Here is a 144,179-nt window from a genome sequence, read left to right on the forward strand (position 1 = left end):
ACATCATTTTCAGAAATTTATTAATAAATGTAAAACTTAAAACACTGGATTTGATTCAGAATATAAATTCACATCAAGACATTTAGGAAAAAAAAAGAACTCACCAGATGCAGGAAGCTGAAAGCTGCTGTTGAAAATAAACGTTACGGAAGTCAAATACTCTGAGTGAGATAGGGGAGGAAAAAAAGAAGAGTGGAGTTCTGGGTTCTTGGTTTTCAGATGGATTTTTTTTAAACCAGATTAGAACAATTATATTACAGAAAAAGAAAAAAAAACCAAGAAGTAAGCAGGTAGCACTGCACGTACAGGCCAAATAAGTCCTAGAGTCTGGGTTTAGTTCATCCGGAGGCAGCAGCAGCAGCAGACCCAGATATAGTATGACGAGAAATAGCTGAGTGGTTTGGGTTAAGTCAGCTTCCTGGTGAGAGCTCCTCAGCTCTGCCTGTGCAGGTTTTGTTGTGGGCTGGTGTGTGAGTGTATAGGTCTTATTCTCTCTGGTGACTATGGGCGCGCATGTAAAACCTGCTCCTTGAAGATGGGGGAGGGGGACAAAACCTCCAGGCTTCAGAAAGGTTTTTTTTTTTCAATTGCTGTTCCTACAGCCACCACCTCTCTGATATAGCTGCTACTAGCACGGCACCAGCCAACAAATCCTATACTAGAAAAAGAGGAACAGATTGACAACTGCCCAGCAGTGCCATGTAGGATTGACACTCCAGCAGCATGAATTAGACTTAGGGTATTTTTATGCAAGCTGAAATGTGGCCCTGCCTTAAAGAAAAGAGAGTACGTGTGTTTAGCTGCCCTCGTGCAAAACACAGGGGAGGCGCTTTTAGACGGATTTGAATCTGGTTTATAGGGATTTAATTCAGTGAGGATTCCCCAGTACCACTGGTGAGGGTTAACCTGTGTCATTTTACTGGTATACATGTCCTGTGTGCACCCTCTTCTCCCAGCAGAAGGAGGCCAAGCAGGAGCTGCAGTGATGGACCACAGGCATGGGGATCCCTGACTTTCCCAGCATGGACAACCCGGAGCAGGCCAGGCTCTCATCACATCTAGGTTTCCTGCCACAACACTGGAAGCAAAGCTCTGATGACAGCGTAGGGATTTCAAGTGCTTGGCTCTACGGCAGAGTCCCGGTTGTGTCTACACTCTGGGATCTATGAGAATTTACCAGCTCCTTGCATGCTCCTGCCTAACTCAGGCACACCCAACCCCCCTCATCCCCATGTGGAGGAGGATTCCTCCGTCCTCTCCATCAGAAGGAAACCTGGCTGCACAGATGAGGAGGGAGCCACCAGATGGTACAAGAGGTTGCCAACTTTGGATGATCAGACGATCAGAATTGCGGGGAGGACACTCTTGTCCCGTACTCCTGAGGGAGCCTGGCACAGCAGGAATGCCTCCGAGCTGAAGGCAAGGGACCCCAAACCTGACCAGTGCAGCAGGCTGGCTGCTCCTCAGCCAGAGACACAGTGCTGGCTTCTCTGGCCACCTCAAAACCTGCCTTGGAGTCAGAGACATGGAACCCGAGGAAGTTTTATTGCTTCCAAGAATGATTGAGAACAGCAGAATAAATTGCAAGATAAAGCAGAAAGAAAACAAAAAGATAATTTATGAGTAGATGAAAACCAGTTTGTGCCAAAACATAAATAACTGCAGAAAGAATATTACCTATGCAAACACTCTGTAAACCTGCTGAGACAAAGCTCCTAGAACAGTGCTGCACAGATCGACTGGGGAATCAATTTGCTTGTTTTCCCTATGAAATGAAATGAAATCAGACAATTAGCAATAGGGATGAAGGCAAGGAAAAGTGTCTCACAAAAGACCTTTTTGGAATACTCTCTTCCTAAAGGCTTCGATCTTCTTTTTGGTTTGAGACAAGATTTTGGATAAGGGGCTTCAGTGCATTATCAGTTTATATGAGAGCTTATGTCACTTAATTTTCACAGAAAACACCCATTCTTCTGTTTTTAACCAGCTTTGTGTTTCTCAATACCAGTGCATGCAATCAGGCAATAAGTTTCCATTGCGATCATGATAAGAAAGTCAGACACCCAAACACTTTGAAATGTTTCCACCAGAACACTGCAACTTGTCAGAAGTAGAGAAATAAATACCATTTGCAAATTATATTGATATAAATGTCTTAGGTGATCATCACCCATTTTAGGTCTGCTACAGATAGTAGCCGCTTAAAAATGCAACTATTTTCTTCTGTTTTGTACTGCAGGCTAATCCAGATGTGAGACCAACTGGGTAAGCAGTTTGCATTTTGGATAAAGAGCACATCAATCTGTAAAATACTTCATAAACAACTTTTAAATCAACTGAGCTCTGTGAAAAAGCAAGACTTTAGAATTAGAAACAAGTTCTAACATATCTTGATTTCACCCCATTCCCCTCCACTGCCCTTCCTGGAGCAACTTCACCCAATAAGTTGCTGATAAAAGAGTTTGAAAGTCAGATTTTTTTTTCCTTTCTTCATTCTTTTTTTTTTCCTTTTGAGTAAAACCTGGAGCCATTTGCTGGGGATGCACATGCTACATATAGCACTTCCTCCATGACTTTACTTCCTAGTGGTCTGGAACGCCACAAAGAGATTCCCCAACTTCCTGCCCTTTGCACAGAGCATAGGGAATTCCCAAATTAGGTGCAATATTGAAGCCTAACTGCCATGTTTGCTTTGATTCTTGCTTTTTAATTTTGTCTTTTTTATTGCAGTTTTTCTGCCCCTTTTCACCTGTTCATGCTGTGTGACAGAGGGGAAAATCTGGCTGTGAAAGAATATTGTTAACGCATTCAAAAATACCTTGCTTCTCTTTTTTTTTAAACTCAGTATGAGTCATATTATCTGGAGCTTTCAGAAACAAACACTTTGTTGTGGAAAATATTTATGGGGGTGGAGTGGAGGTTTGTAAATTATTTTTGCATTGAAAAATCAGTTGACAGCAAAAAATAAAGTCTTAAACGTCAGGTAACTAAGGGCTTATGAAAAATCATGTAAAATATTATTATCCAGGGTTTTGCCATGTCAAACATAGGCTGGTTTACAGTGAAAGGTCACATTTGTCTTTCAATCCACTGATTTCCATCTTGTTTGGAGAAGCCAGCAGACTATAGGTGTTGGGAAGGGCTAGGAGATCAAGGAAGGAAGATTTCCCCATCACCCCTGCCTGATTTCCTTTTTGTTCTCAGGTTCTCTCAGCTCTGATTTTGGACAGCCCCAAATAATACTGTATGTGCAACACTCAGGCAGCCAACCATGACGCTCTTAACACCCTTCATATTTAGCCCTACAAGCCTTTCTCACATCCCAGGTGACCATTACATTATACAAAATAAAGGTGTTTGCTTCTTGTGTCTAGACACCTTACTAACGTTATAAATGTACATGAGGTATGCTGATTTAGTAAAGAAAGAACTTAAACTGTATTGTTAACAGTATCAAAGGAAGGCAGGAGAAATGTGTGTGATCAAGCTGCCAGCTCTGGGTTGGGAAGACCGGGATGCACAATGTGCTTTCCCCCAGCCCCTGTGCAGCCCCGGGGAGGGTGCCCAGACCCACCGAACCCTGGGGTGAGAGCACTCCCCTTCCAGGTGCTGTCAGGATAAATACATCAAAGAAAGGGGGACTTCCTCCCAGCGTGGACAGACCATCACAAAAGCCTCTAAAATAGGCAAGACACAGCAGTTTCAGTGAAATTACTAATTGTAAGAGAACTAGATTGGAAAGGGGGGAAAAAAAGACAGTTTCAGAAGCAGCTTGTACATTGATTTTTTGGTGAAACAGCTCACACTTCTAATTACTTTGCCTCAGTGAATTTATGCTTTGGTTCCTAAGCAAGCTAATGCAGTGCTTGGACATCCCTAGGACTGGTATTGACACAGTGTGAAGCATGTGGAGATAAAACAGACCTCGGGCCCCAGAGCAAGGCTGCTTGGCCTATACATTGCCCAGGGGGAACTAGATGTCTTCAGAGGGTGACTCCAGACGCCCCAGCACACGCACACTGGAGCCGCCTAGCAGAAAATCATCCTGCATGCAGGAGTGAGTCCGACATCCCACGGCCTCCCCGGAGCCCCCCAAACTCCCCGCCGAGGCCAGCGATCAAGCAAGCAGGCTGCCAAGCACGTTACAAAGCTCAGGAGGACACCTCCAGAGCCAAGCTCACACCAGGGACGCTGCCGCTTTCCGGAGCCGCTCGGAGGGCTAGCGCGTACCTAGAGGTTAGCTGTCTTGCAAACCTCCTGCCGGCGCTGTCTGCCGCCGTGCCAGGACGCCTGCGCTGGGGACGTCCGTCTGCGCTCGCCTCCAGCTGCAGCGCGCGCATCGGGCAGCCAGGCCTGCAGCGTAAAGGAACGGTCTCGCCTTGAACCTGGCTTCTTCTGAGTTCCTTCGGAGGCACCCCGCGGCGGCGCAGCGCCCGGCTGCAGGCTCGTGCCGGGTGGTGGCCCGCCGGGTGGCAAAGGCCTGCTCGCGACCTTCCTCTCGGCACCACGGGAGCGACCTGACGACCTGACGGCCAGGGCGACGTGAGGGCACTGCTGCCTCCTCGGCCCTGCGGGGGGGGGGGGGGGGGGAGGGCGGCCGAAACGCCGCCCGCCCCCCGCGGGGGTCCACCGTCACCCTCCCTGAAGGCTCCCGGCCGCGCTGGGAAAGCGGAGCCAGCAAACGGGGTGGGAGCGCTCCGTGATGTGCAAGTGCTGGTCGAATTTGGGGTTGGCTCTGAAATTTGGGTGTAGGCGTCTAAATTGCTATTCAGCCTCTTTCAATAACTGATCTAGCCCTGTTGCGTAAACTAAACCCGTGTACCTGCATAGCTACGACAGGCAGAGATTTCCCTGCTTTTTGAGGGCTCAGTCTTCTGCGTGTTTACAGAATTACTCTTTATTACTTTTATATCTTTCCCTCCTGTGCACTGGTTACCGATTAGCTATTTCTTTGGGATATGTCTCTTGAAATCTGGTTGTCAGTAATGTACACCGGGTGATAAAACTAACATTTACACATTTTGCTTTGGTATCCTGTAAACAGAAGCAGCGTGATAACTTCCTACTATAATTCCTTCCATGACGACAAGAAGAAACTGGCGGTCGGAACAATCTATGGGAAGTGCTTTCCTGTGTAATAATGTGAATATCTACTTCCTATTTCTTAAAAGGGAAGTGTGTTTAGCTACTGTACTGAGGGTTACTTAATTCCCCCGTCTCTATTCCTGAAACATTCTAGCATGAGAGCAATAACATTACTGAAAACAAATTTAATCTTCCTCCTCAACATTAGGTATGTCTCCTAATTCCCAAAATAACCATCAGCTGTGTTAAGGGAATAATATTTGTTCCGCCTCTGACACATGACTGTAGAAGGTTTTTCCCACTGCTCTTTTGGTTGGGCTCTTTGGAGATATTCAGACCCCCCAAGGAAAGCAGAGCAGATACGTGGCACCAGAGCCCAAGGGAAGAGGGGGAGCAGTAGCCACACAGCTCATGCTGCCCGCAAGGAGAGAAAATGGTAGCAAAGGGGCTGCAGGGCTTATGCCAGCAGAGGAGGGCTCTGGCAGCAGACCAGCACAGGCCGGCAGGATGGACAGACCCCATCGTCCAGCCCGCTGGTCTCGCAGGCAGCCCTCTCCTATAAACACTTCCACAAACAAAGCAGCATGAGTACAAACATGGATCTGTTTCTGCAAATTGTCTGACTTTTGTAATTTTCTCTCTCCTCAAAGACAGTTCAGGCTGGTCCTCTGCAGTCTGGATTTAACATGAAAATCGTCACAGTGGGCTTGTTGAAACCATGGAGAAGGTTCTGGTGGTTTTCTCTGTGAAAACATATCTAACCTGAGGCTATTTTATGCCTTTGGGGCCAGGTCAACTTCCTGTATTTATTGCCCTGGAATTGTCCCAAGGGTCAGAGCAGCAAAGGTATTTCCCAGTGTTGCTGCCTGAGAGGAAAGCAAGGAGGAAGAAAATGAGACTGAGAACCACAGAACAGCTGGGGTTGGAAGGGACCTCCAGAGATCTTCTGATCCAATCCCCTGCTCAAGCAGGGTCACCTAGAGCAGGTTACCCAGGACCATGTCCACTTAGGTTTTGAATATCTCCAAGGATGGAGACTCCACAGCCTCTCTGGGCAATGTCTTCCAGTGTTCAACCACCCTTCAGGAAGAAGTGTTTTCTTATGTTCAGATGGAAATACCTGTGTTTCAGTTTGTGCCCATTGCCTCTTGTCCTGTCCCTGGATATCACTGAGAAGAGTCTGGCTCCATTTTCTTTGCTCCCCCTCCCATCAGGTGCTCAAATGCATTGCTAAGATGCCCCTGAGCCTTATCTTCTCCAGGTTGAATAGTCCCACCTCTCTCAGCCTCTCCTCATATGAGAGACACTCCAGTCCCTTAACCACCTACCTCTGTGTAATAGCAGTGTTGAGGGAAAAGCTGGTCCCCCCTCCTTTCTTTTAATCTCTTTGGGAAAGAGCAGGAAAGCAAGAACAGAGATCTATCCATAAATACGTGGCAGGAGAAACAGCACTTGTCTTTCCTGGAAGAGGAGGTGGTGGAAGAGCCCACAGCTGCCTCCTGGCCAATGCCCCAGCTGGCTGTGGCGCCCGGCTCGCAGCAGGCCCCTCTTGGCAGCGCGATCCCTGATCCCAGCAGAGCAGCTGCCCGGGCAGTTTGGAGCCTCAGGGCAGCTCCCATCCCGCAGGCCCCTCTCAGCCCTGCTCCAGGCCAGAGAGGAGCTGGAAGGAAGCAGCATTTTTCTCCCTGGACCTTGGAGAAGGTCAATAGCGTGCTGACCATGTGAGTGCTCTCGGGGCTCCCCCCTTTTCCTGTCTCCCCCAGCAGCCAGCACAGCGGTGGCATTACTGCGCCTCAGGAAGCTGCAGCATGTTCAAGCTGGGCAGCTTGACTCCGACGCGCAGAGGGAGGACCATGAGAAACGTAACGATGGCCCCACGCGTGGGTGAACGTGGCTGGAGGGCCCCTGCCTTGCGCGTGGGGGCCGTGGGCACAGGGCCAGCCCCTCAGTTATCCTGCGGAGAGCCTCCCGGGATGTCCTCCCTGCTGGGACACAGCTGACCAGCACGTGGTGCTCCCCCTGGGGCAGCCCCAGCCTGGCACCTCCTGACCCCAGAGAGCATCCAGCTGGTGCTCCCCCAGGACCCATGCAACCCCCACCGCACATCACTGCACAAACTGCCCAAAGGCCTCCCCCCCTCACGCAGGGCCACTCACCCTCCAAATTCCCTTGCACAGGAAAAACACACAGCTCTCCCATTTATACAGCTGCACTCCTGCACCCAGCGCGCCACCACCCTCTCGTCACACCAAGCCAGGACCAGGTGCATGGCCCCATCACCCACTCATTCCTCTCTCACTTCTCCCAAGAGATTGTTTCCACCACAGGCCTCGTTCCACTTTCTCACCTTCACCCCACAGCGCTCTCCTGTCAGTGTGTGCCCCAGCCAGGCGGTCCAGCCCACAGTCTCTGCAGAGGCACAGCTCTTTTGAATGGCCGTTGCAAAGTTGTGGTCCTACACATTCACCACCAGTGCAAACTACGTTCTCCTAGGGACAGGCAGTCCCTGGAGTGTTGCAAGAAGTGAGAGGGCTTTCAGCAACAACCCCCTCCACCCCAGAGGCCAAAATAATTTGCTTGCATTAAGTATTTTAGCATTGAGTTTCTGTTCTCTGGACTCATCTGGAAAGCTCTCAGCTCTCTCCCTCTCTCCTTTCCTACCCTCTCATGGGCCACTGTGTTCTTGGGCAAAGAGGACCTCTGTTCATTTTGGAGCAGGCTGGTCACTACTCTTGGGATTGGGCGTTTCCTCCTTCCTCCTCATGAGCTTGAGAGAAGAGCTGGAGGGCAGAAGGACCAGTGGCAGATCTGTAACTAGGGAAAGAAGTGGTGAAGGGGAAGTGGGTAGCTGCTCACTGGACTTTGGCCAGCATCAGCTAATCTGTCATCCATGCTAAATCTGTCCCTACAGCTTAAATTCAAGATGAGATGAGAAGGTGACATGGCACAGAAGATGGGAGCATGAGTATGCACTTTACAGGTTAGGGATTAGCACCCCACCATTCCTTTAAGAGGGATCTCTGGAGTGTCAAATGTATCTCTTGTCCGCATCTCCCAAGTTCCTTCATGCAAGATTATGCTGATGCATTCAGATTTGTGCAGAGACTAAGGGTTTGTAGCCAATGATAGTCTTTCATAGGGCTGTAACATGACATCACAGGAAGTACACGGTGCAGAACAGATGCCAAAAGGGCTCTGCGAGGCATGCCCTGAAAGCCAGTAGGGAAGAGGGAGGGGGTGCACCCCATGGTAGCATGGTGGGAGCGCCACTATCAGTGTGAATGCAGTGCAGTCCCCACAAGCATCCTAAAAAGCATGCAGATGTGGTCACAGCACCTTGTACATATTCATGCTATGTCCCAGGAAACACTGGAGAGAATGTGTGCTTTTAATTTCTTCTTGGAGAACTACAGAAAGTGTTAACTGAGAAACTACAAAATATCTCAAACCCGAAACCAGTAATTTTTGCAATCTGTGCATTTGACTTGTCAGAAAAAGGAATGCTAGCACAAAATAGGCCTGTTGCCCCAGCAAAGTCTGAAGCCACTGGCATTCTCCTTGGGAAAAGCAAGAGTATAAAGGCAGTAGTTATTTTTATTTTAAACATGTTTTTTTCCATTTCCTCCTGTTTTGAAGAAAGTCTTGTATACAAGGAAAAGGGGATAGTCATGCTGTCCAGGCTGAGGCTCCCTACTTCACCAGCCAGTTTCTCTGAACTACCTGTCCAATCCATGAAGACAGAGGCATTTCCATAGAGGGAGATGCAGACCAGGAGCCTAAAGTAGGTGCTCTGAACTACTCCCAGACTGCTCTGTGGGGTGAAAAAACTCCCAACCAGCCAGGATATGTTATCCTTCCAGGAAAATTCTCTTCTCTCTGCAATATGGTTATTTACTACAACTACTTTATATGGTTATTTTGATAAATACTGAAAAGCTTAAGCTTCCAATCTCCTGTGGCTTGCCTATGTTGCACTGCACAGCCAGTAAAAGAGGATCATCTGGAAAAGCCAAAATAGACCCACGGATGAGGAAGACTACTTTTATCCTGATTTAGAGGTGGGATCTGAGGCAATGTCTTGTGAGTTAACCTAAGCAGAGTAAGCACTGTAACACAGACCTCCCACAGCCTGACCTGACAAGAGCACTACTCCTTCCATTTATAGACTGAACAAATGGACGAAGGTTGGAGCACATGCGGAGGATTTCAGCTGCTCATGCTTCTGTCCGGTGTGCACTACCACTCTGGATGTGTTTCATGGAGAGTAACTAGGAGGGTCCTGTTTCTCAAGATAACACAAAAATAGTAATGCCCATCCATTTGCTTATGACATTGCTTATAAAAACGCTTGCTCGTAGAAACACCAATCATCATAGAAACAGTGCCCCACTCAAATGTCCTACAGCCCAAAGAATGTAGCAGATACCAGATCCTGATCTGACAGAGGAAATGTGTCAGCATTTAATATTTTACTATTATTTTAGCACACCCCAAGTCATGTTAAATACCTTCTAAGCCATATGAAGACCACTTCTGCTCAGAAGGAGTGTACAAATCTAATTTTAGACCCAGCACCATGATAGAGAATAGAAAATAGCTTAGGACAGTAGGGCAGAAAGCAAGGTGGTGGCGTTTACCCTCTGCCCCCCTTCAGTTCTTTCTGTTTTCTCAGCTTGAGTTAAAGTTCTCATCACATGACAGCACAAGGGTCTCAGCCCATGGGGACCTCTGGTGGCACTGGGGGCACACAGCTGCCTTTATCGAACCCTAAAGCTGCAGAGATTGCCTAGACTTTTGTCTCCAAGTGGATGCCAAAAGCTCCATTTGTTCGCCAACAAGCTGCCAAAACTGCAAGCCCCCCTCACTTTTGCAATGTTTGCAACATAATTTTATTGCCAAGACAAACATCTGTAGTACTCTAAAAATATGGAAACTACATTAAAAAAAAAACTAAAAGAAACCCCCAAACCCGAATGCAGTACGAAACAAGTTACTTGCAGGATGCTGAGCCCTATTGACTAATTCAGCAAAACTTCTGAACAGAGTATGCCAGTGGCACAGTCTGCGTTGAGATGTTGGTTTGGATATATCACACCATGATGCTGAAGCTGGGGGAAATGGGCTGCCCCAGCAGTAGTGCCCCACTTGTGCATGGTACCTTACCCCAGGATCTTGTGATGTCTCAGGATCTCCTGGACACATCCACACTTCCCCACCCCATGTGACGCTTTTCTCAGCTCTTGCATATCCCTTCTAGCATCTGCCTTCCTCCCAACTCACCTGCACTGCGTGCACCCTGTGCCACCAACCACCCTCCTCCAAGGGAGGCCTCCTCCACCTTCATGCCATAAGAGGCCTCTGTTTTTCACCTAACACAGAGCCACAGGCTCTTGGTCACTGCTCGACCTCCAGATCCAGTTGTCAGCCTTCCGCACAGCTCTCCCAGGCACTGTACCTGCCTCTGGCAATAGCCCCCTCAGATGCAGCCCATCCACATGTCTTCACAGATCAGGTTCTTCCCCACAAGATTCTTGCACAGTATCTCCATGCCCTGTAGTTTCCCTCACCATCTCCTTGATGCATTTTCCATAGAGGTATGGGGGAGAGAGGCTACAGACCTGATTCAGTGTCCTAAGGGCTCACCAGTACCCAGGAACACAGGACAGGCCAGCTTAGACGGTAGGAGAGACTCTTGGATTTAGCAGAAGAGTGGCAAGAGGAAAGGGGCACCATGAATTTGACAATTAAGGCCTTCCTGAGGGCAATGAGGCAAGAAAGCTATCAAATGCCACACTCCTAAAAAGTCAAAGCTCATAACTCTCATTCAGGACAACTACAGGCCCTGTGTAAGAAAAAGGGTCTCTGAGCCAATCCTGAAGAGACAGCACCTCTCAGCTCAATGCCATGTAGAAGCCACCCAAGCTGTAGGAGAGAGGGAACTTTACCTCCTGATCTATCCTGGATAATTAATGGTGGCAATTAATGAGGAAACAGCTAGCCAGCCAGGTCCCCTGATGCAGGAAGTCAGGCAACATCAAGAGGATCCTCTCTCACCATGGATTTTCAAGAAAACTCATTATCTGTGCACCTGCCACCAGCACTGTCCACAGGGACAAAGGACATTACCAAACAGCACAAACCCTTTCCATGTCAGTCTCTGAACTGATAGTTGTTTGTCCAGGCATCCAGATAACTAACTGCAAAGAACAGCACACTGCAGCTAAAGGAGGAACCCCAGCCATACCCTCTTCAAATCCAAGTGCAAAGTGCACTTCTTTGTCTTGCCCATCTTAACATTAGCACAGAGCAGCAAGTACTTTTCGAAAACAAACCCTACCCCACCCACCTGTAGAAAAAAAAAAAAGCCACTAAAACAATGCTCTGAATACAGTATTGTCTCTCTGAGGAAGAAATGAAGAGCATGTGATGTGTCATAACATCCTTCAGGGCACCTCATACTGAGAAACAACAGCTCTGAGGAGGGCAAAGTAAAAATTCCTGCCACCGCTGCTCTACGCTGTTGGCAATGGCACCACCTATTGGCCAGATACCTGACACATTCCAAGAGGTGCCACCTTAACTGACTTTTTAACGATTCAGGCTGAAATTTTCTATGCCAGTTGTTTACCTCAAGCAAAGTTTTTATTTGCTACGTTTCAATTTTTCAGCCATAAAGTGCATATCATTTCCACAAGTAAGGACACGTTAAAATACTACACTTTCCCTGCTTAAAAAGGGAGTGGGAGACTTTTTACTTTGAAAAGCCATAGCACAGCCACACTTCAGAGCAAGAACCTGCCATTTGGCAGGAAAAAGAGATGGCTTCCCTGCCAAAGTTAAGTTGTTCAGAGTTATGGACAGTTAGAGAACTGTGGTTTACTCAGTCTTTGTGGAGACTTTTTCTGTTTCAGCAGATGTATTTCTCAAAGATTCCTTCTATGCTGGACAAGCTACACACTAGGACTAAGAAAGTCTTCTACAGCTACAGCTTTAGTCACCCAAATCCAAGCATTTAAGCAAGGAGCAAAGTCTGCCTTGCAAATGTTTCCTTTCTCATTAATCTCCAGAGCACCATCAAGTAGAAAACTCCCAGGTGCTAGTGTAGAGGAGTTAGAAGCCAGTCCACCCCACAGAGGGAACACAAAGATTAAACAGGTATATTAATGAAGGGCATGAACTGGAGCACAGGACTGGACTATTTTAGCAAGGATAAGAGTCAAACCAGGTCTCCAAGGTGAGCCCTCTATAAATACTACTCTATCGTCTCCAAGGAGAAAGTAGGTCTAGGAGCAGCATTTCCACTTTATAACAGTGCAATTTGAGAGAATAATCCCCAAGCTGGACCATGAACCACACTGCCAGAACAGGGAGTCCTGTAAATACTGTGCATACAGCCAACTATACATTCACTGATTCTGTAGTTTATTATTTGTGGCTCAGCATTGGCCATGCCAGACCTAAGCTAGCATATGCCAAGCTTTAACATGTTTCCAAATCCTATTCCCCTACTCGATTGAACAGCTTATTTAGCTAGGTTGTTGCTGTGCAAATGCACAAAGCTGGCTTGTTGCCGCACCATATCCAACCTGTAACTCAAAGTCACAGAAATGTCTCTGCAGGAGCTAACTCAGGTCCAAGTTAGTTGTCCTTAGCCTAAGCTAGTAAAATATGCCAGACTAGCCAGCAGTTTGTTCTCGGGTATCTTTCCATAGTTCCAGGAATATGACACAGGAATACCTGCACTGGATCTGCACATACAAATACAACTGTACTTCTTCAGGATCTGACCTAAGGCATCCACTGAATGAGGTCTAGTGAGAACACCTCTCTCCCACCATGTCCCATCTTCACAATGCTCATAGCACCCCTCCCTTGACATATACCTCTGCTCTCACTCTGCCACAAAGGGAGCTGCTCCTGAGCAGCTTCTCGTCAGCAACTTCAGACAAAAAAATTCTGAAACCATGACCCTCATTTTCAGTAATGTGAGCATTCAGCTCCCACTCGCATCACTTAAAATCAGGCCACAAATCTGTTCCTTTTTACACCTGCAGATGGTTGCTTTATCTCTCTACAGATGGTATCCTGAAGTCAAGACAAGTGGCTTTCATGCAGAACTCCAAGACAAAATTTGATACAAGCTGAAATGTAGTCTTCCAAGGAAAGACAGAAGGCCATACTTGTGGTAAAATTCCTTTATTAAACTAGATTCAGTAAATTCCTTTTGACATTAGAAATTCTAAATGCAAATTACAAAATTGTATTCCAGTAAAAAAATGAAAGTTATAGTTAACAGCAAAATTACAACTTTATACAAATAAAAAAATCATTTTTCATTTTAATTTAAAAATAGACATTGATATTCTCCAAGGTACTGGTCCTAACGGCTTTTACAACTGGTAGCTACAATACTGTGTTTTTTCACGTGCATATTCACATACATAGCCATTTAATACTCAGCATTGTTTATTTAGCTGAAATAGCAAAAACAGCTAGGTTTTGGGTCTGATCATTTTTAGAGAGAAAGTAATTGCGATACTCAGGAATTGTGGCAAGTCAAAGAACTCTTCTTTTTCAGTGCTCATACTCTATCCTCTCTTCACCTCTGCAAATAGGGCAATATTTTTCTGAAGTGTGAATTGCATTAGAAAATAAAAGCATCAGTAATGTAAAGTCTATGTATAATTTATCATAGTACATGTATGATGATCCTTCTTTGCTATTACCAACAATGAGATTATTCACTTATCTACCCACCATATTCTGTGGCAAGATTAAATAGCAATTTGGTTACATTTCACATCTTCAAGTAAAACCTCATGTAGAATACATGTTCTGTGGAGCATGCAAAGAACTGCCCTGACCTTATGCTTACTCATTACAATGATGTTCTTAGAAGGTTAGACATTGGCATCTGGACATTGTCTGAATGGGGATTCCCAAGTCACAATGGTTTCCAACGGCCACAGAAAATGCTAAGTGCACTTTGCCTGAGATGTCCTTGAACAGGCCAAGAAAAACACTAAGTTTAAAAGAAATTGAACCACATACTATTATAACAAGACCCCAAAATATTAAAGTATTATTCAAGGTATCTTAAAATCTTTTAAAATCACTTTTTGCCTCAAAACTTTTATAATCAATGGAAATATGGAGATATATATATATAGATATAGATAGATATAGATATAGATAAAATTAACACACACATCTCTTTGGAGAATATCTTTTTTCCATTGCACCTCTGGGTTGTTTTGTTTTTGTGGTCGTTTTCTTCAACTGTAGGGCTACTGATCAATGCATTAAACGTTCTTAGGGAAAAAACTGATAATCTTAGTAATTTAAAAATTGGACTGAATGTTAAAATGTATTTTTTTTTAAAACAAGTCACATATTAGAGGCTACCAGCCATCACAACCACATGCTGTTGAAGAATAAAATAAAAAGTGGTACACAAGAACAGGTATCAAGAGTCACATACTATTTCAGAGTGCTGGTGGCAATACTGCTATGTGCTCTTTTCCATTAAAAGCATAAGAAAATATGGAATTTACATGATACCTCAGAATTCTCATTGATTTAACTGCAAAAGACATCAGAAAGGCTGCAAGTTCTAAAATGTGACATACCTTCAAATAACATTTTCAAACAATTATATTTGAAACAGTTCATCCCACTATACATTATAAATAGAGCCAAAAGAAGTATAAAAATTCCAGTGTTTTTTTCTGGACAGTTTGGCAATTAGTTCAAGGCATAGAGATTCTCAATAATAAAAAAAATCTGCTTGCTCTCTGTGATCTGAGCTGCTTCATCCTGTATCCAGCTCAGCAAAATTTTAAGCACACACTTGAAGTCCTACTGAAGAAAAAGGCTGAGCTCACCATACTTTCTCTGAACAGCAACTGCAGTGCCTCATCCTGAGTTGCTGAAGCTGATGGAGGTTCTGCCTCTAATTTCAACAAAGGCAGGATTGGTTCTGCCTGTGTTCTGATTTTAAACCATAATCCTTCATCTAAATTCAGCTTGTAATCAAGCAATTTATAACTGCTCAATTTAGTGAATGCCATGCTTACTAATAAATCTATAACCAGGTATTCAGAGCACCTTAGTGAACGCAAACATGTACCCAAAAGGACAATGGAGGGAGGGAGGGAGAGGAAAAACTCCTAATGGATCTTAAACTACATATTCTACCACTGATTTTGACAGAGGGAAGAAAACTCTCACAGTAAGGGATGGAGCTGAGGTTTTTGCCCTCGACATTTTTTATGCGTTTATGCAAACAAACAGGGCTAAAGAGAGGAAATAAAGAGAGGGAGGGAATCTGAAGCTCAGTGGGAAAAGCTTCTCTAAGAGTCCTAGGCCCTGTTTCAGAGACCGCTTATGCAGTTTGCATTCTTTAATCTCCTTAATCCCTTAATCTTGCATTTTTAGCTTCCAGTGGCAGTTTCAAAAGAGGCTCAGAAAGCGGCGTCTTCAAGAATACCCCTGAGCCCACTGGTTAGGGCATTTTCTGCAGAAGCAAGAGTCAAGTGCAATCATCCTCCCCCTCCTAAGCCAAAAGAGGGTAAAAAGCTGTGTTTCTCACCTCCAGGGTAAGCACGTCAGCAACTAGGTTATGATGAACAGATGGGCAAGACAACAATTTTTTCTACTTGTCTTTTGAACTGAAATCTAAGCAGTTTTTGTCCATGTGAGGCATGATCAGAACATGCTGAGTGAATCAGGCCCCCTCACTGAACAAGAAGTGTAGACACTTCCCTGCTCACAAGCGCATCACGGTAGCACTCGGGTACCCAGCAGCTCAACATGCAACATTTCTGAGCGTACACGGGGACCTCTGCTGACCCAGTCATCCAGGCCAACCACTATGCACAGTGGGACTATGCACAATGCACTTTAAATAGGTGCCCCAGAGAGCTGCACATCCATTCATTACAGAAAGTAGCACTCAAATATCTGTTCAGGAACAGAGGTACTCTCCAAAACAAAGATCCTAGCCCCACTTAGGCAATTCTAGCATCTGCAATCCAGGACAGCAGATAGTCTGAATTGCTGTCTTAAGTCTAAATGCCCAAAGGATATCTCAGTCCATTTTAGGTACTGTCACAGAGGATGGAGAGTGGGCTTCGCCCCACAGGTCAGCATGCAATGGCACAAACAGAGCTCTGCTAGCACTGTTCAGGGAGCACAGTTCTTTCATATTTCAAACATTGCTTACCCAAGCAGCCCAGAGAGAAAGAAAAAGTGAAGGGACAGAATTTGGATGAATTAAGTACCCACAAAAAATATAAAACTTATTACAAAGGTCTATTATTCTAGTAAAAGTCCCTTTGATTAAATATTATTCAAGCTTTTCTTCCACTTGAAATCACTGTAAAAAGATTATTTTATCTGTTAAAGCAGGACAAGCTCATTAGGTCTACCGTACATTCCAGTCACTGTGTATATATTACAGTAAATAAGGATATTCACGAAACATCATGTCTTTCAGTTTGTCAGCAACTTATATGGACACATTTTCAAGGGAAGCCTATTTCTGTGCACAGCTTTTCTCACAGAAGTTCCTTGCTTATTACTACCTATTCACACAAATGGCAGGACTTGCACACACATATGGATTCATATGCAAATTCTCTGTGCATGTAGTTCCTGCATAAAATTTACTGAAAAAGTGGTTTAAAAATTAAACCCCCTCCCATTATTCTTATCCTATTAATATTATTCCTAATACATCTCATACCTGTTCTGAAAAACAAAGCCCTACATCAAAAATTAAACGGTTTGTAGTAAAGAAATCTTACGCCTTCCAATAGCCAAAGATATTATTAAAGACGTAATGCACCCTAGAAGATAATTCTATGAAAATAAATGTTCTGACTGCTTACTGGAAACACTTGCCAAAGTACAGGTTTTTATATTAATTGCTTTTTTAAAATAGGTGTTTCTAGATACTGATGTGACACCATCACCAACAGAATAACTTCTGTACTCCCAGACTGTCCAGTTAGACAGTTACTACTGTAGCATTAGCACTCATTTTGATGTTAAAAATACATTTAAAATGTCTTGCAGACAAGCACCGTATTTGCTACAGGGAAAGTACCAAATATAATACATACAGACTAAAAACAACATCACTAACAAGCACCTGTAAAATGAAAAGGTAGTCTTTTTACTCCATTTGAAAAGGGAATGGAAGAAAACTTTTCATCAAATAGATGTTGAAAAAAAAATGGGGCGTTTCCTGCAAAATTACAATATAAGAGTATTAGCTATGTGTAAGTAGAGATGGAACTACAGTGTTATATTTTCCCTTTTAAATGGATCACAGTAAGTCTGTAAAATTACCTAACACACAGCTAGTCTTAATGCAGAGTCCTTTATATGCAACTTCCATGAATCTCAGGAAGTTTAGAATGGAATAAAGACAACAGAACTGGCCTATTCTATCACAAAATAACCACAAAAAAGACTACATCAGACTTTTGAAGGAAACCTAAGAATATTTAGCACTAAACTGTTACTGGATTTCAAATATCAGTAGTTGCTTAGTTCCTGCCTCCTCTGTGTCTTTTGAAGGGTTTAGCGCAAAGTTCCTAATCACAAGATAACTTCCTACGAGGTACTATATTTTAAAAGCATAGAATCCACAGCAATTAAGATGCATGAGGGTCAAGAGATTGTCATAGGCTGTGTATGCTGAGAAGACAGTTAAATTTGAAACCTGTACCTTAATTTCCCTTTAAAACATTATATACTGCTTAGCAGAATTCTTATCTGAATTTCTGAGACTTCAAATCCTGCAAGTGTCATCTTTTTGCAGGAGATCCATTCCACATCAAAATTTTCTTGGAAATATACTGACAAAACCACTTACTGTAAACTGAAACAATTCCTAATAAAATACCGTCCTTTAAACGGATTACAAAATACTATTGCAGTTGTTTAAAAAGTTTTTAGCTGTAATCTGACACCTTAGTTTCTATATTCCTTTTCTCTTCACAACAACCCTTCAATTCAGCATGACTTTCAGGCAGCCTGGTTTTATTTCTGTGAACCTGTGAAACAAGAAAAGATGAAGCTTCAACATGAAAGCTATGTTCAATGTCTTCTCCTTCAGCCCTCAACAAACATATGGAAAGTGATATGGTTCTCAGTTAAATATGCATGCATGTGAGAGAAGAGAAAATCAGCATCATGTCCTCTGGATATGACAGCAAAAGAGGATTTTATAGGGTCTGGAGAGGTGAAGAGCGGTAAACAGAAGGAACTGAGTGGAAGAGTTAAAAAAAACAAAGTTTCTCAATATTGTTGGTCATATTCATTCTGCTCCTGTCTTTTCCTCCTCCCTTTCCTCCCCCAAATATACTTTCCCCCTTTTCTTCTGTAGAAAGTGAGAGGGAAATGGGAAGAGAAATCTTTGCTATACTCATTTTGAGTCCCATCTTCACAGTCACCTTCATACTCCTGTAAAAGAAAGTGAGCAACATGCTGACACCAACCCAAACTTGCTACATTGCTCTCCCACACAAGAAGTCGAGAGCTAAAGCATATATTGCAGCCTAATAAAAAACAAAATTACCCACTTCCATTCAAGGTTGCTAACTTTAGTGTGAGAAGTTAATTAAACTATGATTAGATTAGTTTATTTTATAGTATTTTCATCTATCTCAGAAAAAGATTTAATAAGTGTCCCTTAGGAGACAGTTTTGTGTCATACAATTGCATCTCCACTGGAATTGCAAGATAGCAGACCTGCCTTAAATGGTTTAGTAATTTAGCAGTACTCTAAAACTGACTTCAATTTTCAGTTAGTTAAGTGTGGGTTAAAAAAAGAAAGTATCAGTAACAAAAATCTATACTCACCTGAAGTTGTGGTTTGTGAGGTATCTGATAGCTGCTGGTTTGATGCGAGCAACTCCTCCCTGGCTATGGCTTCCTCTTCCCGTGATCACACAGAGATATGGTTTACCACCAGTCTGCTGGTACTCTGTAACAGCAGGGATTGTAACGGTTAAAATTTTTTCTCTTTAGAGACTTGGCAGTCAGCATAACTTTTTTATCCATACTTCTGAAAACTTTCACCACAGTGATTTAGAACTTTGTTTTCCCACACTGGCCCTGCATCCTTTATATGAATATTGCCATTTTTCCCCTCTTCTAGCATAAAAAAATTAAATACATCTTCAGAGTCTAGAAAATATCTAGATTTATCCAGATTACTTGCTATATGCACATTCTGATCATCACAAAATCCTTTTAATTTCATAGCAGCTTTACTGTTCATATCACCTAATCTTTACTTAGAATTTACACCCTATGAGCATATAAGATAATTAAAATTGCAAAATTAAAAGGAGAGGTGTCACATTTGGTTAATTTTGTAAGAGTCTTTCTATTAGTAGTGAAATTCTTTAACTCTAAAATAATGTGAATAAAAATATAACAGATTTTACTGGATAAAAAAAGAAAGGAGGAAGAAGGAAAATACAAATCCACACAGTTTTTGACCTTCAAGTCACACTTATTTGGATACTAACTTTTGCAATGCTGCAACACATGAATCAATATATCAACATATGACATGAGCTTTATTAGGGTATCTATCTATGCTAACAAAGGAAATACCTCTTCTCCTAAACAATATCATAACAGCCTAAAAATCAATGAAGAGTTTGAAAAAGAGGAAAAAAATAAATAAATGAAACTGGATTCTCACAACAACCCAAGATCTGTCAGTTAAAGATTATCACTTCACGTGATATCTTTCTTAACCTATCCTCTGTCTTTCTTGCCCAACTTTATTTGGGTTTTGTATTAGCTTACTGTTAATACTGCCAGCACTAAGGACTGATCCCTTTACATGTAACGCAGACTGAAATAAATGTTTTCTAGAACTAGGAAAGTGGACTGAATAGGGAGCCCCTACTACCATATCCAGGACTCCTGATGTAAGCACACCTTCAGGAAAATAAAACTCTAAAAAGCATTATATTACAGCTAAAAGTATACAAATACTATTTTAGGAGCAGTACAAGATAATACAATTTAATAAGCTCTAACCTATATTGAAAAAAAGTATATCTAAGACAAACCTATACGAAAGTTACTGAAAGATGGCTCAACCTGTGCACTTTCATGTAAAAGTTGAAGACTATATAATCATTGTGGTTAGAATTCCAACATAATGATTTCTCTTTAAAGATTAAAAAAGCAAAACAATTCTGACAAAGCAGTGCAAAGGTGACATGAATGCTTGCATTACCTATTCTGTTAAAAATGTTAGGAAAGAAGATCAGTAAGGGACAGATCAAGTCTTCAATAAAAAAAGAGAATAAAACAGAAGGAAAAGGAAGATTTACAAAGAAGCACAGGGAGGGGAGGAAGAATCATGGTCATGTCAAAGAGGAACAATTCAGTGTGGGAGCTTTAAAAATGAAACAACACAAAAAGCCAGTTGTTCTAATAAGTTGCTCAATTACATTCAGACACTCTGATACTGCCATACATAGTGATTTCTTGGAAATCAGGAAAAAAGGGTGATCAGAAAAATAGAGTGGGTTTGTGGGGTTTTTTGTTAAAGATTATTAGCTTACCCTACCTTCACTTTTTTCCTGCAGCACTCTGGACAACTGATTCACAGCTTCATCCACATGAAGACCATGCAGATCCAACACATTCATAGGCAGCAGGGAAGTATTTACTTTCTCAAAGATTTGCACAGCAGCAGCATGGTTGGCTTCTTTCATCTTCTGCTCATGAAGGCGACCCTTTATTCATAAGCACATCAACCATTACACTCTGAGACATAATCTAAGCTCCACACTGGTTGCTGAGATTCAAAATGATAGCACTGGCAGGGCACTTTTAGATTTCACTGCTTCAAACTGTGAGCTATAATCACAACAGAACTTGGAAGAGGCTCAGTAAGACCCACTCACAAGGAGATTTCATGGAATTTTTTCTTAAGAAACTACTCAAAGCTGGCACAAAGAAGAAATTATAAAGAAATCCTCACAGAAAAAGCACAAACCATAAGATCCTTACATAAACTCAAGAAAGTCATACTCCATATTGATTTTCAAATTATTATCCTAAAAATGGTATTTTAATTTTTGAAAATATTTAGCTAAAAATTTAATGAAATCATGTCAAGAAACTGACAAATAGCCCAGGTGTTATGTTTGAGGTTGACTCTACCAACACATTCCCTTGAAATCAGACTAGCCAAGAAGGGCAAACACTTTTTTGATAGACACCTAGTCTCTCTACTCATTTTCTGACAGATCTTTTATGATTGACAAGGTCAACATAGTCCCTATCAGAACTAGGAGTGAGAAGCAGTGTAGAGTTATTCACATCACACACTGTAGGAACATGAACAGTACCAATTATTTCCTATGAACTTTGAAGCGATAGTATGCAAGAGACTGAAGCAACAGTTTATGTATTTGAAGATCTGTAGGCACAGTGGGAAAAGAAATGGAACACTTAACTCTAGGTATTGACCTGGCAAAAGCTCAAGTAAGAGAACAGAAGCGACAGTCTGTCTTATACTCTCTTAAAATGAATCATCTGAAGCGTATTAGCATCAAACCAGAGACATCAGCCCCACAACTCTCACTTGCAAAGGATTACCAGGACAGACTGAGACCACCAAGCATAAAGATCAAAGTATTTTTCATGAATAAAGGTAACAGTTTGCCTTTTAATTACCTAAAATAAAATACATTATATTTTCCAGAGTGTAATTGTCCTTAGGTCTAAGAACAAACAGCAAGGCAGGACTTGAAATTACATTTCTATCCAAAAACTATGCAGATCTCTGTTAAGGAACTCCCCAAACTTAAAGAACATATAGACCAGGAATATAAAAGTTGTCCATTAAAAAGACACAGATATTCAGTGTTTCACACATGTATAGTAATAACCCAAATATTTAGAATATTTTATAAAAGTAGCATGAAAGCTTTTTAAAGATAATAAGCAAATTCAGGAGTGACTAGTTTACTATCTTTTTGTTCCGTCATGAGGTAATTCATAGTTTGAAAAAATTTCAATAAAAATTCACCTTTAATTCTATATACGCCATTAGATCAGTGAAAAGCCTTTGTAGAGATCTGTAACAGAATTTTTAAGAGTGGTTTGAATGAAGTACGAATGGAAACATCTTGTGTGTGAAGGCACCAGAAGAAACAATGTACAGTAAGGGTTACAAAAATGGTTGGTATTCATAACCAAAAATATGATCAACAACAATCAAACTAGTATACACGAAGAAAAGTCTACATCAAGACCAGAAGACCGGTGCTCCACAGCCAGAGCACAAAAGACTCATCAGCAGAAGACTTGTATTCCAGTGACAGAAGGATGGCAAAAAGTGTGGCATACCACACTATATTATCCTAACAGGAAGACAGACTGTAGCCATAAAGTTACCCAAAATGAGGAAACAAAGCCAATGGGCAGCAACTTTGCCCAAGATTTATGCAGGATGAAGAAAGTAAGATTGTGAGGCAAAAGATCAGATCATGATATCTGTTTGACTCCTGAAAAGTAAAAAAGACTCATCTAAAAACAGTTTACTGTCACCAATCAAGAGGAACCCAAGAGACACAGGGAGGACTCAATAGCTGATGTTTCTTTTACTCTGTGTCGTGTACAAGAGCACGCGGACAAAAAATCTTGGTACTTGCAAGTATGGGGATGCAAGAGTGGGATTGAAATGTACATGAAAATGAGCATATGTGACTGAGCACTTAATTATCACATTTCCTGGGGTCTCACACAGAATTTGGTTACATTAGCTGCATCATTACTAATGAAGATGAGTTTAATTATAAGGCGATTTTCCAATACAACCATATGCAGGGAACAGTAATTGGAGAAATCTATCAACTGTAGTAGGGAAAATTTTGTTTTGATCACTTCCAACTCAGTATTTAAGTATCTCTCTAAATTGAGAAAAGAAGCACAAAATTTACATTTACCTGCTGTGCATAAAACGCTGCCACAGGTTTCATACCCATGCGATAGGCCTCCCCAGCCTTTTTCAAACATTCCTGTCTCCTTTGTTGGTGAAGAAAAGCTTCTGCTCTGAAATCATCATATTGTGGATACTCAAAGTCTTGGAAAATCATTTCACTCAGAGCATCATCCTCTTCCTTATTTTTTTTTGCCTGTAGGAATTAGCAATGTTGAAGCTAAGTATGCATTGCAGAGTGCTTTCAGTGACATGACTTTGGATATGTTTGTAATTACTATCAAAAAAATACCTTCTTCTCCCGGTTCTTTGCAGCACTGCAGTAAGGAACAGTTTCATTTTGCTGAACACTTTCTTGAGCTATAACTGTTTTTACAGGATCTGCCTCCAGAACACAGTTCAGAAACTGTTCAGTCTGTTCTAAAGAATAGCTGTAAAGAATAAGTAAAATCTGTAACTTTACAAGCACATTAATAGCTGCTACGTTTGTTAGAATACACATTATGGACCTTTATATTGTTACAGAAATAGATGTCAATGCAAATAAAGCACTGAAACTGAATTTTCCATCTTATTTATCACAAAAAATCTTGAAGACTCACTGTATTGCATTAGTGGCATCAACACACATGCAATCTTGGTTGACAGAGGTGTGATTGAGGGGCACTTGAATATTACAAGGACACAGAAATACTAAAGTAAATCGTATCATACCTTAATCAAACAGACATCAGTTTAGAAGTAAACACTGCTTTTTGGGCTAGATATATTATTTCATCTTAAACTCCCCTTGGCCAGGGTTAGATAGTACAAACTAGTCTAAAGCTAGCTCAGTTTTCTGAAACAGTGGTGCAGGCAAACCCTTGTATTTCCAGTCAAGCTTTATTATGAAATTTAATGCAATAAGAATAGGACATCAGTTGCCATCAGATTTCTACTAAGTCCTCTTTTTTCTTTGTTCCTCATGCTGTTCAGTAAGCAGACAAGAAGAAATCTGATCCAAAGTAAAGACAGATTTTGGGAAAGGAAATTCTCTTCACTGTGAAGAGAAATTAGAAGGTGAAAAAACAAGAGGTGGTGAAATGTCTGAGTGGTAGAGATGGATAAAGAACATATTTTAGACATTCCACAAGGAATGGTCTTGATAACAACCTGGGCAAGCAGAAAGACTGACAAGTAAGCACGCAAACCTATATGAATAGAAAGACAGGCAACTCGTCAAGGATGAAAGAAGGAAGAAAAGTTTCTTTAAGAAAAGCTCTGTTCTCAGGAACTTGGATTTAAGAAGGTAGCCACAGACCCTGGTAATATAATGCAGAAAATAGAAATGGAAGAGATGAAGCAATGGCTCATTCCTTCAGAGCTACTGTAGTAACCTTGAGAGTATTAGCAGCTAACATCAGGCCATGGTAGTTTTCCTCTTAGGCTGGATGTCATTTGCTGTGAGCTCACCCACTGTTAGCATCCGCCACTAATTTCTCCCACTTCATTTTCACTGCAGCTCTAGAGCAAATAAGCAGATCCACTGACAGTCAGACATTCTTCTCCTGATGAGAGAAACAGTCTACTGCTCAAAGAATCAAACAAGTGTATACATACAGTCTTTATATCCTTTTTGCTTTTGAAGACCAACTAGCTTTGCCTTTAATTAGGTCTACAGAAAAGGGCTAGCTTGAAAAAAGCCATTCTTTTGCAATTTCTTAACTCTTGATATTTAAGACGGTAGCTGTGCACTATAGAGCGTTGCTGAGTACCAGTTTTGCAAAGAACTTTAAAGATCTCTTACTTGTTGTCCTTGAAGATATCCATTAAGAAATTTTGATTAATGGTTGGAAACATCTCAAAAAGTTGCTTCTCCTTTAGCTTGGCAGCACAGTCTTTTCTTGCAGTGGAAGGAACACGTTTCTACCCAGAAGACAAAGGAAGTAGTATTACATGCTCACGATTAGAACAAAATATATTAACAGTGTAGCCAATCTAATCACACTGTTATTTGCTACGATTTCAAAAAATATCTACTCAACAGGCATGTACCCACAGCAACGACAAGTCAGTATCAGCTCACTATACTGACTTGACAAGAAAAGAGGACAGACGAGTCATGTTACACACTGCTGCAGGACTTTGCAGCCATTTGAAGCCACCAGGCTGGAGCTCCCTCATAACTCGGAGGAAGTAAAATGAGAAGGATTTTTAGAAGGTGTTTCAGTTTGGAGTTCTGTTTTGTAGTTTCTGTTCAGGAAACAGTTTTGTTTTGGTGTAGGTTATTTGTAGCTATACTGTTATAAACATTCACATTTGTGAAGTCACGCTGAGCAGACAACCTAATTATAGCCCAGAATAAATAGGACTGATCATTCCAATACTTAGATTAAAAAAAGAAAAAAGAAAGGCCAAAACAAAGCCAAGTTCCATGAATTCAAACTGAAAATAAATCCGCGGTCATTGCAGTTATCAGTCAGCCACATACATGCCGTTCAAGGAAAGAACCCACAAGTCATTCTTTTAAAGTACAACCTAGTAACATCCAACTTCATATGTCAGTAAAAACAGAGCTCCTCTTTTTAGGACAGCTACTTATCAGGGACAATTACCAAAAATTAAAATTCATGTTATGAACTGTCATCCAGTAGAGGACAATAATACACACACACCAGCTAGAATATGGAAACTACAGAAAACACAAAATTAACAAAAATTTGAGGAAAAAAAATACTATTTGCTCAGAAGTCAGTATAAAAAAACTGATTGAGATGAATCTAAAAAACTTTTTTAAAATGTATTATCCATTAGGAATGTTGTGGGTTCTCCTTACAAAAAGTGTCAGAATCAACTTCTAAACAAACAGGGCACAGAGCTAAATTTTTTGATACAGCTTTCCCACCAAGAAGTGTGGAAAAATCACACTGATCATCTCTCTCTGTTTTAAAGTGAGCAATCAAAAAACACAATTCAAACAAATGCAAATGCTAACCTGTACAGCGAAATTCAGCATGAACTGTTTGTGAAACAATCAAAATATTACATTTTTATATATATATATTTTTTTACATCAACCACAAGCAAACTTCTGTATTACAGTAATCAATAATGCCAGCTGGCACACACTTCTCTTGTGAATTCAGGCTGTCATCAGCAGCACAAAGATGAGTCACCAGATAAGCCATATTCTGCTTCACTAACAGTAACCAAGTTATACTGCATTAAAAAACTGGTAATATACATACGAGATCCTGTTTCTCCTGCATGGCTATTTCTTCAGATATTATTTGTCTGAGAGAAACTTTATGAATCTGAGCGTTCCAGTGATCCATAAAAGGAAAGACTTCTGATGTTGCTGATTTTTTAGTCTGAATGTCATTAGACGAGTCTGAAATCCAGCTAGATTTTTTCTTCTGCATTTTACTGTCTGTGTTCTGAGATAACTGCATTTCTGAGTCATCTGTATCTATCTGCTGACTCAGAGTGGGACCTTCAAAGGCAATAAAAAGAGAGGTGACAAATAAAACAATTATTAACTTTCTTATACAAGTAAGGCCAAAAGTAATTAAAGTAAGTTTTTTCTATCCTAGATGTTTTGTTTTTGTTAAAACAATGTCATTATCATTAAAATAGAAAGCAATGCAGTGTTTTTACCATACTTGTTTCTATTTTCCAAAGACTATGTGATCTTCTTCATCTATTTTGTAAAACAAAAGCAAAACTACTAGATTCCAACTGAATTTTCAAGTGCTAAGATTTACCTTACTGCTGTAAACAGCTATCTTGCACACACGCAAGTGTGGGGGTTGGTTTGTTCACTTTTGTAAGATAGTTATTGACTCATGTTTACCTGCCTGCCTCTTCCCTCTAGAACTTATGGACAGATGTGTAACAACCTGGTCTTACACTTTCCACGAGCTAGTGCTAACAGCGTCGTCTGGCTGTCCGGGTGGAGAGTTTGCATCTCTGCTGCAATTGAGTCACCCCCCAGGTCCACGCACGCGCAGTGGATTGTGCTGGAGACAGACATTTCTTCCTGGGAGCTGAGTGACTGGAAACTAAGATTACCAGAGATTCTAATGCTTTCTGAACAAGGACTTGTATCTTCCTGCTATAATCAGTTCCTCCAAGAAGGACAAAAAGAAGCTGTGAACATCATAATCCTGACCTGCCTCCCTGACCCGCAGAAATCTTACGCTGCTAGTAACTCTAGCCTGGAGCAGTACCTGCTCTGCCCACAGAGACTCCCTTTAAGTACCCACAAAGACGTACTACTTCTTTGTATCTACCTGGGATCAGCAATACTGCTTAAAATTAGCAGATTTTCTTTTCTATACCTTTAAGAGAACAGTAAATGGAACCAAGGCCAATAAATAAAAACCTCACTTAACAAATGAATCCACCATTTTTCAACAGCCAGAATATCTGCAACCTTACTGAAGTTTTAAAGAATTAAATATTTTTACAGTACAGGAAAATACATAGCATACCTTCTGCAAACAACTTGCATGATTCATCTTCTCTCCTCTGACGCTTCTAAATAAAAATAGCAAAACAATGAATGTTAAGAAGCAATAAATATAGAATTTCCCAGCAAAATGCAGCAAGTGTTAGCTTCTAGGTAAACCAGCTTCAAAATGATGTTTCATAGTATTTCTCAAAGATTGGATATTTTAAAAGAACTGTATTTAAGAAAAATATTTGAGAAGTAACATTTGAAAGATACAGCTATATTTCCAACAACATATCAAACTAGAGGAACACGCCCCTAGAGGAAGTGCTAAGACTTCATAACTGTAATTAAAAAAAAACAAATGAAAACTTTGCCAAAAAGTGTCTGTCTGTGCTTTGTAAGGCTACGGAAGAGCGTACAGTGACATGAAACTGTGAGGGTAGAAATTTTTTCTCAATTATTGTACATGTGGACATTTTCTATACAGAATAATTCATACCAAGAATTCCTCTTCCAGCTCAAAAGGCCAGTAATGATTAGACAAGATTTTTAGACAATCTTCTAGAGAAATTGTATACAATGACCCTCCCTCTTTTTTTAAAAAAAAATCCTGGTTTTGTTATGGGCACTTTCTTCACCCCTGAAACTTACTTTCAACAGCTCTGATGATTATTCCCTATATGACATGTTGATATACTCCACATATTTCACAAATTATAATCATATTCTATTATTGTTCTCACAAAGATATTTACATCTTACAAACACATTTGTACCAACAAATAAGGAGACAACTGGTCTGACAAAGCGCAAGCGTAATGGTTCATAACTAAGAAAGCTACTGACCAGAATAGATTCTTTCCATTTCTTATGAATCACTTTTGCCAAATTCAGATCAATATGAACCACACAGTCCTCAACAGTTAGTGACCCTTATGGAAAGAAGAAAATATATTCATTAAGGCATTCTATAAGGACTTATCCAAGCAACTAAAGTACAGTAGCTTAGTACTTATTAATTTGCACTTTGGAGATTTGCACAAACTGTCATGCCTGAAAAAAACTCAAGTAACTGCCAAGTGCAAGAGCAGAAAAGGAAGAGCAGAAAAGGAAGAGCAATGATCATGGTATCATGATACATCCTTCTCCTGACATACCTTTCTGATACAGTTACATTTCTCATACTTTCCAAAAGAAAATGGGAGAAAGTATATACATCATAAAAAAGCAGCATAGAACTAAGACACCAAAAACACCTTTCTGCTAGCAAAAACAAACTTTTTTCCTGGAGGGGTGTGGATGGAAGGCAGAAAGGCCAGCAGCCAAACCCACCAATAAATCAGGTATCTAAGGCTTCACATCAAGTGATCTTCAGGGGAAAAGAGAAGAAAAAAAAAGAGAGACAGAGAAAACAAGTAAGTTTCATCCCCTGTGTTTTCTTTCCTGCCTTCTTCTATCAGTCTTCACTTTTCATTTTGTATCTTGATGCATGTTCAAGCTGCTTATGGTTTTCCTCACTATGCTCACCCAGCAGACTGGTGTGGTGTTTTGTTGTTTTCATCTTTTGGGATAGTCTTACTTAATTTTCTCTTTAAATAAAGTCTTTGTCTTCCCCTTCCTCAATTTAGCCAATGCTTAATTTTTTTTTTTTTTTTTGTGCTAAACAGTCATCATTTGCACCAGCCTCATCATTTCAGTATCCTTCAAGAGTCTGAAAATAAGCTCAAAGGCCTGTTGCTCAAAAGAAAAGTAAGCCAATGTATTTTCTCATGCTTTTAAAGTCTGCACATGGACGAAGAGATACAGGCAGAAGGCAGCACTACTGCATCTACATTTTACACCATGCTTGGTTCAGTTCCATTTTTAAATTAACAAAAGCAGAACAACAGTATCACGAGGAATTGCACAATTCTGTTTCCCAAAATCAATCATGGAAGAAGGGAAGAACAAGGAAAAGAAGAAAAGGTTTTTCTTAGCCAAACTTAATTTTTCACAAAAATATGGATTATAATTATGTCCATACCTGCATCAATGCCAACAGGCCCAAATATTTCTTTCAATTGGAGTGCCAGCTCAGGAGGTAATGTTAGCTCTAGGCAATCTATATTGAAGGCTACAGATGGTACTGGTAAAGGGTTTTGTATCTTGGTTCTATCTTCATCCCAATTTGGAGTCTCACTTTCTTCTTTACCAAATGTCTCCCTGGAACTCCACTGGGATTCTTTATCAGATTCCAGTTCTTTATCACTTGTAGGATCCTTCTGAGATGTTTGATCCATTTCCAGTAACAAAGCAGTTGTATTATTTATTTTGACATTCTCTGCATAGCTTTCTGAAGGGTTATTGTCACTTTCGTTATTTAATTTGAATTTTGAATTGGTAGAAGCTGTGTTAAGACCATGAGGTAAAGTCACAGGCGCACATAAACCTACATCAAGCTGAGAACCTGACTGCTTATTTTTTGTTTCCTCAACAGTATTCACAGGTTGCCTGTCTATTTTTTGCATTTCTGAAACGGACTGCTCAGTGATATCTGCTGCTGAGCTAACTGCATCAATTCTAGGAGCTGTATCACTGGAATTTTTGTGTTCCACTGAATCATTCATGGAGACAGTAGTTAATGAGTCAGATATATCAGCATCTGTCACAATTACCTTGGTAGTCCTACCTTCTGCAATGCTGATTGATAAGTTCTTGTTTTCTGAAGGCTCAGAAATATCTTCAGTCCCAATTACTTGCTGGGTTTGTTTGGAATTTTTGAGATTCTCACCATAGTTTGCATTTGCCTTGAAATCACGGTCTGTGACAACTGTCTTGGCTTTTCTTACCTGCAAGCATTCAGTATCAACATCTTTGCATAGCTTTTCATCAGAGTCTAACAGCAGACCTGTGGCCCAGTCAATATCTTTGTTACATCTTTCATACAAATCTTTCAGAGCTTCAACTGAAAAAGACTCAAAGAGCTTGCACAGCATATTTAACTTTTCAGACTCATCAATATCGATAAGTTCACTTTCCTCCACGAATGTACTTTTATCATATGTAACTCGATAGGGTATTTTTTCCTGAGAATCTGAGGCACTATCTACATCTTTGGGTCTGAAGCCATCTAGTCTGCCATGCAACACTTTGGTAGTCTCAGGAAAAAGCATTTTCTTTTCTAGTCTCCACAGGAGAGCAAAATCCTGTGATTCAGTCTGCGAATGGCTACTTACTTGTCTACATGACCATGTGTCATGTTTCTCTTCTGCGGAATTAAGCACAGACAACTGCTCCTCTGCTTTGGGAGGAGGCAAATTGTTGTTTGTAAAAGTGAGGGCTAATTTGTGATGTTTCCTCGTTCTCTTATTTTGCTGGAGTTTTTTCTCGCTGACTGTTTCACTAGCTACTGTTTCAGGTTGGTGAAAATGCAATCTCTCCGTATCCTGCAGCTCCAGGGTGTTCACAGGTGTCCCACGAAGCACATCTACTGTGTCAAGAGCATTTCTATTAATGTCACCTTTAGTATTTCTACCTTCGTCTGATTGATTTAGACTTGTCTTTCTCATTCTCCTTGACCTTTGTTGTCTCTGTTCTAAAGAGCCCGAGAGAGGCCAAGGTCCTACCATTTGCAAATCTGAACTAACAGACAAATTTTCTTCCTCCAGTCCCTTTTCAATAGTACAGGTATCAGGTAGGCCCACTTGTTCCTTACCTAATTCAAGAGGAGGCTGACTGAGAGTTTCACCTTCCTTATCACTCTTCAAAGATTTTTCTAGTCTTCTAGGTCTTTTGACTCTCTGTCCCATTGTTTGTTCTACAGGCCAATCCCCCAGAAAGTTTAGTAACTCTGGTTTTCCTGATGTGTCCAAAGCTGTACTGCTTGGTTCAACTACATTATTTCTTTGTGTTAATTCTGGTTCTGCATGTATTTCACTGTATTGTTCAATTTCAGTTTTAACTTTGACAACATTGTTATCACTATGTTCTTCAGCTCTTTCAGAAAAAGGCATATACAAGCATACAGTCCCTTCAGAGCTTGTCACATCAACCTCACCCATTTCTGTTTCAGTAATTCCTTCTATTTTTTCTCCCTTTTCTTCTTTTTTCTCCAAAGGCAGTACTTTTCCTTCACAGTCTGACAAATAGATATCCAAGTCATCCTGAACAGTGTTGTTCTCAGAACTGTGTTCCACTGAGTTCTTTTCCAGTTCTTTGCCCTCTTTATGAAAACCTTCAGGAGCAGAGTTATTTTCTAATGTTAAAGAAGTAGCAGACAAAGGTTTTTTATCTTCAGCTAATTCAAGAGGCTCCAGTTTAGAAGCAAAAGGTCTTTCTTCCTTTGCATCATAATGGGTCTCTCTCTTTCTGAAAGACAAATTGGAATGAAAGATACACCCATTTGAAATGTTTTTAAGCACCTGTCCTTATTCACGTTTTTAATTCTGGCTTGGATATTTAACTTATTCAAGACACAGATCAAAAGCTGCCTGTTAGAACACATTGTAATCATCCAGATGGAGAATACATATGAAATCTTCACAGCCTCACATCCTGAAATCTTGTGAGAGAAAAAAACAAATTTAAGATGACTTAGCACAAACCTCAGTACTCCTTTATCTAAAAAAAACAAAAAAAAACAAAAAAAAACAAGTAAAGCAGAACTTTACTTGCTAAGTATGCCTTTTTACTTAAGCAGGGGGCTAAGAATACTTTCTCAGTAGTCTGTCTTTCCCTTTTCCTAACATTTAGTTATATACAGAAGCACTCTGCTGCCTTCCTCCTTTAGATAATCAAACCTGTTAACTATGCTTATTTAATGGATGTTACACAATTCTGATTGCTAGATTCTAAACAAGTCTAGAAATTAACTAGTAAGTGGCCTGCTATTTCTTGTCATAATGCCTTTCACAATCTGCTATACTCCATTAATTACCAGAGTCCACTTCATTTCAAATACATTAAGTATGCAAAAATAAATGAGATGATCAACATACGAGATGGTCGGCATAACTACAGTAATATCTTTCCTGTGCATTTTTATAATGCATGTACAGCATTATTCAGATCAGCCACTACAAAATAGTCCCGCATATACACCAACATAAATCTACACAATTCTACATTAAATATACTCCAGAAGAGCAAGTAGATGACTCATTCCTATTGCACTAAGAATCCCTCTTTTTGACAAATGCATCATATTATACCAACACACAGACTCAGAAAGAGTAATCTACCTGCATATGGGACTAGATTATTTCTGAAATCTTTTTATAGATTTTAAGTATCTTTAATTACAGTATAGATCCAACAGCACATTTCTAAGATAAGAGAAAACAAGTCAGTCCAGATTAGCTTGTTGAAAGGTAACACAGCAGTACCGAAAGATTTTCAAAAAGCAGTGGAAAGTTGACTATATCCCTTGATTGTTCCTTCCCAAATTCTTCAAATTCTTAAAATTCAAGAAAAAATTGTGGTGCATTTTTTTTAAACTAATTTTTGGAATACATTCACAGTTCAATAGCATTAGCCAGGCTCCACTGCTACAAAGTTTGCATTTTTACTCTTTTATTTGAGAATACAAAGCTAATAAAAAAGTCTAACCTAGAGCTTTCTTCCTGACAAGAATCTTCACTCCACCGAGCAGCTTCTGATTTGTCTGGGACTGAAGAATTCAAGATTGAACTAACAGAAAGGCAGCGTTCATACCGTTCCAACATTCTTTTGATCTTTTCTTTAGATATACCATGAATATTTCGCCTGGATTAAAAAAAAGAGAGAGAGAGAGAAAATTTTAAAAAAAATTTTCAGATTTGTATTTTAAAAGAGACTAAACAGAAGATAAAAAATTAAGTGTACAGAAAGACTGACCAGAGAATTCAGGGGGCCACGGCAAAAGCTGAAACAGCTATTCTTTCTATATCAGTGCTCTAAGTCATTCAGAACAGGGAGTCTCAGACAAACCGCTGCTCCACCTGCCTTCTCCACCCCATCTGGCGGTCCTCTTCTGCAAGAGGATGTTTTGCTTAATACTAAAAATCTAAAAATGGCATTAATAACGCATCTTCTTCAAATAAGTATCAGAAGCACACCATATCAGATACTGGCTCTGATGCAGGGAGCCAAACTGGGTAGGGAAGATTTCTAATTCAGTCTTCCTTCTCTGGAAGGAAGCTAAGAGTTCCTAGGAAGCTAAGCTAAGAATTACTTGAGCCTTGAGGAAAATCTATTCACCTGTTATTCTGGACAATTTCCTTTGGCTAGGAATTTCTACTGATTTTGTTACATACCAACTAGCAATGTGGTCAGCAGCAGTTCAGCCTAGAACAAGAGAAACCTGCCTATGATGACAAAACAGGAATTGAAGGTACACAAGAAAGTTCCAATTGAGTTTGAGCCACAGAAGAAAGCAGGACTTTCTTTCCATCTTACCTAATTGCACTTTACCCCAAAATGATTCTCACTTTTTACTTTCTGAAAACAAGGTCTGTGTTAGCAAGGAAGCGGTATGTACGTTGAAGGTTGCCCAAAATAACCAGTGGGTGGATTCTGAATAATCCAAAGCTACTCTCAGCTCTCTGAAATATTTGAGAGGCCCATCTAGGCTTGACAGTGAGGAACTCCTGCTCTTTAAAGAGACAAGATATTGCCAGTCAACGGGAAGCAGGTAGTCCTTGGCTCCTACTGGAGCCATGTTCTAGTAAGTTCTATTTTCAGAAAGAAAATAATCTACCATACCACCTTTGAAAGGTGGCCAGCTTTAAGATAAGCACAGAAATTCAGATGATGACACACAATGTGAGCTTACAATAAAATCACAGAATAAGTTACACTGAAATGGACCTCTGGAGGTCACATCATCCAACGTCCTACTCAGAGCAGGTCCAACTAGATCAGCCTGCACAGGGCCTTATCCTGTCAAGTTTTGAATATCCCCAGGACGAAGAGTCCACAAAGTTTCTGGGCAACCTCATAGTAAAAAAATTTTCTTCTTATATGTAATCGAAATTTCCCATGTTCCAACTTGTGTTCGTTTCCTCTTGTCCTTGTCCCTGCATGCTTCTCAGAAGAGACCTTTTTAATCTTCTCTATAACCTCCCAATAGGTAGCTGAAGACAGCAATATAATCTTTCCTTAACTTTTTCTTCTTTATGCTGAACAAACTACTCTGCTAAAAACTGTATCATCTGCGAATATGCTGAGAGTGCACTCCATCACATCATCCAAGTCAAAAAAAAAAAGACATTAAATAGTACTGGTCCCAGTATTCATCCCTGAGAGACACCAGTCTCCTCTTGGACTGTTATTATATGACTGATCACAACCCTCTGAACCTGGCATCCAGCCAATTTTCCAGCTACCTTGTCATCCATTTACATAGTTCATATCTCACCTATTTGGCTCTAAGTATACTATGGGAGACAGTGTAAAAGGTGCTGCTAAAGAAGAGGTAAACAACAAAGCTGATCCACCCCCAAACAAGGGTTTGTTCCTCTCAGTCCATGAGGTACTGATTGCCCTACACTAAGTGGCAGCAGAAATGTTCCAAGTAAGGCAACAGATCACCTGGATGCAAACACAGACACAACCTGACACCATTTTTGCAACTTCAGGATCCCAAAGGAGCAGTCACTGTACCTTAAATGCAAACAAAGTGCAGTCATGGAAGCATTACATAATCACTATTGATAATAATCAGTTTCTTTTGTATGCAATTAAAGTGACAGGAGAAAATTCTCATAATACTACATAAAATCCCACTAAAGTTAATACTGTATGCAAAAAAATAAATACTGTATGCAAAAAAATAAAATAAAATTAGAAAGCTACTTTTTAAATCACAAAAATCCTCATTGATCTCTGACTACCTCATAAGCCACTGTACTAAGCAGTACATTTTTAAAAATACAAGTTTACAGAACAAGAAGGATGTACAATCTAATATGACATTTTCATTTATATTCTTACCTTTCAAGTTCTTTTGGTTTAAACTTCCACCAAGTGTCTGGCTCTCGGAAAATGACTTTGTATTTGAACTGCTGAGCCTGAATAAAACAGATATAAAACAAAACATAGACAAATCAGCCATTTCTTTATGAAAAAGCACACAGCATACAAAAAACCAGGTAGCTTTAACAAAGCAGACTTTGTATTTCTCAAAACAAATTAAATATTTGGAATAAGATATTTTTGTTCAGTGTTCATTTCTGATTATATAAATGGAGATTTTTCAAAGCACATATATGATCTATATACATCTCTTATTGTAAGCTTAAATGTGTACCATGATCACAGTAAAGTATTAATCACATACAGGCAGATAGATACCAGATCTAAATAAGTAACTCAAGCTAACATTCACCCCCGCTACACACACACACACAAAAAAAAGTGCTATTTATAGTGATTTTTAAAAATTTCTTTATATTATCCCTTTAAATGTTCAATCTCTTCCCAAGACAGAGTGCAGAGTATCTCCTCTTTCCAGGTATGCTACAGGCATGTCTACACAGTCTCTCATAGACAGAGACAAACTCACTGTTTCTATTCAGAGTTGACCAGATGCAAGCCAATTCCAAAACAGCAGCAATTAGTTGCACTAATGCAGCTATAGTGGACAGCCTTCCTGAAGCGTGGGAAACTACAAGTAAAGACTACAAGTAAAGCATATGGTCCTTACATGGTCTAGTTTCATCACAAGAGAAAGGCAGCCCAAAGTCTCATCAAGACAAACACTGCAAGTACTATGCCATTTCCTCCCATTCCTGTTTTCGCAAAAACTTCTTAGCACCCTACCCAAGCCCTGCATTTCCTGGAAGAACTTTTGTTATACCTTTATTTCACTATACAGCAAAATCAGAGGCTTTTTGTCTTTCTGAGAGACCTGTTAATTTGACAAATGTCAACAGAAGCAAATATAATAAAAATCAAAATTTTTATTAACAAAAATTATCTGCATGCAAGTCTCACTGTTCACTAATCCTGCAGAACATGTAGAGCATCTGCTCAAAAGCTCTGGTGTGCTGCTGCATAGGCTCCTGCATGTGTGTAGGAGAAATCCCAGAAGATCCACTTTAAAAAAGCAATCAGGGCTCTTCAGAGGCACAAACTTGCTGAATGAAATCCATTCATCAACAAAACTAGTACAGCATGAGCAGCAGAAGCAGAAGCTAGAGCACTATCCAAAAATATGTTTAAAGCCAGAGTATGAGAAAATCACAGGAGGGCAAGACGCTTACTGAAGTACTATCAGTTCTCACCCCAGTTCATTCCTTTGCTAAATCCAATTGGAAACCTACCCATTGTTTTCAGCATAATGATTAGTGGATGTTTTGTCTATCCCTCCCTTGTTGCCAACACACTCATAGTACTTCTTTAAAACAAAACTTTATTGTCATAATGTTCTGGAAAGGTATAACATGTTATGTTAAAGGTATAACATTTCCTCTAATATCTTTTTTCTATTTATCAGAACCAAGTTAATTCAATAATGCAGTTCTGTAAACAGAAAAAAATATAAAAACCACCAACCAAAATGATGAGTGATCAACAGCAAAATAAGAGCTAAACCCTAGAAGTGCTGATATGCATTTAGAGATGATTAAGTAAAAAGGAAAGGTTATCCAGAAACTGGAGTAGGAGAACCCTGCAACAGAGTTCGCTGAGTTATTTAAATCATTAAATGTAACTCTGAAAGTTAAATGGAGATTGCATATGCTTAGTACAAAATAAAAGCAGGCCACTTTTTGCTACACTACTAATAAAATATTGCAGGTGCCTTAGTTTGGTTACATCACTTCAATAAAAATGATCAAGTATATCTGTATATTTTCAAGCAAGATAACGTCTGATAACTGCTTTTAAAAATTCTCATTGATAACAGTTCCCTGTAACACTGCAACTTTAAGGCACAAAATTTCTGATAGTAGGTTATATTTATTCTCAAATAAACACAATTTTGATCCTCAGACTAATCTTTAAGGAATGAAGTTCATCAAAAATATTAGCCTTCCCACTGTTTGGTTGATAATCTCATCCTATAATATTTGACACAGAGGCAAAAAAGACTGAGCTTTTGAGTTTCACAGAGCATCAAACATATAATCAGCACTAATTAATATGAGTAATAACAAAAACAAGCTTACAATTTTGCTGATAATATACAAAGAGGAATAGAATTCTAGTTTCCTCTACAAAAGTTGTATTTGCTTCCAAGTACAAAGCACTTGGATTTGTCACTTGGAAACTAGGCCAGGTCAATACCCAGGCATGCACAGAGTATGACATGATGTAATATAATACCGTATGATACTTTTCTGACTCCAGGCTATATCCTCCCTTGTGGAAGAGAAACAAGAGCTGGACAGAGAACGATAACTGCATTTTAAAACATATGCTCTCATGCTGGTCAACAATCTCCTTTCACATTGCTCAAGTTATCATACTAACCAAAGCAACATAAGGCTTCATCTCCCATGCTTGTATGTTTGTGTTGTCTATTATTATAGGAGACATTCTCTTTTCAAATGCTTCTTTGGCTGAAAGACATACATGTACAAAAGAATGTGATACAGTTAACTTCTTGGTAATAGAGTAGACACGTAACATTTTCAACTAATTCTCTAAATTTGTATTATTTTTTTTTCAAATAGATAATCTATAATGATTAACCACTGTGTAAAGAACTCTTGCCATAGCTTGATCTTTCTGTTCCAAGGGCTTTTTTATTTTAGAAATCCCCCACCCTCACATGGAAAACTACTGAGATATGGCATTATACTTCTGAATTAACATATGTATGATAATCAAGGAATGAAAATGCAGATGTAAAATGCACCAAGATGACTAATCAGTAAATTAAACTAAAAAAAACTACATGATCACCTTAAAGTGGACTTCTTTGTTGCATACAAAATTCTTGGCTTTTTAACAGTCTTAAGATTAGTCCACTCTGTAAACTGTATAAAATATGAAAAAATCAAAAGAATTATTGTAATTTTTTTTAAATACACAGTAATAAAATGTTTAGAATCACTACCTTTGAGATACAGCATCGTGTTTCTGTAGCTATGTTACAATGTGTCTGAACAATCAAAGTTATCATTGAATCACACATTTCTTATTAACCCATTTTTCCCTCAGGTTAGAAATTTGACAGCAGGAAAGTTCAAATTTAGCAAAAAAAAGCTTGAAAATAGCTGTTTCGTGGAGAGTTGAGTGGAAACCAACATCAAAAAAATACACTGATTATGGTAAAAACATCATTCATCATTTCTTCTGTCTTGTTCTTACAGTTTTTGTTTTAAATTTGCCAACAACTGCAATTCTCTTGCTGAAGAGAAAAAAAAACTTAAGAGCACAAAAAATCTGTGTAGGTGTTATTTTTATCAACATCCTCATTACTTATTGCATATGCATATATAATTGTTCATCTTAATCCTAGAAGAAATAATCTTGGGAGATGGCAAAGATTAGCACTCCAGAAACAGGACACAACCCAAAATACATACCGTGACAGAATCTGAGAAGAAAAACAATCCTTTGACACAGACACGGGCATTTGTAAGTGTAAAACACCCAATGGACAGGTCACTCCTGAGTTGGTGCTCATACTCTTTCCCACTTACTAAAAATAATTCTAAAATGGGATAAATGCTCATCCTGTGACAAGCATTACAAGACAGGCAGTTTTTTAAACAGCACTCAGACACTGAACGGTAAACAAGCAAGCTAATCCCTGCTTCATTTCTCACCTCGTTTCCTGTTCCAGTCATGTGCTTCCCCTAAGCAACTGGCATCATAATGGTATTGTCCATGTTTATAAAAGTAATCATCAGTACTAAGAATGATTCCACCTGGATTATCCTCAAGCAAAGCCCTGTGAAAGATCGAGACGTAAATAGTTTTTTTCCCTTCACCTCCCCATCTGATATATTTGCTCCCATGTATGTATTTAGACTCTTGCACAAAAATGGCATGGCTGATTACCAGGAACAGAAGGAGCAACTTCACATGAGGGAAGAGTCACCCTCAGGGCAAAGATGATCTATAATCATTTCCCTCGTTCTCCAAAGGTTGAAGATGTCTAGGGGAAACAGCTGCTAGAGGCTTCCTGAAAGTCTCATTTCAAGAAACCAGAAAGATTTTTCCATCTAAATCTAGTGACATACTTTTGCACTGACAAACATGTATACAGCCTTAATTGCACCAAATGTTTCAGATGCCAGCCACAGAAGTCTAAATACAATCAAAGCTTTTGGGGAATTAGAGGGAAAAAAAAAGAAAAAAAAGGGGGTTGATCTGGCCAGTTCAACACATACTACTTGCACAAATTCTCTGAAAAGAATTCCCACCAGGGAAAGCAAATTTCTGCCTTTGCAGACTTTGGTACATCTCCATCCGTTTAACCGGAAGGAAACACCTGAAATGGATAGGGACTGGAAGAAAATGGTAGAGCTAAGTACTACTGCACTAATCCTCTGCTGGCATAAACTCCATTCCAGACCTTAGGCCAGTGACAGAAGTTAGAGCCAACACCTCTTATTTCAGTTTCCACTAGAGGTCAAGGAGCTGCAAGCAGCTCAGCAACTGTTATTACACATGATGTTGCATGTACCATGTGACTGCCAATCAGGGCTTATGCTAACTATTTACAAATGTCAGAAAATTGTCTCTGCCTCCACTGAATCCCGTAAAACAATTAAGCAACTTCTTTTATAAGCTCACAATATAGATGTTCTACCTTGCCAAAAATGTTTTTCCTGATCCTGGAACGCCTCTGAGAAGAACAAGTACTTGACCTATAAGGTGCATCTTTTTTCTCATCATGTGACAAACAGGTGGCTGCTGTGCTTGCGAGTGGTTCAATTTTGAGTTTCTATCTTGATTTCCCCATACCTTCAAAGAAGGATTGCTATCCCAGGCATTGGAAACTACTAGAGAGGAAAAACAAAGTCCTTTTGTTTCAAAAGTCTTATAGTCTGAAATAGGTCTCCACTGGCCCGGACTAACAGCCACAGGAGTTACAAAGCTATGACTTCCACTGGACGGATAAAACTGGGGAGCCATGAGATTCCAATGTTGCTGAGTTTGACATGATGGTGTAGAAAAAGTTAAGTTATACCCCTGCTGAGATTGCTGAAAATCTACAAGTTTTGGTGTTTTGAAACTGGATCTTTCAAGAGAGACATTCACCTCCGGGAGAAAAGCGCTCTGGTGGCTGTTACAGGCAGGCATTACCTCTTTGTGCTGTTCCAGGCACTTTGAATTAGGATTTTCAGGGACAGCTATTACAAATTCCACAGACCTCTGGGAAGACTGACCAGAAGCAGCAGTCACACTTTCATGGTCTGAAACAGTATTTTGCGTCTGATCAGAATTTCTGCATGACATGTCTCCATTTGATTGTTTATAGACTTCTGGAGCTAGATCACAAACACACATTTCTGACAAACCAGGAACTTGCAACGTCTGTGCAAAAGGGTCCAATTCAGCTGGTGAACTAACTTTTGTGTGGATGCTCAGCTCACTCATAGGCGGCTGAGAACAGCAGAAGTTTTCTAAATTCTCATTATTTGTCTCCATTTGCTGTGGAAATAGCAGGGCATTGCAACCTGAATCAGGTTTTTCCCACTCAGAAAATTCATTAAAGCCACTAGAACTGTCATGTTCCACAGAGTGTCTAAGTATGATTTGGTCATTTGCAGAATTAGGCAATTCATCACCCAAACTGTATCTCACAAAAGCATTCTCTATTAAGGAATCCAGTTCTTCAGTCAGCTGTGCATCATGTGATAGGACCTCTTCTGTTTCTTCACAATTATTTTCTTCTGCCGTACTTTCCCCCACTCTTTCATTTGTAAGAGACCTCTGCTGATTAACAAGAGCTACTGATGATAGTACTGAATCAAAACTTGAGATTTTTGAAGATGCTACTCCTTTTGCATGGGTGGACAGCTCTAGAAGGTAATCCATAGCATTTTCTACTGTTGAATAAGGTAAAGAGAACAAAGAATGGTCAACTGAAGCAACACAAGCTGATGTAAACACAATTTTTACATCAAGTACTTAAAACAACTAAGATGACTGTCAGACAGCTTACCAATTCACATTTTAACAAACCTTCCACAAACCACTTGACCTGTTTCTCATCAGAGATAAAGACAGAACTGAATGCAGACATACTGCAAAATAGTAACCTAATAAGCATAAAAATGACTAAAGAAATATTAAGTTTAACTGGGGGGGGGGAACAAACCCAAAAAAACAGAACTGGATGTTTAAATGGATGCTTATTTATAACACATATCATATAGGAGAAATAATGTCAAATTAACTGAAAGACATTTCAGTTAAGAAAGGATTAAAGAGCTACAAGTATAAAAATTGCTTTCATTATGACTAGGCCCAACTGAAAGTGGCATAACTAACAGTCTCAAAAAAAACAGTATCTGCATTAATACTTTGTAAAGCCACTAAACAAAGTATAGGTTGCCTCTGATCAGCCTGAACAAAATGAAAACCTAGGACATGCAGCATCTGAGACCTAAAATTAAGCTTCTGTTTTTCTGAAGGACAACGCAGCAAAAAGTGCAAGTTCTTTAAAGTACAACTCTCTTTGCACAGTGGGATCCATGTTCCTTTTATTTAAATCTTTCCACCTTGTCTACTATACAAGACTAACTATTATTACTCATGTGAAGACAATGCTTATCTTTCAAATTTTCCCTGGTTTTAGAAGGACAACACAATAATGAACTCGGACATGTTTCCACAAGCCAAAGTAAAAAACATGCATACTAAAGTTACAATAGGACATCCCTTGACAGGTAGACAGATATCCACTGAATTCTCCAATAGAGTTCTAGATAGAGCTATTATTTTGATAAAGGTAAATCTTATTAGACTTCAAGGCATGAATCAAAATTCATCAATTCCAATTCAAAAAAGGATTAAAAAAAAGCACAAAACAACATGAGAAAGGTGTTAAGTTTTAAACTCTGCACAATTTAAGTAAGCTAAAAACAGTAATAAAAGTAGCCCTTTTAATGGCTAAGTAGCTTTCATACGTAGGAGAAATTCCAATCTTTGACTTCTTTACAAACATCCTTAGAAAAATCTTAACTAATCACACCTGATCATATGGATACAGATTGATTAAAATGTTCCACATATGATTTATTCTCCGCCCCTTAATAACTCCTCAGATGTTGCTATCCAGCATATCACCCATTATTTTTATTATAAGTTAATGAACTCATATATAAGATGATTTCAAAACCACAAAAGGATCAGAAGGACTGGGCACAGACACATAAACGAAGAGACCACCAGAAGTAGGTAAGTAATTTGGCAGACTGTAGGGGCAGAAACACAGTTCAAGCAAGGCTGCAGAGAACTGACATGACAAACAGAATTTATCCTGCAAAAACTAATCCTCAGTGGAAATCACAAGATGATGGTGCAAAACAAAGTAAAACAAAAGAACAACTCAAACATTTAAGCAAAAGGAAAAGCTGCCAGGGCCATACACTGCGTACTGTTGCCTTAAGAAATTGTGATGCAGAATTTAATACACCCTTCCAGCATGTCTAACTGATATGGCACAGAAACTAACTGGAAAAACTGGATACTCTTCACAACTCTGCCTCTGCCTGCTCTGTGTCACAGAACAAGCCACCTAAACTGTGCCTACGTTTACAGAGCACACTGCTACTGCAACTCACCAGCCTCACAGAAATGTTGTCAAACTTGGGAGAATCTTGCATGGGAAGAGGTATAAGATTTCAAAATATTATGACTCACCTGCTCTTTAAAAACTAAACTGACAAATATGCTTGCAACTCCCACATCAAGTTTTTTGGAGTTGCCCTATTTAAGAGCTATCTGCGTATGCAACAAAACTATAATGCCAACTGTATTTTATTTACCTTTAAAATCACATTCAGACAAAACCATATAAACCACACTAGGATCCAGATCAGAAAACATTTCTGACATGCTGTTGAAGAGCTCTTCCTTATTGACACTGTACATTGCTTGTGATACTGAAGGTCTTGGGTCCCCTTGAGGGGATACAGCAACAGCAGTTCTGTCAAAATTCCCATTTTTCCGAGAGGGACTCCCACCAGTTTTCCTCTTCCGTGGCATTTTGTTTTCCAGAATTAGCTTGTTTTCGGTTTTTTTTGTCCACCTGAGTTTGACAGCACCAAGCTTAGAAATCACAAGACACCTGTCCTAACCAGGAAGGGCACATCAGAAATGGCAGACCTAGAAGGAAGAGAATGGAGAATTTTTTTACAAGATATACAGTCACATTTCCACGTCTCCTCTTAAGATAACAAAATGATCCCAAAAAATCCATAGGTATCCAGAAAAGCATTTTTTAGGATGTTGCTTTCTTCTTTTGAATGGTTGGCAGCAGAATAGCAGCCTTATTTTCCACCTAACTTGATAATCAATCTATGTCTGGAAAGTAAAACAAATAAAACGGAGTTTTAAAAGTCCAGAAAAGTGAAGGAAGTGATACAAGGCAGACATTTCAAAATATTTCTGTTAACACCTACTGATGATGAGTTAACATGACAAAAGACTTATATTCTGTTAAAAATTCAGAACCTTTGCTCCTTTTACAAAAGTATTGGAAAACATAACATCTCCTAATCATCCATAAGTCTTCCAAAACATGACTGTTTTTTCCATTTCTGATGTTTCTAAAAGTAAACAATTGAAATTGTTAAGTGTTCAAACACTGGCACAGATTGCCCAGAGGTTCTGGGGTCACTGCTGGAGACATTCAAAACCCGACTGGACACAGTTCTCTAGCTGACCCTACTTTGAGTAGCAGGTTGGACTAGGTGATCTCTAGAAGCACCTTCCAACCTCAACAATGCTGTGATCTGGGGGTTTAGTTGTTGAAAACATTTTAGAGGTTGAAGTGAGAATCATGAAGTGAGAAGAGGCTTCTGCCCTCCTCCCCCACTTTCTCCCTAAAACCTTTGAATAGTCTTAGTTAAAACATCATGGCATCTAGAATCACTGCAGTTATTACACTAATTCTGCATAGAAAAGCGAAGCAACTATTTATTGAAGTATAAGCAAACAGTATGTTTTCAGTTTTTTCTTCATATTAAATAAAGTCAGAGCTCTGCTGTGTTCTAGTGAAGCTCGTAAAACTAAAATCATTATTAAATTTTACAAAGAACTATTCAGTAGACTAACAAACCTTGGTAAGTGTGAGAATCTAAAGTCTGAATTACAGTGAAGACTCACTGTCTGATGATAACAATTACTGAGTAGGACATAAAATGCCTGCTTCTATATAAAGCTTATTTTGCCTGTGATGAACAATTTAACACGTACAGATAAATCCATGGCAGCACTAAGCAGTCCTTGCCTCCCTGGGTCACTGGCACACAAATGGCAATGCCAGATCAGTGCCAGATTCTGACAGCACTTCTCCACTATTCTCTAGCAACCTCTTCCAGTACCTATGAGAAGTATCATTTACAAAGAAGTGGACTCTTACACTCCCAAGTCATAGATTTTTTTTTTATTTTTTTTTAATAAGAAAAACAGACAACTCCAGGATCCCAGGAGTTTCTACCATATGTATTTGGACCTTAGGTAGATAAGACAGATGTCAAACAACAAAGAGGTCAAGGAAGAATGAAATACATGAGAGAAGGAAAACAATGCACAGAAAAAGGAAGAGACAGACTTCCAAAAATAAAGGAGGGACAACAGTGGAAGATGCTAGCTAGCCAGACTGAGTTGGGACACCTGGAACTATGTTTTTTAATTATACTTTTTTTGGTTAATCTCTGATTAGCCACCCTTCAGTTATCTGAATGAAAGTCAGCATGTTTACTTTTAGAACACCAGTCTGGGAAACAAATGATACTATTCTTTACTGTCACAAAAAAATATTTAAGCAACACAAATTAAAAAAAAAAGAGAAAGTTACAGCAAGTCATGGATTTCAAACTCATATTCCTATTTGATTCATCCTCTAGCCCATAAAACAGGTTGAGACATAATTTCAAGTAAAACGTGTCAGAGCTTAAAAATGTGATTGTTCTTCACTATAACAACAGGTTCAGTGACAAAGGAAAGATCCTGCAAGGGAGAAGCTATTCACACACCTTGATGTTACTAAACAGCAAGAGATTTTAACCAGAATATTTCAAGCGTTGCTAACATTTCAATCCAAGTCTCTTATAATAAATCAGTCCTGTAAGGAACTGCTGCTAAGAGACATTCTCTTCAGCTAGGTCTTTTAATAACCGATTTTCTTACTTCACTAAAGTATTTTCCTTTCCCAGGTACTATGTACATTGGACTGTATATTCCATTACATATTAAGATAAATAATAAACTAACAAATCCACACACTTAAGTCTGCCTGAATCTAAATCAACAAATTACACTGCATTACTTCAGTACTATTGAGGCCTAAACCATTTATTACAATTAATCACATACCACTGTCACTTTTCTCATCGTCATATGCCATTCCAATTCCACCAACACTTATTTTTCTTACAGTTAACATGCTACAAAGAATATTGTGTTTTATAGGAAAAGATTCTACTTATACCAGCAATGGTCATAATTCTTGTTTCCAAGCTAAGATTCTGTTGAAGTGGTCCTGAGACCTAAAAATCTTGTAAATGCATTACTACAAATCTTTAATTACAGAGAAATAAGAAAAACACAACATAAAAATCATAGTAAAAAGGTAAAGGGTTTTAATTTATTAGAAAAAAAAAATCTAATAAATGCAAATTTTAAGTGTTAGACTTCTTGCTGGTCCCAGATTTCTTAACCTTTTGTCCAATACATTATTGAGGAATAATATTAGGAGTGGCTGCTGCTAAGGAGCTCTCTTGGTTGCCCCTGGCCAGAGGGAGTTGGGGCCTTTGATCCCAGTGGCCCTTGATTAGGGCGGGTCAAGCACCCTCTAGTCAGTGCTAGGGAGAGGCCTATATAAGAGCCAGGCCTAGAGTGCAGTGAACAGAGGCAGCAGTTTGTACAGAAGGGTGTGTGAAGGGACCTTTGTTTCTGTTCCCTGTGGTGTACACTTCCTCAAGTATGGTCGTGACACGCCGCAGAGCACGTTCCCCAGTGGCTGTTGGAGTTGCTGTGTCAGAGGCTGGGACCCAGACCAACCCTCTGACAGTAGATGCAGCTCTACAGGTCTCAGGCTGCAAGAGCGCTTGGGGCCTCTCCGGGAGGCCTGGGCTGGCAGCCAGCTCTCCTGCAGGAGGTGTGCTGCTGTTGGTGAGCTGTGTCGTCAGGTAAGGGAGTTACGGGAGGAGGTCAGTAGGCTGCGCAGCATCGAGAAGCGGAGCAAGAGATAGACAGGGTATTCTCGGAGACTGTACAGCTCCAGGAGTCCCAGCCCCCCACAGCAGTGGAGTTGCCAGAGGGCTCTGTGCCGTGTGAAACGGTACATCATGACACCGTAGAAGAAGGCTGGAAACTGGTCACTGCATGTGGGAGGAGAAAGGCTCCTACTCCTCCTGAAGACCTGAAGCTGAAGAACAGGTTTAGTGCCCTCCAGGATGAGGAGGAGATGGGCATGGCTGCCAGGGAAGTACCTGGGACAACAGACCCTGTGCCCTGCCGGAACGCCCGGAAGAAGCGGCGGGTGATTGTTGTGGGGGACTCCCTGCTGCAGGGGACGGAGGCACCTATCTGCCGACCTGACCTCTTGTCTAGAGAGGTTTGTGGCCTGCCGGGGGCTTGCGTGAGAGATGTCATGCAAAGACTGCCTAGGCTCGTCCATTCTTCAGACTATTACCCACTGCTGCTCTTCCATGTGGGCGCCAATGACACCAAGGGCAAACTGGAGACCATCAAGCAGGATTTCAGAGCTCTGGGGATGGTGGTCAAGGGTCTGGGAGCCCAGGTCATCTTCTCCTCAATCCTGCCAGTGAGGGGGATGGATGAGAGGAGGAGGAGGAGATGGACTTTCCAAGTTAATGACTGGCTGCGCCGCTGGTGTTGGCAACAGGGTTTTGGTTTCTACGACCATGGGACCCTGTTTGAAGATCGGCAACTGATGGCGAGAGATGGGATCCACCTCACGAGGCAGGGCACGCGGGTCTTTGCCAACAGGTTGGCCAACCTGGTAAGGAGGGCTTTAAACTAGGAAGGACGGGGGAAGGGGAGAGTTATAGTGCCAGGGTAGCTGGCAAAAGACTGCTCAAGTCGGGATGCCTCCAGCAGGTGAATGCAGCCAGGGAAGTGCGCATGGGATGTGGCTATGGAGGACCCTCTTTTACCCCTCCTGGGAAACCTGCATGCTCGATCACCTCCCTGAAATGCCTGTACACCAGTGCACGCAGCATGGGGAACAAACAGGAAGAACTAGAGATCTGTGTGCGGTCGCAGGGCCATGATCTCATTGCCATTACAGAGACATGGTGGGATAGCTCGCATGACTGGAGTGCTGTCATGGGTGGCTACGTGCTTTTTAGGAAAGACAGGCCAGGAAAGCGAGGTGGTGGAGTTGCTCTTTATGTGAGAGAGCAACTGGAATGTATTGAGCTGTGCCTAGGGGTGGATGAAGAGTGAGTCGAGAGCTTATGGGGAAGGATCAAAGGGCAGGCTAGCATGGGTGACACAGTTGTGGGTGTTTACTACAGGCCACCTGATCAGGATGAGGAAGTCGATGAGGCCTTCTACAGACAGCTGGAAGTAGCCTCCTGATCCCAGGCCCTGGTTCTCATGGGGGACTTCAACCACCCCGATATCTGCTGGAAAGACAACGCAGCTAGGCACAAACAGTCCTGGAGGTTCCTGCAGAGCACTGGTGACAGCTTCTTGACACAGGTGGTGGAGGAGCCAACAAGGAGAGGTGTGCTGCTGGACCTCGTACTAACAAACAAAGAAGGACTGGTGGAAGATGTGAAGGTCGGGGGCTGCCTTGGCTGCAGTGACCATGAGATGGTGGAGTTCAGGATCCTGCGAGGAGGCAGCAGGGCACTAAGTAGGATCGCAACCCTAGACTTCAGGAGAGCAAACTTTGGCCTCTTCAGGGACCTACTTGGAGGAATCCCATGGGTTAGGGACCTAGAAGGAAGGAGTGTTCAAGAGAGCTGGTTAATATTCAAACATCTCCTCCTCCAGGCTCAAGAGCGGTGCATCCCTATGAGTAGGAAGTCAAGCAAAGGAGGTAGGAGACCTGCCTGGATGAGCAAGGAGCTCCTGGCAAAACTCAACCAGAAGAAGGAAGTCTACAGAAAGTGGAAAGGGGGACAGGCCACTTGGGAGGATTATAGAAACATTGTCAGAGTATGCAGGGATGTGACAAGGAAGGCTAAGGCCCGTTTGGAATTAAATCTGGCGAGAGATGTCAAGGACAGCAAGAAGGGCTTCTTCAAATACATCAGTAGCAAGAGGAAGACTAGGGAAAATGTGGGGCCTTTGCTGAATGGGGTGGGTGCCCTGGTGACGAAGGATGCAGAGAAGGCAGAGTTACTGAATGCCGCCTTTGCTTCAGTCTTTACTGCTCAGGCCAGCCCTCAGGAACCCCAGACCCTGGAGGCAAGAGAGAAAGTCTGGAGAGAGGAAGACTTTCCCTTGGTGGAGGAGGAGTGGGTTAGAGATCATTTAAGCAAACCTGACACCCACAAATCCATGGGCCCTGATGGGATGCACCCACGAGTGCTGAGGGAGCTGGCGGATGTCATTGCTAAGCCACTCTCCATCATCTTTGAAAGGTCATGGAGAACGGGAGAGGTGCCTGAGGACTGGAAGAAAGCCAATGTCACCCCAGTCTTCAAAAAGGGCAAGAAGGAGGACCCAGGGAACTACAGGCCAGTCAGCCTCACCTCCATCCCTGGAAAGGTGATGGAGCAGCTCATCCTGGAGGCCATCTCCAAGCATGTGGAGGACAAGAAGGTGATCAGGAGTAGTCAGCATGGCTTCACCAAGGGGAAATCATGCCTAACCAATCTGATAGCCTTCTATGATGGAATGACTGGCTGGGTAGATGAGGGGAGAGCAGTGGATGTTGTCTACCTTGACTTCAGCAAGGCTTTTGACGCTGTCTCCCATAACATCCTCATAGACAAGCTCAGGAAGTGTGGGCTGGATGAGTGGACAGTGAGGTGGATTGAGAACTGGCTGAATGGCAGAGCTCAGAGGGTTGTGATCAGCGGTGCAGAGTCTAGTTGGAGGCCTGTAGCTAGCGGTGTCCCCCAGGGGTCAGTCCTGGGTCCAGTCTTGTTCAACTTCTTCATCAATGACCTGGATGAAGGCACAGAGTGCACCCGCAGCAAGTTTGCTGCTGATGATATAAAACTGGGAGGAGTGGCCAATACACCAGAGGGCTGTGCTGCCATTCAGAGAGACTTGGACAGGCTGGAGAGGTGGGCGGAGAGGAACCTCATGAAGTTCAACAAAGGGAAGTGCAGGGTCCTGCACCTGGGGAGGAATAACCCCATGCACCAGTACAGGCTGGGGGTTGACCTGCTGGAAAGCAGCTCTGCTGAGAAGGACCTGGGAGTGCTGGTGGACACCAAGTTAAGCATGAGGCAGCAATGTGCCCTTGTGGCCAAGAAGGCCAATGGTATGCTGGGGTGCATCAGGAAGAGTGTTGCCAGCAGGTCAAGGGAGGTGATTCTCCCCCTCTACTCAGCCCTGGTGAGGCCCCATCTGGAGTACTGCGTCCAGTTCTGGGCTCCCCAGTACAAGAGGGATGTGGCACTACTGGAGCAAGTCCAGCGAAGGGCTACAAAGATGATTAGGGGACTGGAGCATCTCTCTTATGAGGAAAGGCTGAGAGAGCTGGGCCTGTTTAGCCTGGAGAAGAGAAGGCTGAGAGGAGATCTTATCAATGTGTACAAGTATCTGAAGGGAGGGTGTCGAGAGGATGGAGCCAGACTCTTTTCAGTGGTGCCCAGTGACAGGACGCGAGGCAACGGGCACAAACTGAAACACAGACGGTTCCATCTGAACATGAGGAAAAACTTTTTCACTGTGAGGGTGACAGCGCACTGGAACAGGTTGCCCCGAGAGGTTGTGGAATCTCCTTCTCTGGAGATATTCAAAAGCCATCTGGACAGGGTCTGCGCAACGTGCTGTAGGTGACCCTGCTTGAGCAGGGGGGTTGGACTAGATGATCTCCAGAGGTCCCTTCCAACCTCAGCGATTCTGTGATTCTGTGAAAAGGCTGAAATAAACATGGATATTTAGATCAAGTAAGTATTTAAGAAATAGATCCATATCTGTGTTTCCTCCCTGCTTTACCTAAAATGTTACCTCTGGTTTTCCAAAATCAACTTTTCCTTCTGCGAATTAAGAATTCTTCAAAACGTATATTATGACCTTTCTTTTTAGTTCAGAAAACAAAATATTCTTAAACTTGCAATTATTTTGTAATAGAACATATTTTGTTGCAAATTTACTGATCAGTTTAGAACTCTTCCTTTGTTTTCTTGGACAGCCATTTCTGAACTGAAGTTTGCTTTGCTCCTAATAAAAGAACAGGTATTAAAATGAAAATGTGCTTTTTGTAATTTTGAAAAAGTAAGTTCTTTGACCCATTGCCTGGATAATTTTGAAAAACTCTTAGATTCTGAATAGAAATTTGTAGACTACAAAGCAGGCAGAAGTAAACAATTCAGTGAAGACTTAGTGGGCAGAAAAGACACTGGTCACCTCAGAATTTGCACATAGGTCAAAGCATTGTGACTTGCACTACATCCAGATATACTAGATCAAAGCACAGATCAACACTGTCACCTTGTTCAATCTTTAAAGTCTTAGCAAAATTCTATAAATTAAATCTATCAAAATGATAGATCAGCACTGCCCATGATTTCTTTTTAAATAAGGTATTTACTGTGGCCACTATTGCAGACATATTTTGACAGAAGCTCCTTTGTTTACCACCACATTGTCAGCATAATTCCTGGGCAGGTTCCTGGGCAATATCTCTGTAGATATTACCAAGCACAATGAAAGTATAAAAAATATAGAAGCCTGTGATCATATAAAGCACACTGTACCGTTATTATATTCTCAATTTTTACTACATAAGAGAGAATGCTAATATATTCAACTGAAAGGAAAAATTACTCACTTGCTTTTAAGAGCATGTCCTGAACTTTAAAGAGGACATTAACTAGGGGCTTCAGATATTCAAATTTCTCTTTTGGAAAATTAGTTTACTAAGAAAACAGAAATAATTTTCAACAATCTAAGAGTCGAGGCTGCTTCAACAGTCAAACTTGCAGGTCAGCCACATTTGCAGGTTCTGAATAATATAATATGAATCAGTCTGGAGTTAGCTACAAATGAGATTTTTTCCCAAGATTAAAAGGGAGTTGTAATACCATAATGATTTAGAAGAGCAGGGCTACGCTGCACTCACTGAAGTGGAATTGTAGACAATTAGTCAGAGGCTGCAATATACTCGGAGGTTCACTAGTCAATTCTGGGTACCACCGTTCTACACGCATCCAATTAAAGCAAACAGCTGTTTCATTTCAGCACTGATGAAAAGCAATACTCCTGTAGCACTCTCAACTTCACCTTTAGAAAAAAAAAAAAAATTAATGGAGAAACCACAAGCATCTCCCCACTCTTCTTCAAAACTACACATCTCCTGATGTTAAGGATCTTCTCCCAATGTAGTTCTACTACCAGAAGTAAGCATACATACAAAAATCTACTTGCATGAAAATTACCCCTTACAATCTGAAGAAGAAAAGAGATATTAAGAGACTGGCATCCTCTATAAAATGACTTTCAAGTTTTAACAACCTGGAAAAGAAAAAGCAGAAGACTTATCAGCTCAGGATGCTTTAACATCAGCAAACTTTCTAGGTGGCCAGAGTTTATTTTTATGTGTAGATTATGAGCTTAAGATATTGCCTGTTTCAGCACTGCTGTCCTTAAGGAGCTGCCTGGACAAAGCACAGACATTGTCAGGCATGGAAACAAGAGCCAGGGATCAGCAGCCATTACAGGCAAGCCAATCACTACCCAGACAGACAAGCACCAACCCCATCAACCCAACACAACACGTTTTTCTCTTCTGCTTCACAGATAGAACAATAAAGCTTAGAGAAGCAGGCCTGCCTTGCACAGCAAGGGAATGGATGAAAAGCTCAAGTCTCTATCCCAGAATCTCACTAACCACATTCAGCTTTCCTTTCCAGTGAAAAGAAAAACAATAGTTTCAAAAACTAGCTTTAAGGCTGTGTTTATAATTCCCTAGGAAAAAAAAAAAAAGACCAATGTTAATAATAATAAATTAATAAATACAAAGTGTCTGTCAATTACACAAAAGAGGAAAAATATCTAAGCTTTTTTTGCCCTCCCTCTCCATTTTTTGCACTCTGATTCTAAAATCAATAAGCTAATTGACTGCCCATTATAGTCTGGGGAAAGTACATAAGAAAATTCTCCCATAAGGCAGGGATTGAATTTAAATCACTGTAACGATTGCAAAGGAATTCCCTTGCAGACACATGTTCCAGAAGGATCCATTTTATTTTCATTAATACAGTTGTCCATAGAAGAAATTAATGGAAAGCAGCTGGAGTATAATAGCCATCCTGGTCAGACTTCTCATACAATAAAGAACCTAAACATGCTTGCGACATACTATTCTGCACTCTAGTGAGCATTAGAAGGGATCAATTAAACAAATACATATATTAAAATAATACCATACCAGCCTTCCTGACAAAGCAAAGGAGAGTAAAGTTACTGTCTTAGTGAAAGACAATGACTATGAAATGTTTTATGAAAAAAACTTAATCCTGGTCTAGAGGCCCACCACCTTCTGGTTTGCTATTGCAGAGAGCAGCAATTCAGGAGAGAAGGGAAGATGCTGACCATTTTGCATGGAAATATTCTGCTCACAACATCAGGCCGAAGCCAATACTTAAAACCTTATAAAAACTGTTTGTAAAACAAAATGATCAGCAATTCAATTTAAACAAGTGTTGATACTTGTAGTATGCTTACAGGGTTCAGCCTGAACACATTTGAAGAAAAACATTAACTCTGGAGCATGACAACTTCATGCTATTACTTCAGCTATTAACAAACAAGGTTTGTACTGCTATACCAGAAAATAATATTTCTCTCCACCACCTGCACTAAAGATAGTTTCCAGCCAAAGGGCAATCACATCTGGGAATCACATTTAAACTGCTGAAGTCCTTTCCTTCAATGCAGGTGAGAGACACCTAGGTAAGGGCTGAGGAAATGGAAACAGTGTTTATAATAGGTAGTTTCTTCTTAGGTAGAGCAAACATTATAGGATGAAATCCATGCTCAAACACAGGCAAAGCTAATTGTAACTCTACTTAAACTTTACCTAAAGGTAATTGTAAGTTTTCCTTAAAAAAAGCTTGAAGTGGAATCTTTCTTTGACACATAAACCAAAGAATTAAAAACACTTAAAACCACCTAAAGAAAAGTCTAAGTAAAAAAATCCCCACAACCCTCCAAACACATATATGTCATTAGGAGAACTTATTATTGGAACAAACAGACCATAAACATACTCTGAGCACTCCTCAAGATTTACTAAAAGCATTCAGCAGCAAGGGAAGTTTCTCGTTTGACAAATAAGCCATCAAAATCCAACCTTGACCTAATGCAACTTTCAACCAATACAACCAAAGTTGCCTGATTTATATATTTTTTTTTAATTTCTCTGAGCAATTTACAGAAGATAACTGCACACATATAAAAGAGTATTTTTAACCAATTTTCGAATTTCAAACTACATAAAATATTTATCATGTAATGTTTATTTACATCTTCTGGCTTTAGAAACACACCGACATTCTAGAGACTGAAAAAAATCTGTATTTGTATTTCAAATAAAATAATAATGGTATAGAACTTACAGTTTGAGCTTCACTGAGTTGCCCCACAGTGGGTCCCTTTTCATCTTTTCAAAACCAGCACTGATGGCACATTTAATAAAGATTTTGCTGTTAAAAAATATAATGCACTCTTCTATCAGGAAACCATACTGTCGAACATATAAATTAGATGTCAATAGAAGTAGATGCTCCCTCCTGACAAAGAAATTAGCAGAATACAAATTAAAATTGATAGTTTGTTCATGGACCATGTAACTTTAGGCAAAGTTTTAACACTGAGCAACACATATACATTTTAAATAGATTAAGCATACTAACATTTTACCAACAAATTACCTAAACATGCCAAGTTGCATTCAGGTGTAAGTTTGGCTAAGGATATCTACTTGATTTCAGCTATGGATTTCTTATGTAAAAAAAGTTGACTTATATCAGGCAAAGAAACAACATAATGACAACAGAATGAACAGGTAATAAAAATAAGTTTCCTCACTTGTCCTTTCACTTTGTTCCTCATTGCAATTCTTAACCATCTTGAAAACGTTCTCATATCCATGCTGGTCACGAAAAGATTCATTCCATCATATGGGGAATTAGGCAAAGAAATCCTGGTACATTCAAATCAGAATATATTACTTACTGATAAATCATTAATTTTAATGCTCTAATTATGCTAGAAGACTGCACTTCTGTTCATTAAAGCAGCTGAAAGTCTTAAACTACTGTGTCCACAGTGGAGATAAGTTAGATCCATTCAAAGCCTGACTTCATTCCAGTGTACATACATATTAACCTAGAGCTCAGTTTCCTAATAGCAGAGCGATGCTTTCAAACAAATCAATTAAAATCAATTAAAAAGAAAAAAATGATGAAAATACACACCTATACCAGAAACAGAAATTTAAACAAATATTCTGACATACTCCTAAATTGGCTGGTTGATGGCCCAGTTTCTTTAAAGCAATCTTCTCAAGAAACAGAGAAACCTGTCTCCAGCATTGCACCTAATCACGGTCCATTTCTCCAAAGCATTAAAAATGGTGATCAAAACATACAGGGCATTTAATATAAGCAAGAACTTTACAAAGAGGATCTAAATTTACAAAATGAAGGGCAGGCTGCAGGCAGAGAACACTGTTCACCCCACTCTCAAACACATGGCTTCACCAAAGCTGCACAAAACTGCCAAAACCACAGAAGGAGAGACTGAAGAGCCATTCAGCAATTTTACAGAGCGTTTTAACTCTGAAATATAAATTCAGTCCAGGACAGGAAGACAAGACTGAAGTGTAACTGATAGCAGTGTAACACTACATTCTTTCCTCTACTTAAATTTCTGCTTTCTGAATTGGACTGTGTAACAAATGCATGAAAATACAAAGGTTATTTCCAGATATGTTCCCGTGGGTTTTTTTGTTTTTGTTTTAAGTCTTACAAATGGAGCAAAACAAGCATGTATTTAAATAGAAGCACAGACACAACAGCAGCTAACAAAACCAAACTGAAACCCAATCACAGTGTTCTCTAGTTCAATTCCTACAACAAGAAGGTTTGCATTTTGGTTCAAGTTCCCTCTCTAAAACCACAATGTAAAGAAAGGAAGAAGAAAAAGGAAATGCCTCTCAGCAGATTTTTCTAAATAAGAGTAGCAACAGAGACAGTTTGGGTCCCTTTTGCATTCTTCCATTTCTGTTCGCAGCTAGTAACAGAACAGGCTACTTACACAATTTGTTATTTAATGTGAAAATCTATACTCAACTAGAGACAAAGCACTTTTAAAAACACTTAAAGCATCTTCTCTGCTCTTTTCCTTCTCCCACTCTGTGTTATTTTCGCTGATTGGTCAGAGGGCTTTTTCTATTTCAACAGTTTTAACTAAGGTCCTGGTTTTTTAAAAAAATTATTTTAAAGTGCAAGACACTGACTCACTTATCTCGATACACTCGCTTTATGTAATCCGTTCTGCTTGGGGTTTTTCCCCCCACCCCACTTTTGTGATCTTTAAGCCTTGTGCGTGGCCTGTAGCATAGATGGATTCTTTTGTCAGAAAAGAAAACTTGCTTTGAGTAAGAAACCAAAACTTCGTCCATCAAGTACAAAGTTCAAGAGTGCAAAACCAGTGCAAACAGGTCCCAAGTAGATGATTGGGAAGTAAATACAACCTTCAGAAAGAGAAGAGCCCTGCTAGCTAGGAAAGGCTCAGAGACTCTCCTCCGCCTGTCGAGAGCAGTGGAAGTTAACCTGCAGTGGCAGTTGACTGCTGTTTGACAGGCGACAGAAACCATCAAACTCCACATCATGTGATTTCCTTTTAAGCTGGGAAGTTGCTTTTCTTAGAGGCTCTCCCTACAGGTGAGCACAAGCTCCCAGAAAGGCTCGCTCTCCAAGACAGGCAGATCTCCTGCCAGCTGCACATGATTAAAGCAAGGAGGTAGGACGAGGAAAGACAGAATATGCATAGCGACTAGTAAGTGCGTTCTCCAGCAGCAGGCTCTGCTTGCCAAGAACTACTGCTTTCGTGCTCCTCTTTCACTGTTCTTTCTCCCATTGCCGGATTTTTTTCAGATGCAGCTAGAACTATAGCTGAGCACTCTCACCACTAGCTTTTCTGTAAGCCAGATAGGTTTTTTACGAGCTAGGTTTCTATGAGCTATCCCTATCCTTAAGGTATTCCCACCACGCATCCGTATTCCTCCCATGATTCGCTAAATGCCTCCACAAGGACTCCAAACACCTTCCTTCTTGCTGTGTACAGAGGATCAGAGCTTGCGACATAGTAAACATGGGCGGCCTTGGGATTCTGGAGGCTGCAGATATGCCACCTGATAGGCTAGAAAAGCAACAGGCAGCTATTTTCTTTGTTTAGGTGGAGAGGCTTGTTTTGTCAAAAAAAGACGACAACAGTATCTGCAGTATTTCTTTGCAGCGTTAGGGGAGCCTAGAGACAGCAAGTCCTTTCACAGCTTCCCTCCTACACTCTTGGTACCCTCCCTACAGCTCAAAGTCCTGCACTAGTATTCTGTAGCAAGGGTTATGCACACTTTCAGACTCATTTTTAATGAGGGAACGTTTCCACGAGGCAGAGCTCTCCAAGTGCCCAGGTAGCCCCCTGGAGCCGATTCCACCTAGCTCTGCTGCTTTGCGGTGACACACGTCTAGTTCCCAGAGCAATGCAGAAAGCTGGAACTAATGAGATCAGACTATGGTTATGTTAGTATTTCTGTAGTTTAACACCTGCAGTTAGTACTACTGCTTAAAACTGTATTTCTGCCCCATGTTATAAACAGCAAGAGCAAAGTATTTGCAAAGAGAAAAGAGAATTCCTGCCCAATCAAGCTGTGGCTTGCTCACACTATGTTTCCAGAGACTCTATCCAAAGGTCAGGTTAAAAGGGAGTGAATAAAGGTAACACCTCTCTGTAAAATTAGAGCTCTGTCAGAGCAGTCGGCAAAACAGAAAGGCCTTTCGCATCTTCTCCAGATGTACATTTGTACCTCTGATCAGCCTTCTGACAGCAGTGCCTGTACCTGTAATTCAAGATTTGCTGTGTCTCTGAAGCATTGTTCATAGTTTGTAGTCTTTTACAAACTGCAACTCTGGCAAGATTTAGCAGAGAAGCTAAGAAATAGTTTAAAGCACAAAACATTCGAAGCTGATAAAAAAAGGAAAAAATGACAACATAAAGCTGAGCAAGATTTTCCTAATGAGGTTAATTTTAATACTGCTGTATTCTGCTATACGGGTGTTTCCTCTTTCTCATTAGGATATACTTTTTTTTTTTTAATTTTTCTGTGACTGGGACCTGGCTAATGGGTGAGCATTTATTTTAGTACCTGGAGGATGAGCAAGAGTGCAGCAGCAAGTACATGGCAGCAAGGGTGAGGAGTGGTTCCATCAGAATGGGATAATACTGGAAAAAGAGGAGTATTACTGGAGATCACAGGTGATGGTTACTACCACAGGCATAAAGAGGCAGGTGGCCTTATGGCCACCTTCATCTAGCTGCTGCTGAAACTCTAAATGTGGCTGGGACTGAAGGGAGCTGGCTCTCAGCGACTCAGACTCCAGAGCATGAATCTCCAGGCCTAGGCAGACACCTCGCAGGGCTTTTGCTGTGTGACCAGGTCCTGGTTCAGGCACTTCTACATATGAAGCCTTCTCTGCTCTACAGTCTCCTCTTGTGTCTACTACACAGAACAATTCAAAGCTAGCACTGTCCAGCCAACTTTCTGCAGTATATTCTTTTCCTACCTGAAGGTCTGTTACAAGTCCTTCAGAAGTCTGTTATGCAAACAGGGCTGCGCTCTGGCGATCCCCAGCTGCCATATCTTTGGTGACAGGTCTCTCTCAATTCCCAGTTCTGGTAACTCCAAATGAAGGTTTGTTGCACACTAGGATGAAGCTGAAGCCTGAGAAACCTTTGCACTTCAGCACAGGCCCAAATACAGAAACAGAAAGAAGATTCAGGTTTGCAGAAAGCATTTGCAAGAACAGGTCACAGATGAGAAGAAAATGACTGCTGGAGCATCAGAGCACAATGTGTGCTGGAACATAAGCCAGGTTTTTCAACAAGGTGATATCTAGTTGCCAGCGACCTCAGAACAGCAGAGGACACATCAGAAAGCCAGGGATCCTGGTTGGAAAAGGACATAAAGCAGTTTGTAAACTGTGCTGGTGGTCCACGCACAACACCACTCGGAAGTAATTTCTCATACAAAGATACGTGAAACCTAATACACTTACCAACTTACATTGATTCAAGTTGCATCATACCAGTACAACTTTAAAAAAAAAAAAAAAGGGAAGCAGGAATCCAAACTACATTAGGGAAGCAAAACAGGAATGATCGCTTATTCATGCAGACAGATCCCAAAATAATCCTAAATATTTGGGGGGGGGGGGGGAGGAAATCCACTGGATCAGGTCCTAGGCTGGAAACTACATTATGCGAATCTATCAGTACAATTCTATCTACTTCATATGTTTAAATTCACTCCCATTTCTGAGGCCACTAGGCTAGCTGAACATAGCACATACACAGCTATTACATTAAAAAAAAAAATCTTCATGAAAACCACAGACAGATGACCTCATCCAGATCCAGGTATATCAATAAAAAAGGGTACTGCCTCCAATTTACTGTGAATACATACTTGATAAAGACTTAATCCTATCAAATTACCTCCAGAAAGCAATACACATGAGTTTACCTCACATGGCTTTAAAAAAAAAAAAAAAAAAAAGTCAGCCAGGTCAACTTAAATAGCTGTAAATGGTGGTTTGAACTAACAGATTTTCTGAGATGGAACATGGATCAGTTATATAAACCATCCTGCTGGTAGATCAAAATTCCCAGTGGAGTCATGAGAAGAAGCAGCCGGAGAACTTAACCTCTTCCACAATCACAGCTGGATTCAAGAGAAAACATGGCCGTATTTAATTCTGAGAGGCAGTGTAACATAATGCATTAACGGCCCTCCTGACATTTTTTATAGTAGCAAAACCTACTTGTTTAGACAAAGGCAGCAACTTTCTAAAACTCAAGATTAATAATCTAGAACTTTTACCAGAGCTAAATACACACAAAAGTCCATTTAAAATAGAAATATGGCTGATTATTTCAGTCATTTAGTATAGACTCCAGATCAGCACACAGGTAGGAGTCAAAAACAACAGGCCATGACACGCCTCAGAACTACAATCATCCTACATCCCTGTTTCAACATCTTCATACAGTAATCCAAGGCAACATAATTCTCTTTTGTAAATTGGACAAGGTCACAGCTAACGATCCACCTACACCACACAGTGAAACAGCTGTAAATACGCCATAGATGTTCCCTAAAACCATGCCCAGGCTAACATTTTTGTCACCTACTATTGCACTTTCATATTTGTAACACTCTAAGAATCTGGCTTCTCTCCCACATTAGTGCCTTGCTTAGGTGAAATGTACTGGTGTTAATACAATAGAGGGAGAGTTCTTAAAGAAATCGAGTGCAAACAAGAGCATGAAAAGCACAGGAAAATATCACACTAAAAAAAGAACACAAAAGGAGAAAGCCTATGAAGAAGGAATGAAAGCATTCTTAAGACATGCTTTGATGCTGCTAGATTTCCTTTGTAGGCTCTACGCACAGGTATAACCTACAGCAAGACTACTGCAACTTAAAAGCATTACAAACACATGACCCAAGCTAGCCCTGCCCTAGTAATGGTGACTACACCCCAAGTAAACCAGGGACTAACACTGTCATGATTTCAAATACTTCAGATTTCTCTGCTACTCTTTAATTTGCATCTGGTTTATATGTTAAGCTTATGCTCTCCAATCATATCCCAAGTCATATTATATAAAGCTTTTACTTCAGTGGCCAGTCCTGAAGCTAGGATTTGCCACTCAGTAAGGTGAAATGGATGAAGAGCAATTTCATTATCATCTTTGTTCTTCTGCTTCACCTGAAACCTTCTCCAAACAGCTTGTGTAGGATTTGTGTTTAAGTTCTGTATGAATTAGTCATTTTTTAACCGCAAGGTCCCAGCAGAAGCCTCACAAGAGTTGAGCAGCATACTAAACTCTGAACTCTCATACTAGACTCTAAAACATGCTGAGAGCCAGCATTCGAATTGTTCTTATTAGTTCAGAACAAGAGTTAAGGAATATACTGAAGAACAGCACTTCTTCCCTCTCCTTTTAGGTCGGGATCCTCTGAAGCCCCAACGACCTTACGGCGCTTCATTAGCAGAACTGCAGGATAAATCCCAAAGCGTATGTGAATACTTTGCTACACAGAACGTAACTTAAACAACCACTTTGTAAGCGTGTTTCTTTCGGCAGTTTTTGACTGTTCAAAATAAAGCCTTAAAGTACTAAATATCTTTTGATTTCGTTTTGAATGAAATTCCATATACGGTCAGTTTAAGTTCCCGGGTTCCACTCTCTGAGAAACGTGCTTAATACTGACACAGCGCTCGGCACGGCCGCGCACGGCAAGCAGGTGTCGCGTTTCCCCGGGCGTCAGAGCGGCGGCTCCTTCCACAACAGGCTCCGGGGCTGCCGGTGCCGCCGGCCGGGAACCGGCTCCCCTCGGAGGCCGCCGGGGAGGGGGAACGACTCGGGGGGTTCCGGGAGAGAAGCCGGGCGCCGCGGCCCCGCCGAGCTCGCCTGCGCAGGCCCAGGCCCAGGCCCAGGCCCAGGCCCAGGCCCAGGCGGGGAGGGCCGCGGCGAGGCGCCACTGGGGCAGGGGGGCAGTCTGGTCGCCGCACCCGGGGCGGCCCACAACACTTGGCCAGAACCGCGCGAAGCCGCGGCCCAGCGGCGCCAGGGCCGGGCCGGGGCCCCCGCGCAGGCAGGGCCGAGCGCCGGGGCGCCGCTGAGCGGCAGCGGCGCCCGCCATTAGCGGCCTCCATCGCCGCGGCGGCGGCTCGCGGCTCCCGCCGGCCGCGCCGGGCGCCCCCGCGCCGAGCCCCTCGGCTGGCGGCAGCACCCGCCCCGCTCCCTCCCCTCCCGCGGCAACTCCCCTCCCGTGACGCCGCCACCGGCCTCCCGGCGCCACCCGGGCTCGCCGCGCTGCGGGGGGCGCGGCCGGGGGCCGCCGCCGCCCCGAAGACGCGAGCCCCGAAGACGCGGCCGCGGAGCCCCCAGCGCGCCCCTGCGGCGGAGGACGCCGCCGGCAGCCGCCGAGGGGCGCGGGCCGCCTCGCCGCCGCCGCGGCCATGGTGGAGGCCGCGCCGCCCGGCCCAGGCCTCGCCCGCCCCGCGCGGGCCGCCTCGCCCAGCCCCGCGCCCTGGAGGGGAAGGGGGACGAGGCTCCTCCGCGGCTCCTGCCGCCTCTCGCCAGGCCCGACCGGCCTTTACCTCTCGTCGTGCCGCTGCCCTCGGCTCGCTCGCTTCCTGCGGCGGCGGCTGCGCTCGGGCGGGGCAGGGACCGCGGAGCTGCTCGGCGGCGGCGGCCGGGGAGAGGGGGAGGCTCCGCGGAGCGTGCGCCGCGGGGACACAGTGCCGCTCTCCGTCCGGCCGGGGAAGAGCAGCCCGGGAGGAGGCTCCGCGCCCGCTCCCTGCCCCCTCCCCGCCCTCCGCCCGCGGCCGCAGCGCCACCCCGGCCGGCTCCCGCCCGGCGGCCGCGACTGACGCAGTGCGGGCCTGGCGCCGCGCTCCCCGGCCCCGGGCGGGCGAGCGAGCGAGGGGCCGCTGCCGGCCCGGCCCGGCCCACGGCAGCTGGGGTCCGGCCCGGCCCCCCGCGGCCTCCTCCGCCCTGCCCGGAGAAGCCCGGGGCCGCGGCCGGCCCTGAGGGAAGTCATTTCAGAAGGGAAACAGAAGCGGTTTCGGCAGGGGCGGAGGCGGGCGGGGATCAGGTTCTGCGGCATGGAGGCCCGCCGTGTTTAGTCTGCGCGCTGGCTAATTGCCTGCCACCCTTTCACGTGGCTGGTGATGAAGCTGGCTGCTGCCTTCACCTATTAATCTTTGGAAGGAGGAACTGTGTGCTTTGCTGCTATGGCAGAGGCTATATGAAATGATGGGCCTTGCCTGCAGAGGGCATATTGCTGACCACAGGATGTAGGTGGGTGTAACACGACTGGAGACGGAGGGTAGCAGGATAGTTACATCTATCAGCCGTGTAGTGGCTGATAGGTTTTAAATTAGTAGTAAAAAGGAGGGTTGTTTAATTTCTAGTGCCGCTGTCCTGTTTTACTGGCAATTTATAACGTGACAGCAGAAGAGTTTTGAGTATAGTCTAGAATGACCCAGTGGTTCTGCAGGCTGATTTTGGAGGAGAAATAAGTATGTAAGTGGCTGTCATGAGATCAAAAGTATTTGTGAAGGAGGAGAAGGGGAGTCTGGTGGAATCTGGCATCTGGGATGGAGTGGAGGGATGAGCGGCAACACAGGAGAAAAAGGGAGTAACTCGTTAGGGGAGGGTTTCATTACGCAGAAGTTCAGTTACACAACAAGCATTGAGCACTCGACAGAGATGGACGACGATGGGAAGAAAGGAGGAAAGACGTGCTTCTGACAGGCTGAGATGACGATAAACAGCTCTTAAATTGGAATTGCTGTGAAGCCGCTACGAAGAGAGCTAAGCACCTGAACAAGAATTTTGAATGCATCAACACAAGAAAATGGGCAAAACTCTTAGAAACTGTCAAAATTAGGGGCAGGTGTTGCTCTGAAGCAAACATAAATATTTATATAAATATAAGTTTCCCAATAATCTGAATTTGGGGTAGGAGGAAGGGAAATGGAAAACAAATCTTGGAGCTCTAGTCCCCCGGGGGGAGGGGGGACGCTGGCCTCGCCTGGAAGCTCAGGTTCTATAAGGAAACTTTCCTGTGTTTTGATAGAAGTTCGCTGATCTGAGAAGTTTCAGGTTAACGAAGAGACATTTTATTTATTTATGTGTGTGTGTACTATATATATGCATAATATATAAAAAATGGAAAAATTCTGATCAAGTTTACCCATTACTGATTTCCAAGAACCGCACTCTAAATGTATAGCCATAGGCTTCCTTGTAAGCTCTGTCTCGTTGCCTGTGCCAGCAAGATAATAGGGCAGGGTCTCAACTTCTTATCTTCCTGCTTTTCACTTGGCTCCTGAATGATGATAGGTTTTTCTCACATCCCTCCTTTGTGCCTCCCCCACACGCCATTGTCTTGAGAGACCTCCCCTTCCATCTGCATTCAAACTTCTCCCATCGGGGCACAATACCTCAGGAGGAAGTTAGCTGAAGATGTCACACTGTGATTTTCCTAGTGAACAGAAGTTTCTTCTCTTGTGAAAGAAGAGAATCATTTCTTCCCCAAAGGGAGTAATGTTGTCTCCCATCACGAACTTCACTTACATTGTGATTCATCCAATTCAGAGATCAAGGTGGTATCTCCCAGCCTAATTTCTCTTTCATTTTCCTTCAAAGAGGGAAACAAGAAGTGGCCTTTAACAGACTACTTACACTGAAGCACTACTTATTTAGCACCTAATCTTACATCCTTCGTCACAAGAAAGATCAAGAAAAATCACTGCCAGTTTTGTGCCACAGTCACTCCTACTCCCACAGCTGCTTCCTTTTGCAGCCTAGCTATTGTTTCACTCCTCCATCAGGGCTGACCTGTTTGCATTAGAGATACAACAATTTTAATGTGAATAAAGAACAAGAAAGTACAAAAATAATTAATAGTTTTAAGATGAACTAATTATGGGGTAGCTCACTGTAGCTGTCTTCTGAAACTGCAGAAGGGTGTTCAAAGTAATGTCTATAGCTTCTGGGGATCACAATCCCCAAGTGCCTTCTATCTGATAGCGGAGTAAGTGAAAAGCAAATCATTTTTGTGTGTAGGATTGCGTGTATTCTTGCAATACAAATAATGTTAACATTCTGAAAATGGTATTAAAAGCATTTAATACGTTTGGGGAAAGAAATTGATTTAGGCATTGTTAATTTGCCTGTCACTTTGGTATTTCAGTGCTTATCTTGTAGTTATATGGTATGCAATATTTAAATAAATAAGGCCAAACATTTACATTTCTAATACAATAGTTAAAGCATTCAGTCCACAGAATGTACTGGTAGGTTTAAAAAAAAAACGGACTCTGCTATGACTCACTGAAGTAAAATAGGAAATTCTCCAATATACTAATATTGTAAATGTCCAAAAATATGGAGGAAAAACATTGATCAGTAGGGGTGGGGGTGTGTGTGTGTGTGTGTGTGTGTGTGTGTGTGTGTGATGTCAAGTGGTGGTTTCATGCATGCACAAGGAACCGTTTGCTTAATTTTTCAGTGTCTGGACAAGTATCAGAAACAAAATCTTTTCTCTCTAAGGGTGTGATGCTGGTAATGTGTTAATCATACGTTTGGAAAAATAGGTCATGTAAATTCCAATCTAATGACTGTGTCTTTGTATTTTTAAGGTTGCCAAAAAAGAGGAAGAGAAAGGTTTTCAGCATGCTCGAATCTGATAGCCTCCATTAAACTGCATTGCTAGTGGGGTGTTGCTATTGGCACTTCATGCATGAAACTATGTTGTTCTTTGCCAGTTGTACACATTACAGTATTTGACACCATGAAAATGCCAGACTAATTTGGGTACTGGCAGATTTCTCACTACTACAGTTAACACTTTAAATAGGAGGGATATTGGCATCTAGATAGTTGAAAGAACCTCTAGTACAGTGATTATAATTATCTGTGTTCCTTTTTTTTTATTTTCACACAACTGTTTTTCAAACAACACAGTAATCACCTATTATCTGTTAATTTTTTTTCATTCCTTTGTCTCTCCTTATGTCTACAGTTGGCTTGTTTTTACTTGGAGTGGCTTGAACATACAGCATGTAATCTGTGCTGTTTGGCACGAGTGTTTAGTCTGGTCTTCAGCGAGTGCTTTCACGACAGATTTTCCATTTCAGTTTCTGCAATGCTGCCTCTTCAAAGTAAAAACACTTCACTATGTTCTTGCTTATGTTATAATTCCCATTAAAATATTATTACCAAAGATGGGCCATAAAAACAAGAAAATGACAATCACTTTTACTGTTTCTGATTATATACAGCCTACTAAGTCTATTCAGCAAATCTGTGCCTACTTTCTTTCTGTGCAAAAACAATTTGTAGCTTAAAGTTTGAGTAACATTATGATGTAGTAATATTGACATATTTAACTTTGTTAGGTTTAAAGACAATTTGATTTCTACTTGCAGTAACATATTGAGAATATACAATAATATATAGAGTAGGAAAACATCTGAGAAATTAGGGTGCATTAAAATATTAGTAATGCTACCTGACAAATTTGTCACACCTGACAAATTCATACCTGCCTTCAGTAAATCTAAAATAAGTTATCTTTCAAAGAACTTGATGCATAATCTTCATCATTATTGAGAATTTCACTTTGGACAACTAATCAGAGCTCCAAATTATAGTGATATTTTCCAGCCCTATAGATGAGAGAGGTGAAAAGTGCCCACATCTAGTTCCCACAAAAAACTTTGTAATACAATGTTGATTCAGTCCCTCCATGCCATAACCCTTCCTCTTCTTATGGAGCCTTTCTTTCTGTCCCCAGCTTTAGCTTTTATTTACCATTGAGGGAACTGATCCATTCTAGGGGGGGAAAAAAAGGGGGGTGGTAACCCTAATCCTTTTTTAAGATGTCTTACTTGGCTTATTGAAATCTCTGTATCTCCAGTCATCACTATTTTGTCCAGGATATTGTACTTTGTGTTCCTACAAAAATAACTCTCCCCTCAGCCTGAATTAGATTCCTGAAGTAGAAATTTAATTTTTGAAATTTTTAGGTAAAAAAGTGAAAAGGGGAGGCAGAGAAGGAGGGACAGAAGGGAGGAGGGAGATATATATATGCATAAATATATATTCTTGGATTTTTGGAAAGGGGATGGGGAGAGAGAAGAGATGATGACAACAAATGATGTAATCCAGGTGGTAAAGAATTATACTTAATTGTGTCTTCTCTGCAGGTAAGGAATGAGATCATGCTTATATGCCTGACAAAAGCCCTACTGCCACAAGGACTGAATTTGAAATAAGTTTGCACTTCAGTTTTGATTTGTGGTGAATCTCATTCATGTATTGGATGTTCTCTGCTATGCTGTTTTTATCAATCTGATATGTCAAATTTCATAGATATCAAAAATCCATCTTGCTCTGTTGAGTCTGAAAAAAGGAAAAACAAAATGTGCTTAACATTTCTGCCTTGCACTTGACAAAAAGCAATAAGCTGACCTTCATTGTAACTGCCGTATGTTTTTATCTGTTGAATATCAGTCTTTATTTTTAGAAAAGGCATTGAACCTATCCTATAGAATATTTGATATTAGAGATCTTAGACATCAATGTATTGAAGGGCATTATCTAAAAATTAAATCCAGGAGTAAAATAGTGTATTTCTATATTTAAAAAATCAGATTTCATTTATATTACTGCAATAATTAGACCAAAGTTAACAGAAAAAAATGAGTAATGTTTGGCATTTCTATAACTTGTACCATCCCCAAAGTGACTTATAAATTAATATACCAAGGGGATCCATTTCATGCATCAGTCGCTGAGGCCACCTCTTAAAGTGCAACAGCTGTTTAACTACACCGCACAGTACCAGAGGGTGGGTTAAGGTGAATATAATACCCAGTAGAAACCATAGGAACTCTCTAAGTAGAATGCTGTTATCTGAATTGGAATTTGACCAGGATATGAAAGTTTACTTACTGTTTTTAGAAAACAATTCTGTTTTATGCTGACCAAGTAAGAGGACATTTCCAACAACACGACATTAATGGTAATCAGAGCTGTAGGAACAAAACTGCTCCAGGACAGAAAATCTTCGGGTCTCCAGTGTGCAAGGAACTGCCCTTAGGCAGCTGTGGCAAGATGACAGTCACAGCTGCAGAAGACATTGCTCTGAACTGGGCTAAATTTTTCTAGGTTAAGACAGAACTAACATAATTCAAGAAGTTGCAATGTATAACTTAAGTATTCATTTTCTTGGGCAGCTGAGCTTCTGGGATATCTTATTCACAGTCAGGTCCCTAATATGAGTGATCCTAATCGTCCTATCTTGGACCTTGTCTTCATTAAGGAGAAAATGGGGTGGAGGCAGAAAGGGAAAGAATCTTGTTGCTTTTAGTGGGAACAATGTAACATGATACATATTAGAGAGTTAAAGTAATCTTATGTTCCTACCTGTTTACTTTTGCCCTGATAGCATGCAAAAAGTACAGACTGCTTTGCCAATATTAGGATATTATGGCATTTAGGTATTACACAGCACCTAAAATAATTTTTTGCCTTAGAGCAAAACAGGTTCATTTCCTCAAATGTATTAACCCCCAAATTCACTTACTATGACCAGTCATGTAGAGATGCAGAACTAAACACCTGAAAAAAATCTATTTCTTGAAAATGTCAATTTAATTTTGACATTTTGCAGAAAAGCAAAAATAAGTTATAATTTCTTGCTTTCTTCTGAGTATGTAGTATTATTTCAACTATAATTTTGAGTGGGTTTGGATTTTATATTTTCATATGTTATGGTTCTTAATATTTTGTGACATTAAACATTGTCTTATCAGTCCATTTCTCCATACTAAAATACTGAAAAAGAAATTTCATTATTAAAAACTTTCAGTGATTCCAAATTAAAAAAAAAAAAAAAGTATTTTCCTTCCACTGGAAGTTTTGCAATGCCTACATTTTGCTCTGATTCAGAGATTTTGAAATATTAAAATACTGGACCTTGCTTCAGAATGGAATTTGTGTCTGTAACTAATGTTACAAGTATCACTCCGAATTTTAGGGAAGTTTCAATCACCTGTTAACCTCACTTGAATGAAAAAATGCTTTTACTTGTCAAGACAGACTTTGCTCCATTGTCTGTACAATGCACTTACCAGAAGTTAATTGCTTGCCAATCACAAGTGATTTACAAATGTCCGCCTCTCAATGACTGACCTTCAATTAATCAGAGATTTTTAAAAAGTATAAAAATCTAGTTCTTTCAGAAAGAATCCAACTCCAGACCTGATCCAGATCTGCTTAGTCTACAAAATGTGCCAAGACCACAACTCAATAGCTTCAAAAGTCTACAATACATAAGCATAGCTACCCTCGAGATACCCTGCTTAGCGTCAATTCTCCTCAGTCCCCAATTGTTACATGAAAACTGGCTATCTGTAGCAAAGCTTAACCTGTATCACAAACATCTAAGAAGTATTCCAACTGCTTATAAAAATAAATTAGGAAACTTGTTATGGTCTAAACCCACAAGCACTCATTTATGAATTCAATTTTACTAACTAGTTTCTAAACTTGAATAACTCGTACGCTGTATTTCTTGCACTGAAACCAGAAGCCAAGCAGGAGATGGGGGAAGGGAGCAGGGAGTATTGTGCATTTCATAAAACAGCTGCATAAACTACATTTTTTCTTTTTTTTAAGGAAATCCTTTGTTCAGCATGTGATTTTTTGCAATGGTCACATGACGGAACCTCGATTATTTAAGCAGGAACCTGACTCCATATTATTTGGTCACTGCTGAATGGGCACCTTGGCCGCCTTTGCTTTCCTGTAAATTCTGACTTCTTCTTCTCCACCCCCCCTTCCCCCCCCCCCTTAAAACCGCCCATCACTTCTACTTTTTAACAGTCCGCACCCTCCGTCCCTGGAAATGGGGCCACATTCTTTCCCAATGAATAACATGAGCAACAAAAGAAACACAAAGTTAGACCCCTGCAGGCAGCTAAAGACCACCTCGCGGCTGCAGAAACATGAAGGACAGTTACTCATAGTAATAGGAAAATCTACAGCTTCCAATTTATTTGAGGACTAGGTAAAAATTAGTTAGCTGGAACATGCCAAATTCATGCCCGAATCCAAGTCACGAGGACAGAGGGAGTCAGATCTTAAGATAAGCTCTGCTCCACCCTGCCCTAGCTCATGATATTCAGATTTATATCTGTAACCAGATTTAGCTCACACACACAATTCAGGATAGAGGAGAGGTGCTGTAATTTGGATCTGGGCCCATCTGTAATAGACAACTTACATAAAAAATAGTTTATACAACTGGCACGAAAATATGTTTAAACTTTCTTCAAGTAGTCGGTCAAACACTGAACTCTAATTGTTTTATTCCTCTGTTTAAATCCCCCCAAAACCTGGAAGAAAGAACACAGTAATTTAAAAGAAATGGATAATTAAAAACAGGAGTAGTTCAAATTTTATATGCAATTCTTCAATTGCTCAGTTATGATTTCTTCTACGCAGTGGTGATGGTTCGGAGTGAACATCCAGACATTGAAACATCCCTTGGTGTACTGAAGAGCAGAAGTGGAAAAAGGTTAAATATTCAGCAGAAAAACAAGCTGCAAGTTTTTCCTTCATCCATACACACATTGATAATTACTTCCCTGAGTAGCATTATGCAGTTTGTGCCTCTGATGACTCTTAAAGGTGAATGTTTTTGGACTCTCATAATTATAGTGGTTGTACTTCTACTTTCCAAATTCAGAAGTGATCGAAGGCACATGCAAGTAAATCCCTATCTGGATTATGACTAAACCTATTATTAGAACTGGAATATGTGAGAAACAGCACTTCCATATATTTAAGCTTGCTTAATGTATCTGTCACCACTCCGAATGGTCAGGTTCACCCTTTTGTGGATGGCAGATTGCATCACTCCCGGGTATGACTGTAGCCACCATCACATCTGTGTTGTTCCCCAGGCTCAGCAAGACCTTTACTAACCGTGGCGGTATTAAAACAGCAAACAAATATATGCATGCAGAAGCAAAAATTCCCAACATATTTTGAAGCTCCCCTTCATATGTCAATGGGGGGGGGGGCAAAAAATTTCACAACAATCGCCTTTCTAACTTTAGATTTTGATAGTATGTTCTGATATCTTTAAACCCTCTTGCAAGTTCTTTCAGTTAGTTTCAAAAAAGTTTTTTTTTTTTTTTTTTGGTAGCTTCCAAATATGCAAAGCCAAAATTGAACTGGAGAGGAGCTTTGATATGAAATAAATATTCAATGTAGGTGTAACTAGTTTTAAGACATATAACAATATATTTAATCACATTGTTTTCAGAAAGTGGCTTCCCCAGTTCAGCCTGAATTTGGCAAAATTATACCTATTGACCACAAATACTGTAATTAGAATATACTTGCAATTCACTTTGGACCATTTTCTTCACCTTCCATTTCTGCATTTTTCTTCACTATATATGAAGTTCACTGATGCTCAGCCAGCTCTAAATTCTCTACTACTTGTGTTCCTCTTAGATCCTCCCATTTCTCCTGCTCATTCACACCTTTTCCTGTGTGCCCACTTCCCAGATCTGGCAGCAGGCCAAGGGAAAAACCTGCTTTTAGAAAGGACCACCGAGACAAACCCCAAAGTAAGGGTAGAATAGTAGTAACATTGTTCTGTTCTATTTTATTGTATGCAGAATCTGATAGGACTGTGAACTTATTTTTTCATTCAAATATTTTTTACTATCAAGCTGTGTGAGAGAATGTATAGCTGTAGTTTTTGATGCAAGGATACAAGTCTAAGAGCCTCAGGCAGTGTAAGAGCTAAATCATACTAAAAATGAATGAAGAAGAAACTGATTGACTCGAGCTTTCTTCTCCACCTGCTTGCTTACAGATGGCTGCTGAGCAGATTTTAAAGGAAGCTTAAAAAAATACTGATCAGATATATATCAGTGGCATTCCATAAGCAAAAACTGAGTAAATATAAAGTGGTGACTTAAATGTTCACATCCTGGCTAAAAGACTTTTGTCTGCCTTTTTAATGGTCTAAGAGACAGACAAAGAAAGTCTATAATTTTAGAATGTTCTTAACTGAAAATATAAATGATTAGGTATGAACATACAGAGTCTTGAAGACAAACAGAACAGTACAGAGATATATTTAAGAAAGCAAGTGATTATGTGCTTGATACAGTGTAGTTAGAGTATATTACAGAGTACACATGAGCTGCCTTGCCAAATTCAGATAGGATATAAATAGTGGTATTAGATGTTAGTAAATTCGTAAGTGGATACATATCAGACTACTTTACAAACAGTAATCCCTCTGCTGGCATTGAATATCATCACCTTCAGTGATCACTGACATCATGGGCTCTTTTTTTTATTCAGTCATGGAGAGTTCTTGGTTAGAAATCTTGAGTATCATGGACACAATTTCTGTATCTTTAAGCATTCATATTTCTTGAGTCTATGCCTTTCTTATTTCTGTATTTGCTCTTCCCTTGTCTAGTCTACTTCTGGATTTGTCTAGTCAATACCTGATATTGTGTTCTCTTTAGATACCAAACCATTGATTGTCCGCTTTGTTAAATACCCATTCAAATGCTGGCTCAAATAACCTCAGTTACTCTCTCTGTTGACCAATGTTGTTGTTATTAAATACTATGCACTGCCAACTTCAAACACGAAAACTTTCTTTTTATTCCAAACATCACTTTCTTCTGCATTTTCCTCTTTCACCTACGACCATACCATTCTGGACAAAAGTTATATAGTTTTCATTGATTCTAGACTAGGGACCAGAGGGAACAGACATATAGAACAGCATCCTACGTTTTAATTTTATGCTAAATGCATACAGCTAGTGGTTTGCCACATGTTCTGAATTTTGGAAAGTCTTCCTCCATTAACATTCAATTCAATTCCATGCTGCTCTATCATTACATTGTCAATGTGCTCCTTTGTCATGCTGCCTGACAACCTGCATGTATGCAAACATCTAATACATTAACTGAAGTAGAATCGTAAGGATGAAGTGACAGGAGTTGCAGACTTCAGGTAAGTTATTTTATTTTATAAATTCAAATTGTTCTTTACAAGGGTTTGAACTTCCAGCTTTCATATTCAAGTTCCCAAATACTTACACGGTGTAGTGTTTTAATGAATGTCCCCTCAAACAGTTCACAGAACTCATTGATTGAATCATCATTAGCTGCTTTCCTAGCAGCATAAACCTATATGATCAATATATTTTCTGACTTTGTTCAAAGGCAAATTATAATGATTCTATTGCTCACAGAGTCATACCCAAACACTTTGAAGCCTCCCTGAGTATGATAAATGCAACCCTTTTTTAAGATTCTGAATAGTACACCACACATTTATCCATCATCATGAAATGACCCCATCATTACACTACAGCTCTGAGATTTCACACCCATTCATCAAACATCTCTTTGACTATAATGCTAAATTCCCTCTCCTCACATTTCAAGTTCATATTCATTTATATAGTTTCATATCACGCTTTTCTTTACTGCAAGCAGCAGGCATTAGATCAGTGAAAGAATTAGGAATAGCATTGCAAATACAATCAATACATTTCATGTCAGAAGCCTCTTAATGGGAATTTGTTAGTACCATGGATTGACATGTTCTCATTTTTGAATAGATCATAGGCCAGTTCTCATCTAATTGGGAGACGGGGGAGAGAGGGGCTGTGCTCAAATCGTCTTCCCTCCAGTAGGTAGCTGACATGGGCAAAATATATTATCAAACTTTCCCAGTTTTCTCAGTGGCGTTTCATCTACTAGCAGTCCCATCCACTCAGAAGTTCCCCAAATATATCTTGTTTATGATTGCCTGGTATTATTCAAACAAGTGCCACACACTGCTCTTATAACTGCAGATTTCTATGCAGCCTGACTTGACTACACCAAAAAAAAAAAAAAATTCTGAGAAGGATTTTACAAAATTGAAAACTTGAATTTGAAATAGACTCCTTTTAAGTGATCTTAGGCTGATGACAAAGTGCTCTTTGTCATAACTGCTTATGCTGTGCAACAAATATTAAAGAGCTAATAAGATAATGAAAAATACAGGCTATCCTTGAATGCTCTATAAACAAAATAACTTTACTTAATAAAAATAGAATGTAAAACAAAATAACTTTACTTAATTAATAAAAACAGAACATAAGCTAACTTCATACTTAACGGTCTAGCTACAGAGACTGGTCATGAATTCAGTTACCTGGGATCAAATATATCTAATCAGAATCTGTCCAAAAGAAACTGGAAGAATTTGAAGAATAGTTGATTCAGTCATGATTTCCCTTATAAAAGCCTGAAAAAACATTTCACCCCAAAAAGTAGAAAGATTTGACTGGTGAAAGGCTTAATTTTTGCTGTACCAACCTATGAATGTGAATCCCAAGAAATTATTGATAGTGACAGGAAGAAAACTGAAGCTTTTGAGATGTGGTGCAAGCAAAGACTCTTGCATATCTCCTGGACAGAAGAAAAGATAAATGGTCATATTAAAGATATTATTGGAGAAAAGTAGACTTGGTTGTCGGAAATGAATAGGTATAAATGTATGTGCTTTGGACGCATCAGGAGCAGAGATGGAAATAGCCTTGAGAAAGTAATTATGGAATGAATGGTGACAAGTCAGCACAATAGAGAACAGCTAGAAAGGAGGTGGATAGATGATATGCAGTAGATTGCTCTGACTTCAGTTATTGAATGCTCAAAACTAGCAGTGGATCAAGGAGGCTTCTAAAAATTTGGCTGTATCACCAATATACATGTACTAATAAACTGATTTTATTTAACTTGCAAACAAAGGAAATATAACTGCAATTGTTCTGTCAATACAGTATTTTGTCAATTACAAGTGCATGCACAAATGCACACTTTCTTACATTTCCTTAACAATACTCATTTCTAAATGTGACTTGGTACCATAAAATCTAGTGGCAGGTATAACTGCACTATCTCCAAGTGTGACTGAAAATAAGGACATTTTCAGACGGCCCACACAAAACCCTCCTTACCAAAAAACAACGTAAAATAACACTTACATGGATTATGGCAAGGGATCAGTTTCTAAGGAGAAAATTATCCATACAGTATTTGGACCTTCTCTTTATTCAGAACTGTTGGTACCCCATCTATGAGTCTTTGGAGTCTCTCTTTTCTTTTCCAAGGAAGCCCATTGGGTCTCCAGCTGATCGTTTTCGAGAGGTAGTGTACACACGTCTTCCTCTAACTTTCCATGGCTTTTTGCTTTGAACTAAGCAACTTGCTTCTAAAACCATCTGTTGCATTTATCACATACAGGTGGGAGACTTTTCCTCCTAGCTTTGATTGCCAATCAATGTAGCTTGTGAGACATGTGCAAGTCCCTGTTTTCAAGCCAAAACATGCTTCCTGGTCTACTGCTCAATGAGAGTAATTTCACAACAAATACCCTCTGGAATGGGATATATTTTGGAGCTCTTTTACTATGGCAACCCACATTGTGATGAAACACACCTTTGACTCTGGACAGTGTAACCACTGTTCTCAATTTAGAACAAATGTAAAAAACATGAATTCTTTTATAAAAATAGGTAGTTAAAACTATTAGGTGCTGTTATCCAAGATAGTGGTACACTGCAAAGTTTCATTAGAAACCTCAGGAATTTCCCTGAAGAACAATACAGGAAACTTAGAGGCTATATTAACTGGAGCAGCTGTGTGAAACTACATATGTGAGAAAATCAACAGGTAGACAAAGATATGGAGTGTAGACTACTGGATCAGAGACTAATACCAAAGTCAAAAAGATGAAAGAAAAAGCTTCTGTGGAAAACTTAGGACAAAAAAAAGATTTTCTAGAGCTTAATTTATACTGAGTTCAAAGGAATTTGTGTACTGCAAGAAAAATTTATATTATTGAAATAAAATAGGATTTCAGAAAAAAAAAAAACTATTCATGATCAATTTCTCCTCATGCCAAAAAGCAACCTACTAGATATTGAAAACTGGCAAAATGTTAGAGCTGAAAACAAGTAATGATGATTTTCTTCATCTTGACCTATTTGACTGGTCCTTTAAAAAATACAATACCGAAGGACCACACTCCCCTACCTTGTTCTACAAAGCAGGACCTTTCAAGAGCAGAGTTATTCTTAGGAAGTGCTTTGCCAACAAACCAGATAGAATTTCCAACTTGTTCACCCAGGTGACTGGCAGGTAAGACTTATTCTACAGTTCATGATACACTATGGTGTCTTGATATGAGTATTTAGTTCTTGATCATTATTAGTACTCATGCTTACTGTACTAACAAAGACCTGAGGACAATCATTACGCTGTTCCTGGAAACATGTGCACATAGCTCACCTTAATCAACATGAATTAAGGCATTCTCTGTGCTGAAAGTAAACACTCAATACTATCTTCTGTTCCACCTGAAAGTCATTTTGTTCTGAAAACCTTGTGCTGCATTATTTCCCTTACCAGTAATAATGCCACATTCTTCTTTTCCTGTTAGTTTCCTACCTTCTCCTGACACGATATAGGGAAAGGAGGAAACAGAAATGGAACATACTTGCTCCAGAAGAGCGTTCAGCACCCTTTGTTTTAGTCTGCTTATAAATTACACTTGCAATGGTAGTCTAAAATATATTAATACATGAAAAATCCCAAGGATTAGAGTAAATCCATTGATTTCAATGGAAATTTGTCCAGGCAGGGACTCAGTAAAATCTGGGTAAAGATGAAAGGATTGGGTCTTATTATTAGACAGAGTCATCCATTAAAACTCAAGGGATCATGTGAATCTGGCTACAGCTGTAAAAAAAGCAAGAGTCCAAGTCAGAGCTCAGCTGCATGCTGAAATTAGAAGGGTGAAGGTCAAAAAAGAAAGGCAACAAATCAGACACTAGCGGCTGCAAACATATCTGCAAACAGATTTCTGGACTATTCAGATTAAGAGTACCACAAGTCAGATTATTTGAAGCTTTTATGTTTGCACATTCTGGAAATTCCATGCATATATTCAAGTTAATTGGCAGTTAAGTGGTCATTCATGCCTCCCTTAATTGGGTCTGATATCAGAACCACATGCTTTGTTTTAGCCTTTTAGAATTTCAAATGGTGCAAAGTATGTATCCTGCTGCTTCTCTTCTGGGGAAAGATGGAGCACTGTCTAATCATCCCATGATTACAGAATTTGCACCTACTCCTCTCCTAACAACTTGGCCTGATCATAACTTATCTGAGACTTCAGAACATCATATATATCTGACAGACAGCATCTGAATTAATGGCTATCCTAAGAGCCCTCTGTCAGTTTTAAACTAGTATGCTGGCAAAGTACTCCTGCTGTGGAGCTACATATACCAGCAAGGTTGGACTTTGTAGTGATACCACAAATTACTGTCAGAGGGCAAAGCAAAGTAATGGAGCAGTCTACCAGTAAAACTGCATCTATATTTAATGGCTAAGGACTCCAACAACATTGAGGCAGAGCAGCGGTCAAATCTTTCATGCTGCTGACTAACCATATCTGAGAGAGCAGAAATCTAATGTAAACCCAGTCTAGAATACTCAGCCTTCTGCTGAGGGGTTTCACGACTTTTCCTGTGGTCTACTCCAGATATGAAATCCTGAAAGTAAGGAATCTTCAAAAATTACTCCATAGTAATTGCTAACTTCACTATTTATCTGAAGTCTGCAGGAAGACACAAAGATCTTGGTCCACAACCAGGGGTATTTCAGTGTAGGGCTTCATGAACAACTTGCCCAAGATGAAATGAAGTTTTAGCTAAATGAGCAGCCTTCAGCTGGCACTTTTGCCTTAAGTGAAATCTTTAATTGCAACATCTAACAACATGTTCGTTCCAGAGTACTTATTTCTTAGAATGAAAGAGTTTATCACATTCTTCAGCAGAAAGTAGAGGCCTCTAGAACCACACACTAGGGCTCTGCACTTTGTTCAGTCTCAGACTAGAAGCAAGTTGTAGGAGCCTAGCCCCGTTATCTTTTCATTCTTTTTCCCTACGTTATGACCTTTACTATCTATGTAAAGATGGTGTCAGTTCCTGTGGAAAACCTGTAACTACAAGATAACAAGAAAATATTATGACGTTGTAGGTCATATTAATGATATACATGAAATGCCACTTTTTAAGAATACAATTTTACTTGAAAATAAACATTAGAAGACCAGGAAGTTCAGATTTCAGGTTAAATTTCTATAACACAACACCTAAGCTATTTCAGTTCTGCCCAAACTAGAAGTCCACCTAACATCTTTCTCGCTTTATATTTGGGTCATAAAAAGAGCGAAGGTCACTGCAACTCTATTTCTTGTATCCTTTTTGCTGACTTATATGCTCTCTTCTTTTAAATCACAGACAATTCATACAGGTTTTTTTTATATATATTTTTAGCAACAGAATCTATTTCTAGGATTTGTTTCTGATTTATTATGCTAATACAAGTGCATTAAAAATAATGAATCTACATCTAATGAACTGCTTATGTTAGTCATCTGATTCGGGAAGCTTACCTAATGTAAGAAGTGAAAGATAAAACCCCCAAATTCCTTAAAAATATAAGTTTTGACAGTATTTATTTTTGAATTTTACTGACAACAAATAAGAGTTGATAACTGTAGTCTTGAGTACACTTACTCCATTGCACCATGTCTAGCAACATCAGCTCTAAGGCAAATCTAATCTAAATGACCACTGTTTTTTTTTTTAATAGGAAAAAATATTAAATACTTGGTGTTGACATGTTGGGGTTTTTTTATCCGATGCCATATCCCATTCTTATGGTCACCTGTCTGCTGTGAACATGTCAATCCTGTGACCCTCTGTGTTTCTAAGTCAGTTAAGCCTGGGATCCATTTTTTCTAACTCTGGACTCGCAACCAGATTCAAACCTGTTGTCTGGCACCCTTCTAGATTTCCAAATCAGAGTTTGAGATCTCTTAAGCATTTCTTGCAATCCTCAGGTGTTTTCAGTATCATCCTTCTGAGTGGGTTTCACATAGGCTATGGACACCCATGGTTTTTAATTTCTCTCCCCCAGGCCAACACGGCAGGGACGCAAGGAACACAGATTTAAGAGAGAAATTTCCTATCCATATGACGTTACTCCAGAAGCACCTGAGAAGTCCTCAATCTTTGCATGCTTCTCCTCTCACTCCTTGTCGACGTGGCGCTTGGCGGTAAGCAGCAGCACCCATCCCTTCGCACACCTTTCTGGCAGGCCCGGCCAGCTCCTCCCGCGCGCGGCAAGGCCTGGCCCCGCCACCAACGCCCGGCCAGCGAGGGGCCCCGTCCCCTCCTGGGCTCACCCCAGCCTCCTCGCTTTAGTGTCCCCTACAGACAGCTCATTGGAGATTTTCAAAACTGGGAATAACGGTACTTTTAGTTGGTGCCAGTAACCAAAAACCGATCAGTTGGAGACCTTAGATTAGTCTTGATCTGTTAAAAATGATCTTTCAGTTGTCATGCACCTTCTCAGAGGAGGGCAGGCATATGGAAAACACTTTATACATAAACATAGACACGCTTAGCATATAACACAGATTCAAAATGGATAGATATATCCTACTTCACCACTGACTTTCCAGATATATTCCACCTCTTGGAAATATGAAAGAATATTAAATTACAAAACACTTTTTGCATAGAAGGCTCTTCTGAGTTTACTGGCAAGGACTCCTTCAATGTGCATATTCAAGCTTCTCCTGAAGATTTATAACTAAATTAATTTCTGAGCAACTCATCTGCTGACAATGAAGAAGAAAAATTTAGATGCCAAAGTGTGGATGTGGCTCTTTCCCCAACCCATTTGAAGAAGGGCTATTCACTTCTACCTGCCACGGCACAGACTGCGCCACCACAAACTATTTTCCCCTATTTTGTTATTTATCGCGCCGATCAGGCCTCGCCACCGCCAACTAGAAAGTAGCAAGTCGATACGAAACGCGAGCTCAAAGCCACCTGGAAAGTGCCGGGCAGGGCCGGACCGCGGCGGAGGCCCGCGGGGAGGGCAGCGCCGGTGCCTGGCGGCCCCTCCCGGCGGCCCCGGCCCGGCCCGGCCTCGGCCGCCGCCGCCGCCAAGGGAGCGACCCGCCGGGCTCGGGGCCGGGCTCGGGCTCGGGGCCGGGCTCGGGCCCGGCTGCGGCAGGCGCGGCGCGGGGAGGCCGCGGCAGCCGCCAGGCCGCGGCCCGCCAGCGCCGGGCCCTGCCACCGGGGCCGCTCCGGGGCTTTTGGCGCCAAGCGGGAGGCAGCGCTGCGGCGGCCGCGCCCGGTACTGCCCGCCGCCGCCCTGCGCGAGGCTCGGCGCGGCCGGGACGCTCGCGGCGCGGCGCGGGAGCCGGGGCCGGGGGCGCCGGGTGGCGCGGCGCGGCCGGGCGCGGGCCCCGCGGCCGCGGGCGGAGGGCGGAGAGGGGGCAGGGAGCGGGCGCGGAGCCTCCTCCCGGGCTGCTCTTCCCCGGCCGGACGGAGAGCGGCACTGTGTCCCCGCGGCGCACGCTCCGCGGAGCCTCCCCTTCTCCCCGGCCGCCGCCACCGAGCAGCCTGCCCCCCTCCCCCCAGCCCTCCGCGAGCAGGAGCCGGGGCGGGAGCGGGAGCCGCTGCCACCGCCGCACCGCGGAGCAGGCAGGCAGCGGGAGCCGCCGGGGCAGCGGGAGCCGCCGGGGCGGCGCGGCGAGCACCACCCGGCACGGAGGCTACTCAATGCTGCACCTTCCGGAGCTGCATGAGGTAAAGGCGGCTCCGGGTCCCGCTTCCCTCCCTCCCTCCCTCCCCGCCCGCGCCCCCGCCCCCGCCTGCCCGTCGCCCGCGGCCGGCGGGGGTGCGCGCCGAGCCGGGGGGCGCTTTGTGGGCCCCGCCGAGGGAGTTGGGTGAGGGGCGGCGGGGCGGCTCCGGGCGCGGGGCTGAGGGGCATGAAGTTGCGGGAACAAAATGGAAAGTGGCGAGTGGCCGGGCCCCCGGGCCGGGGGGGGCCCCGGCGGCGCGGGGGCGCCGGGCGGGGGCCGAGGGCCGGGCGGGGGCCGCGGGGGTTTTGTTTGCGGCCGGCGCCGCCGCCTCCCTGCCCCCTCTCCTGTTGGTTCCTCTGCCTCCCGATAGTTTTGCGGCCTAACTGTTTAGGCCTCGTCTCCCGGCGCCGGGGCTGCCGTGCCGGCTCCGGCGCCCCGCCGCCGCCGCCGCCCGCCCCGCCGCCGACCCCGCGGGCTGTGGCGGCCCCGCGGGCGCAGGGCATCCTTCGATCGAGCCTAAAATTTCATTGTAAAGCCGGCGGCTCCGAAGTGGTCGCGTCGGGCTGGAGCAGCCCGCGATGGAAGGAGGCGGCGCGGGGCCGGGGCGGCGGGCGGCGGCGCGGCGCGGCGGCCTCGCCGAGCGGCGCCCCGGGGGCGGGATGCGGCGGCCGCGGGGCCGGGGGCCGCCGCCGCCGCCGCAGTGAGCGGGGCCTTCGGCGAATTGAGGGTTAGAAATGGAAAAAGAGGGTTAGAAAGTCGTTGCTATTCTGCTGAACTTTTGTTTTCTGACCGATAGAGGCCGGTAGAGGACTGTGGAGAAGGAAAGTTTATAACCAGCAGCACCAGGATGGACTTCCCTGCTACCCAACCAAAACCTACTGCCGATGGTAAAATCATCTACTACCCTCCTGGAGTGAAGGAGATCACAGACAAAATCACCAACGATGAGGTGGTGAAACGGTTGAAGGTGAGCGTTCCTGCCCCTCATCTCCGTGCAACTTTTGCTCCTTAAAGTAAACGTTTCATTGCAGGAAAGGAGAGCCGCCGCAGTTCTCCTGTGGTAGCTGAAATGTCTCCTCCTTGCCTACAGACCTGCATGGGGATACTACTTTCTTGCCTCTCCTTGGAAGAGGAGGAGCCATTTTTTGTAGTTTGTGACTGTGCTGCCTTGTCTAGGCTTTTGTGTGTTCTCTCAGAGCAAGAGTTAAAACAGTAAACTGCTAATTTGTGTGTGAAATGCATCCAGATTGTTGGAGAGAGAGAGGTCTGAAGTGGAATTGTAATTGCAGGAAATATTACCAACAATTTTAGCTGGCAAACTAGAAGATTTCCATGGGTTCCAGCACTTTAAGCAAGCATGGTTGTCTGGGGGGAACAAGTAGATCTAGTTTAGGGTATTCTTGACTAAGAAGATAGCATTGTTTACAAGCAGAGAGATGAATTTCTGGAGTTCATAGGTTGAATCTTGAAATTGAAGCAGTTTTTGCATATGAAACAGACTTTGCTATTTGATATAATTCATGTGTGTTTTTTCTATTTAGTATAACTGCTGCTTGGTAAAGTTGCTAAATTTTCATAAGCAAAAGGAATTGCTATAAAAGCATCTTCTCTGTTTGTTTGACAATGTCTTGGGGGCCTGTGAGGCTTATCTCTGTTTCTTATCTTTTTAATCCCTTTTTTCATTGGAAATATGGAATATTAAGTCATTCAATTTGTGTGGCACAATAGTGTTATTTCTTAACTCTGTGCTGAAAATTGAGATTAAAGTTAAGCATTGATCCAATATTGGCAGAGCTCATTTGTTAACACTGTGGTCTTTGGACCAGAAGATTGTCGTAACCTAGGATTTGGTCCAGTGCCCAGGATGGAGATGTAGAAATAAGTTTTCTGAAATCAGAAATATTCTCACATCTGATTATATGGTTCCCATCACTACAGTGACTCCATAAAGATTGAAAAACATAAATTATGGTCTTGGCTAGTCAGTTAGTACACCTAAATATGTCTTTAACTATGAATGTGAAGAAAATGTAGGCTTCAAAGCAGCAAGGCACATGTCAGTTGTTTCTTTGAAAATGAGCCTCATAGTCCAATTGCAGTTTTGAAAACTCTCTGTTGAATGTACAGGTCTGAACTAGTATTTTCAAAACTCCAGTGGAATATTACCAGCTACAGGAGAAGAACCTCGAGTTTTGACAAGAGACTTTGAATCAAAATTTATATTGAATGGGGAGGAGTGCAGTTTTGAGGTGTTTGTGCTAAATGGGTATTTTATTTTTTTCCCAGTTGGAGAACTTGGAATGGAGAGCAATACTATTCCTAGATAATAGGAATAATAGAATTTCGAAGTCATGCATGTGTATTTCACTGAATTCACATCTGTGTCTTGGGCATAATTTTCAGGCTAAGAGCAGATAATTTTTTTTTAACTGTCATTTTTTTATGAAGTACTGTTAAGGAATTCAGAATGATCTCAAGACTGTAGACTAAATTAAAACGGGAATGAATACTTTGTTAGTGCTCCCACTGTTACAGAAGCAACAGAGAAGATTTTCCTTCTCTTATTGGTACTGCTTAATCTGAGTTTGAAGGTCTTTTTGATCAAATATTGGCTTCACTGATGCATCAAGAAAATTTGGAAGTACTGTATGTTTAACAACTAAACAGCAAATATTTTTTCTTTACTTTTTTGTATTTTTTCCACTCTATTATAGACATACATACATATAATCTATGCATATGAAACCTATGCTTCTTTATAGCAACTTGATTTTTAAAAACAAATTCACTTTTGCATGTGGGATATTATTATGATGCAGCGCTTGGGATGGAAGTGCTTGAAAAAGTGTTGTTCAGTTAAGAGCTTTCCACGTCTTTAAATATGACTTGTAAGTTTTGCAAAAGTAGCCTTTATTGACAAGAACTGACCCTTGAAACTGTAGGTTTTTGCCTTTTTTCCTGACCATATATGACCTAAAGATGCTCTGTTGTCTCTTTTTCAAAAGATCCTTGTGTAACTTGTGTTTTGGCCACTAGTCTTTGGGTCAGTCAATGCAAATTTTTGTTCTCTTACTTATTAAAGTCCTGGTCAACTTAACTGGCTACAGATTTGTGTCCATATTAGCTATTTTTCTGTTATCACATCTGTATTTTTGTGTCCAGACCTCTTCTCATAATGAAGGCTTTTCTTATTATTGGAACTTGAGATGTTCTGGGCACCTGTCCCAGAGTGCCTCAGCAGCAGCTTTTGTGCCAAGGACTTTTTAAAGATTTTTTTTTTTTTTAAATCCTTTCTCCCCTCTGCTTGGGGTTATGGGTAATAAAATGTAGGCCAGCTTCATTTACAGTGTTTTGATATGGTAACATTATATTATTGTATGATAACATTAGCACTGTCCTGGACATGGAAGTGCTTAGAATTTTAAAATCAACATGTACCTTCTGAATGATACGGAAAGGAATGGCCTTTGGATTGCATCTGTATAGAATGGAACACCAGGAGTTCAGGAATTTAACAGAGACAGAGGTGTTTTTGGTGTACTACATTACATCCGTGGAGCAGGACAGTATGTTACGTCTAATTTTGACTGTTGAAGAAGTGGTTTTAATTATAGTGTGCTATGGCTGGGGACAAGTGTCTGTTCTACAGATCCAATTAAGTTTAAGCCAAACTGGGCAGCTAGCAACTGGCAGAAAATTGAGGCTTACTGTGAAGTGCTTTGGCTACAAAATGATTTTTTAGGTGAATGTACCTCTTCACAGTGCATCAGTTCAAGTTATATAGTGATTGGTTTCAGGGCTGTAAAGAAAATTCTTTCAATTCACTTAGTAAGGTTTGTGGGGAGAGGTAATATCTTTTATTAAACCAGTGGATATAGGTGGAAAACAACAAACGCAAGTCCTTCTTCAGGCCTAAAATTGAATCGGCAGCTAAATACAAGTTGAGAACAATTGTACTATCAATATTATATTTTTTCCTTTAAGACAGCTGAAGGTTGAAGGAAGAAGTTTTAGAAATTCAGCTTCTGCTTTGCTGCAAAGCTTCTCTACAATATCAAATACATTATTTTAATGACTATTAGATTTGGAAAATTTCAAATGTGTCTCATTGCCTTGTCAAACTCCAAATTTGTATATTGTCAGTAAAATACTAAATCTCAGATATAATTTTCTTTGTTGATCACAAGAAACTCTTTTGATGTAGTTTATAAAACTTTGTCATTATTATGAGTTAAAATAACAGTGGTATACTTAATTGTCAGATACACTTAAAATAGCCCTATCAGTTTCTCATAGGCTGACTTAAAAAGCCTTTATAGGCAAAGCCAGGACTGACGCTGAAAGAAGTGGTGCTCTCTGCTGCTTGTCTCTACCTCTATTCCATCCCCTCTCTGCAAGCATTTGTTTTGCCGCATGGTAAAACTGATGGGTGAACAGATCTGGGTTAAAATTTAGGAAAAAATATTGTGTTAATTTTAGCCGGGATCATTTTCTTGCCTGGTTTGTTGTGAGAGCTCACAAATACTTGTGCTGGCATAGCGGAGAGAACAGCTTCTTTCCATGGCGGTCCTGCCTTAGAGTGTTGAAGGAATTTCAATGTCAATTTGAATGTGTAAGTTTGCAACTGTTATATTTTGAAATAGTTATGCAGAAACCACACAAAATTCCCTATCTGTATTATCTTTCCTGTTAAATTTTTTTCAATAAAAGAAATAATGCACAATGACCAGTTCAGATATAGATTAGTATGGTTAGCTATACAGTTTGGTAAACTATGACAAATCTGTAGGAAAAGAAAAGTTATAGTGCAGTGTTCACTTTTGCATAGAGTCCTGTCTTAGTATAAGCAATGCTAATTCATAAAATCTGTCAAAAGCACGTTTTATCAGACACTAAAGATGCAAAAGTACAAAAAAGGAACTTTCTGAAATCTTTGAGAAGAGTGATAGATTAGTTTCAGTGTATATATTTTAACAAAGCTTTAAGGCAGTGTAAGAAGTGTTTGTGAAATTAAGAGTTTTATAGATTACGATTTGTTGAAAGCTGTGCAATTCTTTTTTATCATAGCTGAGATTAACATTCTGCATTTTGATTTTTGCAGGACAAAAGAGGGATGTTCTCTAGTTTTTTGATCAGTCCAGTAGTCTTGCTGCTTTTCCCATGGTGACACTTTGGCAAAGTATTTTCTGTGAAAGTTTTTTTTGATCCCTTCTCCCCCACCCACCTCCTTTCCAAGGCCTAGCTTGTGATTGTCTGGATTAGTTAGCACTCCTAGTGTGCCTTGAAGTCTTCCTTACCTTGTCCTAAGGCATTTTTTTAATTACCTGATACGTATTTGTGCCAGTGTGAAATGAGCACTGCCTATCCTTCTTCCCATTGTCTTTCTGTATGTTACTCTGGTTATTAGATGTTGACCTCTTTTTAGTTGGGCTTGTTGTGTTTCTGTCTTTGGAAGATTATCCTCAGATGTCACTAGAAATAGTTACTGCTAATAATTTATCGTATCATGTACAGATGTTTTCTGGGCATGTTATATGATCTTAAAATTAAGAAAGGTAGCTTTTTTGCAGGAGTATGCTGGAGGTGTGTGAGAGAAGAAAAGTTGCTCTTTACCCACCCTGATGTTTCTGCAAAAGTTAGGGGCCACTCTTTGAGATTGCGTACTGAGCTAGACAGACCTTTGTTCCAACCTGCTATGGCTATCCTTATATAGGTATCTTGAAGGGAACTAAAAATATAAAAATTAGAGTTTTATTTGGGAGAAGAAAAATCTGTGTTTCATATGCTGGGGTTCTTTTGGGTTTTTTTTGAGGGGAAAAATATGTATATGCTTAAATTTAAGAATTATAAATAGTTTAGTGGAGGTTATATAGTCTGGTTACAGAAATGATCCACAGTTAATTATTCTAACGCTTTTAAAACCTCCATTAATTGTATTTAACTGCAGACTGCAGTTTGCAATGTTCTTGAACTATTGCTGGCCACATAAGCCTAAAGCCAAATTTCTAATTTGATTTTGTTCATAGTTTAATCTTTTTAATTAGTTTGACTCTTGTAACAATCAAGTTTTTCATTAACTAGGACAGACCACTAGTCAGAATATTAGAAATCTTGTTCTGATTTTTTTTTTTTCCAATGGAGTATTAGCTGTTTTCTTTGTAAATGTCCCAATTTTATCAATCCTTGGAGAAATGTACCATGTAGGCTCACCCAGTTCCCCCAAATGTTACTTCATTTTCAAACTGATTGATGATGAGACTTTGTTTTTGTTTCTGATACTTTTTTTTTGTTGTTGTTGTTATCAGTGCATCTGTAATTAATAGCAATTTCACATGTACAACATCATTCAACATGTTTCCTGGCAACAAGAAAGTAAATATATCAGGAAAGAAGCCCCAACTAAAAAAAAAAAAGGGCCAGGGGGAGGGCAGAGATGTTGAATTCGGCATTATAACTTATGATTGACCACAGAAATGGCCAGACTAGTTCAGAAGTCCTTATGGAGCCTCATTTATTGCATACTAATCATAATCTTGAAGAATTATTGATTTTTCTTTTTTTTTTTGTGGGATGAAGACATATTATTCTCAGCTTAAAAGATAGGGAACTGAAGAGCAACTGGGGAAAAAAAAAAGTAAGCTGGCTTCATATGCCTGATTTGGCATGTATAAAATGTGACTTTTGAAGTGAATGTGCATTCTGTTTCATTTTGTATATTCAGACCACAAATTCCTGTGATTTTAGTTATATTTCTGAGTGCCTACCCCTTCTGTAAACTGGACCCCATCACCTCCGCTTAGGAACCCAGAAAATGAAAAATGTTGTGTGTAAAGTTTGTTACAGGCCATTTAACAGTCATTGTATGGAAACTTCGTAATAGGTAAAAGGATAGCATACAAGTCTTCAGGCTTAACTGTTTTAACACATGGCATAAAATATTCCTTTCCTGCAATATTCTCCTTCAGTTATAGTCTTCCAGCTTCAATAAATGAAAGGTGTGCTTTGGGCAATAAGCTCCTCTACTTAATGCTTGTGATTAACTCCAGAGCAAGTCCTCTCTGTTAATTGAATGATACAATGGCTTCAAGGTTTTTTTTAAGTGTAATCACTTAGCAAATACCATAGTAACACTATGACTGAGGAGGCCAAATAGAGGTTTGAAAAGTATGGGATTGTTTACCTTGGAAAAAAGGTGAATAAGAGGTATTATGGTAAAAGCATACAAAATAATGACAGAGATGAGGAATTAGGGATTTTTGGGTTTGCTGCCTTCTCACAAAGAAAGAGCATTCATTGAGATTGGAAGGTGAAACATAAAAGCTGTTAAATATTTCTCAGGGTCATAGTAGAAGTTTGTGGCAGTGCAGAGTTGAACCAATGTTGTCTTTAGTATAATCATCATGCTTTAATCATATTAATCACTATTACTTTCTATGGGTGTGCCTGTCAGCATGTAATTTTTATGGTATAACATGGGAGACTTCTTATGTATTCAAATATTTTAATCAAAGTTTGGATATAAAATCCTTGACATATCGCTGCATTTCTATGAGGAGTCAATATGCATAAGTTTGCAAAACAGCACAGTTTTAGCTTTGCTCAGAGTCTCATAAACAAAGTGTTAATCTCACAACAGCTCTATGAAGTGAAAGAAAAATTATCCCTTGGTTTGCAGACAGTAATATGAAGATGATTGATAAAAAGGGAGATGAAACAGTATCTGAGATTACTTTTCTTCCTTGTCTGCATAATGCCTGTGTGCATCTTCTGTAACAAAAGTAAAAATCAAAATTTTAAGTTAATAATGGACAAAATATTTAGCAGATCATTAGTTCACAGAATGTATTAGAGCCATTTTTGTAGTTAAAGGACCCAGACTTTCGCCGAGACCCCCGATCTATGGTAAGCATTCTTCATATATGAAATTCCTCCAGAATGCAATATCTTCTTAATTGCCATTGTTACCTAGAAATCTAAAACACATGCTTATTACTGGTGTCACTCGAAGCAATGTGTCTTTGCTGGCTCTGCAGCTGCAGTTAACTAATGAACTGTATTCCCACTGCTATGCTGACATCAGTATTTGGCTGTTGCAAAGATGTCTAAGTATGATGAAGTACTGTTAAAGGTAAACAAAGATAGGATTTGTCCAAAGTATGCTCCAGCTCAGGCAAGGTTGAAAATTTTGTGATACCTAGATAGCATGGGATATCCTAAATGTATGTTTTATTTATGTGAGACAGATGACATGTACTTACCTGGCAGAGATGTCAGAACTACAGTGTTGGGATCAGTTTTGCAGCCGTGGCAGGGGAGATCCATTCAAATTTACTGTGAAACTCGGTCAGCCTTTTTAATGTCTTAGTTATTCTCAAGTGAGTGCCCATTTGTTTCTCGTTGTTTGGTAATATTGCCTAACCTTAATTATATTCTGTTGTCTTGGATGAATAGAGCCTGTTGCCTTTTACTGAAACAGTGATTATTCAGTGTAGTCATCAGCAATTTTAGGCCTTATATTACATTGTTAGAGTTGTATTTTTATTACCTTATCATAAAATTATGACATGTATCTCCAGGAGATTTATCAAACTTTATTGAACTGTTGAAGCAGAAAAAGGTTTTGTATTGGCAAAATATAGTCTTAAGCATTAAAGATAGATTTTATAAATACATAAAATCTATTTACAAATAATTTTGTGACTTGATAAGAACACTTAAGATGGAAGAGGAGGAGGAAAAAAATGAAAAGGATTCTGGAGAAATCACGTATTTCTGGAGGAGGGGGGGTTGTTTTGTTTTAATTCTGTGCTGGCTACAGCTCCTGAAAAATGCATATGCTTAGAGAACAAAGTAGTTAAGCTAGTGGTTAGCAGTATTAACATTTGCTTGTGGTTATTAAAGAATTTCTTTTCCTCTGCGATTGTAGTCTCTCTTATCTTTCTTATGGCTTTCTATGAAAATAACCTGATTGACCATCAGGCTTTAGATTTGGAAATTTACAGTATCTTTTTTTTTTTTTTTTAATATTGTTTGACTTACTGATCTTTAAACCATTTTACCACTGCAACTAACATTAGAGACCATCGAAAGACCAACTTTAAACTTACTATGAAAATATTACTACTGTTGTTGTAAGTGCCCAAGAACTACCATCGCTCAAAAACTGAGAGAAAACATGTCTGCGTTTTTCAGTTTACTTCATGTATGTGGTAGTGCTTTGTCTGGACAAATGTTTTGAGCTTGCTCTCCCGAATGAAAGCAGGCCTTTATCTGATCGTCCAGTCTGCTTAATTTCTTTGTTACCAATCTTCCCTGAAGTTATGTTAGTTCAAAAGTTGTTGGCAATTGGGCAAAGGTTTCAAAGATACAAGATTCCTCTAATTGATGCTGAATAGACTAGAGACATCCAAATTCTGTCCATGCAATGGAAAATGGACCAGTACTGGAAATGTCTCAAAAGACAGCAGCCCATGGGCCAGCTGGAATAAATGGATCAATCAACTAATTCAGGCATGGGTGTTTCAAATGCTCGGGGTATGTGCTGTGCCCTCGCTGCCCAGCTCCACAGGCAGCAGAGGAGGGCTGGAGCGGAGCATGCGAGAGGGAACTGGGAGCCCTCCTGCAGGAGAGGGTTGGGGAGCAGATCTGTAGGAAACCAGATGTCATTCATTCTGCTGCTCATGATAAAACTTATTTCAAACAGCTGCAGTAGGGGAGGTAAACACCTTAAAAGAACACAAAAAAGTACAATAGAACTTTTTAATACCTTCTTATCCCACAGATTGGTAGAGAGCTGTGCATGGTGTTGGAAAATATTGCAAATTTTGTAATTCAAAATGATGTTTTCTAACAACTAAAACTGATACCTATGTTGCTTGATTGTCATAATGAAAATTGCTTATGCAATGTGTTATCATAGAAAGGGTAAAATAAAACTGGAAAAAATGCCGGAGTAGCTAAAAATATCAAAATATGATCCCCAAGTTCTTCACTTAATGTTTACTATACTTTTTTCCTTCTATAATTTCATTGTTCTGTTTATTTTGGCTGCTCAGAATCCTGATGATGGTGCAGATGCTGAAGCAAAATGTGTGTGGTAGAAGTAAACAGTTTCACTTAGGAAATGTTTAATGTAAGAAATGTTTAATATAAAGAAAAATTGCAAATTGAGCTTTGATTGGATTGTCTGATGCCCTAGTATGGATATGAAAACAAATTTTTTAAAATAGGTTGTCATCCTTTAAAAAAATAAACTGGTTGACTTTCCTTGTGTTACTGTTTTACTGGAAGGAAAATGCTGTAGGATTTTTCACCATAAAATTTTTATTCTACCTTCAGATGGATTTATCATTGAGTTGTCAAAGTAGGGTAAAGTCCTGTTACTTTAATATAATTTTGTGTTTTAACTGTGTTCTTCCTCTGTTACTCTTTTGAAAATCTGTGCACATACTTAATTTAATTATCCAAAATGGGGTGATGGTCCTCCATAATAAGCTTGTTATTGAAATTTAATCAAACTGTAGTCATAATTTACTGGGGAATTATTTAAACTTAAATTTTGAGAAATATAAAAGTTGTTCTTCTCTTGTGATTTGAAAAAGTAAAATCTTCACTTAACTCTCACTGAGTGCCGTGCCTTTCTATGGGCTTTAGTCCTAATGTTACATCGGTTAGGGTGTAACATTTACAAAAAAAAAAAAATTAGTTTACCTGAAACAGTGAGGAGAATTTTAGAAATGATGCTCCTTTGTTTGCTCAGTGGCACAACATATTATAGGATGGCTGAAGGGAAATATAATTCTTAAGCTGTTGTAGTAATAACGGTTAAATGAAGTAGATTTTTCTTACTTTTGATGGTAGAAACAGAATTTGGTATTCTTGGGGAGAGGGGGAAATGGATACCCCATTACCTTTGTTTTTTGCCAGGTAGTTCCTTCTCAGCACTGAATTGCTACAGGTTTAACATTCATTCACTTAAAAAACAAAACAAAAGGAAACCCAAGAAAACTTTAAAGTTTTTTTGCTGAAAATACATGTTTATTTAAATACCTTATTCAGTCATCTTTTGTAAATGTAGTTGGCATGTGTCACTATTTCCGCAAAATTTCTAATCCAACTGTTCTCTAAAGCCTCCACTTCTACTATAACTGGTGAAATTCCGGTAGCAAGAAAAGAAGCACTATTTTTGCTTGTGTGAAATCAGCAAATTAACGTCAAGGAGTTGCATTTGCGAGCTGTTAGTGACATTTTTTTCTTAGAATATGTATGTAAAATATGAAAGTAAGCATAACTTTGCAGCCTAAGGGAAATTGCAAAGTCTGGAAATTAGATTTCAGCTTTGTTCCAGTTGGAACTAGTAGTCTAAACTACTTCAAAATCATGAGAATTTTGCTTGTGGGAAGTAGGAGAGTTCACCAAGTACTAAAATTATATCTTTGTAGAATATATGCTCATTGGTACAACTGGAAGTAGGTCAGTTGAAAATCTAACAAGTTCTTTAAAAATCTCTTTGAACTGATTCTGAAAGCCAAGTTAAAGGCTATGTTTCTAAATCTCAGCTGGGAAAGTGGGGGTGGCATGTAATGTTTTTCAGAGTTATGCTCTTTCAGTCCTAGCTTTAGTTTCCCTTTAAAAGTTAAAATACCTTCAGTCACGTTACAAAGTAAAAAGGCTGCCATTAAACTTTTTTTCATTTTGACATCTTTACCTATTGTTCTTAGTTTAGGTTCTTGTGCAAAGTGGACCATTCTGGTCTGTGTTCCATTTGTTACTCAGATTAAAGCATATTCACCCTAGAATTGCAGCTCTGTGAGCCACTCCGTTTTTGATGCTAAAATTGGTTTCTGATACTGATATATATCTCTGAGGATGAAGCCCTGTACTAACAGTTTACCTAGCAGTTAAGCTGGTTTAAGAAAATTCTTCAGGGACTCTCTTAAACTGTCCTTGTCTCCTGAGAAGTTGTAACATGGAACTATGCCCTAATTCACATTATCTTTAGATTCTTTAGTCATTCCTACTTCAGTCCACGTCAGCTGTGATGAGTTTAAAAGTTTGTGTACTATTTTATTTAATGCCTTTGCTGTATCAGAATATGTGGAAACGCAAACACCAAAGTCAGAGCTTTGAGCCAGAGAGGTAGCCTTGCTTGCTTGTGGGCCATCCTCTTCCCACATGCCAACCCAGGTGTGTCTGTGGCTTGTAGGATACTAGACTGTGAAATTGATCCTATTCAAAAACATTTCTTTCTGTTTTCCAGGTAAGTTTTCTTCTGGATCAGTATGACTTACTGCTCAGTTGCATACTACCCCCTCCTTGCGCTGGCAGAAGCAGTATGACAGTCTTAGGCAGCAGAACTGTTACTTTCAGTGACAGCTTAATTTAGAAAGCAATGTTCTTTGAGTGTGACCTTAGTAGATCAATTTAAGATACATTAAACTGCACCCTAAGATTGGGTTGATGCAGTCCCACCCTCCACTGTGCATCCTGTCTTGTACTGACACTAGCACTTTTACAGCCGTCTAGTGAGCTGGGTCAGGAAGCTGATCTATCTGAAGAGTAACCTGGCCAGAAAAAGTGATTATTTTTCAGTAGCCTCACTCACCGATCACATGAGTGCTGGCGTAGGGGAGGGACAGGTCTGACAGATTTAGATTGATCTTTGTTGCCTTGAAACTGCACCCTAAGAAATTTTGACACCTCCCCCCCTATTTTTTGAGGCAGTATCTATATGCAAATTGAAGCATGTCCCTTTTTTCAGAGGGCTACTAATTTAAGTGTAGTGAATGATAAACATCCTTTCCATGTCTGTAAAAGAAACTAAGATACGGAGCAAAATGTTTTCTGGCTAGAAACAGTTGAAATCAATGCCATGTTTATATGCAAATATGTGGTTCGTGCTAGTGCTGGTAATTTAGAGCTAACATGAATGTTGTGGGATCCACAATGAATTTCCCAATGTTTTAACCAACGTGCTGCATTAATAGACCTTACCACTGATGCTAATATATGATTATTCCCAAAATAAATGGATTTTGTATTGGAATTCAAAATCGGTGTGGTCATATTTAGTGCGGGGTGCTTACACACACACCTCTCTCTAGGAATGTTTGCTTCCCTGTTTTTTACCCTTATTCTCTTTCAACATTTGTACAAAAGAAGTAGGCTTTAATATTTTTGTGCTTGAATATTTTCAGGCCTAAAGGGAAAGATTCAGCCTCCCTAAGCCTGATGGTTCACAGTTCTGTAGTAGTAGTATGATGGAGAGAGATGTGGTCTTTGATGTTTAGACTGGTCTTTTCCTGTTCTCCTGTCCAAGCTACTGAGTCTTGTGTGTGATTTGAACTAGAGTAGGCAGTACAGGCCAGTGCTTGTGAATAGATTTGTCTTCATGCCAGCTCTCTTTTTTTTTTTTTCTCCTTTTTTTCCTCAGTAAGGTCTGCTGTTGTTGGTTGTTATTTAAACAAAGACTTTTGCTAACTTAAAACATATCCATTTATATGGGAATATGTTTGTGCATAGATGCACATTTACAGAAACAAATCTTTTATTTCCAGATAATCGCACATTCAGAAAAATTGTACTACCCAGCAGATAAGCACCATAAATTGCTTTTTTTCAAGAATGAACTGATAAAATACAAATAGTAGAATCTCTTTTGTGTCATCCTAAAGCCAGCATTAGTAACAATCCACAGGGCTCATAGCAGGGATAGAACAAAGGAGTTTACTGTTGCACATTAAACTGTTGTTCTGTAATTATTCTTAGAAAGCAAAAACACTTGTTCTTTAAATGTTACTCATGTAGTTCATATTTTGTATGCTGTTTGGGGCCTGAGGGATATGCAAAATATATATATTGTTAAGGACCCCTTACTAGGTCAAAATCAGGCTGCTATTGAAAAATGTTTGAACATAGTTTTGTTTATTCTTTGAAGAGACTCTCTTAACAAAGAACTTAAACTTTTGTGGTGGTGTCTGTATTAAAATTCTGTAGTTGCCAAACCTTAGCCAAACTTAGAACTGAATTTTGTTCGTTGTTCCATTAGTAATTGCTTGTATGTGAAAACTTTTGAGAAAATAGCTGTATGGGAATGTTGCCAGAAAGTGTTGGATTCCATCCAATTCCATCCAATTGTTGGATGTATGGATAATTTTGATTATACAAATTCTAGCTGTGAAATAATTTGATTTCATCTCATGTTATTGAGCGGGTTTGTGGCTTGTTGTTTTTAGTTGATCCATTCCATATTATTAAAGCACAATCTTCATTTGTAATCTTTGGTTCAGAAAACTTCAAAATAATGCATAAACATGAATGTGTGGATCTTCCTTGCATATATATTCATCAATCAGTAGCCTGTTGGGATTCCTGACTTCACTCTGTTTGTTTGTGAAGAAGTTCTGAAGACCTTAAGTGAATCTTGATTCAAAATCTGTAACCAAGTTTCATGTCTTTGGTATATGAAAAAATCGTGAGCAACTGATACCATTTATGACCAGTGGGTCAAATGTTCAGTGGCTTGACTGATGTGAAGGTACCCGTGATACATTGGTTCTAGACAATAATCCCGTGTTGCAAGCTTCCTGTGTTCCCCTGTGAGAAAGTGTATAGGGAAGCTAGATGAAGGCTAATATCAATCTTTCTGTAAACTGGCTTTGCTCTGCCTTAATTCAGACCAGAATGCATGTAGAACTGTCTTAGTGAAAATGACGGCAGATTTTTACCACAGATCAAGGGAAGATGTTTGTTCTGGTTTTCCTGGGCTTCTCTGAAGTTGCTGATGAGGTGATGCTGTCCTCTTGCCCAAGAGGAGTGATAAGCGTTCACTGATACTATTGGTAATGTTGTTCCTTGAAGGGTATATTCAGTGGTGCGAAAAACAGGTTTCTTCTACTTGACCTCTCAATTCCTGACTCACAAGAATCGGTTCTTTGTTGAAGTTCTCCTTAACATGTAAAAGCAGCTCCTAAGCAAACTCAAACCAGATGATGTAACCTTGGTGTCAACTTCGTGCAGATGGCCCATGACCTGATTTGTATGTTACCACATGACTTTACCACTATCAAGATAGCCTTGTGCGTGAGCAAGCAGAGCTCTGGCAAAAGGCAGATGCTTAAAGTAAAGCTGAGCTTGACAATGGATACTAGTGGACAGCAAAAAACATCTTATTCTCTGTGTCCTTCAGTTTGCTTTGCTGGATATATCCCTGTACTACTTTTCTGTCCGTAGTACAGGGCTACTTAGCATCGGTAAGGAAACTATCGATAGCAGCACCTGGGAGTAACACCTTCTGTCCTTCTACTTAGCTAGGAGTTTCAGCATTTTCATGTTATTAACACTAGTCATCTTTGCATCTGGACTAGAACACTGTGATTAATCTCATCGTGAATGCATCAGCATTTTAGGAAAATGTAATGTAAACGCTGAAGCATTTTCCTGAATAAAATAAGCTACTTGGGCAGCAACATGTTGTTGTCTCTTCCTACACTAATTTCCCATAAAATTCATAGTCAAACCTAAGGTCTCAACCCTTCTCTTTAAGGTGCTAAATGGCTTGGGCTTAGTGTCTTGAGTTTTAGGCACTAAAGATTATAGCTGACAGCTTTTGTTCTGCAGCCATAAATCTTAGCCAACAGTATTCTTAAGGTTGGAAATGAGCTCCTGCAGCTATTAAAGACTGTTGCAGACCTCCACAATCTATAGGCCAAAGTGCACTTTGAAATTCTTCATTTCTTGCTATGCAGACACACTACAGAGTGTTTTGATATCAAATTAAAAACACAAATCAACCCAGAACAAAACATTGTACTGTCTATGTTTTCCTTTCTGAGATGGGAAGGTGAGAAAACAGCAAGATGCAGTCCACAGTTTTCTGTACGTTGTTTCAGTATGCATGCTGTGATTATGAATGTGGTTTAAAAAAATACAGACCATGAATGAAGCTGCTGTTTCATCACGTTTTGGCTTTTGAGGAGTAGTTAAAACAATGGAGCTTTTCAGCTGCTTTGTGTATTTAAAGTATTGTATATGCAAGCTTAAGACAACCATAAGTAGTTTATATTATGGTTCATCAATTGAAGGCAATAACTATAGGGTCTAGAATGCTTTTAGATAAGAAAAGATAAGTTTTGTGCTTAAATCATCTCATGTATGCTTAGGAAAGATGAAGTTAGTTATTTTAACAATGGCCTGGTCAACTGGTTGTCGTTCTCTTGCAGAGTCTGTGTGCGACAGAGAGCTGTTGCATCCTTTTATAGATAGCTTTCCCCCTCCTCCTTTTAGCTTTCCCAGTCATTGTTTTTCATAAACATTTTTTATTTACTTTCGAATCTCTAGCACATGCGTGTGGACTGCTGTTCTGAGGTCACTGCAGCTGAGCAAATGAAGTTGATTCTGTGTTCAATTCATGAGTCAGGGAAACAAAATAAAGAATTTTTAAACAATGAGGCGTTATGTTTGTTTGTAGCTTCAGGCCACTGTAAGCCAGTGCTCTTGATGAAAAGTGTGCTTTCTTACGTTTTTTGGGTGACTATTTGTTCAGACTGAGGCTTGCTGCCTTCTCTGTAAGCTTCTCTCTTTTTTATTTTTCCTTTTTTCTTCATTCTTCACAGATGCAGACATTCGTGAAATGACTGTCCCTGTGAATCCTCTGTCCCTGGGTACCAAATTTATGTTTATGCTTGGTGTACAGGCTAGTGTTGTTTCAGGTATCTGATCTTGTAAAGGGGATCAGCTGCATCTTCCAACTATTTCAAGTGAAGGGTAACAATTACATTCTTGGTGTACCCACCTTCTTGGGACATAGAGTAGCATGCCTATACTCCTAAGAACTGTAAAATTAATAATTAACAAAATATTTGATTTCTAACATTGTTTCAACTAGGCATTAAATAATTTTGAAGAAGCAAAAGGCAGACTATTAACAATGGCATAATCTCAAGAAGCAAATCAAACTGCATTTTTTCATACTTTTGGGGTTGAAATTTCTCAAATTTTGGCATGGAAAAGATCCATGATTTGATGGATATAATAAACATGTCTGCTTGACTCTGTATAAAGCACTTTGCAAATAAAACTAAAGGGCCTCAAGTGCATTTCAAGCATGTCAGACCTTTCAAAGTTTTCAGTGATTCCTGTTTCAGATGTTCTTTATGAGAATGGCATTGGCAGCTTCTTAAATGTTACTGAGTACTTACAGGTTGCTGTTTTCAGCAAGACAATATAGTGAAATGTTATTTTAATCTAAATTCATCACGGTTAATTCCAAGACTGATCTCTGGAAATAGTGCATGTTTCTTCTTAACAGGAAAATTTCGCAAATGATGTACAGGGACCTTTAAACCTCTCTAGCTTTGAGAAGGTTGTCTGACTTGAGTTCTTTCTTGCATAGCTATATGAATTTTTCTGGAAAATCTCATATCTTTACTTAGATAATTAAATTGTTGTATTATTTGGAGAGCTTCAAAATAAAGCAAAAGAAAAGTGAATCTAGAGGTTAGAGTGAGAAAGCTCTGTATAGCCCAAATCATATGGGTAGACTGACCAAGAGCTATCTGGGGAATCTGCCTAACGGAGGGTGCCCATGTATCTCTAATGGAAGTGGACACACCATGAAATCTTCTGGTGAAGTCTGTTCTTATCCAAAAGAAACTGTAATGTTCTCTGATTTTTGGGGATGTTAGTGATCTTCACATGTTTCACTATATAAAATTTTAGTGTGAGAAGACTCCACATTGGAACTTATTTTTTTAAATGTCGCATGTGTTTTGAAAGCATTCTAAAAAAATTCTTGCAGCAATATTTTATATCTGATATATTGCTGCCTTCTTATTTTAACAGAACAGATAGCTGTAAAACTGTGTGGTTACATGGGAGGAATGTTGAGCAACAGGTATAGGAGTTTCTGGCATATTTTAGCTATCCAGGAGGCAAATGTTTGAAGGAACCAATAGACAAAATAGTTGCAGAATGCTTGTGGAAAAAATCGGGAGTTACTTAAGGGTCTCCAAATGTTAGAGAAGAATTCCCAGACAAGACTTTATTAACCTGAAATTAAAAATGACTGCAGAAAAATTGAAAAGCAACAACACTTCTGAGAGGTTAATTATCCTCTCAAATAGTATTGTTAATCCAGAAAGGGACTCTAAAGCTCTGTAAAAGTAGTGGGGTTTTTTAGTTAGGCAGAAAAAAAAATTGTCTTGTTTTGGGAGAAAGAATATATATTTTGGCAGGGTGGCGTTAATTTTCAATGAGCTTACTATAGCTATTTGCCTTGAGAATATAATTAACATGTTTAGCAAAGTTAGAAGCAAGTGAAAACATAGTCTTGTGGCTAGTAGTTGGATAGAGACATCAAGATCCAGCAAATAAAAACAGATTTGAGGTAGAGAGACATGAAACAGGGTAGAACAACTGTTTTTCTGTCTTCTTTTCCATCCCCTTCTGCTTAAAGGGAGTCTCCTCCCTTTTTCTTTTTAGTTTCGCTTTGGTCATGCTGATGCACCTCGCTCTTATACCCAAAATGGGAAAATCTACAGTCTTATGTGAAATATTGTATCATAAAATGAACAGTAAAATCATTTAAAAATTACATTTTAAATATTGTCACATTAAGTCCTCCAGAATGCTTTCTGTAAATAATGTATTCCAATTGAAATATTTATTTCTACACTTTTCATAGTGAAAATGATGATATTATTTTAAGTTGAATTTATTGTACACTTTTAATATTAAGCTTGCTATTAATATTAAGCTTGCTATCTACATTCTAATATGGGCCTGTCATATTAATTTCCCAAGCTTATTTCTTAGAAATTGAGTTTCTTCTGTATATTCATTATGTCTTTAGCATCATTATGTTTCTGAGCACTATGGATTTAACTGCCATTTGCTTATGTCAGCAATATTGGTACCTTTTTATTTTCATATAGTCTTCCACCCCATTTTCTAGAAAACTTTAAGAAGCAGAAGTTTCTTTTTAGTATTGTTAATTCTTTTAATATGTGTCAGAAATCAGTTTCTATTACTAGGGATGTTTGTCATTGTTCAGAATTAAATAATTTATACTTATAAATTCTACCAATACTTTCCATGTATTAATTATACATAATTTTTTCCTTCATTAATACAGAACTAAATAACACTTATGACCAGGAAACCATTGCAGATATATTTCAGGTCCCCTTCGTACATCAGCCTTTTCCAGTGCTTTCAAAATTTCCAGAAATTTTAGTTTTAATCAGGCTACCTACAAACAAAATGATACCATCAACCATTTAGTAAGCAAATTTCTGCATTTTGCCTTCAGTTTGTTCTGGAGTAATACAATACCTTATTTTTGAGCTTGGTGACTGTCTAAAGAGTTGTGGGGGTTGTTGTTGTTTTGTTTTGTTTTAATATGAGTAATACAGATAATAGTGCTCAACAGGTAGCAGAAGTTTCTGGTAAAATAGTGCTTCATTGGAGAATGCTAATTTTTCAAAGTAGTTGTTCTTTGCACAAGTCTCTCTGGTTTGATAGGTGCAATGGCTGGTCCATCAGCTGCTGACTGAAATTTGCTGGAATGAGATTAACAGGAATGTCCATTTCAACCAGTGAGTTCTGGAGAGCAGATTTGTTTTGAAGTGCTGTGGGTCTGTTTTTCCAAATGATTTGTCATTTCTGATTTGTAGTATTATTTTTGATTCTGAAATATCAGATTATTTTTACAGTTTGACAATTTTGAGTTTTGGCCAGCCTTCCACATAGAAATGGAAATCCACATCTTCAGTGTTCTGGATAATCCCTGTTAACGTTAGAGGCCTGTATTAAGGCTCCAGTAGATGACAGGCACACAGTTAAAATTCTTCAGTACAATTGTATCACTAGAGTGAATCCACTTTAGGGGATGGGTTTGCCTCCTAATGTTCATTCAGGCTCAGTGGAATCTTCCTCCTAAAGACCCAGAAATTGAATGCCACATCTGAATAGTATCTTCCTCTTCAACTTGACACTTCATTGTTCTACCAAGTATGTTGGTATTATGTATAACTGCCAATCATTTAAAAAAATCCACAAAAGAACTTTTAATTTCTTGCTTCTGCTATTATTGCAGACTGTGCAATCTGAACTGAAGATCAAGGTACAAATATTTTTCATAATTTTCCACTCCAATAGATACAGTAGCTTTTCAGCTAACCACAATTTACAAGATTGCTGCAGTACAAGAACTGTATATCTTTCTAATAAAAGAAGATAATCCCTTTTTTCTGTCTCACTTATTGGTTATGTTGGAACAAAAGCAGGAATGAAGGCATAATGAGCTTTATACATCTCTCTTCTGGATGACTGAGGAAGACTGTATGATATGCCATGAAATGCACCTGCACTACAGCATTAGAAACAGAGATGGTTATATTCTTTAAAACATCAGTATTACTGTAAGTGTAGCCCTTTAGTTGTGTTTTAATGTGAAACTCCGAGACATGATTTTGTTGTGAGAGTTAAACCTAAATCTTCACTTCAAAATGAACCCTTTTAGTCAATTCACAATAGAAATGAAAATGCCTTTGTTTCTCCTGGTCAACACCACCTTCTTTTCTTTGGAAGAGGAAATGAATTATCACACAGCAGTGAATTGGTTATAAAGAATCTTCTCTTGCACATCTGGAGGCTATCATCAAAGTACTTGGGAAACTTCATATGGAAATAGAAACTTCTTCACCACGGGGAACTTGCTTTTAAGAATATCTTGGTTTTGCCCCAGCCATATGTAACACTTGCTAGTATCCCTCGGGGAAAAGGACCATTTAATGAAATGCTTCTAACTGATGATATCTTGAATTATCATTAGAATGTTTAAAGAATAGTCCCTTTTTAGTCCCTCTGCAAATACTCCTTCATTGTATATCTGTATATGTGGAAGCAAAGTTTCTGAGATACTGTAAAAGCTTTTAAATGTTTTAATTTATGAAAAACTTAACCTTCTTTTATGTACTTCAGCAATTGTTAGACTTTGGCAGGAAAACTGGAAAGAATCCTGTTCCAGATCTTTTCAGTGATTAAAAACTAGATACTGCTGAAGACTGAATTGCTTTTAAAAAAATGGTGCTGTGCTACCACACTCATATCATGTACCCCCAATAAGTGGTGAGTAGCTGAGTAGGAAGAGGTAATATGCTAATAAATACATGCACTGTCTCTTACTTGTTGTTATTTGAGAAGAAATGTACGCACATTTTTAAAACTTTGATTGACGGAATTATAGGTTATTCTGCTTTATGTGTGTCATAGCAAATTGGATGAAACAGAATCACAGAATGGTTGAGATTGGAAGTGACCTTTAAAGATCATCTAGTCTAACCCCCCTGCTCAAGCAGGATCACCTAGAGTAGGTTGTCCATGTCCACTTAGGTTTTGAATATCTCCAAGGATGGAGACTCCTCAACCTCTCTGGGGAAGCTCTTCCAGTGCTGTGTCACCCTCACAGTGAAAAAGTTTTCCTTATGTTCACATGGAAATTCCTTTGTTTCAGTTTGTGCCCATTGCCTCCCATCCTGTCACTGGGCACCACAGAAAAGAGTCTGGCCCCATCCTCTCTACACCCTCCCTTCAGATATTTGCATACAGTGATAAAATCCCCCCTCAGCCTTCTCTTCTCCAGGCTGAACAAGCCCAGCTCTCTCAGCCTTTCCTCATATGACAGGTGCTCCAGTCCCTTAATCATTTTAGGGGCCCTTTGCTGGACTCATTCCAGTCTGTCCATGTCTTTCTTGTACTGGGGAGCCCAGAATTGGACTCGGCACTCTGTGGCCTCACCAGGGCTGAGTAGAGGGGGAGGATCACCTCCCTCGACCTGCTGGCAACACTCTTCCTGTTGCACCCCAAGATACCATTGGCCTTCTTGGCCACAAGGGCACATTGCTGCCTCATGCTTAACTTGGTGTCCACCAGCACTCCCAGGTCCTTCTCAGCAGAGCTGCTTTCCAGCAGGTAAAACCCCAACCTGTACTGGTGCATGGGGTTATTCCTCCCTAGGTGCAGGACCCTGCACTTGCCTTTATTGAACTTCATGAGGTTCTTGTCTCCCCATCTCTGCAGCCTGTTGAGGTCCCTCTGCCTGGCAGCCCCCTGGTGTATCAGCCACTCTTCCCAGTTTTGTATCATCAGCAAATTTGCTGAGGGTGCACTCTGTCCTTCATCCAGGTCATTGATGAAGAAGTTGAGCAGGATTGGCCCCGGTGTTGACTCCTGGGGTACAGTGCTGGTTACTGGCCTCCAAGTAGACTTTGCAGCACTGATCACAACCCTCTGAGCTCTGCCCTTCAGCCAGTTCTCAATCCACCTCACTGTCTGCTTATCTAGCTTGCACTTCCTGAGCTTGCCTATGAGGATGTTATGGGAGACAGTGCTGAAAGCCTTGCTAAAGTCAAGGTAGACAACATCCACTGCTCTCCCCTGATCTCCCAGCCAGTCATTCCATCCTAGAAGCCTATCAGGTTGGTAAAACATGATGTGCCCATTGTAAATCCATGCTGACTACTCCTGATCACTACTCCTGGTCACTGGTTATTGAAGATAAGACCAGCTCTAAAATTATTTTTCCCTCCAGTCAGTCAGTTACAAGGAAACTGTTGTTTCCTGTTAACTGTTGTTAAATTTTCTGCCAGAAAATCTGGTTATAATATACTTTTTCATTAATCACAAGTTTTAATAAACAAAAGCACAGTCTGTTTTGACAGGGCTTTTTTATTTTAATAGTTTAAGCCAGTCTCTGCTTCAAAGGTTGGGAGAGACAAAAAAGGTGCTTCATTGTTACAACAGTTAATATAAACAAACTTACATGATGCTCTTATATGGAGCATAGCAATACCTGCTTAAAGACAAAAGAAATAGACTTGTTTTTAAACTATAATTTGACTTGGAGAAAACCTTTTTCCATTATTTATTCTGTGTAATAGTGAAGGAACTGGGTTCAGTAGAAGAGTAGTATTGAATCTTCCAAATCTTATTACAGTAGAAAGTTAAAGGTGGCTATATTGTCTAAAATACTTGTCTCTGAATAAGATGTTGTATTTTGTCTAAGTTTGAGTGATGAGGTTATTGTTGTGATGAGGGTGCATGTAGTGTTTTCTTTGCACAGTATAAATCTTGATTTTTCTAATGGGTTTGTTCATGGCTAAACAGTACAAGATTATCATTTCAGCAAAAGATCAGTGTTAGGGTTATCTTTCTGCTGGACAGGAAGGACAGCAAAACATAAAGGTACAGCACCTTTATACTTAGTTCTGTACTGTCTTGATTTTGAGAAGAATACTTTTTTATAATCTGTAAAACTGTCTTCTTAAAATTCCTTCTTTAACCTTTCTTTGCAGCAGTCCATGCAAGTTATTATAATCAAGCTGTCAAAGTCATATGGTTGATTTTGCAGGGCAAAGCATTGCACCACTATTTAAATAAAATGTTTTACGTCATGCTATGCAACACATTTTGGATCGAGGTATCTAATTTTTCTCATATTTTATTCCCCCCCCATCTAATGCATTTGTGTTACTTGAGGAATCTTCCAGATTTGCAGCAGAACTGTAGTTCTACTGTGTTTTAATTATGGAGAAAAAACCTGTGGGTAATTGTACCACTTCTCCCCGATTCTGTAACAGTATTTGTCCTGTTTTGTTTGTGATGATGGATGTGTGTGATATTTATATTCATTTTGTAGTTACTTAAAAACGTATGTATCAAGAAAGTTATTATAAATAATTCAGGAACTACTTGGTACACTTTTATCATTAGTAGTAGTACATTTCTTTGCTGTTTCTTATATCAAATTAGCTTAATCTCCAGGCCCCTAGCTTGTTGTAAGTAAATTAGTATAGACCATGCTGTTTTACTGGTATGAAGATAGTGGTAAATTACAAGTATTCCTTCCTTGCCCTGGTCTTGTAATCAGCCAAACCTCTGAAGACAAGACCTGCTAGGTTAGTCCATAGGGAAGAATAGCCAATTAAGTTGTTTGCCTAGGAAAGGGAATATTGCTGTGTGAGGTAGCACTGCTGTTTCTTCATAAGCTTTACATTTCTTATGACACAGCCACAGTCATATCTAGACCTCTAGTCATTGGCTCAGCCTGGTGAGCAGTGTGTAAAGGAGGAAGCAAACAGGCCTTGCCCCGACGAGCTTGCGGTGCGCTCGGCATCATCTGTGTGTAACTCTTTGTCCGGTGGTAGCTCTTCTGTCCATTTCAATGAGGTGTTCCGGGCCAGTTAAGTATAATGGGAGAATACACATAGAGAGATAATTTATAGCAGAAACCAGGCAGTAAAATTTCTCTTCCATGGGTTACTAACAGCACCTGGAAGAGAATGATAATTTTTGTTTTAATAATGATGATAACAAAACTGCAGAAAAATATGTTGGTTCCTTGCCAGTTAATCATTTCTGCAGTTCACATATGTCTCTTGCTTAATTTGTGTATCTACTTCTCTCTAGCTATGACTCTGATAAATGTTGGCCCAAAACCAGAATTATTTGCCATAAAGTGAACCCTTTCAAGAGAGCTGCTCCAAAATTATTCTTCCATGGTCAGAGAGCAGTCTCAATTTCCAGCCCACAGATATTTCTAGCCAATTTCTACCCACTTTTACTTACAGAGTCTTACCCCTTAGCATAAATGGCACTCTTGTATTTAAGACATATTAAAAGAGAGAAATCTTTTGTTTGGCTGTTGTTTTGGTAGATTAAGCAGGCCACAGTCTCATAGGTTCCCCTTACAAAAAAAGGCTTTGGAGACTCCTTTGGTAGCCGTCTTCTGTACCTTTCCCAATTTGAATTCTTTTTTCATCAATGGGGGTAATCAGATTTAAAGGATGTGTTTCGAATTAGCATATAACATTTTTAGCAATCTGTGAGTTGTATTGATATTTTTCTTTCCTTGACTGGAAATACTTCTGTCATATCCTGCGATCGCATTTTCATTGTTTTCATGCATATATCCTGTTGTTGGCTCATAATCTCTCTCTGCCTAATAAATGCCCATCTTTCTTTTTTCCTGTTTTTTCCAGCTGACAAGCTCTTAATAGTGCAAATTCTTGGTTTTAAACACTAAGCATATGACCTTGCATCTAGTACTGTTTAATTTTTGTTATTCCTATTCTTGTTACACAATATCCAGTCCCCTACTGCCAGTCCCTAACTGTCATTATTATGCTCCATTAGTATATATTCCTACTTCTTGTGCTACGGATGTTGATGGAAATACCAAATAGGGTCAACGCTAACACCACTTTTCTGCTAATAAGTTCATTCAAGACAAATAGGTCATTTCTGCATAATCCTTAGAAAATGGCTAAGGAGAAATGACAATTTTGGACTAAACTCTGTCTCCTCCAACTTCCTTAATTTTCATGTGGTTCAGCGTGATATTTTTCATGAAGCTCAGACAAATTTCCTATCATGTTCTTCCTTGTCTAGAAAGTTGATTATCTTATCAAAGAAAGTTTATCAGGTTAGCAAAGTCCCTTGGTAATTCTCTTTTATGTGCTACCCTGTTTTCCTTAACTTCTGTGTTTATTTAGCCTTTCAAAATGAGATCTCTACTATGAAATTGTGTTGATGTCAGCCCACTGGATAAGCTGCTGGATCGCCTTTCTTTCTTGATTATTAGTTTCATGTTTACTATTTTCTGGCCATTTGGTATCTTTCCTGTTTGATTTATTTAAGAAAAAGACTTTGTCACTGAGCTTGTGATTTCATTTGTCAGTTATTTAAAAAATCTGAAATAGAAACTGTCTGGTCCTCCTGATCTGAATGTTTTGAGGTCTTTTAGTTTTGTTTCTATTCAATACACAGTAATTTTCATGTTTGTCCTCTCATTATGATAAATGTAGTTTAGTTTGTGTGTCTATTCCATTTCTGCTAGATCAACTTATGATTGTTGGATTCAGTGATATCTTCTATGGAAAGCTTTTTTAATTTCGGTACTCCCTATTTATCAAACCAAGTCTAAAGTTAATGTTACTGCTTGTGAGCTCAGAGACTGCAGAGAGTAAATTTGTAAGCCGTAATATCCAGAAATGACTGTTACTTGTCATTTTGAATTACATTTTTTCCCATCTAAAGGTGGAAATGTTTCCCACAATGATACAATCCCCAGTAATATTTCTCTAATATTATTAAAGTATTATTGTTAAGCAATGACTTATTTGTTAAAATAGCCAAAGGGGGGAAAAAAAAAAACTTTTCCTGTGTATTTTGTTTTAAAGCCCTTCCTGTTGATGCATAGGACTTAATCTGAGGTAGACCAAGAATTTCTTATCCTATATCTGCAATATTAAGTCTGCATTTGTCCCTGTTGAGACATACTTTTTTCCAGATTTGCACATGTGGATTTTATGACATTTTGCAATTAGGTCTTAATCAAGGAGCATTGTTTTGTTATAAAATAGCTAATGGCAGGGACCACCCATAATTTTGCTTAAACTGTGTAAGGAAAAAAAAAAAGGCTCCGATGACAAAACTGAAAATTGCAGCCTTTGAGTGGCCTTTGATTCCAACCTTTGCGTGGCTTCTTTCCCCAAGACAGACACATTCCTGAGGAGCGAGCTAGGCTCGCATCAATTTCAGAAGTTTTAGTTCCAAATATCTTTATTTTGTATTTAAGCTTGATACTGAAGTTCACTTCTAATTATTCCTCTAACACTAAATGCCATCAGACTCTCTTAATTGTTAAATTTCTTCATTCAGTGATTATATGGTGAACTTTCGGCTGCCTTTTTCAAGCTGGGGGGGTTATATGTTACTTCTTTGGAATGCTATGAATAAACTGTTGTAAACACAGTAAAACTAATGCAACCTGCACAGATCTTGCCTGTGCTGGGACTAGCTGGGAGTCTGCTTGCCCTGCTGGCTGCAGAGAGACTTTCCTAGGTCTGCCTGCTTCTTCTGTGCAAGCACTGTTTTGAGTCTTTTCTCTAACTCCAGTGATTATTGTGTCCTTTCACTGTGTTTATGTAGTTCTCCTCCCTCTAATACTGGAATCTTCAGTATATTTCAATGGTAACTGAACTTCATGATCCTGCAAACCATGCACCTAGATGTGTGTGGTCACTAACCATAAACCAGGAACTGAACAGCAAAACTTGGTGTTCCCATCTGAAGCATAGGTCTTGTGCAGCAGCCATATGCGGCTTCAGTCATGCAGGGTCACACTGCCATTCCCATTTACTGCCTGTGAAAAGGGGCCACATATGAACTGTATGTGAGGTGTGTGCAGTTCATGAACCATCTGGTGTATATATGTTAGAACATCAATAAAACTGAAAGGCTGTCAGTCTCGTAAGATGCTTCAGGTAGAGTTCATCTCACCCAGTTTCAGGCATCTAGTGACACTGAGCTTCTTTCATAGTCAGTGGAGAGAATTAGGTGCTTCTGGAGCAAAACTGAGCTGACCAGACATAGATCTCTGTTACCTGGAGTCACAGGAACACCTTCTCTTCCATGTTTGCAGAGCCTGGCAGTGCGACGCTTTGCTCTGATCATTAGAATTTTGAGGAACTATGGCAAAAATATCAATAATGAAAATTTCTAGAATAGTGTTGTAGCACTCATTTGTAGAAGGTAACTAAAGTACCAACCTGTAATTACTCAATGTTATTTATTTAATAGAGATGCATTAAATAAAAAGCAGCATAAAATGGACCTTAATCTTAAATGTGAATAACTATATTTTGTTTGTCTTTGCTAGAAATTAATGTTGAAACTGGGGGCTTAATTGTTGAACAAAATATATGAAGTTACAGTAATATGTTTAAATCGTGCTATTTTGTCTCTTGCTTTTTTCAATAGAGGACCGTAGCAATTTTTTGTGGTGGAAACTACCAGGTGTTAGGTTTTTATATAGATGAATGTTACTGCTCTATCTAGGGTTGTTTCTACTTCAAGATTTTAGTTAGACAACAGTATTGTAATTTGAAAAATAGTGCATTCCTATTATGGTTTAATCAGTTTTTCCTGGAATAAAAACTGGTTTAGTGTTATAATAATTAATATTGAACTCTGAAATAACTACTTTCCTCTGCTAGAGAAGTTTTTACGTAACAGTTGCATCAAAACTTGTGGAAATTGAGAATTCTTTCAGACCTAGAATGAAAAATCTTAATACAAAGAGGAATTGGAGAGGATTTGTTTTGGTTTGGTTTTACTATTTACTATTATCCTCTACTACAAGGGTAGATAGGGCAGATTGGATGACATCTTGAATGTAGTTTGCTTTAATAGAAAACCTAAAGTATGAATAACTTGAGTAAATAATTTCTGTAACTTAACTTGTAGATTCTTGGAAAAAAATAGTTGTACTAAAAATTGCCTGGCAGTAGTAATTCATGTCTCTCCATTCTGCAATTGTATTCTTTTCTCTCTTTTGGTATGCATGGTTCAATACAATATTAACCACAGTTTTGAATTTTTCAGGCTTTACTTGTTTTGTCATATTCCCTCATTATCACATTTATGTGTGTCAATAGTTACACGAGTGGTTTCCATTCTTTTTTTTTTTTTTAACTATTAAAAGCTTTAGAAATTAAGTTGTTTGAATTTCTTAGTTTTTTGAATGTGAAGAATTTAGTCCCAAGTTTTCAGTTTTCAGATTCTTTTAATAGATCCATTTCTAGCAGTCCTGACTAATACTGAAAACATTGGTATGGCAAAAAAAAATTAACTATGAAATCTTTCTGAACCAATTGTTAGCAATCCTTCATAAAATGTTATCAACCTTGAATTTGTTAGGCATTATGCAACATTGCATACTGCATTTATTCTCTTTATTCCTCTGAGAAATCACATTATTTGTTATGGGAAGTAACTTGCAAAGTGTTGGAACTATGACTACAATATGGTTTAAGACAAATTTTTGTTTAGAGCTACATAAGTATGCTTAACTTTATATGTTGATAGTTCTGTTGATTTTGCATATCCCAAGTAATACCCATCCCAGGTTATAAAAAGCTACGTTTTTTGTCAGACCTTAACACAGAAAGGAACTGAAAGGAACCTCTAGTATGGTGTCATTTTATTTCTTTGTATTATGGAGGCATTTGGGAACCATAGTCCTTGACCAAGGCTTTTATTAGACATGGGATAAACATGCAGGAAGGAAGGGAAGGTAGTTCCTGTCTCAGGAACTTTCTCCTGTCTTGAGAAAACCAAAGATAATGGATAGCTACAGAGAGAAAGGCAAAAGTATCCCAGGAAGTCATGGCCCTGGTGATCAGTGTGTTGTACTCAAGGATACTGCATATGATTCTATTACAGATAAGTGACTCCATCAAGTATACAGTATTTTGTACTTCTAAAGGTTCAAGTTGCCCTCCTGATTGTTGCTTGATAACTATTTTTTTAGCTGTGCTGAAGGGCAGGAGGGCCAATCCTGTAATTTGTGAAGTTTTGAGTGGGTTCTTGGCTTTCTAGCGTATGTGTAAGTGCCAAGCATATATTGTATTTAATGTCTGAACTTTTTTTCTGTTTCAACAATAACTCTCATATGTAGATAGCAGGACTTTGGAAGTAATTCTATTCTGTAATACCTTAATCAATGCCAGCCTTATAGGGATCAGTGCTTAGCTAAGGGGAGTACTCCCAGGATGCGGGTTTTTTTCCTGTTAGATTATTATATAGTTAAATGCCTGTATTCAGTAAATGTATTGAACTATTTTGTTGGACTGTGTCATACAGAATGTATTAAATACAAGTCTCTTAAAAAATTAATTCCCCTTTTCCTGTATCTTGCATGTCAGACCGTTAGCAAGAATTTACATAATGCTTTTTGCCATAATCTGGCACTGTGCAGTGTGTTTACGTATTACTCTCATTATTTGTTTTATTTTTATAGTACTATATATTTTATATATCCCACACATCATATTATTTATTTGTATCATTTTAGTATTTAGGACCCTAGATAAAGACCAAGACACTGTTCTACTTGATTTTTGTGCATGCCATGAACAGAATGTCATGCACCAGAGAGCTTATAGTCTATTATAAAACAAAAGACAGCACATTAATACAAGCAGATATGGGCCTAAAAAGAAACAATGAAGAAAACATAGATCAATGTGTTAAACAGTGGTTGCAACTTGCGGCCCAATTACTGTCCAAGAGTTGTTTTGTAATAGAAAAGAAATATCAAGGACTGCTTTGCAGGAAAATAGAATGAGTTTTTGTGGGTGTTTGCCGGGAGTTCCTTCCAAATATAAGAGCACCATAGGCAAATGCATAAAGATGTTGTGTTTTCAAACAGATAAGACGGTGCTGAAGGCTAATTTCATTACTCTAATCTCAGAATATCCTAATGTTTTGGTAGCAAATGAGAGAGTTGTTTTTGTTTTCATTGCACCACACTGACTTTTCTGGTCTGTTTGATGTGTCAGAGAGGGAAAAGCCACCAAAGGCACAGAGAGAGAGAGCTGATAAGATCAAAACAGCAGGTTGAGCAGCTATCTTTGCAGTGGTGTTCTGCATAGATACTGGTGGAATGAGGCAGAACTGAGTCTGTGAACAAGAAGAAATATAGTGTAATGAAGTTATGAAAGATAATCTATGCAAGATTTATGCATAGCATGAATACGAGAACCTGAAGAGAGATCTGAATCAAGGAAGATATTCTGATTATGAAGCTTATGATATGTACAAGGAGAGAGACTTATGGGGAAAGATCAAAAGATTGATTATCTAAAATTATCTAATTGATTGATTATCTAAAATTAATAAAAAGTAAGACTGGAAGGAATCTTACACTATATACCCTGTAAACTTGTTCCGCTATCATCAGTCTTCAGGGTAGGATCCACAAATCTTTTAGTTCTTTTTACCCTGTTCTTAAAGCTTTCAGAAATGGTTATCTGAATCAATGCTTAACAGTGGTTACTGCTAAATTTTTCTTCCTGTGTAGCTCACACTCTCCTGTGCTGCAAGTAAAGGCTATTATTTCTTGTCCTGTCCCCAGTGGACACAAAGAACAGTTTTTACCTTGAAAGAATCTGTTATGATTTTGAAGACTGTTACCCTTTTTTTGTTTGTTTTTTATTCTCTTGTCTAGGAAGGACAGGTGATCTGTGACACTATCACAGACCTGTGCTGGCAGTAGAAAGATATGAAAACAAGTTTGGTAGGAGTTTTGTTTTTGTCCTTTCAGCTAATGCTTCTAAGTGTAGTTACAGAATGTTTTTAGGGAAACAAGCCAATGCAGGTAGAATTTGGATTTTTATGGGCATTGGCTGGACCTCCCTCCCCCTGCCCCCCGCCTTGATCTTGGCCTTGCTATAAGTCGCTTGATAAGGAGATGAACTTGTGCATTTATAGAAATTGAGGAGGAGTTTTAAGTAATACAATACAGGAACAGTTGCTGTCAAACATTTATTTTCATTTATAAGGTTCGTTGTATTTAAAACTGGGTTCCAAAACTCAGGGAGGAAGTAAAGCTGAAAGACGGTGTTTTCATATTGGAAGCAGTGGCATGCTTAATAACGGAGGAGCAATCTCATTATCATTTGAATGACATAGTAACAAAAGAATTGTAGTAAGCATGAGAAATGTGTTTATCAGCTGTCAGCTCAGTCTCTTGTGGTGTTTCACTATTAATATTTGCAGGCCAAATTTGCCCTGTCAAGACCTATCAATCTGTTTTTTCTTGTATTTCTCTTTAATGTGTGTATGTATACTAAGTCTTATCGGTAGGTAATATCTGTCCTTCACAATTTTAACTCTAAGGATACTCAAGTGATATGGAGAAATGGGACACAAAGACTGACTTGACCAAGGTCATATTAAAACTCTGTGGCACAACTCCCAGTTTTGTGCTAACATCCTAGGAGTCATCATAGTCCCTGAATGACCCCTATTCCAAAAGCTACACCTGCAACTTCTCTTTCTTCAAACTAAGTTTTCACTTCTAGTTTTGCCAAATCATTATGTTAAGATTTTACAACCCCTGTTAATTAAAACGTAATTAAAAATAAACATGGTGGCACTTCACAGGAATAGTTTTTCGCTGTGCTAGAAGGAACAAGGAAACAATGTACAGTTGATTTTGTTCGTTATATGGATAAGGGTTTAGATGCAGTTTTGAGCATGCAGAAAGAGTAGATCTGCAGAGTTTCTCATAAGGGCTGAAAGCGTTGTCCAGTATCTGGTCCATTTAAACCAGATTAAAGGATTGTGCGTGTGTAAAGTGATCCTTGAGCTCTGTACGTTGGTGTAGGCAGAGCATAAGACTGCCCGCTTAGGCTCCCCCTGGGATAGCTGAAGAAGCAGCTGCATTACCGCGACCTGCGTGTTAGCCCAAAAGGCTGTGATGGGCTGCAGCCCCTCAGACTGTCCACACTGATGCGAGTCCACACTTTGGTGTGGACTGCTTTGATGCAGAAGTGCTACCATGTCCAACCTCATCAGTGTGTAGCAATTTCTGTGCCACACCTCAGGTTAAGACTGGAAAAATATGCAGGGCTGCAAAGCACTATACAGTGTCTTAATTTCAAATGTCAAGTGCAATAAGCCTTTAAATATCAGGTTAAAACTTCTCTTTTCAGCTGTTTGTCATAACAAAAAAATTGCAACACTGTAATTATGCATTGGAACAGGTTTTCCTGGTGTTATATCCTTTTAGAAAGTATTGTTTAGTAATTAGGAATGAAAGCCGGATGCATTTGAATTTTTTTTCGTTATTTTTCAGATGGTGGTAAAAACCTTCATGGATATGGACCAGGACTCAGAGGATGAGAAACAGCAGTATCTCCCATTAGCCTTGCACCTTGCATCTGAATTCTTCCTCAGGAATCCCAATAAAGATGTGCGCCTTCTTGTAGCATGTTGCTTGGCTGATATCTTTCGAATCTATGCTCCTGAAGCTCCGTATACTTCCCATGACAAACTTAAGGTAAAATACTTTAGGAAATAAAGCCCTTCTTCATAACTCATTCTCTTGTGGTGCTTAAAAAAAAAAAAAAAAAGTGAAAAATCTTTTTTTACTTACATTTATAGTGGTGTTCAGTTTTAGTAGAGGTGTTGCTTTAGTCCTTTTTTTTGAGTCAATTTGGTACTTTTTTGGTCAATTTTGGTACTTTTTGAGTCAATATGATACTTTAAGGCTGTTTCTATAAAGGAATGCTAGACCTAGCAGTATCTGTGTTGATGACTGATTTCTGTCAGTGCCGATGAAAGGCAATTTAACATTTTAATTTCATGAGTTTGGAAAAGTGGGTAGATGTCATTAACAAAGGATTATGTTTGTATACTCTTTCGAATCAAATTTGTAAAACTGTCATTTTTGTTTAACAGGACATATTCTTGTTTATTACAAGACAATTAAAAGGCTTGGAGGACACGAAGAGCCCTCAATTTAACAGATACTTTTACTTGTTAGAGGTAATATATTGTAACTTTCAGTGGATGGTATTTGCTCTGTGAACCTAAGAAGTGTAATCAGTCTTTCTTTGTATGTGGCAATATGCCTGGAAATTTTCTTTTATTCTGTAAATTACACCAAACAAGTTCAATGTATTGCTTCTTGTAGCTGTTATAATTCAGTTAGCATTTAATAAGTCCCTGCTGCCTATAGTTGAGGACACATTAAAATGATTGATATTTATTAACATTTAGCCTTTCTCTTACAATTTTATATATTCATTTTTTTGTGTCATGCACCTTAAGTTTTTATTACCTTGTCAAGAGAGAATTTCAAATGCTGATTAAAATGCAAATGTGCTTATACTGATCACAGGGAAAGGAATTTGGTTTAAAAACATAAGAAAAAAACATTCTTGACAAAAAAGTTTGTTTTTTTATCAGTGTTCATGCAGAAACAGAAAATCTCTTTTATAAGCATTTTATTAATTTTTTAAACTATAACATTTCATAGCATGAGGAAGATAAGAGTCTAGAGGTATGGCCTTATTATAGTAACAGATTCTGTTGATCTGCTTTTGTACATATGAAATCAGATTATTCTTTAGTTTTCATCTAAGTGTATATTACAAAGCCCCTTTGTGTTAAGAGCTCTATACACACAAAGCAGATATGCAGTCTCTTTTCCCAAAGGGTTTACAATCTATTGTATAGTATTTTTCTTTAAATACAATATTTTAATTAGCATAATCATATTTATGTGACTTAATGCAAGTTGTAATTTCATAATTTGAATATCCCATTTTTGTTTTAGAATTTAGCTTGGGTTAAATCTTACAACATCTGCTTTGAGTTGGAAGATTGCAATGAAATTTTTATTCAGCTTTTTAGGACTCTTTTTTCAGTTATCAAGTAAGTTGAATTACTTCAATTATATTGAAATGTCAAAATAACATCAGTTTGGGGGGTAGACTGAATTGTTACCTAGTGTACAAATGTATAGATCTGAACAGAACAAGTCTCCTAACGAGGAGGTTCAAGGAAAGCAAACGAAGGCAAATTTTTCACACTATAGAGGGATGTGTTCCTAAGAGTAGACTCTTACTGATATTTATAAATTTCTTGTCTACATTAGGAAGTTATACATCATTCTGACTCATTTAGCTGCAGTTGTGTTCCCATAACCGTTCCTTGTTTGCTTGTTTTCTTTCTCAAAGTAAAGCTAGTGTGCTCTAGGTCTTTGAAGCTTTATATAACAGAGAACAGTCAGTTAAAGTGGTTTGAGTTTTCAGATGTGCAGAATATGGGGGAGTGCAAGCTGAACAGTGTTAGGTGTTCATCCATTTGTTCTTAAAAGTGCTGTTGGTATTTGTCAGTGTCTGAAAATTTATTAATGAGCATGTTCTTTATCTTCTTAGTAATAGTCACAACCAGAAGGTACAAATGCATATGCTAGATTTGATGAGTTCTATCATCATGGAAGGCGATGGAGTAACTCAGGAGCTGCTGGACTCCATTCTGATTAACCTCATTCCTGCACACAAGGTCTGCAAAGTAAAATGTGATATCAATATACTATTAAAACAGTCATTTTTATTGAATTTTGCTTGTTGCTTTTCTCTTCACACACTTGAGACCATCATAACTGCAGTTTTTTCCAGCCTTATAAGAGTGGGTTGAAAATTCACTTTGAGAATTACTTGGTGCTAGTCCTTGTCTATATCTGGATTACTCAGTATCAAGAGATTTCATCTACTTACCACCTTGGGAACTGTGTATTCACACAAAAACTAAGTATCTCCAAGCAAATTTAGTGTTCTAATAAGACATAATTCTAAGTTTGTTTTTATTGCAAAGGTGTGAAGTATTTTGATTACCTTTAAAAAAGCATGACTTCACCAACATGGACCGTGTCTTCTGTGACAACTTGCTGCTTGTCTCAGCTTGCTGGTCCAGCTCCCCTCCACATCCCCCCCCTTTTTTTTCTTTTTCAGTGCCTTTCCCTTTTAAACTTTTCTCTTTATAAACCTAACTATTACCTAAACTGTAGTCATTTTTTTAGTTCAGTTGGGGTTGCCTTTAGTCATAGAAGAATGCTCCACATTCTTCTATGAGTGACTGAGATGGAAATATCATTGTATCAGCTCCTTTTTATTGACAGCAACGAGATGATGGCCTATTAAAATTGTTAGCAGGAGGGGAGGCCTCTTTTATTCGGAACAATAGAAAAGAGTCCTTTTGAAAATCTGCTGTTCTTTGTAAGTTGTTTCTCAGCAGCATATAGGCAGTAGAGCTCAGGAGTGGAAAAACAGGAGTGTAGATGTGTGTCAGGTGCTGGGTGATGCTATGAACAGTGGTGGGCACGGGTCTGTGGATGCAGAGACCTCGTAAACCTTGTATAACTGGACAGTGTGTTGCGACTACTTGGTGTAGGCAAATTACTGTTAGTTTAATAATATAATTTTGCCTAATGAAGGGAATTCTCGAGTAAGGCTCTGATAAGAGGGAAGGTAAACTTGACAGAATAATATTTTACAGATGTTAAAAATTATTCTTGAAATAAATATTAATTCAGAGCCTGTTAAGTATGAATTCAAACATGTTCAGATATGGAAATTGATAACTTAGGTATATAACCTTAACTCTGTCCTTAATCAACACAATGAGGAGGGGATGTAACTGTTTCCGCTTATGACTCCTTTAAAGTTAATTTTAGTTTTTCTAGGACTGCAGATTAATTTTTTTCCAGTTGCTGTGTGAAATTAGTATAAATATTTCTTTAAGAAAAACTGAAAAATATATTGGGATGTACTCCATTTTAAAATATCTTTTAGACCAATGGTGGCCAGTCTTTATTGATTCTTGGCCATCCTGACTGAGCAGGTAATGCTCTGTAGTCTGTGCTCAGTATTATACTTTGCTTGGTATTTGGCCTCTGTTTTGACTTTTTTTGTTTCCTGCAACAGTAGAACTTAAACTACTGCTTCACGTGGTAGTTTTAAAAATATCAGAAAGTTCTTTTGTCTGCTCTGCATGACAGAGTTTGACTGCAGTAATTATGTTCTCCTTTCATGCACAGATCTCCTAGGAAATTCTGTGATTATATCAATTGTATGTCCTTAGGTATGTAAATCAGAAGCAACATAGCATGAAAAGCGTAGTTTATTTTCTTGTACAGGATATATAATAATACTTTTACATCCATGCAAAATAATTGAATAGTAACCATCATCTGTTATTACATAATAAAGATATCAATGTGGCTAGATTTAATGTGGCTGTTTAATGGAAGTTCCATCTTTGTAAAGGAGCCGAAATATATATTTTGGATACTGTATTGTGTTCCATTTTAGATTTCTAAACTGTCTTGCATTGTATAAGACAATACTGCAATTAAAAAAAAGAGAACTATACCAGTACCTAGGCATGAAGTGTAGTCTACATCAGCATCTAAATTATATTCATTTGTACTTTTATCAGTAAATTAGCTTTGCTATACATTGTTCATCTCTCTGTGTGTGCTAATGTGGCTCTCCTCTGGTAAACGTAGGTTTTGAATAACAGTATGGCACATCATATCTTGCTCAGAAGACCCATGACATCAGGCTGTAATTCTTTTTATTAACTTTAAAACTAATGCTTTCATTCAGACTGTTTAGTGAATTTTATTTCCACGCCCTGTCAAGGTTATTTCTTAAAAACATATATTTTGTGTATTTAAAATCAGTGCTTTCTTCTGCATCCTCTACGTCATGACCAGTCCAGACCTTCAAGGCTTTATATTCTGCCTAACAGAATGAGTGTTTATTTATTTATTTATACAGATTTTCACCTCTGGTGAGCCTATGTATAAAACAGTCCCTCACCGTGTTGTACTGGACCTGGTCTTGCAGAACAACTGGATTCTGCAGCTGGAGCCAACATTCTTGCAATTTCTTGCTGAAGACACTGGATAGATAACAAATAAAGAAGAAAATCTGCTGTGGGAAAAAAAAAAAACTTCATAGCAATCAATCCTTTTCCTATATGAACAAGGAGGTTGGCAGTCCTTTCTTTCAATACGGACACACCTGCCAACAAGATTCTAATTGTGGTCTAGTTTGGAAAAAAATTGTTTTACGTTCTATGGCAGTAAGAATTTGAAAAGAATTTATACATATCTGCCTGTGTTATATCATGAGACATCAATTTAGTGCTATTGCGACTAGGGAGTTCTTTGTTCGAGCCTTTGGCCCTTTGTTTCTCTTTACTCTCAGTTGATGAGAGCTATCTTTCTAGTTGTCAGCTCATCAGCTAGAAGAACATGGGAAAGTCATTTTCAATGTAGACTTGCCGAATACTGGCTTTCTGAGAATCAGTCATCCTTAGGTTTTACCTGTATTTTTTCTGCAATAGTTTGTAATTTCAGGGCAATCATCTAATCCGCCCTCCTTTTTTTTTCCTTCAAATTGCAGTAATCCCTAGATGAGATGAGATACTGTATATTGGATCTTGTGAAGATTTGGACAGTCACATTTTTCAGATGTGCTCTTGCATTCCTTGTCTTGCTTGAGAGGAATAAAAACAGCGTAGAGATTTGTTGTGTTGCCATCAGACATTTATTTACAGCTAACTATACCCCAAATTTAGGTGTTTTTCATGGGCTATCTCAGAGGGTACCTTTAATGAGTATGTGAGGGGAAAAAAAATCCTCTTTAACTAATATGTGTAATAAGTTATACTAATTCATTTTTCAACAGTATGGCAAATTTGGTGCATGTTAATTATCAAAATATGAAGGTATGGCAATTTTTCTTCAAAATCTTTAATTTTTTAAGTGAAAACTTTTTTTAGTATTATTATATTCATCAATTATTATATTCATCAATAAAGGTAACAACCAGAGTGATAAAGTCTTAGAAGAATGTGTGAGAAGTGATGTGGCTGGTGTAGATTTTTTTTTTTTAAGTTGTGAAAAACTAGTTTTAAGATTTCTGTAAATCCGCAGTTGTGTAACTAACATAAATGAACTTTGATAGCTTTGAAAACAAATAGGTTTGTGGTACAACATACTGTTCCAAAAATGTGGTCCAAATCTGGGAGAGAGAAGTAGTCATGTGAAGTAGATTGTAACCCTTTAAATTTTGAATTATTTTTTTCTTTATTTCAGAACCTTAATAAACAAGCATTTGATCTTGCAAAAGTCCTGCTGAAAAGGACAGTCCAGACCATTGAACCATGTATTGCCAATGTACGTAAATTGATTAATTCATGTTAACTACTGTGTTCTTCTTACTCTCTTGATTTATTGCAGGTTTGTTTGTTTATTTGAAAGAATAATATTTATAAAATTCACATTTTTAACACAACTACAAGAATATAATTTTCCAAATAGGATTTTCCTAACTTGCTTGTTAAAGAAATTTGTGAGGTGTTTCAAATAACTAAAGAAGAAATTAATTTTTATCTACTTTGGTCTAAAATGAAGCATCTAAATCTAGGCTGGGAATATAGATGACTTGTCTTTCAGCATTACCGAGCACCAAAAAATCCTATTGCAACAAAATGAATTGTTAGTGCTTCATATGTCCAGCAACCAGTTGTCTTTGTTTTATCCTAGCTTTAGGATGAAACATTTCAGATACTCAGCTCTTTACTAGACTTTGTCTAGCCTAAACTTTTTTTACTCAGTCTGAAAGAAATCAGTTTCTTACAAAGCTTCTTTCTACTGTAATTCCTTCTGTTGAATGTCAGTAATATGCTCCAACTATTAAAATATCCAGCTACTTCAGTCCTGTGGAGAATGTAGGCTGTTTGTCTGTTGTCTTCCTTCAGTGCTGAAGCCAGTAGTATTCTTAAGAGTCAAAGTAGGTTAAGAGGGAAATTAGATGAATTCATGAAAGATTAATCAGTAACTATTTAAAAGCTCAGGGAGTTTCACTAACAAATACCACTTTCCAATTCCCATATTTCTTTAAGCTTTTGTAATTAGTCAAAGCTGGGAACAGGATAGTGGATAGAATGACCTTTGAGTTAATTAATATTGTTCTTCTTATGTTCTTATTCAAGTGTAAAATAGCTTTGCAGCATTTGCACTGCTCAAATAATATTATTAATATTAATCCACAGTATCTAATAGGGAGTATATTATGCATATTAAAATTTTACAAATACAGGAGAAATTATTCATACTTTAGGCTACTTTGTTTTTCTCTGATAGATCACTAAGCACCTTATACTTATTACATTGCTATCAAATATCAGAAGACCTATTATAAATTGGTGCCATTCTTTAAAATTGATTAAAAGTAGAGAAGCTTATTTTTCAGCACATAATGATCTTCAATTTGGATTGCTTTGAATTTTAAGAAAACTAAAAATAAGACTCTAAAAATTGTTCTTGACTTCAAAATGTATGATTATGCATTTTAAATGAACAGTTCTTTTATTACCTGTTGATTTTGCTTGGGGAGGGGGGCATGGAGTAGATGAGTTCCATTGCTATTTTAAATTATCAATTTAAAATAATATTTAATCAATTTAATATCAATATAAAATATCATGAATTAATTGGTCTTGATGGAAGTAATAGAACTGAATTATAAAGGATATTTGTTTTTGATTTGCTTGAGCCAAAGCTGTAGGGGTGAAATTTTTTGATCTAACGAAAAATGTGCGTTGAGTACCTTCTATTATAATTAAAGTATAAATCATATTATGTTTTAAAAAAAATAGTATTTGCATTAAGGCAAATCTGCTAAATAATAATGTTTGCATTCTAGTTTTTTAACCAGGTTCTGGTACTGGGAAAATCTTCAGTAAGCGACTTATCAGAACACGTATTTGACTTGATACAAGAGCTTTTCGCCATAGATCCTCACTTGTTGCTGTCTGTCATGCCACAGCTTGAATTCAAACTTAAGGTAGGTTACAATGTAGCTTTAGACAAGCAATAAAATTTAAATGAATATTAAAGAGTATAGATCTGTAGATTTAATAAGTATTTTACTGGACTGATAGAACTTTTATACTTACCATTTTGTTTTTAAAATAATTTTAAACAGGGATACTGAAAAGTTGTATACAATTGTGTACTTTCTGAGTTTGTAAATATATATTATGCATACATACAAAATATATAGTCTTTATGATGATAAATATGTATGATCTAATGTTAATGTTACATATACTTAACCTTTGGATTTCACCAAAAATTTATTAAGTAGTTGGACTGTGACTGGTTTATCTCATGAGATGCAAGAGTGCCAGACTTCAGGATTGGTTTGCAGAATTTCCTTGGGTGAAATAATGCTTTAACAGTAGAGGAACTATGCCTAAATATTTTCTCAGGCATGTCATAATCAGCTGGTAAGTCAGCTGACTCCTTTTGAAAAGGATGAATAACATCCTTGGAAATAATTCATTTATCCTGGTTTTGCTTTTGTCTGGGTCTTTTGTTTGGGTTTTATGATTAAATAACTATTTGTTTTTCATGAGATTGTAACTGAATAGGAGCAAGAATTATCTGTGTGTCATATATATTATAATGGGTATGGTGACAACAAACAAAAATAATCAAAAAATAAGTATCCAAGGAAATTATATTCTAAATGTCTTTTGTTTTAATAGTGCTCATCTATTTACATGAGCATCTTAATTGCTGCCTAATCTTTTCCACACAAAAAATAGTGCTAAAATATGTTTTAAAACAAAAATTAGATCATTGACTGTCAAAATTGCTAGAGATATACATTACTCAAACTGTAGTGTGTGCTGCTTATGTCTGAAAGAGAAGGAATTTTTCATAATGCAGCCATCTGATCAGTGGCTGAAATATGTTAGCTTAATTAGCTGTTTGTATATTTTTCCTCATATTCATCTAATGATCTATGTAGGAAGACTGGGGTTTATCAGAAGTTATTTAAAACTCACATTTTAATCTAACTTATAAAATCAGAAGAAAAAGGAAGACAGAAATTATTATTAAGATGTTCCAGGTAATGATTTAGTTTCCTTTTCACTTTGTTTCTTAGAGCAATGATGGAGAAGAGCGCTTGGCTGTTGTTCGACTTCTGGCTAAACTCTTTGGCTCTAAGGATTCTGATCTGGCTACACAAAATCGTCCTCTTTGGCAGTGCTTTCTTGGGCGGTAGGAGAACTAGAGACAGACTTCTGAATTTCCATTCTTTATTTGTGCTGAATTTTCCTTATAGTACTGTATCTTTCTTTGCGTTTTCAGAAGATGTAACTTTTTGTATTTGGACAGCAAGTTCTCTTGTTAAATCTTTAAAATAGAGAGTTGCATAAGTTATATTCTAGAACAAAAAAGCCTGAAGGATTGCTATATTGTCAGATATGGGAATATAGATTAAAGATATAGCAACATCAGATATACAGCAAAAATCACAAAATAGATGTAACAGCATTGTCTAGAATTTCATACCATTTAAATATATCTGCAACTCTGCCTCTTTTATGTGGAATTTACCTTTTGATTGAATATTTCCTTTTTAGTAAATACAAGAATTCAGTAGTTAAAGAAGTGAATGTTTTCAAATGGTACATATTCATATTCTGTAGAGATTTATATATTTATAATTTCATATATGTAATAAAGATCAATAGACTCCATAGTCTATGGAGAATTATGTTCAAAAGTTGATGGATGAAGTCCACTGGGTCAGCATTTCATCTGCATATAGTATGTTCATCCTTTCATTTTAGTCTTACTTAGTTTCATAAGAAATAGTATATAACTTTGTATGGTTGAGGTACATTATGGAGATAAATTCAAAATGTTTCTTATGTAGTATTTTGCCTTCTAAAAGTATTTTAATAGTTAATGGGACTTGTTATCAACATATGTTACTACATAGAGAATAATCTTGATTTGCAAGGCTAATTAAAAATTAACGTTCATCATCATCTATCCCTCTAGGTTCAATGATATCCATGTCCCTGTGAGATTAGAGAGTGTGAAATTCGCCAGTCACTGTTTAATGAACCATCCAGACTTAGCAAAAGACCTCACTGGTAAGATACTAATATGAGGGTTTAGAATAATTTAAGAAATGAGCAAGGAAAATTGTAATTATTTCTATACATAGCAGTATAGTTCTAAAATGTATTAAGTCCAAGTTGACTGCTGGTTGGAAGAACTAACTAATGAGTAGTTGCATTCTACTGAAGACAAATGCTAATTATTAGAAAGATGGAGGAGAGTGTGATATTGTGTGGACTTTCTAAGACTGTGAGTCCTGTAAAGATAGCTTTTAGAAGTTATCCATGATGGAATGAGTTTTGAAGTATTGTCAGATCCTGATGAAACTTTCGGCCTATCAAAGCAAATGTTTATGCAACATGTTGAATAGTATTTTCAAAAATAGTCAGTATGTTTGCTAGTACTCTCTTCCACTGACTTTAGAAAATGCCACTATGCTCCTCTAATACATGGAGTCTCTTCCTTTAGTGCAGCATTATTTTAATTATGAGCTGAATTTCAGCCTTAACTGAGAATATTGTTCTTTTTCGATGCAAGCTAATCCTCAGTGATTTTCAGTATTTTTAATTTATTATTTACTTTATTAGCTCTTTGGGAATAAGAGTGTCTTTTTTTCCTGCTCGTTTTGTAATATTTTCAGTATATTCTAATCAGTTTTATTTCACTTCATTCCTTGTTGAAAAATGATTGAAAAAGCTATTCACTTTTATAATCCTTACATATTTAAAGTTACCTAAGATTTTTTTTTTTAATATTTAATGTAAAAAATGCTAGAAGAACAGATATTTCTTTCAAGCAGTTCCATGTTTAATAGATTATATTGTTATGATATGTGTGGCTGACAATTATTTGGAAATTAAAAGACATCATATCTACACAAAGCTAAGTTATTTATTCTTTCTGATTGTAACAGAGTATTTGAAGGTTAGATCGCATGACCCGGAGGAAGCCATTCGACATGATGTTATTGTTACAATTATTACTGCAGGCAAGAGAGATCTTTCTTTAGTCAATGACCAGCTGCTTGGCTTTGTAAGGGAAAGAACGCTAGACAAACGGGTAAGTTTTAATAATTTATTTTCGGTAGTATCTGCTTCTAATACAAATGGTAAAAGCAAAACAAAAAACACCACCACCAAAACAGAGAATCTTACACTTGACTATTAGCTAGAATGCTGTGCCAAAAATAATTTTCTTACCAGAGCATCTTAATGAATATACCATATTATGAAGACAGCAATATACATGTTATCAAGGAAATAAGATCATTGTTTTGTGAGAAACATTGCCATATTGTAAGAATATAAGAATAGCCATATAGGTTTAGACTTAAAGTCCCTGTAGCCCAGTGTAATTCTCACAGTGGTCAATTCTGGCTTCCAGCGATTTGTGATCTAAGGATTTCTTAAATCTACTTGATCATGTTCATCATAGCTTTTGATGGAACTTTCTTCTGTGGATTTATCAAGTTGTTTCTTGAATCTGTTTGTACTTTGTAAGTGTCCGTGGCATCCGCATCAGTAAGTTCAAATTTAATGCAATTTAATGCATGTGTGGAATGAGTAACTTCATGTGTTTGTTTTAAACCTGTCTGGTAATTTCATGGGCTATCTCCTAGTTCTTGTATTATGTGAAATAATAAATAATTGTTCTCTGTCCCATTTATGATTATTTATATGTATGCCATATCTCTTCACACTGATCTGCTTTCCAAGTTGAAGAATCATCTGATTAACTTCCATGTAAACAGAGATTATTGCCTACATCTGATCATTCTTGTCTAGTTGTTCTATACCTGTTGGAACCAAGGTGACCAGACTTGGCCAGGGTATTCAGAATGTGTACCATGTTGTGTACATTCATTATCATAAAAAATTATTTTCTATTCTTTAACATTCTGTTTGTCTTTTACACTACCACTTAGTACTGAACTTACAGTTTCAGAGAGCTTCCACAGTGACTTCAGTATCTTCTCTGAATAGTTTTAGATGCCCAACACTATGCATATAGAGTTAATGCAAGTCGGAAAACCCCGGCCTTAATCTGAATCTCTTTCATTTTATATTTTAATGGTTTGGTAGCATGATATTTTTCTGCAGCTCTTCATTGTAATGTTAGATTTCACTACCCTCAAAAAATTCATATCAGCAAATTTTATACTTACTATTCAGTTCATTTTTAAATAATTTTTAATATATTAAAGTGGCACAGATTCCCTTTTGACTCCATCAATAGCTTCCCTTTGTTGTGAAAACCAGCCATTTATTTTTGCCCTTTTTTTCCTATGTTTTAGTTAATAATTAATTCACAACAAGATTTTCATTTTAAGTTCTTCTGGTGTGAAACTTTCCTGGAATTTTTTTAGAATCCACATGCACTTTACTGACATTCTTGTGAGTCTGATCACAGGTTTTTTTGTTAGATATGACTTCCTTCTATGTAAACTCCAATGACTCATTGTCATAATGTCATTTTTCTTCAGTGCCTTCTCTTTGTTGTTATTGTTTTGTTTCAGCCTCTTTGCTCATTCAAAGTCAGATGTTCTGATGTGTAGTACTCCATTCCTCTTGGATCCCTTTTTAAAAAATTAGTCTCACTTTTGCTACTTTCTATTCCTATGGTTTCATAAAGAGTAAGTGACAGATCGCAATAACAGAACAGTTTGTATTTGGTGCATCATCTCTGAATTCCTGTAAAAGTCATGGATGGTCTTAAGAAGTCATTCGGTCTTAATGATTCTGTTACTGTTCATTTTATTGATTTGTGCTAAACATCTTCTAATGACACTTTAAGAAACCTCCTCGGACTTCTCCATAGAATAAACCTTGGTTGTCTTTCAGCCCTACAAGCAGCCTGGGAAGGCTTCCTGATTCTAAACTCTTTGGTAAAGGTGTTTAATTCGTATGCCTTCAGTAATTTGGTTCTCAGATTATTGCCATGCTTTATCAAGGATTTCAAGGATTCACATTCAACTTGCCAGAGTTTACTCTTTGCTGTTCAAAATCTTTTGGTTGTGGTTCCATACTTTTTGAAAGATGATGTTTTACTAGCAGACTTTACTCTGCTGTGTAACTATGTTGGGTTTTTTGTTCCTTTTTGATAGGCGGTAACTTTTCTATAAACCACACCATTCTAGGTAGCCCTTTTAATTCTTTTTTAATAAATTCTCTTTTTAATAATTTTCTCCTTTTGATGTTGCTACCCTTTTTAAATGGGAATGTTGCTATAATGAATTTTGAGGAAAAGATGTTGTCTTCATACATGCAGAAAAACTAGTTTTGAGTAGGTTATGTTCACAATTATGAAGTGGCTCTTCAATTAGTTGTAGCTGGGGCTTGACCTTGCACAGGTGGTCAGAAGTGATTAAGACCACCTTCTTCTTTGAGCAATTAATCAAACAACCCAAAATAATTCATTTATGATATCTAAAAATCTTTAGTCTAACCATCATTTCCCACCAGGATTTTACCTAGTCAGAATGGAATGATTGTTACTGCATCTTCTGCATAGTATCTCTGTTCTCCTTTAGCATGTCACTGTCTGTGACAAGTGGTCAGTAGGACATCTGTAATACTTGTTTTTACAGTGGCAGGGTTTTTCAATTCGTATAGCCTTAAACCCATTGTGGTACTTGTTAATGCTCCTAGTATGTTTGTTTGATTTCGTGATTCCCCATCAGTCATAGGTTTGATGATAGGTTGCATGGCAGGAGGTCAGGTGCCTTTTTGGAAGCTCATCAGTGAAGAATGATTTCACCTCTAGGTGACGTTTCTATTATAAAAATCTCTGGAGATACCTTTAATGAAACTGTATCCTGAGGAAAAATGAAAATTGAGGATTGACTAGAAATGACTACAGAGAGTACTTAGCAATTTGAAGTAGGCGTTAAGAGTATGCTTTTGTAAATATAATTAAATTGTGTTATAGTGAATATCAGGCAGTTGTAAACGTTCATCATTTTAATTCTTTTTAGGATTTTTTTTTTTTCAAATTGGGAGAGGAACATTGATATGTCCTTGATATGCCTCCTTATTTTCTGTATAGGACTTTCTCAATCCCAGACATAGTACATTATGCAATTATTCTTCTGCTTTTAAGAACTTGGTGATCTTTGCCAGCTGTATTTACCTCTCAAAGTCAGATTCCCCTTTGACAAATTTACTGCAAACTTGTATGTATTGTCTCTTCATCAATTTGACTTCATCTAATTCTTATTGGGCCTTCAGTCATATGTCAAATGAGTATAGATTTTACAATAAAAAGAATATTTGTCAGACAGGTGCTGAAGTAAAATACTGATTGTTTTAACACGCTAATTTAATCTGTCAGATCAGTGCTGCCTTTTTCCTTTATAAAACAATGTGAAATCTAGGACACCTTAAATTTAAAGCATACAAACTGTTACACCATTTATGCAATCTAATTTTTCTTCTGACAGTATTTTAATTGACACAGTATTAGTAAAGAAAAACTGCTGACTTTCTTAGGGCAAAAGTTTATGGCTGAAAGACAGTACTTCAGTTTTAAAAAAATGTCCTTAGCTTGGTCTGTATGGGCATTTGTGCAAAGATTACAGCTATTTCAAACAAACAAACAAAAACCTAGAGTTTTCAAATCCATCTTTATTGCTCCATTTGGAAAAGTAACTCTGTGAACAGGTATTTCCCCAAAACTGGTATCCAGTCTTTGATAAGAATTTTTCTGAGGAATTTTTCTTTGGAGCACTGTCCCTAGAGTCTTTCCAGAGTCTTCACTGACTCAGACCATTTTAGTTATTTTCAGGAGATTAAGGAGAAAAAAGAAAAAAGCTTTTAATCCATGAAGTGAATTCTTCTCTCAAAAGCTCTTGCCAGCTTACAGGAAGGGCATTGCAAAAATGGTTCAGGTACATTTCTTTTATGTTGGAATAGCCTCTAGAACTTCAAAAATTATAGGGCAGCTTTCGAAAGTTGACTTATGTTCCTGTTTCCTCAAACAGCCCTTGTGGTCTAGAGACTTTGTCCATTTATGATAACAGACTTTTACTCTGTGTTAAGTACCCAGCTTTCATTTTAATTTTAAATTTTCTAGAATCACTTCTTATAATCCTTCCTTGTCGTCTTTGCTATCCTTCCAGTATCATGTAGGAGATGTGATGAAGTGATAGCTGTGCATTAGAAAAGTGTATCTGAATGTGAAGTGTCATGCTATGCACCATCAAATTCGTTACCATCTTGTCCTGTTGTTTGTGTTTTTTAATATTTAAGAAATATGTGGCATAACACAATTTGTTTTTTCCCATCTTTTTGTGTTGTTATACCTTACTCCAACAGCTAGTGGTGTCTAAGCAGACTGTTGTGCTGACATAGAGCCATGTTATCTACAAGGGTTTTTTGGTTGTTGGGTTTTTTTGCTCTGTCCACTTTTAGACTGCACATTTCAGGATAAGGGTCTCTAGTCTACAGTGATTTTTGTTAAGATAGTTTCATTATATAGTCATGTTTACCTGTATTAAATACTAACATTTTTGGTCATGTTATCTGAAAATAACATGGTGAAAACAGAACAGGATTTAAGAGGCTGCCTTGCAGTGAATTTTACCTAGTGCAAGCAGTAAGCAGCAGGTGTAAGGCCTATAAGAGAAGGGATACAGTAAATACGGCTCTTGTTTTTCTTGCCCTTTTAGAAAAGTCACTCAGAAAAAGTATTAGGAACTTACATGCAACATCTCACTCAGCATTACTAAAACAAGTCCTCGGTTTAATAAGACTTATGAAATTACACACAATCTGAGCAATAGTATCTACCTTTGTACTTGATAGGGTTGAATTTTTTGATCTTTGTCAATCCGTGGAGTTCAAGGCTAAATTCATATCTAGCTGTGATCTGGAAGAAAGTCTCTCTTGCAGTCTGAATTCCATGCATTTCTCTAGGATGGTGAGGGAAAACAAGTTTATTCTGAGGCTTCCTGTGTGAATCATTCAGCTGAAAAATATCCGTAAAAGAATTAAAATGCTGAAAGTTTACAGCTGCTGATTCAGCACACTGTTCTCTCTCTAAATGAATCCTTGATCTATTCTGGTATGGTTTCTTCTGCAAATCAGTGTAAGAGAGATTAAGGAACATGTCTGTTAACATGTGTTTAATATTGGGGCATTTCCTGTTTATACCAGTGGGTAAAATATTTGACCCCCACCAGGAGCAAGGATGAGAACCTAGGAACTCCATGTATGGAGGCTGCAGAGTCAGGCATTATCCTGCTTTTTTTTTCTGTGTGGAGTCCTACAGTGGAGTCTTCAAGGCTTCAGCAAAAAGGGTGTCTCCTGCTTCTCCTGGAAAGTGGCCTAAGAGTTCAAGCCCTGGCAAGCTAAGCTAGGCTTGAGACCCAAATCTCCCATGTCTAGACAAGTGTGTTAACTGTAAGGATGTTGGGCAAAAGATAATTGCCACCTCTGGTTGGTGCTTGTCTCAGAACAGATATCAGTGTTCCAGATCCTGACTTAGGAAGAATCTTGTTCAGACATACATGTTAAGCTGTACTTAAATTTTTTATACTGACCAGCTCCAAGCTTTTCTTTGCTCAGCACAGGGGCATACTGGTTTCTCTGTAGAGATACTACTTACTGTACATAGTAGAGAGGAGAAATACCTTATTTAAGCTTTACAAATTCTAATTTAGAGGTTCTAAAATACATTTTTTCAGTTTTTTCAATGCCTAAACTTAGGAGGTCAGAAAATGGCCATTTTGTCTTTCTCTCTTCTACATCTTTACTGTATTTTGTATGTTTGATAATTACTTACCAAAACCACTCCCCCTATCTCCTTTCATTTCTTTCTCCTCAAGTGGCGAGTAAGAAAAGAAGCTATGATGGGTCTTGCCCAGCTGTACAAGAAGTATTGTCTTCATGCCGAGGCTGGAAAAGATGCTGCAGAGAAAGTGAGCTGGATAAAGGATAAACTTTTGCACATATATTATCAAAATAGCATTGATGACAAGTGAGTCAACTTAAGCCTTCCTAATTTTGATTGTGTAGCAATAAGAGATATTCTGAAAATGAAAAATGATAAATGAAAAATTAAATAAATGAAAATACAAAAATGTGAAAGGTATTAGTGATGTCCTTATATCACATTTTTTGTAGTTTCAAGTATGATATATTTAATTAATAATCATTAAGATATGTATTAAGATCCTCAGGATGGTTACATTATCTATTCATGTATTGTTATTAACTACTGCATAGAAGAAAATTATCAAATTTTGCTTTTGCTATGCTCATTTCTTGTTTTCCTTAAGACTGTCTAGAGGCTTGCATGTTAAAATTTATCAGTGTTCTGTGAGTGATGTGAATGTACATGCTACCATGATACCTCATTTTGCTATGCTACCTACAACTTGACCTTTCAGATAGTATGAAAGCAATAGAAATATCAGAGATGTCTCCACTGTTGTCTAGTCTTCCCTGTCTCCCCTCCCCTTCAATTTTTGAACTACCCTTTGGCTTAGGCAAAAGTATTTTGGCCAAGGTATTAGAAGGTCAGGGTTTTCAGCTCTCGCTGTTAATTCTTTTCCTTTCACAAGGAAAGCCAAACTATGAGATCACAGAAAGATGGGATTTCAGTCTAAATTTTTAATATAACCTACCCAGAATTCAGCCATTTCTCATAGTATTTCTTAGCATCTTGCCTGCTACTTCAGTATGTTGCGTAGTCTTAGCTATTAGTCCAAATGCGCTAATAACCTCCTTCAGGTACCAGTTATTATAGTTAATTCTTTTGGATAACATCACACTGCTGCGGTAGTGAAGGCTCACTTTGTTCATATTGCTGATCGTATCGGGGCCACAGTTACGTATTTATTTAATCATCTTCTTAGAAAAGAAGAAAAAGAAAGATAGAGTTATGAAATTGTATATACAAAAGTTACACTGAAAGACTGCCGAGACTGAAGTATCAAATACTGACAAATTATGAAATCCCCACCTAGTTTATACAAAGCTAATTCTGAATATGTATATGCATCAAATATGCTTTCAACTGCATTGTGAGATTCATATTTTTTCTAGCGTTTTCATGTCTCATTCAGCACTGATAATGAAGCTGATAATGAACAGGGAATGAGTGAGTTTTATAGTGATTGTAGCAGATGTTTTTAATATTCTTGCTCACTGAAAATGCAGAGCAGTGCAAAGGAAATGAGGCAAGAACTTTCAAGAAATGACTCTGTCATCAAAGCTGAGTTTCTTTCTCTGACATGATTTCTTCTGAGGGTCTGGTTAAGCCATTTAAACCAGTCTTTCCATGAATAACCACTGATATCATACTGTTTGTTTCTGGGTGCCCACACTGAAAGATCAGAGGCTTGATTTTTTTTTTTTATTGTTCCTCTAGTTTAGTACCCTGAATTTTAATGTGAATTATGCTAGTTTTTAAGGTTGACAATAAAGTCCTTGTTCAGTCATGCCATTGGGTTGCTTTCTTCATCTTACAGTGGAGGAATAAATGCATTTTAACTTTATCATTGTTAGAATTAGGAAGTTAGCACTTTAGCACCTGAAGAGCTGTAGAAATGCTGTTATATCTAAGACTCAGTCCATCCAATCTTTAAACACACACACATACATCAGAATTAGCAAAACCTGGCCAGTTTTTCTCCCATAATGGGGAATGAGGATAAAAAGTACCAGTGAACAGCTGTCTGAGCTTGGAGTGTTTTCCATTATGTGCATGCAATAACACTAGTTCTTTCAAAGGATAAGAGCACAGTATCACACAGTACTGTATTCAGGCATAAAGTGAAGTAGAACAAATCCTATCTAAACATACTTAACCCTCTCACTAGCTAATGTTTTTGATGTTAGTTGACTGTTGATGTGCATGTGCAGTCAAGACTGAGAACCTGCAGCCATAAAAACTGCTTGTCAGCTGTGTGCCCTGAAATTCTTCATGTTTTGCAACAAATGCACAGAGAATGATGTGAGATAACCACATCCGAAACACTGCCCTGTTCCCTGCTGGTGATACACTAGCCAGCAATGAACATTTAGTGGCTTTCCTCGCAGGAGAAATACTGCCTATTTGTAAATCCTTACCCTAACCTGCAGGGACCAGGGAGGCTACAGCTATGTTCATAAATTAGTAAGTTAGATGATTTTGATACCTCTGATCTCCTATTTACTTTGAGCTAAGTAGCGATGGAGTCTCCTGAGGTTTGAAGATCCTCTCCCCCAAGTAGTTTAGTTTTTGGAGTCATCAGTAGTAAAATGTATATTTAAAGGGAGAAAGCCAAGTTTTCAGTGCCTTAAGATAGTTGTATTCATATTCATGACCATCCTTTTGTTCCTCTGCCTTGGCATCATGTCCCTTGGAATTTCTCAGAGCGGCAATAAGGTGCATTTGACCTGCTCTGCCTTCTACGCTCTTTGTACAAGGCACTCCCAGGGTACTTTAGTAGGAATCTTCATAAACAAAGTCTGGAAATTCAAGCACACAAAATACCTGTCCATCAATACTAAACTGTGTAGCTGGACATCATGAACAGCTCTTGTTGGTATAAATTAATGTCTGAATGTTCTTTCAGGTCTTTTTTGTTCATAATTAGATAGACTGTACAGTCATATTTTGTAGTTCATGTATTTATATTTTATGTAAAAATATGTATTCTTGTGGTTTGTTTAAAAAAAAAAGGTAAATTTCTTTGCTTGCTTTGTTGTCATGTAGTTTTCCCTTTGCTCCTTTTTTGCATATGTTTTTGGTGTTTCTTGGTCTCTACCTTTTTAGTGCTTATTTTCAGCTCGTCTATTAGAATAATCAGTAGTTTCAAATGTTTTGCTTTTTCTCAAATACTACAATTTTATTTTAAAATTTTCCCTCTAAGATACTTAAGATTTTTACTTTTTCTCACCCTCAAGTTGTATTCTTGTATTCCTTCTCTTTACTTGTGCTTTTTGCTCTCTGTGTGCCTTTCTCTTGTGTATGAGAGTGAACAAAGGGAGCTTCTCAAAGCCTAAAGAAAAAGGAGAATTTGGATGGTGACAAATAAAATGATTACACCCTCTGAGGAGAAAATGAAAGGGCACAGAAGAGCTCTCAAGAAGCAGTTCTTGCTAATCTTTCTACCAAGAGTGAAAGGGATTTTTACAATTGAGAGAAAGACCATTACTTTCATTTTCTTCTCTGCTGAAAAATCTAGTTGCAGTAAATTCTGATATACCCTGTTCCTCCAACTTGTCTGAAAGATATCAGTACTTTTGGAAATGTAGACATTTTGTCTCTTCTTTTGCTGCAGATTACTGGTAGAGAAAATCTTTGCTCAGTATCTTGTCCCACACAATTTGGAAACTGAAGAGAGAATGAAGTGCTTGTACTATTTGTATGCTAGCTTGGATCCAAATGCTGTCAAGTGAGTATAGTTGGTATTTAGCAAATATTTATCTCTTTTTCAGCCTTTTCTAATATCTGTATAATCTGTCAAAGATTTGGTTCTAGCCTAATTATTTACCAACTCTTAGTTCATCTGGATTTGGAACCCCGTTTGCTTGTAATGAATTAAATTACTAAATTACCACTTACAATGCACAGCTACTCCATTATTCACAAAACTTGCTCAGATCTCACTTGTATTATTAGGATTTAAATAAGATTATAAATAATTCATGCTCAGTGTTATTTGCAAGTATTTCAAAATATTTCCTTCACCTATATCAATTTTTAGATACTGACTTTACTTGACCATTGGACAACAAGATACTTTGATATTTGAGGAGAGAGTGATTTTTAGGGTTTTGTTTGTCTGCATTGTTTTCATTGGGTTTTATATCAAAATTAAACTGATGTATTTTGATTAAAATTGTTTATGTCATTGCAAGAATTGAAATTTAATGGGTAAGGAAATGTGTTTCAGCAATAAGCAAAGGTCAGTTTACTAGCTGAATTTACATTTTTCAAGGGTTTTAAGCATGACAGTTAATTTTTTTGCATTATGAACATTATCTGTTCAGCATATATGTTCAGCGACCCATTTGGATTTGCACTTGACATTCTTGGCTAAGTCCAGGCAGAGTTAGAAGTGCCCAAGTGATAACTTCTAGATTTGCTCAATACTAGGATCCATGATAAAGATATCCATAACTGAATTCTGTCTGACAGTGGTCTGGTTGTTATGTTGAAAATGTTGTTTTTGAGATAACTGGGCAGTTGTAAGGCATATTGTGGATGATTATACCTGCATATTGGTGTAATTAGAAATTGGTATAAGTAGATGTACAAAAGAAATATGATGTTCATTGTAGATTGCACATGAAAACTTGTACAAAATACTGTAGTCTTGGCACTTTGTGTTCAATATGACTGAGTTGACTCTTGTGCATTAGTATCTTTTGTAGACTAGACTTTTAGAGTTATTGTTTTAGTTTAAAGGAAATAATATTTGGCAGAACAGTGATTAAAGGATTAGTTTAGATGGTAGGGTAGAGGGAAATTTGACTTCAGAAGTCCAATTTTAGAGATGTTAAAACATTTTTATTTTTAAACTGAAATATTCCCTTGAAGACTTCATAGAAATTGTGAAGCTCTGCTGAGATAATGGACCAGACTGATTGTTACATCGTGGATATAAATTTTATGGAAAACATTTAAAATTTATAGAAATGTTTTGGGTTTACAGTTCTTTTTTTAATCCAAGAAAAAAAAATCTGTTCCACCTGTTTAGGACCATGTTATTTTTAATACTTGGTAGGTTTTGTTTGTCCCTGTCAGATGCTGTACTTGTAAATAAATAATCTTTTTTACTAATACATTCAGCATGTTCTTGTGATGTACAAATCAGTAAGCTTTTCTTTTCTGGTTTTACACTTTTGCAGAGCACTGAATGAGATGTGGAAGTGCCAGAACATGCTAAGGAGTCACGTACGAGAATTACTAGACTTGCATAAGCAGCCCACTGTACGGTTTTGAAAATATTAATACTTTATCCTATGGACCTGTTACACTAATTTACATATTTTATACTATATTATTTGTTTAGTGCTTATTATTCTTTTTTTTTTTTTAACATGTAGACAGTATTGCATTTTCATTAAGTAAAGTTGCTTTCAGTAATGCTTACAGCTTTGTGGCCTCCCTGTGCTTACCATGATTTTATGTTACCAGTGAGTAATTTTGGAAGAAGTTATGAAAAATTTCCAAGGTTTTGGGTTTTTTTTTTTTTTTTTTGACAGGCTTTTGTTGATTCTCATTTTATAATATACTTTGATGTTTTCAAGTGGAATATGCTATAACATAAAACAATTTTTTTAGGGGGGTTAAAAACAGAAATTTTCAAGTATTTGTACTGGAATGTTGCTTGTAAGCATATCTTCAAACTGGCAGAAACTTTAAATGAAAATGCATGGTTGGTTGGATTGTTTTTTTTTAGGTCTTTTTCCAACAGCACAGACAATTGATTTTGATTTGTCATGTGTTAGTGAATTTTTGCAATTCTTTGATATTGTAAGATTTTCCCCCTTTTTTTTATGTACCAGCTGCTAATGTTACTATTGTACTATTCTACCGTTTATTCTTAAGGCAAAACCAAAAAAGCCAGATTCCAGAGTAAAACAAACTGCTGCAGAAGAACTGGCAGATCAGCTTAAAAGTGTATTTTCTAAAGGAGGTATCACTGATCTTTTTTCTTTTTGTTTTTGCTGCTGTTCTCAGTCAGAAGCAAACAGTGCTGCCATGTTTGGAAAGCTGATGACCATAGCAAGTGAGTGTTAATAAGTTCTGTAAACTGTTATTACAACATTCCTAGAAATTGTATTTCTATGAATGTTGACATGCTGAAGTGGCAAACTTATCTTATGTTTACATTGTGTTTAATCATGTAGAAAACCTTCCGGATCCTGGAAAAGCACAAGATTTTGTGAAGAAATTCAATCAGGTTCTGGGTGATGACGAGAAACTTCGGTCCCAGCTTGAACTTTTAATTAGCCCTACATGTTCATGTAAACAGGCAGATATCTGTGTGGTAAGGAAATGGAAAAGCAAACTTTTATGCCTTGAATATTTGCACTTAAAACAGTTGTTTGGAGTTAAAGGTCTCTTTTAGTACATTAATGTGATTTTATGCATTTCATATTTTCATAAAAGACCTTTTTGGTTAACCTGTAAGGATTGCTAAAAATATAATCTATAATCATTATCTTACTTTCTAAGAAAACATTTGTTTTTTTGCTTCCTGGGATTATGGAGATCAAACATAAAGTCTAAAATTCTAATTTCATTTGTGATTTTATTTCAAGAGTCTCTGTTATGGTAAGGTTCCTAAACTTTCTTCCTACCCTGATGAAACTTGTTATGAGTACCAGCAAGCCAAATATTCTACCATGTGTATATTATTCTTTTTTTTTTCTCTCTCTCTCTCTCTCTCTCCTGGAGTCTGATACTTAACATCACTGATGAAAATACTGACCTTAGTATTTAACCAGAGTTTTTCAGAGGTTTACAGATTGTGCCAACAATCACAGGTTTTTTTTCATTTTGGTCCCAAAGTAAAGCAAACAATTTGGCTGACTAACATTAAAATGGAGAGTATAAAGTAACATAGGCTTCTTGGTTTTGTCTGACGGTTCTGCAGTTGTCTAAGCACCAAAATTACAGAATGACCCCTCAGAATTATGTCCTAACCATTAATGTACAGAGTTTTTCTCCTTCCAAACTAGTAAATTTTGCGCTTTGGGAACACAGTGATGCAATTTCAACAGGAAGGCTTCTTTCTTCTTCTTCATCTTCCTGAAGATACTTTAGCATGATGGTTAGGACAGGACAGTCTCCTAGATTTTAGGGTCTGTAGCTTCAAACCCTTCAGGAAAAGGACATTCAAGAAGCTATTTCTTTGAGAGATTCTAGACTTTTGTTCAAAAGAAAAATATCTTATTCACCATTTTCTGCTGGGTTTGCAGCTGAATTTAGCATTCTTGACATATGTTTGCAGTATTCAGAGGGGAAAAACATTTTGGATCCAAAACATTTACAGGCAAGGACATGGGGTCTGAACATCTGTTGTAGCCAAGGCAGTGTAGTGCTTCTGCACATCTGTAGTAGCATAGCTTTTACTGCAAAATTTTGTTGTTATGGCATCTCAAGCATTCAGCCAGGTGGGGATTTATAGATTGCTCTTGTTAGCTTAGATACCTAAATTCTGACCGCATTGCACTTAGCTCTCCCTTGGTTCTGTTTTGGATCTGGTCTGCAATTCCTCAGGGAACTCTGAAGAACTCCTGTTAGAAGCCTAAAGGCATCTTACCTTTAAATACTTTTTTAAATCTTGTCTGCTTTCACTATAATGTGATTAAAAAAAAGATTTGGAGGTAACAGCAGTCCCCCTTAAAACACATTTCAGTGATTATATAGACAATCTCTACAGTTAAAAGAACTGACTATATTTTGTTTGTTCGAGATGCTTAAGAAATAATTAAAACTAGTGTAATTCTTGCTTGTAATCTAACATTCTTGTAGAGAGAGATAGCCCGGAAACTTGCAAATCCGAAGCAGCCAACAAATCCTTTTTTGGAAATGGTCAAATTTCTTTTGGAAAGAATTGCCCCTGTACATATTGACTCAGAAGCCATTAGGTAAGTTCAGAAGATCATGCTAATTCATGAATGATTATAAAGATGGTTTAAATAACAAAAAAATAGGATTTTCTTAGTCTGCCATAGCAATAGGTATAATTTTAAAAATCAATTTTCATAGATGTCTTCATTTTCAATAGTCTGGAAAGTGAAATTTAATTTTTGTTACTTCTTTGTAATGCTAAGTCTGCAAATGATTTTAAAAATACCGAAGTTATTCCTGGTAACATTGCTATTTGTGGGGCTTAAGGTGAAAATGAGCATAATTTTCACATAGTTAACTGCCACATAATCTTCCATATAACAGTTGAATTAATTAGTTTTTGCAGGATTGAGTAAGAGAATGTTTGAACGTTTGGATTTCCTGTGAGACTTGTCTGGTAACCTGATTATGTACTAAAACTCATGCAAATAAATATTGATCTGGATGCTGCCAACATGTCTTTTTTTAAAAGAACTAAATTTTTCAGTAAGCTAAGTTGGAAGAAAGGGAATGTAACAAAACAGCTTCATAAAAACAATAGACTATCATCATTCCTTTACTTGTTGTCAAAACCAAATAATCTTGCTGATACTGCTAGCCTTAACATTGTACATACTCAGGTTCATTTGATTTTTTTTTTTCTTTTTGTATCTCTTATTTTAGTGCACTAGTAAAACTGATGAATAAATCGATAGAGGGGACAGCTGATGATGAAGAGGAGGGTGTAAGTCCTGATACTGCTATTCGTGCAGGACTTGAACTTCTCAAGGTAATCTTCATTAATGTAGCTATATATTTTGTAATGGAAGAAAGAAATGTGGTGTGATTAACTAATGTTGGCATGTCTTTTACTAGTTATTATTTTGATAATTTCTTTTTTAATTTATAAAAAATTTTGATTGTTAATATTCACTTGGAAAGAGAATCATGAAGTAGACTGGCTTTTGGAAGGAGTATGTTTTGAAAAAAGATGCAGTATGCACATTTAAGCAAAAAGTGGTTTCTATTTAGGGAAGTCATATAGAAGAAGGTGCAGAGCTAAAGTGAGAGGAGGAGAAGTGGGGAAATTAGAGGTATGGTTTGGGGCCTGTATGGTACTGGAAGAAAAGCAAACATGCTCAAGAGCCAAATTATGTAGGGCAAACAAAAGGAACTTGTGTTCTCAGCGGTGATGAGAAATGACTGGCTTCGGAGGAGAAAGAAGGATTTGAAATATCTGGAAAACATCTGTGATGTGTTTAACAGTTTACTAATGCGATGTTAGTTTTAATACGTTGCAAAGAAGGCAGTATAAAATGAAGGACGGTATGGAGGGTTACATAATTAAGGTGAGTACGAATGAATGAGTTGGAGTTTATGGAGGCATATCACACCAAATTTGGCAATGGCATCAGTATAGTAGAATTAGTTCTAAAGTAGTACACACGGAAGTAATGTCCGTTTGCTAATGTTGTTCAAAAGAGAAAGCTGCCATGGTTGAAGATTTTGTAGCTGTGGCTTGGATACCTTTGAAAATGTTATTTCACTCACAAATATTTACGCGTGAAGTGGGCAACTTTGAAGAAACCCAGATGAGATAAATCCAAAAATATACAAAATATCTCATTGTTCTTACTGCCTTATGCTATCTGAACTTTACAATACTTAATATAGTTTTGCTTTGGGATAAACTTCTGTTCTCTCTTGTCCTGCCTTGGATCTCTGCATGCTTAGTTTCTTATTTGACACATCTCACCTATTTAACAGAGTATGTTAGATTTCATTAGCTTTAGATTAAAATGGCAGTAATCTGTGCCTTGTTTCCATCGATACCTTAAGCTTCTTGATTTCTGCTCAGAAACTGTAGATTCTGGAGAAATTAAGATTTAAGTTCAATTAAGTTAAACTGAAAAGTGTTCCTAAGTAGATTGGAATATAAATGAATACTCTTGAATAAGTGTTCATGTGTTTAAGTAGTCAAATAATGTAGTATTTTATAAAATACTTGGAAAAGGGAGGACCTGAAGAACAAAGCATAGAAAAATTTATTTGAAAATGCAAAATGCATTCTCCAAAATGCAGTTACTGAATGTAATAATCTCATATGAGCATGCAATAGCTATTTATGTTATTATATGTGTGTGTGTATGTTATTATATTTGTGTATATGTTATTTATGTTAATGCTCACAAACAGCCATCATTTTGGTTTTCTGGTGATTTTTCTGTGAATAAAATACCTGTTTTGACATGTATCTGCAGGTTCTGTCCTTTACACATCCTACCTCGTTCCACTCTGCAGAGACCTATGAGTCTCTGCTGCAGTGCCTCAGGATGGAAGATGATAAGGTAGCTGAGGCAGCCATACAGATTTTCAGAAACACGGGTCACAAAATAGAAACAGACCTACCACAGATAAGATCGTGAGTGTATTTCTTTACATGTTGCTTTTTGTATGTAAACTTCGGCCTCTGGATAGTTTATTCAATATATTGCCCCTAAAATTACCTGCCTGTCTTGTAAATATGAATGTCTTCGATCATTTTGTATTCCTTCACTACCTTTCTGTCTGTATGTTCATTTTTTAAACTCTGTGTTCTTACAATTTTGTGTATTTATTGAAGATGTTATATCCTTAAAAATCTCCTTATAATAGGCGCATTAAACAACAGTGTAGCCTGTTTCCTAGGTTACGAAATAAGCAACAACAAAAATATGGTGAAGATATAATTTCTTGGCATCATTTCTACTCATATCTGTCCTTCACACAATTTTTTCTATCTTTGTGAGGAATGAAAATATAGTCTCTGAAGAATAAGAGCTCTGTCTGTTGTGGAACAAGTTGGGAAACAAGTTCCAAAGGCAGGCACAAATTTCTAACAAAGAATAATTGGTTGTCACTCATCTTTTATACAGTTTGTACGTTAACTGCTGATTAAAGCTGCATAATCTACTAAGTATTCACAGACTATTAAAGACTTTGTGGGTGAAATCCAAAACTTTAAGATCAGCCTTTTAGTAACTAATAATCCAGAATATAAGGCACAAGTTTCAAGTTCTCATATATTGGAAATAACACCTCATGTGCTACCTACTAAAATGCATACTGGCATACGTGTTAAATTCTGGGCGAATTGAAGGTGCAACCTCAGCAATTCTTATGGCTTTGAATCAGATTTTAGGCAAAGAAAAAAGTTTTCAGTTCACATACAAGACAGCTTTAAGACATTTGTAGGGGTAAAGAGAAGGAAAAGCTGAACACTCCCAATTGTCAGTATAGTTCCTAGAAGCTACAAGAGTTTCATCAAGACTGTGCATTGTTGGGGTACGTCATCTGCTGTCAAAGGAGCTGATATTACTGATGCTTTTCCTGGTTTCTTTTCTCAGCCAGATATTGCTGAAGCATAGTCTGGGCCAAGTCTCAAATAACTTACAAATGTAACTGTCAGAATGGATGTCTAACCCTTTGCATGGTTTGCAAGCAAGTCAAGGGCACCAAATAACATTATCAAAAGCTGGTAGATCCAGTAGTTCTCATCAAGGCACTTGATCTTTGAGATTGCTTGTTAATGTTCTGAAATCCAAAATGAGGTCAGTATTTTCACTGACTGAAAAAGAAGTCTGAGGATAAGTAAATAAATCTGGACAAGATGTTCCAGATTTCATATGTTAAATAATCTTTACTATAAATGAAAGATCTGTTGCAATCAGCAGGATTGTTTGTTTCAAATAAGCTGTTTTCTTAAAAATGCTTCTGTGTGCAGACTGCCTGCTGTCCTTTGAAGTAGTGTTTTTCAGCAGTAGCCCAAGCTCTTCCTCATAAGGGAAACAGTTTTGTGCACGAGTTCATGAACAGGGAGTTTCAAATGGTTCTAGTCAGAGGGAAGCACTGGCCGTACTCAAGCAGAACCTATGGAACATGTTAAACTTCTAAGTTTTGCCTTTTGCATATCTGTGTCAGTTGGGGTATGATGAGGTAAGGTTTGTGACTGATGCGTCTATCCTTGGCAAAGGCCCTTTAAAGTGGATGTATTTACACTATTAAAGCTGTAGGTGACACATTGAAGCTTATTTTGATTGTAGGTTTCACTGAATTCTGTGTTGTTTTGTTTCTTATTTAATCCAACTTGTAGAAACTTAGCAGGTTTGAGAAGAGCCATTCAAATAAATAACTGTTCCACATCATTTTGGAGCTTACTTCACATATTCATAAGACATTGTTAACATTTTTCTAGGGTTTTTTTGTTTGTTTTCAGGGTTTATGTGGGTTTTTTTGAGGAAAAAAATTGAGACTTTATTCTTTCAACCCTGCAAGCTTTTCTTCCATCTCTTGTTGCTACTTTTGATTATGTAGAATGTTTTAGTGAAGACTGGGCGCTAAATAATCTGCATACTGAATGCTGTATTGCTATTGAGCTTCACAAGAAACTAGTATTTTTTAAATGTTTTTGTGTCAGACAATTTCCAGGCAATTTTATTTACTTGTCCCAGTTGCCGAGTGAGTTACACAGTAAACCTCATGAGTTAGTCTCTCACATGATGCTCTCTCAGGTGACAGGCTTGCCTTTCTGCATGGTCTCAGGAGTGGCACTGAGCCAACCTAGAACTGATCTCTGGAGTGTCTTCTGCCCTGCTCTTTCCTTCAATGACCTCTGATCAGGAAGTAGATTTAAGGGGACTCAAATGCAAAAGCTCAAAATAAAGGAGTTGTTCACATAAACATACACATTACAATTAAAGACCAAAGTTAAAGGAGTGAAGGCCTCTAAACACACTAATGTTTAATGGTTGTTCCTAGCTTTCATAAATTTTGTTAAGCCCAGTCACTTCCAACTGTAGCTTGGATAACAAGCCCAGGAGTTTACCCTAGCTGAACCTGTAAGGTTCCACCCCCACCCTCTCCTTTGGCTTCCTAAACAGCCTTATTTTGATCATTGCTTTCTTTCATGTTTGATTTTCCCTGTGGGCTTTTTTCTGTTTAATTGTGTACAGTCAGTTGTTCAACAAGTAACACTAAATACAGTTCTATCCTGCTTTTCACTCTGTATGATTATTATCTTTCCTGAACAGACTTCAAAGGAATGCTTAATTTATAAGATTGTGATTCTGTAAGGATAGATCTATATACAAGAACTATGTTTTTGTAGATTGCAAATTATATTTTGAAGTATTTTGTTTAATGTTCACAGAACACTAATTCCGATTTTGCATCAGAAAGCAAAAAGAGGCACTCCTCACCAGGCAAAACAAGCTGTTCACTGTATACATGCCATATTTTCAAATAAAGAAGTGCAACTTGCACAGATCTTCGAGGTATGTTTTGCTTTATTGGTTTTAAGATTTGTTTCTGGTCTTAATTGAGACTAGTAATTAACATTAATTGAATTCATACTTTAATTAACAGATAATATTTATTAGGTAAGGAAGCCTACAGGTGCATAGCAGTTGAGATAAGTCATTTTGCAATAGCAAATTATTAATGTTTCTGTTTCTTAGAGTTCTGATATAATATTCTGATGTCTGATATATAAGGTACTCCTTTTTGTCTCCATGGGAGAAGTTACTGGAAAGTAAGCTAACTATGCTGGAATGATCCACGCTAACTCCAGTGTGGACACATATAGTAGGTACTAAATGAGAGATAACATTCTCTACTTTCAAACTGTATTGAATTACCATGCTTAAAACTCTGCACATACAGCACCTTCTCATGAAGGAAGTTAGTGAAGAGTAACTAATCTACTGTAAGCTCAAACACTGGCTTTCTACTCACTTACTTCCTTGCTTAGACAAGTTGTAAAACAAAAAGTCACCTTATACAGAGAAGAAAAGGTTATTACTTTTCACTGTAATCTTTATATACTAATGTTATTAACCCACACTTGTAAAATATCTTGCATTTTTCATCGTGGATATCTTTGAACCTGTGTGTAATTCAGAAGCATGAAGATCTTCGGATTAAACTTAGAAAGGTTGATCTTATTGCTTTAACTTCTGTGGGAGTGCAAGTTCGTGTTCCCTCCCTGCTATCAGAAGACAATGTGTGGATGCTGAGTGATAAAGCAGTACAGAATTATCCTGGTAGCTGTTATCTAGAAGGGAAATGCTGATTGCTGATAGAGAAGTCCTTGGTTGTTTCTGAGTTTTTACCTGTACCATTTGTCATTATGATTTAGGTTTTCACAGCTCATGAATAGAATTGAGTCTGAGGTTTTTCTCGTGTCCTCCAGGTTTGACTGTGCTTTCCCATTTAAAAAAAAAAAAAAGAGAGAGAATGAGAATATAAAATTGTTTTGCCCTTATCTCATGTGAGATTGTTGGTTACTCTGTTAACTAGAAAATTGCACCCTTTCTCCAATTTGTTTTGCTAATTTTATTAATTATTATGGAAAGCTGTGAAACACATCAGCAATCCACTAGTCAAATAAGGTATTTTTAAGTGTGCTAATTTGCTGATGTGTAGTTCATTTTGAATTTAATTTTTTTCTTTCTCAGCCTCTTAGTAGAAGTTTGAATGCTGATGTACCAGAACAACTTATAACTCCATTAGTCTCATTGGGTCATATTTCTATGTTGGCCCCAGACCAGTTTGCTTCTCCAATGAAATCTGTTGTTGCAAATTTCATCGTGAAAGATCTCCTAATGAACGACAGGGTAAGATTTTTTTTTGTTTTTTTCTCTGGTTCTTACTGTTCTGTTTGTTATTTTCTCAGTGTGGGGAATAGAGCTGTTTTTTGTTAAATGGGTCAATAAAGGAATGTTCTGTAAATATGGTGGTCGATACGGTGGTATTGCATTATAAAAGATCTTCTGCGTGAAAGAAAGTTTAGTTCATAACTTCCATTCCCAGCCCAACATTTTATGAATGGGTTG

At 38.7% G+C, this 144,179-nt stretch overlaps 2 protein-coding genes across 7 annotated transcripts in view; one reads left to right on the forward strand and one right to left on the reverse strand.

The window, feature by feature from the left end:
- Positions 1–13,265: 13,265 nt before the first annotated feature.
- Positions 13,266–62,302, reverse strand: N4BP2 (NEDD4 binding protein 2). Of its 4 annotated transcripts, XM_067298111.1 has the most exons (21): positions 62,210–62,302; positions 54,846–54,960; positions 54,374–54,547; positions 51,839–52,037; positions 50,499–50,673; positions 43,421–43,760; positions 40,234–41,476; positions 39,245–39,369; positions 37,941–38,029; positions 35,460–35,536; positions 33,096–33,251; positions 29,533–31,856; positions 28,356–28,441; positions 27,547–27,592; positions 26,302–26,546; positions 24,861–24,979; positions 23,367–23,505; positions 23,082–23,270; positions 20,693–20,861; positions 18,958–19,081; positions 13,266–18,149 (listed from the first exon to the last, which is right to left on the reverse strand). In XM_067298111.1, the coding sequence occupies exons 6-21, from the start codon at positions 43,638–43,640 to the stop codon at positions 18,104–18,106; spliced, it is 5,397 nt and encodes a 1,798-aa protein (XP_067154212.1). In that variant the 5' UTR covers positions 43,641–43,760; positions 50,499–50,673; positions 51,839–52,037; positions 54,374–54,547; positions 54,846–54,960; positions 62,210–62,302; the 3' UTR covers positions 13,266–18,103. The 4 variants fall into 4 exon arrangements, with proteins under 4 accessions (XP_067154212.1, XP_067154208.1, XP_067154210.1 ...); XM_067298107.1 differs by lacking the exons at positions 13,266–18,149; positions 50,499–50,673 and adding an exon at positions 18,193–18,558; XM_067298109.1 differs by lacking the exons at positions 13,266–18,149; positions 50,499–50,673; positions 51,839–52,037 and adding an exon at positions 18,193–18,558.
- Positions 62,303–80,192: 17,890 nt separating this feature from the next.
- PDS5A (PDS5 cohesin associated factor A) overlaps positions 80,193–144,179 on the forward strand; it is an 86,335-nt gene continuing 22,348 nt past the window's right edge. Inside the window, exons 1-21 of one of the 3 annotated variants that reach the window (XM_067298112.1) lie at positions 80,193–80,403; positions 81,196–81,366; positions 113,104–113,307; positions 113,709–113,795; positions 114,589–114,686; positions 115,193–115,319; positions 118,924–119,004; positions 120,536–120,676; positions 121,787–121,902; positions 122,692–122,786; positions 123,668–123,813; positions 129,578–129,729; positions 133,022–133,135; positions 134,595–134,676; positions 135,430–135,478; positions 135,600–135,739; positions 137,230–137,345; positions 137,992–138,097; positions 139,569–139,729; positions 142,496–142,619; positions 143,802–143,960. In XM_067298112.1, coding sequence (XP_067154213.1) covers positions 80,377–80,403; positions 81,196–81,366; positions 113,104–113,307; positions 113,709–113,795; positions 114,589–114,686; positions 115,193–115,319; positions 118,924–119,004; positions 120,536–120,676; positions 121,787–121,902; positions 122,692–122,786; positions 123,668–123,813; positions 129,578–129,729; positions 133,022–133,135; positions 134,595–134,676; positions 135,430–135,478; positions 135,600–135,739; positions 137,230–137,345; positions 137,992–138,097; positions 139,569–139,729; positions 142,496–142,619; positions 143,802–143,960 — 2,496 coding nt within the window. In that variant the 5' untranslated portion in view covers positions 80,193–80,376. Of the gene's footprint in view, positions 80,404–80,499; positions 80,544–81,195; positions 81,367–113,103; positions 113,308–113,708; positions 113,796–114,588; positions 114,687–115,192; positions 115,320–118,923; positions 119,005–120,535; positions 120,677–121,786; positions 121,903–122,691; positions 122,787–123,667; positions 123,814–129,577; positions 129,730–133,021; positions 133,136–134,594; positions 134,677–135,429; positions 135,479–135,599; positions 135,740–137,229; positions 137,346–137,991; positions 138,098–139,568; positions 139,730–142,495; positions 142,620–143,801; positions 143,961–144,179 lie in introns of those variants that run through there. The other 2 variants (XM_067298114.1, XM_067298113.1) reach the window with 2 other exon arrangements.

The sequence above is a fragment of the Apteryx mantelli genome, chromosome 5, assembly GCF_036417845.1.
Source record: "Apteryx mantelli isolate bAptMan1 chromosome 5, bAptMan1.hap1, whole genome shotgun sequence".
NCBI classification, from domain to species: domain Eukaryota; kingdom Metazoa; phylum Chordata; class Aves; order Apterygiformes; family Apterygidae; genus Apteryx; species Apteryx mantelli.

Excerpts from the sequence above, each read along its gene's own strand:
- N4BP2 (XM_067298110.1), bottom strand. The coding sequence starts at position 43,640 with ATGCCACGGAAGAGGAAAACTGGTGGGAGTCCCTCTCGGAAAAATGGG. Across the intron at positions 33,252-35,459 it reads AAACCAAAAGAACTTGAAAG|GCGAAATATTCATGGTATAT; the intron begins GTAAGAATATAA and ends TTTTTAATCCAG. Across the intron at positions 23,271-23,366 it reads CAAAGAACCGGGAGAAGAAG|GCAAAAAAAAATAAGGAAGA; the intron begins GTATTTTTTTGA and ends TAATTCCTACAG.